The 142258-nt window shown below is 39.4% G+C and overlaps 10 protein-coding genes and 1 long non-coding RNA gene across 21 annotated transcripts; 6 read left to right on the top strand and 5 right to left on the bottom strand.

Annotated features, from left to right (window-relative positions):
• Positions 1–30524: 30524 nt before the first annotated feature.
• LOC121794364 lies at positions 30525–31344 on the top strand. The gene is made up of 2 exons (XR_006049284.1): positions 30525–30696; positions 31050–31344. It is a non-coding gene; the product is annotated as an uncharacterized LOC121794364 (long non-coding RNA).
• A 3004-nt stretch (positions 31345–34348) lies between these two features.
• Positions 34349–36059, bottom strand: LOC121793827. The gene is made up of 2 exons (XM_042191864.1): positions 35931–36059; positions 34349–35752 (listed from the first exon to the last, which is right to left on the bottom strand). The coding sequence occupies exon 2, from the start codon at positions 35724–35726 to the stop codon at positions 35121–35123; it is 606 nt and encodes a 201-aa protein (XP_042047798.1). The 5' UTR covers positions 35727–35752; positions 35931–36059; the 3' UTR covers positions 34349–35120.
• Positions 36060–38290: 2231 nt separating this feature from the next.
• LOC121795669 lies at positions 38291–40070 on the top strand. Of its 2 annotated transcripts, XM_042194226.1 has the most exons (3): positions 38291–39287; positions 39372–39469; positions 39543–40070. In XM_042194226.1, the coding sequence occupies exons 1-3, from the start codon at positions 39221–39223 to the stop codon at positions 40068–40070; spliced, it is 693 nt and encodes a 230-aa protein (XP_042050160.1). In that variant the 5' UTR covers positions 38291–39220. The 2 variants fall into 2 exon arrangements, with proteins under 2 accessions (XP_042050160.1, XP_042050159.1); XM_042194225.1 differs by having other exon boundaries at positions 38291–39469.
• On the top strand, positions 38319–38954 carry LOC121795670 (bromodomain-containing protein 9-like). The gene is made up of 4 exons (XM_042194228.1): positions 38319–38493; positions 38573–38630; positions 38709–38754; positions 38826–38954. Exons 1-4 carry the CDS (start codon positions 38319–38321, stop codon positions 38952–38954), a joined length of 408 nt encoding a protein of 135 aa, XP_042050162.1.
• A 136-nt stretch (positions 40071–40206) lies between the features above and the next one.
• LOC121795668 (E3 ubiquitin-protein ligase RNFT1-like) lies at positions 40207–43842 on the bottom strand. 2 transcript variants are annotated; one of them, XM_042194223.1, is made up of 9 exons: positions 43575–43842; positions 42794–43464; positions 42377–42453; positions 42087–42255; positions 41910–41998; positions 41648–41812; positions 41429–41506; positions 40698–40801; positions 40207–40524 (listed from the first exon to the last, which is right to left on the bottom strand). In XM_042194223.1, the coding sequence occupies exons 2-9, from the start codon at positions 43431–43433 to the stop codon at positions 40419–40421; spliced, it is 1428 nt and encodes a 475-aa protein (XP_042050157.1). In that variant the 5' UTR covers positions 43434–43464; positions 43575–43842; the 3' UTR covers positions 40207–40418. The 2 variants fall into 2 exon arrangements, with proteins under 2 accessions (XP_042050157.1, XP_042050158.1); XM_042194224.1 differs by having other exon boundaries at positions 40698–40791.
• A 31491-nt stretch (positions 43843–75333) lies between these two features.
• On the top strand, positions 75334–81897 carry LOC121795664 (helicase-like transcription factor CHR28). Of its 4 annotated transcripts, XM_042194217.1 has the most exons (14): positions 75334–75517; positions 75614–75720; positions 75827–75957; positions 76049–76280; positions 76359–76490; positions 76561–76988; positions 77770–77841; positions 77920–77994; positions 78109–79012; positions 79192–79322; positions 79882–80103; positions 80583–81116; positions 81266–81475; positions 81546–81897. In XM_042194217.1, exons 3-14 carry the CDS (start codon positions 75853–75855, stop codon positions 81657–81659), a joined length of 3159 nt encoding a protein of 1052 aa, XP_042050151.1. In that variant the 5' UTR covers positions 75334–75517; positions 75614–75720; positions 75827–75852; the 3' UTR covers positions 81660–81897. The 4 variants fall into 4 exon arrangements, with proteins under 4 accessions (XP_042050151.1, XP_042050152.1, XP_042050153.1 ...); XM_042194218.1 differs by lacking the exon at positions 75614–75720 and having other exon boundaries at positions 75853–75957; XM_042194219.1 differs by lacking the exon at positions 75614–75720 and having other exon boundaries at positions 76585–76988.
• LOC121795665 (probable LRR receptor-like serine/threonine-protein kinase At1g06840) lies at positions 81830–86460 on the bottom strand. 2 transcript variants are annotated; one of them, XM_042194221.1, is made up of 20 exons: positions 86433–86460; positions 86155–86254; positions 85914–86061; positions 85759–85830; positions 85597–85668; positions 85379–85522; positions 85229–85300; positions 85075–85146; positions 84935–85009; positions 84771–84839; positions 84619–84687; positions 84428–84499; positions 84273–84359; positions 84124–84192; positions 83528–84045; positions 83286–83456; positions 82871–83200; positions 82539–82789; positions 82319–82453; positions 81830–82231 (listed from the first exon to the last, which is right to left on the bottom strand). In XM_042194221.1, the coding sequence occupies exons 2-20, from the start codon at positions 86252–86254 to the stop codon at positions 81905–81907; spliced, it is 2853 nt and encodes a 950-aa protein (XP_042050155.1). In that variant the 5' UTR covers positions 86433–86460; the 3' UTR covers positions 81830–81904. The 2 variants fall into 2 exon arrangements, with proteins under 2 accessions (XP_042050155.1, XP_042050154.1); XM_042194220.1 differs by having other exon boundaries at positions 86155–86271; positions 86433–86450.
• A 386-nt stretch (positions 86461–86846) lies between these two features.
• Positions 86847–89236, bottom strand: LOC121795666 (histone acetyltransferase TAP1-like). Its single transcript, XM_042194222.1, has 8 exons — positions 89090–89236; positions 88928–89007; positions 88661–88721; positions 88359–88545; positions 87865–87964; positions 87592–87692; positions 87339–87432; positions 86847–87231 (listed from the first exon to the last, which is right to left on the bottom strand). Exons 1-8 carry the CDS (start codon positions 89140–89142, stop codon positions 87152–87154), a joined length of 756 nt encoding a protein of 251 aa, XP_042050156.1. The 5' UTR covers positions 89143–89236; the 3' UTR covers positions 86847–87151.
• A 37834-nt stretch (positions 89237–127070) lies between these two features.
• On the top strand, positions 127071–129687 carry LOC121795663. 4 transcript variants are annotated; one of them, XM_042194212.1, is made up of 3 exons: positions 127071–127629; positions 128044–128208; positions 129552–129687. In XM_042194212.1, exons 1-3 carry the CDS (start codon positions 127398–127400, stop codon positions 129608–129610), a joined length of 456 nt encoding a protein of 151 aa, XP_042050146.1. In that variant the 5' UTR covers positions 127071–127397; the 3' UTR covers positions 129611–129687. The 4 variants fall into 4 exon arrangements, with proteins under 4 accessions (XP_042050146.1, XP_042050149.1, XP_042050147.1 ...); XM_042194215.1 differs by lacking the exon at positions 129552–129687 and adding an exon at positions 128593–128927; XM_042194213.1 differs by lacking the exon at positions 129552–129687 and adding an exon at positions 128587–128927.
• Positions 129611–132090, top strand: LOC121795660 (BTB/POZ domain-containing protein At3g08570-like). Its single transcript, XM_042194208.1, has 5 exons — positions 129611–129751; positions 129873–129926; positions 130031–130097; positions 130387–131484; positions 131558–132090. The coding sequence occupies exons 1-5, from the start codon at positions 129714–129716 to the stop codon at positions 131999–132001; spliced, it is 1701 nt and encodes a 566-aa protein (XP_042050142.1). The 5' UTR covers positions 129611–129713; the 3' UTR covers positions 132002–132090.
• LOC121795661 (acid phosphatase 1-like) lies at positions 131999–133527 on the bottom strand. Of its 2 annotated transcripts, none has more exons than XM_042194209.1 (5): positions 133410–133527; positions 132947–133302; positions 132794–132883; positions 132556–132690; positions 131999–132214 (listed from the first exon to the last, which is right to left on the bottom strand). In XM_042194209.1, exons 1-5 carry the CDS (start codon positions 133410–133412, stop codon positions 132037–132039), a joined length of 762 nt encoding a protein of 253 aa, XP_042050143.1. In that variant the 5' UTR covers positions 133413–133527; the 3' UTR covers positions 131999–132036. The 2 variants fall into 2 exon arrangements, with proteins under 2 accessions (XP_042050143.1, XP_042050144.1); XM_042194210.1 differs by having other exon boundaries at positions 132794–132871; positions 132947–133309; positions 133410–133518.
• Positions 133528–142258: the final 8731 nt, after the last annotated feature.

Below are 142258 nucleotides of genomic sequence, written 5' to 3'. Positions count from 1 at the left end.
ACACCATTTCTTAATTTCAGTGTACAAAATTTTGGGGAGTAACATATTTTTATGTCTATTAATGTAGTACTTTAATGGTATTCATATTTTTCAAATAAGGAAAAATAAAAATAGAAATAACGAATCTGTACTACCTTAATTTTGGTAGGTGGAAGTGATCATGATTACTCCCTCATGCCCTAGTGACAATTTACAGGGAAACGATTCAATGTTCAAACGAACGTCATCTTCTTCTTCAAACAATCAAACTGCTGCCCTTTCGTATGTAGCCTCTCTCTCTCACACACACACTGCGTGTTTGGTGTTCAAGAAACTGCAGAATTTTTTATATTTAAATGGAATTATGTGTATGATTCTTGGGAGATGGGCACTTAAATTTGTGTGTTTGTTCTTCTAATTGTTTCTCAATAAATGCCTCTATTGTTTCAAGATTTGATTTTTAACTCCATTAGTTGTAAAGAATGGATGTTTGTAGTTTTTTACTTCGAGATTTAGCCCTTTTCTTCGTTCACTTGTGTGTAATGTGAAAGAATGCAGTTTCTTGTTGAAAAGATTTTGTTTTTCCTTCCTTAATTTGATGGGTTTGGGGTTAAATGAAACCATCATTAGTAGCACCAATATTGAGTCTGTTAAAAGAAAGTAGTTTGAATTTTTAACACGTACTATCATACAGACCAAACAAGAGAACTCATCCCAATCCCAAAAGACTAGCCTGTTAGCAGAGAGAGCTCATTTAGTACTCATCCCAAAAGAATAGCCTGTTAGCAGAGAGAGCTCATTTAGTGGGTCACCACTCCGAGCTGTCCTAAACGCACTCGTTGGTCACGGCGAGGTCGTTGCCCGGCCACCACTCCGAGCCGTTTGGGCTCTCAATGAGAGAGCCAATTGATACAGACCAAACATGAGAACTCATCCCAAAAGACTAGCCTGTTAGGAGAAAGAATTCATTTAGTCTATATACCCCACATCAGTTGTCTCACAATCAATGTGGGAATTGAGTCCGTAACATACTATGATTCTGGAATCTAGGAAGTAGATGACATTTATGGATTATGATTCAACTTTCCCAATTACAAGTTTTGTGACTATTTTGCTGATATGTTAGAATAGTGAGAGGTTTCTAAGGGGGAAAGAGAGGCCTGAAGTAAGAATTGGTCGAAATGGTTAAAAAAACATAAGCAAATTGTATCACAGAAATTTACTGATTTTGATGCGATATCCTGCAATGAATTGCGTAAATTGCAGCAAAAAGGCGGCGTGGACAAGACCTTCATGGGCCTTCTGGAATTATATTCCGAGCAAAGTAGGGCGAAGCCAAATGAAGAATTGAGATTAAACAATGATGTTGATGAGCATAAGGATGATCCCGATTATATGCTTATGTTAGATAAACTGGAGAAGCATGGCAACGCGTATAGAACTGAATACATGGAAGAAGATGGTTCGAGGGCTATCATCAAATATGAAGAAGCTTCAATTTCAGACACAGAGTCTGATCAAGAACAAATAGATGGACCTTTGAATCAGATGCCTCTTGCTGAGGTTCAAGGCATTCTTGATTCACACCTTGCTACGAGTAGGGAGGAGGTTGAGCAAGTCCAACAATGAGAGGAAAGACAATGCAAAGTTGTTGTCACACTCTACCTATGCCCGTGCCCCTCACACTCCCATCGTGCCCCTAATGAGATTGAAATTTTTCTATGATGGTCAAGGCTTCTTGACTATGCACATTAATCATCATCAAATTGATTTCATGATATTTCTGGCAACAACATATTGCACAAATGGAGTGCCTCACCACCACAATCCATCATCTCCAATCTCTAGATTATTTATTGGTTTCTGAATTATGATAAACAAAATTATCATGTAAAATCATTACTTTGGTAGTATGCTCAACACTAGTTATATATGCCCTCTATCTCCCATTAATTGTCCATTTTTTTCATTTTCGTCCGTCCTCTATTAATTGTCCACTTTCACTTTTACCATAAATGATAAGCATGTCTCACGTTCCACTAACTTATTCCACTCACATTTTATTATAAAACCAATAAATAAAGGTAGGGGTGAGCATTTGGGTTTCAGTTTGGTTTTTTACCCAAACCGAACCGAAACACCAAAAACCGAAATTCAAAAACAGAACAAAACCGAAAAATCGAAATTTTCAAAAAAACCGAAAAACCGAAAAAAATATGGAGTATACATTAATATATATATATGATATTTTTATTTTATGTATACTAATAGAATATAATATATATAATATTATATTTAAAATATAATTCGATTTTTCGGTTTTTCAGTTTTTTTTCGCCCAAACCGAATTGCACCGAAATTTTTGAATTTTTAAAACCGAACCGAACCGAAAAATCGAAAAACCCTAATCGAATTTCAAAATTTTGGTTTGGTTCAGTTCGGATATTCGATTTTCGGCTTTTTGCTCACCCCTAAATAAAAGTGGGACTCATATTCCATTAACTTCTTTAACCCACTCTCTTTTACATTTCTTAAAATCCGTGCCGGGATCAAAGTGGACAATTAATGAGGGACGGAGGGAGTATTGTATAAGTCTAATTCACATCTACATTATTTTATATAAATAGGATGGGCAAATTTAAGAAATTTCACAACTCTATTAGCATATCAATAGACATGATAATGACATGACAATTTAGGGCGTCATATAATCTCGTTATAAAGCGTGAAGGGCCTTGAAGACGCTTATAGAAATATAGTTTCGAATTAATAATTGCTACATAATGATACGCTCGGATTTTGCATTATTTTAAGACCATTTTGTGGTCCGTTTATTCAATGTCGTTTTGCTATTTAATATCCATTTTGTTCTTTCTTCGTTTCTTCCCTAAGTTGTTCTATAGTACTTCACGTTTGAGTGACACATTCGGTGATGATTTAATATAACTTGCTACATAATCGTGAGAGGAGGTTGGCGAGTTAGATCCACTTAGTAGACACTACAATTAGCTTCCCTTAAAATGACATTGTTAATTGAGAGTGAGGACTTTATAAGGGTCTTAGGAGCTTTTGGGAGTTACGGATCTAGGATTGACGCCCCTAGTGTTAGTAATTTACGCTTGTGCCGCATGGGTAAAACTTATGTGACTCGTTCTATCGAAGTATGAACTGTGGTAGAGTGTTGTAGTTGGAATTTGTATAACCATAATTGTGAAACAACTATTCTTTTGCCTAATTTATTTGCTTATATTTTATTTGTTTTTGCTTAGTTAAACCAAATCTCTTGTTTCTCTAGATAGTATATGATGCTTAGTACATGATAGCCAGTTGCAATTATATTCCCAGTGTTCGATATCCCGGTACCGACCTTTAGCTATACTAGATCTACCCTTTATACTTGTAGGTATTTTTAATGCTAATAAAAAGTGCATCAAGTTTTTAGCCGTTGCCAGGGAGTATTCTTGCTTTAATCTGATATTATAGAAAGGTTGATAATACTAATTTAGAGTGTAATATTATTTAATTTTAGTTTTTATTTTTTTAAATTTTTTTGAGGTACTTGAGAAGAGTAAGGAGTGCAACAACTGAGGTGTTCCAATATTACTTTAATTTTCTTTTTTAGGTTTTAATTTTTGTTTTTGTTTTCTAAAAAAAATAATTAAAATTAATTTTTTTTTCTATTTAGTTTAGTTTCGTTTTTCTTTTGAAAATTAAATATTTAAAACATTTTCTGTTTAGTTTATTTTCATTTAAAAAAAATAAAATTGGAGCAGCTAAAGAAGAACAGTGAGGACAAACCATCCTTAGCGGTCCGCTGGACTACAGTCAGTGACCGCTGTAGCAAGACAAACTACATTTTCATATAAGGTATGTTTCCTCCTTCCTTCTTTCATTCTTTTCCTTTCTAAATCTGGCATCCACTTCCCCCCTCTCTTTAAATTATATTTTCTCCACATTATTCACACACCCACACTTCAAATTCACATCACCTACTCAAATTGTTTGAATTCTATCACATTGTTCTTGTGCTTTTTTTAAAAAAAATTAACTTCATATATCCTATATGAATGAGGAAATTACAAATAAACTCCTATAGCAAGGAGGAAATTACAACTGATGTCAAGAGGACTCGAACTCGGCACCTCATACAATAATGTCTAAGCTCCTTGCCGCTAGGAGAAAAGGCTCTGGACGTCAAATTGTTCTTGTGCTCAACTGTCAACCAATGCAAGGTACGTTCTTCTTGTAATTTCTGAGCATTGATCTTGAATTCTTTCATTGAATGACTTTGTTGTTGCTATAAATTTTAGTAGTTTGAATTGGAGTTTGATGGGGGTTGATATACTTGTGATAAATTGTTGAGTTGGATTTGTTGGAATTAATCATTGTTGTGTATCATTGTTGGGTGTGCTTGAATTAGCCTCTTTTTGTGGATGAAATTTGAATACCCCGTTGACTTGATTGTTGATACGCATAGTTCATGTTCATAGCATTGTGAGGCTATTTTATCTTGCACGACTTGTGTATATTTTTGAGCTTATATTGTTTTGCATGATCTTGGTCTATTATTGGAAATTCTTGCAAATTATTGGGGGATAGATATTATGATGGGGGGATGATTTTTTGAATCAAGGTAGATTACTTGGTCTTGCATTTGATTATTTTTTCACCTTGATTTGGTTCAAGTTTGGGGATTGCCAAATATTATGTGTTGGGAAATCCTACTACAATTTTGTAGCACCCCGAAATTTTGTGACTTACTTTTGTTTTTATTAATGTGGATGTTAATTGGGAAATTATTTATGGAGTTTGATTTGTATGCGATTGAGTTAAGGATGTGAAATTAATTGATGTGAGTTATGTGGAATAATATGATATATTTTCCAATGTGGGAATTTAATTTAAATGGGATCATGCATTTTTGTTCTAGCCATTTTATTGGAATTTTCGGCCCTCTTATTTATTGGAAATAATATTTTCTCTCTTGGATTTAATTAATTATTTTAGGATATTTATCCAAATTAAGTTCACACCAAATTGTCCCTATGTTATTCTACATGATTTTCAACCTTTGCCCCATTCCTCGAAATTTTTGAAAATCTCCTATTAATTAGGAGAAGAAATTATTTTGTAGTTTTAATTGGTACTTTGTTTTATTTCCTTTCTTGAATTTAAATTCAATTAAATCTTACCATACCTTTCCTTAGCCTATTTAAATTAGGGTTTTAATTATTTCCTTGTGGAAATAATCCCCCAAATTTTCGACCCCTCTCTTGTTTTTAAGGGAATTAATATTTTGTTCCTATTTTGTGGGATCCCTTCTATTCAAATAAATATCAAATTAATTCAGATGCCTAATTCATTGGAGATTTGAATATTTTTCTTTTATTTCTTCCCATATTACACGCCCCCCTTCCTTTCCTACTTGGAGATTTTTGAATTGTCTTGTTACCTTATTTATGGGATACTCAATATCTTTTTACCTATCTTGTGAGTATATTTCTCTCCAAGTAAATGCCAAATCAATTTCTATGCTAATTAAATAACCAAATTTTCAAAAATCCCTCCCCCACACTACACGCCTATTTTGTTTAATTGTGTGATTTATTCATTGACCTCTATTTCATTCTCCCATAATTTTAATTGTATTATTAAGTGCGGGATTTAACCTAGACTATAAAAACCCATAACCCTAGCCCCCATTTTCAACGCCCCCTCCCTCTCCTCCCACACGCCTCTCCCCCTCTCAATCACTCTTTCACAATTTCTTCGTTCTTGCTTCGCTTTGGAGTTGGAAACTCAAGGATTCATCGAAGAAATCAATCAATTGTCATTCCTACCGATTGTTTTCAAGAGAAATGTATAATTTTTTATCCACCTTTCCCCTTCTTATCATTGAATCCATGATTCTTGAACCCCTCATGCATATAGTGAGTGGAGAATCGTAAATCTAAGAATTAATTGGTTGGGAATGATGGTTGCACAAGAATATATGTGTGTGTGCGCGTATGTACGAGTGTGTGTAAGTGTGTGGATGAATCGTTTGTGAATGTTATGTGTGAAAAGGAAAGCATGGTTGTAATCTCGTTTTTGAAGCATGAATATGTGTTGGAAGCATGATTATGTATGTGTGAATGTATGATAGACAAACTAGGGTTTGTGAATGTTGAGCATGAAAGTTGTTGTGTTCGGACAGTAGGTTCTGACGAGTTTTTTACCAATCAAACGATCTTATTTTAACGTGAATTTTTAACTGGATGAAGTTTTAGATGTCTTCTGTGTTGTGTCAAACTTTCAGCTTCATTTGATGACGGATGAATTTTTAACGAATTTTTCAAGTGAACTGCGCGGTCCTGCCAGAATTTGTGTCTCGTCCAGTGAGTTCCGTTTTTGTTTTAACCGATCAAAAGATATGATTTTGGTGTGAAATTTTAGCTGGATAAACCTTTATGTGTCTACTGTGTGGTGACCAAATTTTAGCTTCATATGAGATCAGATGGAATTTTAATGATTTTTTATAAAAAGACTGCGCTGTTCTGCCAGATTCTGGTTTTGTTGAAATAGTCTTTGTTGACAAGTTTTGGACGAATTACATGATACATGTGTGAGTAAGGAACTTATCCAATGATGTGATTATGTTATGTGTTGCACATTGATGTATGTTAAAGGGAACATTTCGGTTATGATGGTGAACGATTAGGATGAGCAATGTGAGAAAACAATGAAAGGAACGATAGGGCATGCATGATTAATATGTTGATAGAAAACTAATTGTATTATGTGTTATGATGTTGACAAGGGTTGTTGTGCGTACGTGGGTACAAAGAGTAAGGGTTGCATTACAGTTGTAAATTGTGTTGTATAAGCAAGCGAGGTGGGCTTTCTTTTACTAAACTCTTTTATGCTTTCAAAAGTATGATTATGGTGTTATAAGAGTGGTTTAAAGTGTTATGTCATGCCATGATTGTTTTGATGTTGAGATTGTTGCTTGATGCCTAGTTCGTTTAGCTTGCTCCGTTAGGCTATAGGGCTATGTTAAACGAATTCGGGTCTGAGTAGGGCTGCAAACCCTATCAGGCTGTGTACACAGGTGGGATCGTGAGCCGTCCTTGCTAGTCGGCCGGTCTCGTGGGCGAATAGTGTGGCCACACTTTCGTCGCACTATGGTATGAGGATGTGAATGTTTGATTGTTGAGAAAGTGGGGAGATTGTATGTCTGGCCAGGCTATGAAACTATTTTTTGTGATACTCGATGATATTTCCTTTATAAATGTAAAACTCGAGTTCACTATGGTATGGATGACATAATTTTTATAAAATGTTTTCGGCATGAGCCCACTGAGTATATTAAGTACTCAGTCATGCATGTGTTGGCATGAGCCCACTGAGTATATTAAGTACTCAGTCATGCATGTGTTTTCCCTATGTGCAGGTTGAGCAGTGATGTTACGGCGGATGTTGAGTCGGGCTTTAAGAATTTATGGATGCGTCGTGTCTGCATACATGGGCGTCATCCTATGACTCTCTTTAGATAACTTATTTCCGCTGCCTTGTTTGAATTTGTTTTTTTAAAAGTCTTTCGTTACTCCATACTGTTTTATGATATTAAGTACCTTGAGACATTAATCCGCTGCTTAACCATGCAATACATTAAAATATTTTCTCTTGAAGTTTAGTCGAGCTTTGTGTTAAATGTCGACTTTTATTGTTCCCTCTTTTCTTCCCCACTTCTTAATCCCTCCCCTAGTCGCGATTTACTCGTCTTTACTATCCTTAGTAAGGGCGGCCGTGACAAATTTTCTTCATTCTATGCTCACATTGCGAAATTGTAGGTACAAAGGCATCCCAACGTAATTCCCACGATGGGGGATAACTCATGAGCTTCAAAGAACGTCAAGCTAAAGACGAAAAATAAGTGCTTATTGGGAGGCAACCCAACCATTTATTTCCGGATTTTAAAGTACTTTTTGTGTTTAATTTGGTTTTGTGTTGATTGAAAATTTTCGCAGGTTCTGGACTCTCGCCAGCGTCCGCTGCAGAGTGCGCAGCGGCCCGCTGGGCACTCACTGGAAACGTTCTGACCTGTCGCCAGCGACCGCTGGAGAGCTCCTAGCGACCGCTGCCCAATTGCAGATTTCCAGCGCGATTTTTCGAATTCCAGCCACTGCACGAAAAATTTTCAAGGTATGTTTTCTTTTTAGTAGTTTACTCACGTCCGTACATACTCTACAAACTTATTTTACACTTTGTTTTAAATAAGTTTGTGGGGATGAAGTAGTGGACCGTGAGTTTAGTTTTTTGTTTTAGTTTTTGTTTTTAAAAAAACCCGAGGTGAATTGCGTCATGAGCATAACATCGAGAATTTTAGAAACACGCATGTATAGGGACATATTAGACTAAGTTGCCTTTGATATTTAATTCTTTCCATCTTTGATTAAATATGGCTTGACGTCTTTATTTGATGGTTTCGTAAAAAGGTACATAATTAGTGAATTGCTTGTTCGCCTTGAACCATGCTTATACCTTGTGAAATTTGAGTCTAATTTCTTTATTGTGTGATTTATCTGCATTCATGTATATGTTTCTAGAACTTGCTCCTAGTCTGCCTAAGTTTGCATAGTGTTTAAGTTGATTTAGGAGGATGTTAGGCCATCTTTTCTTAGCAACTTTTATACCTAAATTTTCGACCCTCTCTAAATTTCAAATTTTTCCCTTTGGAGCCAATTTTGAGTCTTTAAGCCTATTCTTTGGAAGCTAAAATAAATACGAAAAATTCCTTAGGTTAGTATAGTTGTTATTATCTTTTGTAAAAGAATTGGTGAGGTAAGGAGAAAAGTTGCAAAAAAAAGTATTGTGCTTAATGTAGAAAAAAGTACAAGTTGTGAAATAGAAAAAATTCAAAATGTATGCTTGATCTTAGAATGGATGCTTATGAAAAAGAAAGAAAAGAAAAAGAAAAGAAAAGTTGTGAAAGGTTGTGAAAAGAAAAGAAAAAAAATCAAAAGTTTGGAAAGTGAGATGAAGAAGAAAAATAAGTATTAGAAGTGTCTTGGGTTTTTAGAAAAGTGGAGTCATTTTAACTATACTTGGGAGCGGAAGCGTGCAGGAGATCCGATCACATAAATTTACATTGATTAAGAAACCTCGTTTCGAGCTCCTCTTGTGGATGTTATCAAACGAGACTCTCCTCGCGCACGATTCAACATAATAGCAATCCTAGCACCGCTAGACAATGATCACCACTACCCAATATACCTGGATCGTTGGGTGACAAAAACCCGCACCTTTGGTAAGTCAAAGTAGTAGATACTCAATATCGTATGCTCAATGCTAATTTACATTGATTAAGAAATTAATTTTCAATACCTCGTCTTTCAGTAGATAGCATAAAGATTCATCTTGCTGTTAGATCCATTCAGTGTTATACCACACTGATAAGTCGTATTATAGGCCTTGGTTACTGGTCAGTATGATGTGCATAATTGAATTATATCTATAAAACAGTTGCTTAAGTGTGCAGGTTGAGTGTTCTAGCCAGTAGGCAAAGCTTTGGATACTTCAGGTGAAAAGGGCGCCAGGAGGGTGCAATACTGGTCAGGATGCATGCAAATAAAGGTTCAAGATGGAGAAGAAGGATAGCTGGGACTGGTCAACTGCAATTAAGGGCAGAGAAGTCATTTAGCAATGAGGTTTTACCCTAAAATCAAGGGCAAGCCTCCCTATAAAAGGAAGTCACTTGGAGAGATAAAAGGGGGGATCTAGACACCATCATCAATCTTAGGTAGAAATCTCTCGGTAGTTCAGTTCTTCAGCCCAGTCCAGATTCTCATTCCTCACCACAGCCATGATTACCTGATTCCAGAAGTTCGCCGGAGTTCCAATTGTTTTCATTTCAGCCAGTGTGATCGTAGTTTAGCTGTTTCATCGCCTGGAGTGGCAAACAATCTTTAATCGCTTTCGTAGTTTATTTTCACTTGCTTTTCTTACGTTGGATCTGTGAAATTTTCTCTATTATCTGACTTGAAGTATTTTGGTTGTGATCCAAACATTTAATTGCTATGAATTTGCTTTTGATGTTTTCTTGCGTTTGATTTCCTTTCCTCCTGCCTAGATAACTTAGATTCAGCTGCATTAGTAATTTTCAAGTGTTACAAGCATGTTTTCATTCCCGATTGGTAGATCTGAGTTTATAAGTCTAGATAACTTTTAGATTTTGGTTCTGAAATGGTTAAGTGTGGAAATCTAGTTTACGTGAGTTTCGCCACCTTGCATGTCAACCAGTAAGCATGATTTACAGTTTCACTAGTGTAATCTTTGGATTTGATGTTTAAATCGATGGATCTGAGTTGTGATTTGTTGAATTTGAAGTTGTTCATAGAGTCTGGATTGTTGTTTGATTTTCGATCATGTTGTTTGGAGAAGATGATGTCCACATCCTAGTTTTGGGACCACTTTTACTTTTTGGGTTACTTTATGCTTTTTAGCTTGTACCTTACAGATCTGTCAGCCCAGTCACCACAACCACCACTTATTCTCTGATTTTCCGTTTAGTCTTTTATAGAAACTCAGTACTTTCCGCATATTTTTCTGTTACATCCCATAAACCAATTTCCACGTACACAACCACATGTCGACCACCCTTCACCCTTCCTAGTCAGTAGAGTACCTTCTTAATTTCCCGTCTAGGTAGGAACTCAACCCAAGCGTGGTAGCTAACCAACCCTTCCAGAATATCACCACAATCACTCCAAATCGTCACCATCTCTGTGGGATTCGACCCCTACCTTCTCTATACTACCCAATAGAAGAGGGTTGAGGATTTATTGATACCAGGTTTAGGCTTAGCCAGGGATTCCATACTGATCAGTAGGATATACCTTCGCTTTAACGACACCTGACCGAAACCTGCTCTTTCAAATGGCGCCGTTGCCGGGGGATGAATGGCGTTATTTATTGTTATTGTGTTTGATACTTTGGCGTATATATTGTGGATATTTTTTCTCTTTCTTTTTATTTCAGTTTATGAGAAGCAGTTCGACTCCTGACTAGTGGAGACCGAAGATACTTCAGTAAGGATCCATACTCGTAACCACTCGATCCGGCCTGTCGACGGCTTTGTCTGACTTAGGTTCGAGTAGTGACGAGGAGCAATACACCATAGAAGGGTCAATACCTGAAGAGATACCACTGTTGGAAGGCAACCCAAGGGAGATGGCTGCCAACGTAGATGATGATCCAGAGATCGGAACGCTGAATGCGCATACCGAGGGAGAACCAACGCAAGCTATAGTAGTCACCCCGGGGCAGACTGCCTGTGATGTGAAGCCCTATGTTATCGTAATTCTGCCTGCGTACTGCGGGAAGAGCTATGAAGGCTCTTACGAGTTCCTTCATGAGTTTTTGTAAGATTTGTAGGGCGCAGAGGAGACCAGTAGGGGCAACCGAGGATGACTACAGATTGAAGGCTTTGCCGTTCGTTTTGAAAGGGGAGGCAAACACCTGGTTCATGCGACTGCCTCCTAATTCCATCGAGAGTTGGGCCGACTTCAAGTCAGCTTTCCTATGAGAATTTTTCCCGTCATCGAAGACGAGCGCACTGAAGAGAGAGATCACTAGTGTGAAGCAAGGGTACGATGAGCCCTTGAGTGATTATTGGGCGAAGTACATGAGCCTCTTGGATGCGTGTCCCAACCATCGGATGGCGGATATAGAGGTACATCATACCTTTTATGAGGGAATGAACAAGGCAACAAAGGACCTAGCAAACTCCTCGTCAGGAGGAAGCTTCACGCAGTTGAGGGTCAGCGAAGCTAAGAGGGTCCTAGGGAAACTTTTGAGCGCGAAGAAGGAATACGACAATTCAAGAGATGGTTACAGCAGAGAAAGGATTGCCAGCGCCTTGTCTACTGACCAGGAGCAGAAGATAGAGCAGAAGATGGATTTGAAGATGGACGAATTGAAGAAGACACTCCTGAGCGCAATCGAGAAGAATGCACCACCGACTTCCCCAGCTGGGAACTACAAGGGTGCAGAACAGGGAAACCAATGACCGACCTATGATCAGCCTAATGACTTCGTGAATATGGAGCAAGTCAACGCTGCTGGGTATTACAATTCTATTGGGCATTGGATCCAGTGGAGACAACGGGATGCACCATGGAGGGACCATCCGAACTTTCGATGGGGGCCAAAATCAAAACCAAGGTCCAAGTCAGAACCGATACCACTCTCATCCGAACCAGAATTTCAACCAGAGCCCAGAAAATCCAAACAACCAGTTCAACTGGTCAGGAAGGAACCAACAATCTCATAGTCAACAACCTCAAAACCAACACCCACAAAACCAGAACCAAAACCCTGTTTATGTACCACCCCACCAGAGAAACTTTCAAAATTACCAGAATCAGCCTAACCAGGGTCCGCAACATCAGCAAAACCAAAACCAGTTCCAAAACCAGAACCAGAACCAATATCACCATGACCAGTACAACCCTCCTGGCTAGTATAACTAATACCCACCTAACCAGAACCAACAAAACTTCCAAAATTTCCAGCCCAATCAAAGTTCCCAGTATAACCAGCACCAAGGCCCAAATCAGTCACAATATCCCAACAGGACAAGACGATCCATGGAGGACATGATGGGAGAATTGCTCGCATCGCAGCAAGGTATCAAGGGCGAGTTGCAATCCCACAACGAAGTAGTGCAGGAGATGCGAAATGCCCAAAAGGAACATAAAGCGAACATGGATATGATGAACAGTCAGTTGGCCCAACTGGCCAGTTCGGTGGGTGATTTGAGAGTAAATTCAGGGAAACTCCCTTCTACAGTCCATATACCCGAAAAAGAGAATGTTAGTAAGGTGACACTGAGGTCCGGCACCACCTATGAAGGACCCCAACCAAAACAAGCCAATGGAGAACCGAGTGGGATGAAAAAAATGGGCGATACCATTTCGTTGGAAGAGCTAAAGAAACCCATGCCTCGGATGCAGGATCCATTTTTCTAGGATGAAGAACCGTCGAGGAACAATGAAACCGGAGGCATGCAGCCCAAGGTGAACTCATCTAAGGAGAAGGAACTGACGAAGAAAACTCCAGCCAGAATGCACCCGAGAAAGACTCCGGGAAGGCTGTTGAGGGACCGACGGAAGGAACTAAAGGGGAGAAGCCATTCCCTTTCCGTTTTGTTACCAAGAGAAAGAAAGAAAACCACCCAGTGGACTACATGTCAATTTTTGGGAAGCTGGATGTCACCATACCATTCCTTCAAGCCGTGAAGTTACCCCCGCTTGGGAAGTTCATCAAAGAGTTCATAGCTGGGAAGGCCCAGGAGAATGGAAAAATCATGGTGGAAGGGATGGCGTCAGCAATAGTGCAGGAGAAGCTACCACCCAAGAGGGCCGATCCAGGTATGTTCACTCTACCTATAATTATAGGAGATGTAAAGGTTGATCATGCAATGTGTGATCTGGGAGCGTCTATAAATGTCATGCCATTGTCAATCTATAACCGGTTAAAAGGAGTAAAGTTGACAAGTACTAGGGTGTTGATTCAACTGGCTGATAGGTCATGCATAAGTCCTGAGGGTGTTTTAGAGAATGTGTTGGTTAGAGTGCATGATTTTACCTATCCCGTTTACTTTTATGTGATCAAAATGAGTGAGTCTGAGGCTAGGGAATCTAGTGGTATCTTGTTGGGGAGGCCATTTTTGAGAACAGCTAAAACAATAGTAGGCATGGCTGAGGGGACAATTTGCATTGATTTCCATTGGGAGAAATTTACTTTTGATATCAATGAGGCCATGAAGAAGCCTATCGACTCTGAAAATTTATGCTATGTTGATGTGATTGACCCCCTAGTCCAAGATTTTCTTGAGACCAAATTATTGCAAGAGAAACTCCAAGCTTTAGATGTGTATGAGCAGGCTGACGTAGAAGTTGCTGCATGGTGTGATCTGATCAGTAGCCAAGGGTTGACTGATGAAGAAATAGAAGGAGCGATCAAGGAATTTTGCCAGAAATCGGAGTTTATAGGAGCCGCAGGGGCTCAGCTACCGGCCAGTATAGAGGAATCCTTAGGGGGAGAATTAGAAAAAGAAGGTGAAACTGAAAGAAACCCTCTACCCGAAGACACACTTCCACCCCAAGTTGAGCTGAAGAAACTACCATCGAATCTGAAGTATGCCTTCCTCGGAAAGGAGAACTCATATCCAGTGATCATCAGCAGCAGCCTTACAAAGGAACAAGAGGTTAGGCTACTGACTGTGCTGAGCAAGAACAAGAGAGCAATTGGATGGAGTCTTACAGATTTAGTGGGAATAAGCCCCGACGTCTGCATGCACCACATTAGGCTGGAGGAAGGAGCAAAGGCACAGCGAGACGCGCAGAGGAAAGTAAACCCTAACATGCGGGAGGAAATATTGAAGGAAATCCTGAAGTTGTTGTCGCTAGGGATTATCTATTCAGTGCCGGACAGCGAGTGGGTCAACCCCATTCACATGGTCCCAAAGAAGTCGGGGATCCAAGTCGTTCAAAATGAGAGGAATGAGCTGATACCAACGAGGCTAGTCACGGGTTGGCGAATGTGCATAGACTACCGCAAGTTAAACAACGCAACCAGAAAGGACCATTTCCCTTTGCCTTTCATCGACTAAATGTTGGAGCGACTAGCTGGAAAGAAGTACTTTTGTTTTCTAGATGGGTACAACGGATATTTCTAAATTTACGTGGATCATGAGGACCAGGACAAGGCCACCTTTACTTGCCCATTCGGAACCTATGCATACAGACGCATGCCTTTCGGCCTATGCAACGCTCCAGGTACGTTTCAACGATGTATGATGAGCATATTCTCCGATTTGATTGAGGACTGTATAGAGATATTCATGGATGACTTCACGGTCTACGGAGACTCTTTCGACTCATGACTTCATCATTTGGACATAGTTCTGGAGCGGTGTCAAGCAAAAAGTCTGGTTTTGAATTTTGAGAAGCGTCATTTTATGGTCACCGAGGGGATTGTTCTAGGACACGCCGGACACGCCTGATATTATCGAAGATTGGTCTCAGAGAGAGGAATCCAGGTGGATCGAGCCAAGGTAGATGTTATATCCAAATTGTTGTTCCCTACTGATCAGAAGGGGATAAGGGGTTTCTGGGGCACGCCGGATTTTATCAAAGATTTATCAAGGATTTCTCCAAGATCGCCCAACCCCTTACCCGACTTCTTCAGTATGAAGTGGAGTTCGTTTTTGATGAGCAATGCAAGGCTGCTTTCAACCTTCTCAAGGAAAAGTTGATATCCGCACCTATCATACGGGCTCCTGACTGGGACTACCCTTTCGAAGTAATGTGTGACGCCAGCGACTATGCAGTGGGAGCCGTACTGGGTCAGAAGATCGATGGGAAGAGGTACGTAATTTTTTATGCATCTAAGACTCTGAATCAAGCCCAGCGGAATTACGATACCACTGAAAAGGAGATGCTGGCAGTGGTGTATTCTTTCGAGAAGTTCCGGCCATACTTGTTGGGATCCAAGGTCATCGTATATACTGACCATGCAGCGATTAAGTATCTAATTGCCAAGAAAGAATCCAAACCCCGTTTGATCCGATGGGTACTCTTGTTACAAGAATTTGATTGGGAGGTGGAAGATAAGAAAGGAGTCGAGAACAAGGTGGCGGACCATTTGAGTAGAATAGTGCAAGATGGAAACAGCGAAGAGGTGCACGACAAGTTTCCAGAGGAGCATTTATGTAAGGTAATTTTTGAGGTCAGGAAAATTGAGTGGGAAGAAGTGATGAAGCTTACTGGCCAGTACGATACAGCAAAAGGAAAAGAAAAGGTAGGGCAAGAACCATGGTATGCAGACCTAGCCAACTACCTAGTGACTGGAGAGCTGCCAGAAGTACCGAGTATTACCAAGGCCCAAAGAATGAAGATCAAGAGTGAAGCAAAATACTACTTTTGGGACGACCCCTATCTGTGGAGAGTGGGATCCGATCAAGTGATAAGGAGATGCGTTCCTGACTAGGAGCAAAGGGACGTATTGACACATTGCCACTCCTTGGCATGTGGAGGACACTTCGGTCCTAAGAAGACGGCAAGAAAGATTCTGGATAGCGGCTTTTATTGGCCAACGTTCAACAAGGACGCGTACGAGTTCTGCAGAAGTTGTGAGCGCTGTCAACTGACCGGTGGGATATCTGCAAAGATGAGATGCCCCAAGTTCCGGTAATTGTCTGTGAGTTATTCGACATATGGGGAATGGACTTCATGGGTCCTTTTCCTTCGTCCTATGGCAATTTGTATATCCTAGTTGCAGTGGATTACGTCTCCAAGTGGGAAGAAGCCAAGGCCACAAGCACGTGTGAAGCAAGGGAGGTGGCCAAGTTTCTGAAGAGTCATATTTTCAGCCGGTTTGGAGTGCCAAGGGCGATCATATCGGACCAAGGTACACACTTCTGTAACCGCACAATTGAAGCCTTAATGAATAAATACGGTGTGCACCACAAACTATCAAGCCCCTACCATCCACAAGCAAACGGTCAAGCAGAGATTTCTAACCGCGAGATAAAGAAGATTTTGGAGAAGACTGTCAACCCTTCGAGAAAGGACTGGAGTGCAAGGTTAGAGGATGCTCTATGGGCCTATCGTACAGCCTACAAGACCCCCATAGGAATGTCCCCGTACCGAATTGTTTTCAGAAAGATGTGCCACTTACCCGTTAGGATTGAGCACCGAGCATACCGGGCAGTACATCAAGTAAATGTGGATGCTGCAGCCTGTGAAGAGGAAAGGAAGCTGCAGTTGCAGGAGTTAGAGGAACTCAGATTGGAATCGTTCGACTCAGCCATGTGGTACAAGGAGTGAACCAAATTGTGGCACTACAGGAATCTGAGGACCAAGGATCTCCATGTTGGGCAGAAAGTACTACTCTTCCAGTCGAGACTGAAGCTCATGCCTGGGAAACTCAAGCCGAAATGGACAGGGCCTTATATCATAATTGCACTCCGTTCTAATGGAGCGGTGGAAATTTCAGGGAGTCTTCCTAACTCTGAACCTTTTATCGTGAATAGACATAAGCTGAAAATATTTAGGGAGAATAGTGAGGTGGGTGTAGTGGATGAGATTCCACTACAACCACGTATTTTGGCCGCATACTGACCAGTAGGATAGGAATTTGGAATTCCACTGGGCCAATTCTTTTGAAAGTCTCCATATACTGGCCAAGTAGAGTTCCAAATTGCCTAAGAGATATGTAAATATTGTAAATACGTAGTTAATTTTTGCATGTAATATAATTTCTAAAAATCCAAAAAATATTTTCGGGCCTTAATTATTTTGGAGTATGCATTGACCACGAGATTACTTATCTGGTGCAACTCCAATTTTATTTAAGTGCATATTTTACCTATTTTCCGTATTAGGTAAGAATAGGGGGAAATTTGAATTATGGCTTTTGCAGCTTTGCAGATGAGGCAGCGAAAGGACGGGCATTGTCCAATCAGAAGGCAGCCCGCTCAACCGTCTCCGACACGTGATAAGGGCGACCTGGAACCGCCAAATGCCGGTTGAAGTGACCTACAACTGCACTCTCTCTCCCAAATAACCATACCGTCTCCCATTCTCCCTCACAAACCCTCATTACCATTTTCTCTCTTCCAAATTTCCTTTCCATCTCCACCAGAAATCGAACCCAACTTTCCACCACCCAATCACCATTTTCAACCATGGGAAGGAAAGCATTCGCAACAAAAATCAAACCCCCTTCAAACCGCCGGGAAGAGGTCCCAGAAACACAACAGCAGCGAGAAGAACCACCGTCCACCCAACCACCGCCGAACCCACAACCATCAGAGCCGGCTCCACAAGCACCAGCGATGATCTCTTTAGACGCAATGGCGGAGTTTCTTTGGCTGCAAGATCCGACCAGAAATTGGGCGGCAGAGTTGGCAAATTTCAGCCGAATCGGAGGACAGGGGAGCGTGACCGGAGCAAGCCCGGCAGTAACCGCATCAGAGACAAGCGCGCAGCCCACGACACAACCTCCATCTACCATGCCGACTTCCCCAACGACTCCAAAAGAAGAGGAATCTCCCACTGAAGCCACACCGTAAGAACCCTCGGAACCCTCTCCGAGCCACCAAGAGACAGAGCCCATGGATGTTAACCCTATTGCGGCCTATTACGATTCTGATCCAGAAGAAAGGAAGGAAAGGCTGAGGAACGAGAAGCAAGGCCAAGAGGGAAGAAGTGCAGCTGAGGAGACGCCGGTCGCAGAAACCGTCCATCACGAAGTGGCTAGAGGGGAGATAGATCTGAACGAATCAGCCCAGAAGCGGAACCTCATGACTGACGAGGAGTTCGATTCGATTGTGAACAGGGTGAACCAAAGAAAAGAAGGCACGGCCTCGATGGCTGAGGGTCTAGACCTCGCATTGGGGGCAGTAGGAGAGAGTGAAGAGACAGGGGTAGTACGTGTACCACAAGGCCTATCCTACCAGCCTGGAGACCGAGCAGACGAAAGCCAAGCTAGGGAATAAGAAATAATGTCGGAATCACCCCAGCCAGAAGCAGAGAGGGGTGATACATCTATTGAAGAACAGGAAACAGAAGCAAAGGAAGCAGAGTCGGGAATTGAAGTACCCATCCCAGTAGCGCCTCCATTAGTAAAACCAAAGGCCGTCAAGAGGCAGTTGATTTTGAAAGGCGATCCAAAGGCAGACCGGCCTAAACCAACAAGGATGTCACAGAGATGCCTGGGAAAATGGGCAGCTAGCAAAGCCGAGGCAAACACAGCGGAAACTCCAATAGAAATTGAAAGTGAAGGGGAACGGCCCACTCCCACAAAACCTGGGGAGGAGCTTCTACCTGCTACTGACCTGGAGGACGCTGATATGGAAATCGATGAAGCCCCTCAGGCACAAGGTGGCCAAGGCGAAGAAGCTGAGTCAAGTCCTACTGCCCAGGATGAGTCCTTAACTCAAGCGGAGGAGGAAGCCAGATATCAACAAGCAAGAAAGAGGAAGGGGAAGGCCCCAATTCAGAAGAAATCGGTCACCAAGAAGACTCGAGTAGTAAATACTGGAATAGTCACCAGGGAAGCTGCTTCTGGATGTTTCTTTGAGTGAGTTGAGCGACAGTGAGTATACAGCCAGTGCCGAATCAGCCTCCGAAAGCGATGTTTCTTTGGAGGATGAGGAGTACGCCGAACAACAGCTTCTGGATGATCATCGGGAGTTAGTCCACCCACCGGTAGAGAGATTAAGGTACCGGAGGTGGACAGTGGACTTCACTGACATGATAGCGGAGGAGATGAAGCTTTTTAAATCAAAGAAGCTGCAGGATGTTTTCGACAGCATGGATGATGGGAATAAGGACGTCAAATGCGGAAAGGTAATGCATTATCCCTCTTTAGATGAGTTGGGTGTCCGAGAGCAGTTTCTAGCCTATTTGCAGGCATTAGGATTTGAATGGTTGTTACCGAATGGAAACCCAGATATCTGTGTTAGGCTCACAAAGGAATTCTTTACCACATTTCGGTTTAAGGTGACTACGGATTTGGATGTGGTTTCTATAAGTTTTAGGTTGTTTGGAGGAGACATAAGTATGAGTCTGATTGAGTGGACGGTTCGGCTGGGGATGTGCAGTCTTGAGGAGGCCATAGGGCCAGATTGGAGAAGTCGGGAACGGGGAATCCCCCGTAGACATGTCGATTTTGACCCACAAGAGGCTTGGGCAGAGTTAACTCATCCAGGTGCTGGGGAGTTTGTTTCAACCATCTCTCGCTCAATCCATTTCAATGACCCCATTTTACGTCTAGTGCAACTCCATCTAGATTTCAACTTGTTGGGCCAGTCAAACTCAGCCGTCCGTGCCTCAATGACGGAGTTATATCTGCTTTGGTGTGCAAAGCATGGACGGAGATTGCATCTAGGTTTCTGGACTGCGTACCAATGCCATTTGATTGCCACCCATCCTGCCCGAAATCTCACCCTATGCAATATTCTGGGAGTATTTGTCGGGAACAACATCCTCGTCACAAAGGCTGAGAACTTATCCCATCTGACTATGGTAAGCCCCCCTGGGTTGTTTGACATACCATTCTTCGTCCGCACAAATGCCGTGTACATGAGGGAAGGTGTCCCGCATTTCTACGCAATGGGACAAGAGGCTATACTAGCTGGTAGAGCTTCTGCAGGACAGAGAATGCAAGCTCAGAGGCAGGCGACTTTGGAGAGGACAGTGGCATAGATGGGAGAGGAAAACCGACAGATACGATCGGAGTTGACCAGGATAGCGTCCGTGATGGAGGAAATACTGAGGGAAGTAACCAACGAAAAACAGGAAGGAGCAACCGGAGCCAGGGGCCATGAAGGCCAGTATACTGAACCAAATGTGCAAGAGGAAATAGAATCAGGGAACAAGAGTGCCGAGGTGCCGGCGGAAGCCGAGGAGCCGGCGAAGTCTGATGAGAACCAGTCCGAGAATGTAGAGGAACCACCGGAGAACCCACCTGCACCACCTGCACCGCGAAGGAGCAGGAGACACTGATGAACCCCCCTACTGACCAGTTATTTTTCGTTTTAATTTTCAGTTTTGTTTAGTTTTCCGTATTTTTGTTTGTGTTTTGGTGTTTGTTTAGGTAGTATAATTTGTGTATGTGCGCAAACCCCATTCATAACACTTAGCCTATTCTATAGTCTAAGTGTGAGAAGTAAAGGGTTTGCTACTTTGACGCATGTTCTGTTGTTTTTATGTTTTCATAAGCATGTTGACTCACACTTAGCCCACTACGTGGTCTAAGTGTGAGAAGTTTATGTATATATGTGTTTTGTAATTGTTGGATTCTGCTTAGGTTTTAAACTCTCCCACTTAGCCTATTTTATAGTCTAAGTGTGAGAAGTTTTAGTTTTTAGCATGTCGTTTTGTTTGTCATGTTTGTGTGTCCACCGTACTGGCCATTACCTTTTCCACTTCACAGCCTTATCTGAGGGCAGACACTTGTGAAGTGGGAAGGGGGACGCAATGGCCAGTATGACGTATGTGTACATGCGTGGGTTGTGTTTGTGTTAGTGTTTTGTTAGGTCTAGTTTTTTTTCTTTGATGTGTTGATTGGGCTTAAAACTCAACTGTCTTGAGCTGACGGTAAGGGGAATTGAGGGAGATACGACATGCTGGAAAACAGAAACCACCCCCGTTATTACCTCCTAGTCAGGATAGACGATGCAAGTATGAGAGAAAAGCCCATCCTTAGAGCCAAACACGAAAGCCCTCTTAAAATGTGAGTTATAAGCTTAAAGTGGAACCACTTTCCACAATATCCAGAAAAGAAATGAGTGGCTGCCACATAATGATTAGGGCGAAGTGACCGCGTGTGGCAAACACTGAAGGCAGTAGGAAACCCCCCCTTTAAAAAAAAGAAAAAAACTACCAGTAGAACCCCTTTTCCTTACCATATATACCCAGATATACACCCCTAGCCACTGGGACTGTGTGTATGCAAGGCATGGAAAGCAACTGGCCAGAAAGTTGTGCAAGAAAGAAGAATTCAACTGGAGGAAAGATTGGGAAGCTCGAGAAGAAAAAAAATGGTCAGAAATACTTGACCACAAAAAATAAGGAATAAGGGTGGCGAAGCCACAAAAGAGAAAAAAGAAAGAAAGAAAAAGAAAGAATATGAGGAAGAATGGTCAGAAATACTTGACCACAAAAAAAGAGGGAATAAGGGTGGCGAAGCCACAAGGAGCTATTGACCAGTTGGAGGTTAATTTCAGAAACACAGGCCGAAAGAAGCAACAACCAAGAGCCCGAGTACACACAGTTCCCACGCACCAAATAAAGTGGAAATTTTTTGAACCTTAGAGCCTTAGGAACATCCACCCCAAACACTACAACCAATAGCCCTGTTACAAACCTTAAAGCCCTTCAGTAGCTGCACGTGAGATCTAAGTCCGAAGCATCTGTGGTCAAGCATTTAGAGAGAACAGTCCTAACATTCCCGGAGAGGTATGAGTGACTAAGTGAACCTAGTGTTTGGCCGAAAGTTTGGGCGATCTTGATGAGCGGATATACTGACTGGGAGATAAAAGGGGGGCGGCGGAAGTTCAAGGCTGTCTAAGGCCGTATTGCACCTGATCCCGAGGGGAGGGATGGTTGAAAATATAGCCCGATCATTGTGTTTTAGTTCTCTTGTGTTTGTTTATGTGTTTCTGTGATCGTTTATGTTTCCTTTTCTTCCTTGCGTCGTAGCTTAGAGTCTAGTTTAGGATTGAGTCGGCCAGGGGAGTAACCAGGCTAGAATTCAACTTATTTCTTTTTGTTTGTTCTTCACGTTTGAGGACAAGCATGCGGTAAGTGTGAGCAGTTTGATAAGTCATATTCTAAGACTTGGTTACTGGTAAGTATGATGTGCATAATTGAATTATATCTGCAAAACAGTTGCTTAAGTGTGCAGGTTGAGTGTTCTAGCCAGTAGGCAAAGCTTCGGATACTTCAGGCGAAAAGGGCGTCAGGAGGGTGCAATACTGGCCAGGATGCATGCAAATAAAGGTTCGAGATGGAGAAGAAGGATAGCTGAGACTGGTCAACTGTAATTAAGGGCAGAGAAGTCATTTCGCAATGAGGTTTTACCCTAAAATCAAGGGCAAGCCTCCCTATAAAAGGAAGCCACTTGGAGAGATAAAAGGGGGGATCTAGACACCATCATCACTCTTAGGTAGAAATCTCTAGGTAGTTCAGTTCTTCAGCCTAGTCCAGATTCTCATTCCTCACCACAGCCATGATTACCTGAGTTCCAGAAGTTCGCCGGAGGTCCAATTGTTCTCATTTCAGCCAGTGTGATCGTAGTTTAGCTGTTTCATCGCCTGGAGTGGCAAACAATCTTTAATCGCTTTCGTAGTTTATTTTCACTTGTTTTTCTTACGTTGGATCTGCGAAATTTTCTCTATTCTCTGACTTGAAGTATTTTGGTTGTGATCCAAACGTTTAATTGCTATGAATTTGTTTTGATGTATTCTTGCGTTTGATTTCCTTTCCTCCTGCCTAGATAACTTAGATTCAACTGCATTAATAATTTTCAAGTGTTACAAGCATGTTTTCATTCCCGATTGGTAGATCTGAGTTTATAAGTCTAGATAACTTTTAGATTTTGGTTCTGAAATGGTTAAGTGTGGAAATCTAGTTTACGTGCGTTTCACCACCTTACATGTCAACCAGTAAGCATGATTTACAGTTTCACTAGTGTAATCTTTGGATTTGATGTTTAAATCGGTGGATCTGAGTTGTGATTTGTTGAATCTGAAGTTGTTCATAGAGTCTGGATTGTTGTTTGATTTTCGATCATGTTGTTTGGAGAAGATGATGTCCACATCCTAGTTTTGGGACCACTTTTACTTTTTGGGTTACTTTATGTTTTTTAGCTTGTACCTTACAGATCTGTCAGCCCAGTCACCACAACCACCACTTATTCTCTGATTTTCCGTTTAGTCTTTTATAGAAACCAGTACTTTCCGCATATTTTTCTGTTACACCCCATAAACCAATTTCCACGTACACAACCACATGTCGACCACCCTTCACCCTTCCTAGTCAGTAGAGTACCATCTTAATTTCCCGTCTAGGTAGGAACTCAACCCAAGCGTGGTAGCTAACCAACCCTTCCAGAATATCACCACAATCACTCCAAATCGTCACCATCTCTGTGGGATTCGACCCCTACCTTCACTATACTACCCAGTAGAAGAGTGTTGAGGATTTATTGATACCAGGTTCAGGCTTAGCCAGGGATTCCATACTGATCAGTAGGATATATGTAACATCCCAAACTTTTGTGACTCTTCTTATATGTTATTTGAATTTTTGAATTCTTGGAATTATGAAACTTTTGTTTCTATGTGATTAAGTGTTTTGCGTGAAATAAATTGCCGTGGTTAATGTGGAATGATGAGCTTGAGATTTTATATTTGTTTCCAATGCGGGGAAATAATTAATAGGATCATGCATTTATCCTTTCTCGAGTCAATTCATTGAAAGTTTCGGCCCTCCCTAATTATTGAGATAGTATATCATTTCGTGGATTTAATTAATTGTTTTGGGACATTTATCCAAATTAAATCCAAACCAAAAGATCCCTAAATTTGCACTACATGAAATTCGAACTCCATTCTTTTATCCTTGGGAGTTTCGAAAATTTCCTATTTAAAATAGGAGAATGAATTATTCTTTTTCCTTTGATCTAATTGGTGCATTATTGACCCCCTTCTTTTGAATTTAACCCAATTAAATCATGTTATAATTTATTTCTTCACCCAAAATAAATAGAGAGTGGGGATATTTCCTTGGCTATTTGAGCCTAGTAATTTTCGGCCCCTCCAATAAATTTTGGAGGATAAATTATTGTTTCCTATTTTGTGGAATCCTTTTTTTTCAAATACATACCTATGTCTAATGAATTGGGGATGTGAATATTTTCCCTCTATTTTGCCTCCATATCACACGCCCATTATGCTTTTATTTTCCTTGTGGAAATTAATTTATTTGTTACCTATTTTATTGAAGTCTTTTCCCATAAAGAAATTTCCAAATTTAAATCCTATTCTATTTAATTGAGGATTTAAATAATCCCCTTGTGCAATTCTCCTTCAAATTTTCGGCCCCCACCCATTTTTTCCTACTTGGAGATTGATTTTATTTGTTTCCTTGTATTCATTATTTTTTTTTATTTCCTAAGTTGTGGATTTATTTCTCTTCAAGAAATATCAAATAATCTCTTGTTAATTTGCAGCCATAATTTTTGAAAATTAGGCTCTTTGTAACTGTGGGATTTTTATTCATTAGCCTATATTTTAATTCCCCACAATTTATTTATTTAATTTACCATGGACTTAAACCTAGCAAATAAATAACACTTAAACAAACCCTTGCCCCCATTTCTCCTACAATTTTCGGCCCCCCCCTCCCTTCTCACTCTCCCACACGGTTTTTCTCTCCTCTCCCACTCTCCCATATCAAAAAAAAAAAATCTTCCATTCAAGCTTATTCTTGCAACCATTGAAAGTACCTTCAAGAGTTTCTGACGGATCGCTTCGTTCTTCGCTTCTACCGATTTATTTTTGTAAAAGAAGGTATATTTGCTCACTTTTCCTCATCCTTTTCCATTTGAACCATGTTCTTGAGTCCTACATGCATGTAGTGGTTGTAGGATTGATAGATTGCAAGATTTAACGGGGGAAAAGTGTGTTTTCGTAAGAATTTGGATGGTATTGTGTGTTTGATTGAAACCATGTGATGTTGGATTGGAGTATTGGTGAATGATGTGAGTTTATGTGCTAATATGTGTATGAGAAACGTGCAAGCATGATTATGTGATTTCGAGCATGAAAAATCGGTGGTTGTGTGATGGAGGATGAAAACCCTATTTACGAACCTTGAACCTGAAATCTGTGGTGCACGACTAGCAGCTTATGATCTGTAATTGACCCATCAAACGAACGATATTTGCTATGAAATTTTTACTGAGTAAACTTCAAGGTGTTTCTTGTGTCTCGTGTGAATTTCAGCCCTTTTTTATCGAAAAATAAATTTTTAATAAACTTTTGAAATTGACTGCGCAAATCTGCCAGAAACTCGTGTTCTCGCCAAGAATGTTTCGTTTTCTGTTTGACTGACCAAATGACCTCCGATTGATGTGATTCTTGAACTATATAAAAATTTGAACTGTCTTCTGAGTTGTATCAAATGTTTAGCCTTTTTGGGCATGGGATGAATTTATGGTGAATATTTCAAATAAACTACGCAGTGCTATCACAAATTTTATGTTCCGACCAGAGAGTTTATTATGTGATAGGACTGACTAAATTAAGTGATTTCGGTGTGAAAATTTTCATGGATGAATTTGTTATGAATTATCTGTATTGTGACCAAAATTAAGCTTCTTTTGAGGTCGGGTGAATTTATAGTGATTTTTACAAAACGGTCGCGCAGTTCTGCCAGTTTTCTGCCTTGTTAAAATGACACCTAGTTTCAAATTTAAAAGTATTATATGATGCATGTATGTCCAAGGAACGTGTTTAAATGTTGAAAGCACTTGTGATAAGTTGGAATGTGTTACGTGTGTCTTTACACCTTTGTGACGCATGTTGGGTTGGGGAATTTGAGAAAAACAATGAGAGAGAAAACGATAGGACATGCATAGTAAAATGTTGTTGTGGAATGTTGACTTGTGTTGTCGTTGACAAGGGTGTTGTGTACTCGTGAACTCGAGGATCGAGAGTTGCTATAAGTTGGGTTGTGAATTTGCTAAGGGATCGAGGTGGGCTTTCTTTTCAAACCTCTTTACTTTTCCGAAAATTATTATGTGGCGATATAAGGGTGGTTTAACTGTTATGTCATGCCATGTTGTTTTTATTATGAGATTGTGTGCCTAATGCCTAGTTCGTATGAGTTCACTCCGTTAGGCTATATGGCTGTTGTGAAACGAATTCGGGTCTGAGTAGAGCCGTAAACCCTATCAGGCTGTGTACACTGGTGGGATCGTGAGCCGTCCTTGCAAGTCGGCCGGTCTCGTGGGCGAATAGTGTGGCCACACTTTCGTCGCATTGTGATGTGATTGATGGATTGATGTGAAAAGTGGGGAGATAAATTGTCTGGACAGACTTGAATTTTTGTGTTTCTCGTGATATTTCTTACTATATAAAACTCGAGATCACTGGTATGGATGACATAACTTATTAAAATGTTTTCGGCATGAGCCCATTGAGTACAATAAGTACTCAGCCCTACATACTATTTTTCTTTATGTGCAGGTTGAGCGGGATGTTGCGGTGGATGTTGAGCTGGCTTAAGTACTTAGGATGCGTTGTGTCTCCATACATAGGCGTTGTCCTTGACTCTCCTTAAACCTTATTTTTCCGCTGCTATAATTTGAACTATGTCTCAAGACCTTAATCTTTTCTTTGTGTTTTGTGTTTTGTGTTTGAACATGCATGGTGGTGATAGGTTTTAAACAAATTTTTACGTTGCCTTTTGAAAATGGTATTCTCCGAGATTTAAGTTAAATGTTGTTTTGCTTTAGTTATTAATTGTTGTTTCTTAAGTCAAATTCTTTCCGTTGTCTTTTTTTTTCAAGTGTTTTACCTCATGTCTCTTCAAAAAAAAACATAACCGTAAACTCCTTAAACTAAGTTGTTTTTCTTTCTTTAAGTTAATTAAGTTGTTCCTTTAAATTGTTATCCATGCATGTAGGTCACGATCGCCACGTCTGTGGTACCCCTTGTATGGGCGGTCGTGACAATATACCTTCGCTTTAACGACACCTGACCGAAACCTACTCTTTCACACACCAACGTCATCATATTTCAATAAGGCTTAGAAATAATCGGACTGACATTGCAACCTTTCACGATAGGTAGTCTAGGTCTATCTGGGTTGTGAAATTCTTGTTTTTCTTTGTTCAGAACTGACCGCGTACCTTAAATTGAGCGCAGCCCACAACCGGTCTACTAGAACAAAGACTTAGACTTATGTTATGTTCGCTTATACATTTAAATATGCAATAAACATCCATTAAATGTAAAATCATAACAACATTATGACAAAAATAATCTGTTGCATGCATTGAAAAATAATTATTAGAGTTTTACAGTATTCAATCACTCGAAAGGTGATTTCTAGTATACAAACCCTAGCAGAGCCTACATTACAACAAAAAATAAAGACCTTTCGGACTTTTGATGCTTAATCACATCTAGTAGAGGAGGGATTAGACTTTGAGCAAGCCTATGGTAAACTTGCATGATGCATGATTTGAGTGCTTATACACATTACCCTTATACACTTTGAGAGTGAGAGACAAATATATTTCCCATCTTTGGAAGTTTGTCACATGTGAGTGCATGAATTCAATATGTTCCACGATTTAGTAATGAAAGTGCATTAATATACCTTGCTTGATTTGATTACGTTAATTCATGCTTAATCTACTTATACCATACTTTGAGGCAATAGTGAAGTCTATTCCTTGTGCAATATGTGCTTCTATTTTATGTTTCTTTCTTGTTTTGTTTGAGGACAAACAAATATTAAAGTTTGGAGGTATGATACGCTCGGATTTTGCACTATTTTAAGGCCACTTTGTGATCCATTTTGAGTGTCAAAGTTTCATTACATGTCCATTATTTGAATATTTTATCTATTTTGGTATTTTGACGTGTTTTGTGAGAAATGTGCAAAATAGAGCTGAAAAAGGGCATAAAAAGTCAAATCTGGAAGCTGGAACTGAAGTGCAACCCAGCGGCTCGCAGGACCCATGCCAGCGGTTGCTGGAAGCTGGAACTTTAGTTTATACAATTCTGTTTTGCTATTTAATATCCTTTTTTTCTTACTTCGTTTCTTCCCTAAGTTGTTCTATAATACTTCACGTTTGAGTGACACATTCGGTGATGATTTAATATAACTTGCTACATAATCGTGAGAGGAGGTTGGCGAGTTAGATCCACTTAGTAGACACTACACTTAGCTTCCCTTAAAACGACACTGTTAATTGAGAGTGAGGACTTTATAATGGTCTTAGCAGCTTTTGGGAGTTACGGATCTAGGATTGAAGCCCCTACTGTTAGTAATTTACGCTTGTGCCGCATGGGCAAAACTTATGTGACTCGTTCTATTGAAGTATGAACTGTGGTAGGGTGTTGTAGTTGGAATTTGTATAACCATAATTGTCACGACCGCACTTCCTAAGGATAGGAAGCACGGGGAATCGTGACTCGTGGGGGATTTAAGAGGCGGGGAAGAAGGGGGAACAATCAAAAGGAGTACGACATATCGATCAAAAGATGAAATTTCATTTATCAACAAGGTTTCAAAACTCGAAGGTACACAACGTGAATGACATAGTTTGACAATTCAAAGGAAATCAAGGAAATTCTTATAACTTGGCATAGCGGAAGCATTTGAGAGTTAGCTACTACTATGTATGAAGACACAATAGTAACCAGATCATTTATTGAATACTGTCTCTGTCCAATGCTCAACATCCTCCGTCCTCCGTCCACGCTCAACCTGCACATAGGGAAAACATATGCAGGGGCTGAGTACTTGATGCACTCAGTGAACTCATGCCCGAAATACATTTATCATTTAAGACATGTCAAGCCATCATCGAGTGAATCTCGGGTTTTACTTTAAAAAGGCCGAGAAACACTAAATCATTCCTTTAATAAAATAGTGCCTGCGCAGGCAAACATCATCCCCCATCATGTACCATATCTGAGCTATCATGTGAAACGAGAATGTGGCCACAATCTCGATCACTGGACCGGCCGACCTAGGGGACGGCTCACGATCCCTATCAGTGCACTAGTCCGAGTAGGGTCTCACTCCATAGTCAGACCCAAATTCGTTAACTATCAAAGTCTAGTAGGATATTATCCCAGTAGATAATCAGATAGGCAATTCAAAACATAAAATACGGCAGGACATACTATTTTAAACCACCCTTATTTCACCATAACATATCATTTCAAGTAAAAGAGTTTAAGTAATAAAGCTCACCTCAAAGCTTAGGATTCCCGTAAAAAGTTCCTCGTTCCGACTTTAGCGTGCGTGCGAACCACCTTTTCAGTAAATACATAAAATACACATCAATCTCGGTAACGAAGACATTTTAGAATGCATGCACTCTAATTAAAATCTTTTAATTCATTTTCTCGGTTTTTGTGCATTTTCGATTATTCGGCGGCCGCCCATGGCGTCGCGTGCGACGCCGGTCGGCCGCTTACGCTCGTTCTTTCCTCCGTTGGCTCCTCGTCTTTTCCGGGATGTCGAAAATAATTTCTAAAAATCTATTTAAGCGTATACTTTAATTTTCGTAATTATTTACCGTTGAAAAAAAAGTATAAATTCATACTTGGGATAAAATTATTCATTCTTCAAAAAGTCTTCCGGGAATTAATTAAATAATTCGTCACGATTAACTATCGGCCCAACGATTTATTCCCCCACCTTATATCTCCAACTAAAGTTTTAAAGCCCAACACAATTTAAAGAGGGCCCAACTTTAAAAAAAACAAAGGCCCAAGTTCCACAACAACAAAAGTGGCCCAAATTTCTTTCCTTTCCCCCACACATCACGCTGTGTCTCCTTCTCTCTAATCCTCTCCCTCTCTCTATCGACAGATTTGAGGATTCCTCAAATCCCGTCGCCTTCACCGACAATCAGTTCTGATTTCCCCCAACCCCGTCGCGTCGCTGCTGATCCGGGCTACTGTTCGCCGCACGCTGCTGTCTCCCGGGAATCGTTGACGTCGCTATTTCTGCGGCCGTCTCACTCTGCCACAGTACCGCCGGCGTTCACTGCTCTGCCGACGCTCGCCGGACCTGAACGCCGAGAGGTCGTCGCTGCTGTTCTTGATCAGCCACCGTCGCTGTTTCCGCTGCTCGAATCCGTCGCTGCCTCTCACCGCCGCGGTAGCAGGTCGACGTCGACATTGCAGCAGCTGTTCGTCGCCGTTGCTCGCTGCTGATGCCGTCAGAGTGGAGGAAGTCTGGCCACTGCGGAATCACCGTAGCCCACCGGCAGCGCCGAGTCAGCCATCTCGCTGCTCGGCCGCCTCATCCCACTGTCGCCGCTGCACAGCCGCCTCCCACCCGAAAACACTCCAAACCAGCCCGGAACCACCCCGAAACGTCCCGCAAGACACGTTCTCAACATAAAGTTAAGTTCTTTCGTATTTTTAATTATGTTCGGTGATTGTTTGATTGGTTGGTTGTTAATTCGCTTGAAATGGCTATGGAAGTGGATTATGAAAATGAAATATGGAACAACATATATGTATTACTACTTATCTCAATCATGCTTTAGGAATTAAGAAGGGAGTATACCTCAAAAAGGATTGAATTTGGTGGTGGGGAAAACAAAATGAAAGCAATTCCTTCTTCTTCCTCAAAATCGGCTCTCACTCTCTCTCTCACTGTTTTTTTTTCTTTTGCTTTGCTTGAGATGTTGAAGTGGAAGGGTGAGGGAAAGATAAATAACTTTTAATCTTGGGTGACTCTTGAATTTTGTAGAGTTAATTGGGGGAGATGGAAGGTGAAGGAGTTGGAAACATGGAGGGTCTCCAATTGAGAAGAAACGGCCGAGAGGGAGGAAAGAAGAAGAAGAAGAAGAAGAAGAAGAAGAAGAAAGACTTGGGCTTGTTCCCACATTTTGGAATTAAAATTGGGCTTCCAAACTTGAATTTGTTTTGGGCTTGTTTAATTGCAAGCCCAAGTTTGTAAAATTCTTTATTTGTAGACTTTTTATTTGTTAGGGCCAAAAGCCCTTTTTACTTATAAGAATATTGGACTTAATTTAGGATCCCAATTATTTACTTTTTTTTTCCGCAATTCGTTTTTTTATTAATTAAAGTTCACGGAAAACTTTAATTAATTTCGTCGTTCCAATTTCCAACAAAATAAAAAAAAACGAGAAACATGGCACATCCGATAAAATTTTTATTTTTACTGGTCCACGACATTTTTTTTAGTACTTAAAAGTACAGGTGTTACAATAATTGTGCAACCACTATTCTTGGAATTCCCCTATTTGCCTAATTTATTTGCTTTATTTTATTTGTTTTTGCTTAGTTAAACCAAATCTCTTGTTTTTCTAAATAGTATATGACGCTTAGTATATGATAGCTAGTTGCAATTATATTCCCCGTGTTCGATATCCCGGTACTGACGTTTAGTTATACTAGATTTACCATGTATACTTGCATGTATTTTTAGTGCTAATAAAAAGTGCATCACATAACCAACATTCTATAAAGGGTTAGTATGTAATATTAATGTAAATAACTTATATAATATGTTTTATGTTTAAAAATGTTACTAATTCATACTCCCTCCGTCCCTAAAAAGTATGAATTTTGGGTTCAGCACGGATTTTAATAAATAAAGGGAAAAGTAAGATATAGAGAGAGAAATAGTAGTGGAAATAATATTAGTGGAGAGTGGGTCCATATTATTATAATGGTATAAGTTGTTAATGATAATGGTATAAGTTGTAAATAAAATGATGTGCAGTGGTAGTATGTTGTTTGAAATTTTCAAAATTAGAAAGTTCATACTCTTTAGGGAATGACGAAAAAGGAAATAGTTCATACTCTTTGGAGACACACGGATTTTAATAAATAAAGGGAAAAGTAAGATAGAGAGAGAAAGAGTAGTGGAAATAATGTTAGTGGAGAGTGGGTCCATATTATTATAATGGTATAAGTTGTTAATGATAATGGTATAAGTTGTAAATAAAATGATGTGCAGGGGTAGTATGTTGTTTGAAATTTTCAAAATTAGAAAGTTCATACTCTTTAGGGAATGACGAAAAAGGAAATTGTTCATACTCTTTGGAGACGGAAGGAGTAATATTGAGAACCTACCCAAATAAAATAAGGACAATTAGTGTAACAAGTCAAAAAAAATCCACAAAAACCTACAACTAATGATTTGTTCTCTTTGTATTTTACTCCATCTTTTCACTTTAATTATTTATTACAAAAACGTCTTTACTACATAGGGATAGATGGAGTTTCTCATTAACACAACGCTAATGAACTAAGGTCATTCATCGTGAAATTACTCCCTCCGTCCTACTCAAGATGTCCACATTCTGGAGTAACACGAGATTTTAGGAATTGTTAGGTGGAGTAAGTAGAGAGAAAAAAAAAGTGGTTGAATATTTTAATAAGAAGAGAGGAGAGATAGATTTATTTCTAAATATAAAAGTGGACTTCTTGAACTAAAAAGAAAATATGGACATTTAGAATGAGAGAGGGAGCACTCGTGTAGTTCCATTTGTTCTTGATGTATTGCTAAAAGAATTGGGCTTAGGAGTTATTTTTCTCACTTGGGCCGATAAGTATAAATGAAGAAGATAGTATGGGTTATTTTTCGCTAAGTAGACCATCATATATTAATTAATCCATCTTCGGAATGGTTAATTCCCCTTAATAATTAATTCAAAATAATTAGTTTTCCAAATTAATTTACCCAAAAATACCCTGTAGGATTCACGCTTTATAATCAAATTAAAGAAATCTTGATTCTGATCAGCAAAATAGATTAACTTTAAATTAGGGATTACGTCACTTAATTTAAGTGTATCAGTTTCTTTTAATCCAGGTACTATGTTTTATCTTGATGTATTTTTTAACAAATACTCTCTCCGTTCGAATGTGAATGTGAATGTGAGTCTCATTTATTTCCGGCACAATTTCTAACAAAGGTTAAGAAAAATAGGTGGAAAAAAGTTAGTGGTATATGGATCTCACTTTAACATACTCCCTCCGTCTCAAGGTAGTTGGGGCATTATTTTGGGCACGAGATTTAAGAAATTGATTTGTTAAAAGTTAAAGTAAAGAGAGTAAAGTAAGATAGGAAAAAAGTAAGAGATATGAAAAAATAGTAGAGTAAGAGATGGAATAAAGTTTCACCAAAAAAGAAAATTACTCAACTAACTTGGGACAAACAAAAAATGAATACGACTCAACTACCTTGGGATAGAGGGAGTATTAGTTTTAAATGAAATATAACTCCTATGCACGGATGGACCGAAATGGAAAAACGAAACTCTTGTTCGCATACAAAGGGAGTACCAATCTCTATTGGGCTAGAAAAGAGAGCGACCATACTATACCAGTTTAGATTAATCAAATTCGATCCATGATTAAATGTCTCATATTTGATCGGCACGGGTTTTAAGAAATTGTTTGACTTTATAAAATAAAGTGAGTAGAAAAAGTTAGTTGAATGTGAATCCCACTTTTATATATTGATTTTATAATAGAACGTGAGTGGAATGAATTAGTGGAATGTAAGGTCCACTTACTAAAAATAGTAAAAGTTAAATGAGACAATTATTGGCGAAAAGACGAAAAAGAAAAAATGAGACATTTAATGACGGGCGGAGGGAGTAGAAGACCGGAACCCGTAGGTGTGGCTGTGGAAGGAGGTGGATGGAAAATTCTATCAAACATATTACCCATGTATATAAATTTATTTACAATTTATACCTCGTGACGACTGCTGAGACAAAATCAGTTTATTCAAATTCCACCAAAAAAGAGAAAGTAACATGTTACTGAAATCCTATTTTGCATATAATCTTTACTTTAGGCTGGTCTGTTTGACCAAAGAATCAAAGACCTTTAGTAGGTCCTGATCAAATCACTACCTCATAGTCTCTTCACCTTCTAGTTCTAGGTTGAATTATATGCATTCAGAAATCATCTGTGATTCCTGTTTGAATAAGTATTTGTTAGTCTATTAGCATGTACATGTATTGTTGATGAATGATTGTAAGTTGGTGATATGTCAAAAGTAATCTATTATCCATCCAAACTCAACATTTGCTAAGAATAGCAATAGATCAGCATACAACACTGAAAATACAGAGTAGAAGAAACATAGCTACAGAAGAAGCAATCTATCTACGATATGTAAAAAGCTTATACAACATACCTCTATACAAGCCGATGGCGATACTTGATCAAAAAAAGGCCGTTGATAACAATGCTTGTTAAAGCTATAGTTACAAAAACGACCACCATCTCCTGTGGTTATTATCTCGACGGCACAGAGGTCGGCCAGCGCCAGTTGCGCACAATCTAGTTGCGGATGAATCGCCAAACCACAGAATGAGAGATATGCCAAGAATACTGACAATCGGAGCAGCAAGGAAGAGCCATCTATTTCTTGGAGCATCATCATCCATGGAAGCATCATCAATCAAGTATTGCTCATCAACCATCTCACTTCTCTCATTGTCATCCGTTGGAAACTCATAGCGGCAAAGTGGGCACGTATTTCTTGTAGCTAACCACGGCAAGATGCAGGAAGGGTGATAAAGGTGCAAACAGGGAAGCTGGTTGACGACAGCGCCAAGCGTGAAGGAGTCCTTGCAGATTGCACACTCCTGCTGCTGTTGCTTGTCTCCATTAATCGTGAGACGTGGCAGATTGTTCATATATGATAGAGAAGCAGGAGGTGCCCCTCTCCTTGAACCTTCATTTTCAGCAAGATGGTCGAGAAGATCCTCAAAGCCTCTGGCATCAAGATAATCCCCCGAATTCCCAACATAAGACTCATCATCCAAATTGGTTAACACCCACCAGTGTGTGCTTGTATCCGGTGGCGTATACTGAGTGGAACTGTGCCCATGAGTTGAGAGGACAGTAGCTGCCTGCGCCAGTTAACCAAGAGGCTCGGCTGAGCTTCACCTTCACTACTGTCATCTTCCGAATTCCAATGGAACGTACCAGCATTCATGGGGTCGATATCTAGCTCACTTGGGGTATCATCAGAGTCACTATCGTGGACAGCCCTATATCTCCGAAAGCTAGCATTGGAGTCAGACTCGTCAACATAGAGAGAATCGAAACCATCACTTTCCGTATCGGAAAAGAATCTCCTCCACATTGTAGACGACCGCACAGAACGAGCATCGTCTTGCCTTGCGATTTGTGAAAATTGGAGAGAGAACATACTCTCCATGGACTCAGAACTGACGAATCTTCTCCTCGATCGACCCCTCCTCCTATGGTGGACTTGAGGCGAGGGCGATGCAGTCTCAAATTCTTCAAGAAACAAAAAATTACAATCAGCGCAGACGCTAAAATCGTCAAGCTCGTCAGCCTCATTGTCGGATGGAAGAATTCTATAGCATAAAGCACAAGAGGAGGAATCCCCCAAATTACTCCGATCCATTTGGAAACTGAAATGTGCAGATTCATCTAGGTTATAGATTAGATACGAACATGATTAGAATTCAACGAAAATAAACCTAAAAGCATCATCCGTAATTACTCAATCTATTTCACTATTAAGAATCGGAATCAGAATCGGAAGGATTAAAATCTAGGTTAGAGTAGGGAGGGTAGATCCAATTGAGAGAGAGAGCAGTATATATACCTGATACGTAGATACGGCGGCGGTGGTGGTGGTGGTGGTTGTGGCGGTAGAGTTGGGCGACGGAAAACCAAAGCACCGTGGACGAGCGATACGATAAATTAAAAATTACTCCTACTACAAAAAATTGCGCAAAAGATAAAAGCGATAAATTGAGGAATAAATGTTTTTTTTTCACTAGAAACTTATATTTGCGAATGCGCACATATAGAGTTTGATCCGTTGCTAACTTACTAACTCATTAATGTTGTATATTAAAAATCTCAACACGATGATAATGTAATGTCAACATAAACTTAAGTTAATATTTTAATACGTTGTGTTGATATTAATATTTAAAATGTCAACACATTTTATTAAAAATATTCTACACAAATATGGGTTGACATTTTAATTTAATCGTGCTGACATTTTTAATACAGTATAACGCACCCCGAAGTTAGGTCATAATTTAAGAAAGTAAAACAATGTGAAGTTATTAATGTCAATGTCAACGTCAACATCAACGTCAACTTAGGTCATAATTTCTATAATTCCATATTTCTATAATCCTCATCTAACTTTTTTTTGGTTATATACTGTATAAAATTAAAGCAAATAATGTCAACGTCAACTTAGTACATAATTTCTATAATTCCATATTTCTATAATCCTCATCTAACTTTTTTTGGTTATATACTGTATAAAATTAAAGCATATAACTTAAATTTACATTAATTAAATACCAAAAATTATGTTATTATAATTTCTAAAATAAGATTATTAATTACCAAAATTTACTTGATTAATTTTCTAAAGTTATTGTACTATTAATTAAATACTGAAACTTACACTAATTAAATTTCTAAAAAATTATATGCAAAAAACTTAATTAAGAAGGTTATTCAAATTATTAATAAAAATAAATAAAATTAACTTGCTTTTCGACCGACTGCAATGCATGTCGCGTTCAGATTCGAACCGCAACCCAGACCTCGAGATAAAATGCGGTCTGCCTCAAATTTGTGTCACATTTGTGAATGCTTTAAAAGCCCCACTACGCTTATGGTCCCTCTAATCATGTTATATCGACGATGCAGGTTGTACGTTGTAGCTAGGGGATTGGAACTGAAGCTACGAGACGTACCGCAGCTACGGTGTGGTTTGCTGCTCACCACATAGTTTTTGCTTTTTTCTATTATATTTTTGTTTTATTATTTTATTCAGTAGTTGTTTTATTTCATAAATTTTATACTAATTAATATATAAATAATTTTAATTATTAATCTTTTGAATTTAACTTTATACTAGTCATTAAATAAACAATAGGTTATTTCGTATTGTACTCCTATTTAAAATAGATAGTGTGTGTTGTAGTAATTGTAGTTTTATATTATTATTTGTTACTCCTTTAGTCCCTAGTTAAAAGAGATAATTTGTTTTTAACACGAGATTTAAGAAAGTGTAAATTTATTAGTTAAGTGAAAAGAGAATAAAGTATTAGAGAAAATCAAGTAGAGAGTTTAAGTATAAGAGAAAATACAAAAAAAATACTAATTTATCTTGGGACGTCCCAAGAATATGAATTACTACTACTTAACAAGGGACGAAAGGAGTATTGTTTAGCTATTTTTTTGCAATTAAATTAATTTCATTAATTATGTACTATTATTACTTTTAAAAATAATTAATTTCAAGTAGGTAATTTTTTAATTTTGATTATATGATACTCCTTAGTAATTTAATTTTAAAAATATTGCAATTCAAATAAATAAGGATAAATTGAAAAGAAAGTGATTAGAGGATAAATAGTTGATGGAGTGTAATGATATGTATGAGGTTTGATGAATGTTGAGTGGAGCAAAGTATATGAATACCAAATTCATTCAATCATTCTCCTCAGTTTTAGCACGCCTCAAATTGTAAATACAGCAAAACAAAATATTGGAATCAAAAGTCAATGGTAAAAGATAGGAATGTAAATGAGTGGGATTCCAAGTTTAGTGATTGTTAGTGTTAAGTTACTAAATTAGGCATATAACGGCATAGATGTTAACTCTGAATCTTTCTTGTCCAAATACAGAAATAAGTAACTATATCTGATCTTGATCTGCTGTTTAAAAGCAGCAGCAGAGTTTGATTCATCTTCATAAAATACTAATCCATTATTCAATGTCCTCAAGGTACTAATAAACTCATCTTCCTTATCATCATAATATTACTAACTCAACAACATTTGTAGGAAGGTAGTGGCCAAGTCCTCCGGCCAGAGGAGGAGGAGGAGCCCTCGAATCTCAGCCCTCGATAATCGTCTAAATTTAGATGATACAGCTGCAGCTTTACCTCCACTCTCTAAATTACCCAAACAAGTCTGGAAGGTAAGTAAGCATTCACTCTCATTCGTCATAATGTATGCTGATGGATGGCATGCTGCAGGGTGCTGAGAGTCCCCAAAACGATGGCTTCGGTGAGTTTAAACGTACGCTTGAATTTGTGCACTGCACTCTGGCTTGGCTTATACGTGTGTTTTCGATGGTGTCAGTGGATTGGAGATCTCTCAAGCAAAATCAAGACCATGATCATGATGGTTGGTCCAGTCCAATATATGAATTCAGTTCTTGTGGCTTTATCATATCAGCAACGGTTTTAATCTTTTCGATTACTAGGCAACGGAGTAATGCCAGCGAAGCACACACTCGAGCTTGTTCTTGATACACTGCAGAGGTGAAGTGAAACTTGATTGTATTAACTACCTACATGAATGATTAAGTTGAATACTGAATATGAATTCATGTTTTTTAGGAGAGATACATATGAGATATTTGCTCAACCAGTTGATCCTAATCAGGTTTGTGGTTTGTTTCTTCATCTCAAATTCTCTTAGCTCAGCTCGACTATCTCTCGTTGTTTCTTAAACAGGTTGAGAATTATTACGAGATCGTTAAAGAGCCTATGGACTTTGGCACAATGAGGGCTAAACTCCATGAAGGGATGTACCAAAATCTTCAACAATTCAAGGTTTGCTTCGCTTTGCTTCATGTTTCATGAGTAAACAACAGAAGCCAAGGCCTAAATTGGTTTATGTTGGCAGCATGATGTGTTTCTCATACCAGAAAATGCAATGCATTTCAACTCCTCCACCACCACTTACTTCAGACAGGTAACACTAACTCTCAACCTCAACGTTATTCTCCATTTCATCGACGACCTCTACTGTGCCACAGGCGCGTGCTATACATGACTTAGCTAATAAGGTCTTTCATCTCCTTAAAACAAATCCCGAAAACTTTGTCGAGGGGACAAGACGAAGATCTATGAGGAAAACTTTATGCGGTTCCATCCCTAAGCCCCCTGCTTCAACATTTCGACCAAAGACCACTGGTTTTTATCTTCCTCTTCCCTGTTTATTTTCCATGTTTTGCAAATTCATCCCTGAGATGAATACATGTGTGTATATATATACAGGTAGACTGTCGAATTCTCGAGTAGAAGATAGGAGGAGAGTGACATACTTGTGCAAGGAGGATGCAGCAGGCTCAACCACTTCCAAACCACTGATTCTGGTAGGATTTCATATAGATAGACATGTTACAAAGTGGGCACATAACGAAAATACATCTCGTCTTGTGTTGGCAGGGAGACATTAGCTACGAGGATAGCTTAATGTCGTATGTAAAGGATTTGGGACCAACGGCACAAATGGTTGCAATGCGGAAGCTACTAGGACAGCATGAAACAAAAACTTGTCACAAACCAAAACAATTCAAGACATTCCGCGACTTTGCTCCTGCAGGCTGCAACCCCTTTACCAAAGCTAGCAACACAGCTCGAGATGGGGAAGAAGCAAAGTTGGAACAAAAGAGAAAAGACAAGAAAGCCACAGCCGTTATTAAAGATTTGAATTGTTCATCAAGACCGGTTATACTAGCTTTAGAGAACTGCCATTCTGAATACAAGTCCAGAAACAAGAAAAGCTGCAATGTATCAGCAACTCCCAAACCTGTCTGCGATGAAGCTGCTCCGCAGAAGCCAGAGAAGAAGCATTTGCCAGTATTATCCCGCTTCACTTTCGATCTTCCCTTCTTTAAAGCACGGCTTGAGCAGATTAATGCAGTGGAGATGGGGTTGAAGAGGAAGAAACCGGGGCTCTCGATTTATCAATGAACCTGTATTTCCTGCTACATTTATAATAACTGTCTGTTTTGATCCTTTTTATTTCAATAATGAAAACTGGAAACAATAGACAGGGTACACATGCAAGCAAGTAAAAAATTGAAAGTACACAACTGGGACATGAGAGTTCATCAAAACTGTGCTTTTATATACCGCATGCTATATTGCTTATACTGTTGACAGTGAATGTAACTCCACATACACTTTCTGTTTACAATGTATGACCGTGTCAATGGCAACATAATATTTGCAATTAAGATTTCCTATGCAGATGGTGTGATCAGGACAGAGCTGCTTTGGGTCGAGGATTAAGCCTCCAAAGCAGAAAACTTCCTGAATTTAAAATAACTGAAAAAATAGACAAGTTGACCCATCACTAAACGATCTAAGATCTGCCGGTTTCACCAATGCACGGCATAGAGGGCAAGTACGTTCTCTCTCAAACCTGGGGACAAAAAATATCAATAGCTCAAATCAAGACAGTACAATAAAGTTTTGAGAATCTGACTTCATACAAATATGCCTTGCAGCTATTTTCAATATATTTGTAGCTCAAGCAGCAATGACGATTCTTGACATATTTTGGATTAATACTAAAGGTAGGAAGAGAAAACCAACCACTCAGAAACACAGTCCTCACAAAATATGTGCTTGCAACGTAGAAGGACCGGAGAGTGCATCTTTTCCTGGCAAATAGCACACAAATCTCCAGCTGCAGTGACCTGAATATAATCAAATCAATGAAGTGGCAAGAGGACTAGTCATCAAGTTGAAGCACAAAAGGGGCAGCACCAATGTCAGTATGAAATTCGATACAATACATAGAGAGAACATGCAGCAAAACAGATTTTCAGTGACAATAGCACATAATCATAAAAGAGTATGGCAACACAAAAAATTTGGGAACAATTTCTTTTCTATGTGGGATGATGTTAGGTCTTTCAGCTCATCAAGAATTTTCCAAATCTTTGTCTTCAAAGTTCCATCCCAGCCCCATTCCAATTAAGAATCAAGTGGCTGGTAATGCAGTGAAAGGACATCAGGCATTTTTTTTAAGTACATTTGAACTGCAGCTAGCATACCTAAAAGGAGCACATGTAAGGCAGTGGGTGTAACTATTCACAGGCAAGGTGTAAACAAGGGTTGACATTTACAAAATTTAAATGCTTGTGCTAAAGTGGAAGCAAGTTGACCAGTATAAGCCTATATATATATATAATGTATATATATGCATTTTCCTTAACTGGATAATTTTTTTAAAAAAAGCTTTAGCCAGTGAATTTCCTTAACAACAGCTCAAATAATCTGGAATACAGTGACACTAAGGCCATAGAAAGAAAAATGAATACCTGTTCAGTTGTAGCATAAGCACCATAGTGGATGTCTTTCCTTGACAGTGCTTTAAGAGCAGTGATGAATGATTGGACCTGAAAACATAACTCAATTCAGCAGAGCCTAAAGGCAGGGAATATAGAGATTCCTGAAAAGATCCACTGCATACTACTGCTACAAATCCTATAATTTTTAATCATTAAAAGAACAGACTTGGCTGAAATACATGTTTATACCTTCTCAACAACAGAAGTAAGCTTGAAGGTTAAATACAATCCAGTCATAAGCGACGAGAAAAGGCTCCCGTATTCTTTGTTCAAGAAGAAACGGTACCAAACAGGGGCAGGGAGCAGTGCACGATAAAGGAGCAGCAGGTACTCAACCAAAGTTAACAATTGACCCTGAGAATAAACAATATATCATTAGCAGGTATGCACTTTCCGAAACAAACTATAAATTACAAGTATCTAGTTGACAGAAGGCACAGAAATAATTTACCTGCCTACGGTAGTTCCGACCTCTGCTATTTTTGTAATACATCAAGAGCATACATTTGATGACCATTGCTGCTTGACGAACAAGTGTATCTACAGAAAAAGGTGCATCATAAAGAACAAGGTCAAATTACTGACATGTAACTCTTCAAAATCGCAGTGATTAATGAAAATGACTCACCATTCACCATGATAATAAATATCGCATTCCAGAAAGGAGGTATGGTTCTTGGAGGCAGCATCAGCAAAGGATAGAGCACATCATCTTTCCGGTACCACCAGTAAATCCCGAAAACATGAAGTGAGTAAAGAACGACAATGCCAATAAGAGTCATTATTTTCCTCTCACCCTGAAGAGGGAAGGCAGACCCTTGTTAACAGTGACTTTAAAGTGAAACTTACGGGATTTTCATTCTTCACAGGAAATGGATGAAAAGTTTCTTAAAATATATGAAAATCTACGTCAAGTACCTTTAGTGCCGTCTGCTTCCGTACAATATCATTTGACTTAAACATAAAAGCAGCAATCCAAATTGTAACACAGAATCCTGCAAACATAGAACGAGTCAATAAATTCTTTTGATTCTTTCACACGACAGACGGTGAAGAGGCATAATGTATAGCTATTCGAACAATGCAGCAATGCACCTTCTACTAAGCGCTTTCTCAGAGAAATTAAACCAGATAAAGAACTATTATCACATTAAAATTAAATGATAACAATATATGGGTTCATGAAGGCAGGGGATGACTAAAGTCAATATGCAGCAAGAATGGAAAAAATATGCATTAATTAGCAAACTAGAAGGCCAATAGAAATATTAACAACTTCAATATGATTTGACACAAATCAGAAGGCCATATCAATATGATGAAGCATTGTAATACCTTGGAGGTGCTGACGTATGAATACAATCAACAGAAGCAACGAGAAAGGAAGGATCTGCTCGATCCAACGAGCAGCCTGCTGTATATCATATCTCTGGTAAGAGGAAGAAGAATCCCTATTATTGGCGCCAACTCCCTCAGCACCTTCTGCACCACCATCTGCATTTGTCGAGTTCGTAGCCACATCCACAGATTCTCTATCACCCCGCAGATCAACCTGACTCTCCATTGAGGAGAGTGCAGAAGCTCCAGACGGCGACCTAGAAACTGGCCTCGAAAAGGACTCAGCAGATGGCCCCGAATGCAGAGAAGTAGCAACCCTATCGTGATCATGTTCTGCAGAGCCAATTATCCTAATGGAAACCTCTCCAGCGGAAGGGGCAGGTGCAGAGTCATTCGCTAGGTCATTGTGGAAGCCCGCGTTGTTCAATAAAGAATCGGAATCGGAACTGTTGGCCCTGGCTCTGATGAAGCCGGTGTACTCTAATAAGGTGGACAAGGGAGAGCGGAGAAGGGTAGAAGCCGAAATTTGCAGCCCATTTCTTCGGGGATGATTAGAGGTGTTCGAGAAAGAAGAAGACGATGAAGAGGAAGAAGAGGAGCTTCGGTAAGCGTCCGAATTTCCACCGGACGCTTCCATTTGCGAGGACGTCCCAGGCCTAAACCTAACCCTAATTAAGAACAATTGCAATTACAATTACAATTACATACATAAAAAGCAAGAAGAAATAGCAATTGAATATAAAAGAAACAAAGTTGCGTGATGAAAGTGTTAATTTACCTTGACGATCGAAAATCCGTGGATGATCGCTAGGGTTGAAAAAGAAGAATGGTGATTGAATGCTGGAAAAAGAAGCCTAAATGAGGAAAAAAGAGGATGTATTCAAAATGAGGCGGCCGCAGCGGAGAATCGGAAGCGGGTAACGTTGAGAATCACGGCTGCGAGTCGTTGAATACGCGTTTGCCCTTTCTTTCTCTGCTCTTCTCTTTGATTGAGATATGGAGGAGCGAGAAGAGAGAGAAACAAGGCTACGGACGATGACCCTGCTGTTTATAGTTTATACACACTTGCAAAAACTATTAATTACCATTATTTATCGCTAACACTCGTTTTTATTTCTTTTTTTTTTGAATAATTGTGTGTACTATTTTCAGCAGCTGACCTTTGAAAATTCGTGGTTGGACATATTAATATTGCTGACCCACCACCTGCTCTATCCATTATTAATACATTAATTTATTTTTTGCCTAAGTTTTTCTTTTTTTCTGAGGTCGTTTCGTTCTCGAAGAAACATCACTTACTCATAGTATTTTAAGAACCGGATCGAACCGGCCAGTTCAACGGATTGAACCGCGAACCGGCAAGTGGTGCTATGAACCGTGAGCATGTCAGGCCGCTATGAATTGATGGACCGATCAGGCTGGGAACCGAAAACCAGTTTTATATCGACCTCTAGCCTAGATAGATGCATCTCTACCACTCCACCACATGTATATGAATGAAATATTGTGAACATTAATTAATGTTATACATTAAAACGTAATTTTTGTCTAATTTTAATTATCATCCACTAAATTTTAACTATTCTCTCCGTCTCATTTATAATGACACGTTTTTCTTTTTAATTTGTCTCAAATAAGATGACACATTTTCTTTTTTGAAAATTTCTTCTCTCCAATTAAGCACATTAATCAATAACTCCTAAAATCTCACGCCGGCCAAGAAATGTGTCATCTTAGTCGAAACGGAGGGAGTATATTTTGTCGGTCACTAAATAATTAATTATACCTAAGATTTAATATTTCATGGAGTATATTAAGTATATATAACTAATTAAGTATACCTAAGATTTAATATTTCATGGAGTATAATTTATTATTTACTAAATATTATTAAACTTACTAATAATCCGTGTTTATTTATATGTAATAACTAATAATACTAATATACTAGTACATTTTTATCCAAATTAACTAAAATTTCATGTGTAATTCTATATATTTGCTATAGTATTGTTTCATCACATAAACTTTTTTGAATTAATATAAAATTTATCTATATATATATATATATATAATATGTACTTTTTTAGCTACACTAATTAATAATTTATGTATTTAATTATATGTATAGATAAAAAGATTAAATATTGTTCTTATTTAATTTATTATATATAAAGTTTAATAGTAAGTTTTTATTATATGAGTATAATTTATTACTTACTAAATTTTTATGTTTTGTATTTATATATTTAATTATATGTATTTGCAACAGTGAAAATGTTTGACCAGTGGTTAACCGGTCGGACCAATTGAACCATGAACCAATAGCCTTGCCGGTTCACTCCTCGATCCGGTTTTTAAAACATTGCTACTCACGTGTGTTGCACGCATGTGGTACCATTCGGCTGCCGATGAAAGTATAAAAAGAAGAGATTGTGTACCAAGACAAGATATAGACAGAACTTTAGACTCTCTATCTTAGCTTAAAACTTCGAACTAAATTTACATTCTCTCGCGTTAATCCTTAGCTTACTTTTGCTCTAGAATTCCCTAGCCTAATTTTAAAACTCTCGTATTTTGGTCTTAGTTAAATCCCTGCTATTGCTTATAAATGTGAATGTTTTCATACTTCGTTTAACATGCATTTATGATGTTTTCACTTTCGTATGTTAAGTGCATTTATGTTTATGCAATGGAATGTTGTTGGTAGAATGAGAAACCGTAGCATTTATTTCTCCTAGCTAGGTTAAGTGTTCTACATTTATTTATCGTTAGTTGTCATTGTACTTCGTTACGTTGTGGTTGTTGGTTGATAGTAGTATTTCGGTTGTTGCATGTTCTTAGTTCATTCCATCGTTTTCTTCATGCTAGTTTTGCTGAAGGTTGAAAGAAGAACAAACGATAGTGCTAAAATGGTAGAGGTCAAGGTTAAAGTAGGATAACATGTTAGCATTGTTTCATTCAATCACTTGTTAATTTGTGTTCTATTTAGTTGTTAGATTCTTCGTCTTTAGCTTCATTGTCAGCGTATCTTCAAGCTTGTTAGCTTAAGGACCACAGTTGTTCTTCATTACTTGTTCACAAGTTAATCTTCATCGTGTTGATCTTAGTGTAGTTTCCATTGCTAACTAAATGATGGCGCACCCCTTCTGAGACCCTTCTTTCGGCGCTATTGCTTATGCCTTCTACCTGCGTTCTTTAAATTATGAAGTGTTCAAAGCTTACTTCGGCTGGGGGAGAAGGAGAGTGGGTAAGCAGGCTACTTCCACCAGATTACATTCAATTTCAAGCTAAAAAACGTAGTCAATCCGGCGTGTTGTATTGCTTTGATGGTCCATACCTATGATTGTGACTCAATCTAGCGTGTTGTTACTCTCCACCTCCAACTTTTGAAAACTCAATTTCTTTCACAATTGGAGACCATATAAATAGCACCAAAGTTTTACGGTTGGAATGGAACATTTCCCAACATTACCAACAAATCCATACCTCCAATTTCTTAGATCATCATGACATAATCTCTCATCAAAGGTTCGTCCTTCCAGAGAGGCATGTGTGTGCTTTAAAGTATCTGTTGAAGGTGACCGCCAACCATTTAAAATAGGCGATCAAGAAATATTTAGAGCTCTATAATCCAATATCTGAGCCTTCACTACCCATTTTGGCCATATTAATTATCTGCATCATAATAAATTTTGGATAAATCCCTTCTTTCAAATGTGCCAACATCATATTCTAAAAGTTAAACTTCATCTAAGATCCTCATCAATCTCTTTGAACAAAATTCCGAATCAACTATTTGTCAAACTCAACGACTGCTCAAAGAAGCTTTCCTCCCCACCATATCTCAAAATGTCATTCCAAGATCTACAACCACGCATGTTGCAAGAATTTTTCTTTGATAGATGCCTTATATTTTTCTCCTCGTTGGTCAAAACCACATTATTCAGAAGCATCCAACATTCTCTTTTTGTTATAAATAAAAAAGGTCAACTTTAAAAACAAAAAGGAAATTGATCTACTCTAGAATTTGTCAAGTACCAAGATTTAATTTTAAGTATATGTAGCATGTTAGGGTTTTGTATACTAGAAATCACCTTTCGAGTGATTGAATACTGTAAAACTCTATATATTATTTTCCAATAAATGCAACAGATTATTTTTGTCATAATGTTGTCATGTTTTACATTTAATGGATGTTTATTGCATATTTAAATGTATAAGCGAACGTAACAAAGTCTAAGTCTCTGTTTTAGTAGACCGTTTGTGGGCGTCGTCCATTTTAAGGTAACACGGTCAGTTCTGAACAAAGAAATATAAGAATTTCACAACCGAGATAGGCCTAGACTACCTATCGTGAAAGGTTGCAATGTCAATCCGATTATTTCTAAGCCTTATTGAAACAAGATGACATTGGTGTGGTACAACACTGAATTGGATCTAAAACGACAAGACGAGTCTTTATGCTATCTACTGAAAAACGAGGTCTTGATAATTAATTTCTTAATCAATGTACGTTAGCATTGAGCATACGATATTGATTATCTACTACTTTGACTTACCAATAGGTGCGGGTTTTTCGTAACCCAACGATCCTGGTATCTTGGGTAGTGGCGATTAATATCTAGCGGTTCTAGGATTGCTAATATATTGAATCGTGCGCGAGGTGAGTCTCGTTTGATAACATACACAAGAGGAGCTCGAAACAAGGTTTTATTATTCGGAACCTAGCTAGTTGGAGTTTGATTACTCTATGAATAATAAATAAACGTTTCTTGCTAAGTCCACTCTTGGAGTTTATAATATGTTAATTAATTAAGTCCATAGCAGACATTGATTAATTAATGGATGTTTCTATCTTAAACGCGAGAAATAAATGACAAACAAATGGAAACCCGAAATACTTGTAATTTCGGATTTGGATAGGCAGTGCAATATTACTTCTTTAGTGGCTGACTGTAATATTCCAATATAAGCTCATATTAAATTATGGGTTCAATTTAATTAGTAAAAAGCTAATTGGGGGAGGCCATATCCAAATTCTTGCTTAGATCCCTGACTGGGCCTAATATGTGACTTAATATAAATAGGAGAATAAAGGAGACAGAAAAGACACTTGTTTTATTTGAAAATTTTCGTCCCCCCCTATTCCAAGGAGTAGAACGATTTTTCCTCTCCTTCCGTGAGCATGGTTCTGTCTTCTTTATTCAAGTCCTAGTATTCTGGTGAGATTTGCCCACACAAATATCAGATTACAGTCCGGGATACCAGTCAGAAGATCTGAGGTCGAGTACTCAAAATCTTCACGTGGAGAAGACGCAAGCCATCTTCGATTCTTAAGTGAATCAACGAGGTAAATTGGCTAACTCTGTAGCAAGCATGCTTTAGGGATTATTTGTGCTAAAGCATGTTTAAATTCAAGTTATGAGCATGATACATGTGAGAATTACGCGAATAGAGTTTATCTAAATAATCTGCTAAATAGATCAAGTTGTATATGATTCGTTAGAACGCACGCTTCGCAGCAAACCCCTTCAATTGGTATCAGAGCCAGTCTTTGGCTCTGATTATTTGGAATTAAATTTCGCGAAATTCATGTATGCATGTGTTATTTGATTGCGAAGCATGTTCTTGGTGTTTTATTTATTTATTATGCATGATGAACTCAAGAACTATCGAATCAAGGAACTTGAATTTTTCGATCGTACGAGAAGTGCGATCCGTCGGCGCTAGCGCCGAGACGGATCGCACCGCGCTCGATTGAAAAAGGGTTGTCGATTAAGTGGGAGCCGAGGGTGTATGATCACAGGGCGACGCGCAGACGAGCGAGGGCTCGTGCGCGCCGCCGACCGAGACCACAAACCCTAGGCGGCCCTTGCCCGAAGCCTCGACAAGGCGGTGGCTGGTGCGGCATGGCGAATCGTCCAAGAACCGCCGAGACACCGCGACTCACCAGGCTGAACCCTAGGCGGAAGGTCCAGCGCCACCCGACGAGATGTCTGGCCGAGAGTGTCACACCTGTGTGCGTGCCGTTGGCTTGGGCAGTGGGAGCCGCTGGAGCGGTACAGGCCGAGACGGGTAGCGAGGCGCTGGCCGAGAGCCTGCGCCATCCGTCGAGACGCCTGGCCGAGACGCGTCGGCACCTGACGGGGCGAGGCGCTTGCCGAGTGCCAACACCACCCGACGCATCGCTTGGCCGAGAGCTGGCGCGCGTCACGTGCGCTGCTTGCCGAGATGTCGTGCGCGTCGTGATCCGACGACGAACTCGTCGGATCTTCGTCGTTCATCGTTCGTGCGAACCTTGTGCGATGAGATAACGATGAAAGATTATTTTAATGATTATTTAATTTTTAATTAGAAGATATCATTAAAATATTATTATTTAATGGAAATAAAATATTTTTGGAAGATTTCCCTAGATTTTAGGAATATTTATATTATTATTCATATCTATAGAAATAAATAACATTATTTTGATTCCTAGATGATATGGACAAGAATAATTTAATAGTTTCCTAATATTCATATATATAGAATCCTAATAAGTATAGATATGTAAGAATACATTAAATAATAAAAATTACTCTTCCAAATCTTGAACATGAAAATGATTTGAATTTAATTTTTCATGTCTTATTAAGAATTAAATAACTTGTTTACTTTAGATATATTTTATAGTGGACATGGATAAGAATTATATTCTAGAACAATGGTTTCCTAAAGGAAGATACCAAAGTAAATAAAAATTTAATTATCTAGGAAATTAAATACCAACAGAATTTAATTAAGCCTTAATCTGTCTCAAGGATAAGGATAATTAAAGGAAAAACCATAACTCAAATATCTAGCTATAATTACGAACTTGATGTTTGTATATGGTCTCCATCAATTGGTCTGCAATTTATGAAGCTTATTTCCAATAGTATCGCCACCCATTATGTGGGGACAATAATCCTACGAAATAGCAAGTTCATGAGGGCGGACTTCTCAAAGATAAATAGTATGAACTAGAATGTGGTTTCCAATATTATCGCCACCCATTATGTGAGGACAATAATACTAAGAAACTGCGAGATTCAGAAGTCCACACAGGATTTATGAGATGGCTTGATCTTGTTAGCAGCACATAAACATTGTTATGGGAGTGTGTTGTAGAAATGAGACTCTGTAATGCTAAATTTGGTGGTCTTGCTTAGGCAACATTAGGCGGCCATGCCATTATGTGGTCTCTGGACTATTCGTCGGTGTTGTGACCAGTAAAATTGTAGAGTTTTAATGCGTATTGACCTCTTATGGAGGGTACAAAATTTTAATTTTACAGTTGTAAGATTTTGAAAAGTTTTATGGTTATTCTAATCAAACTTCTTACATAAGTTTATGACAAATAGTAAATACTCTATTTTACAATGCAAACTAAATCGTCAAGATGTCATTCAATCCTCTTTCTGCAATTCTTAAAGAAAACAAACTCGATGGCCAAAATTACATAGAATGGAAACAAAACTTGGACATCGTTCTTACAGCAGAAGAGTACAGCTTTGTACTCACAACCCCGTGACCTCCAGTGCCGCCTACTAATGCTGCGGCAGGAGTCAGAGATGCACACAAACGGTGGCATAAGGCGAATGAGATGGCAAAGTGCTACATGTTGGCTTCTATGTCTTCAGTACTCAAGCATCAGCATTCTGCCATAGAAACGGCCACCGAGATCATGCAGAATCTCAAGAATCTTTTTGGTACTCAGAATCGAATGGCTAAGTCTCAAGCCTTTCGGAGTATCATGTCGAAGACAATGAAGGAAGGCTCGTTAGTGAGGGACCATGTCCTCGAGATGATGGGCCACCTCAACCAAATTGAGGTTTTGGATGGGACGATCGATCCCGAGTCCCAAGTAACAATCATCCTTCAAAGTCTTCCCCCTAGCTTCCAGCAGTTCAAGTTCAATTTCGAGATGAACAAAAGGAATTACACCTTGGCGGAGCTGTTGACTGAACTTCAGTCGGCAGAGGACCTTATGGTTCAAGCTAAGGCGACCATGATGACTTTGGTGCCTCGTTCCTCTGGCTTTAAGCCTGGCGTAGGAAAGAAGTCGGCACCGAACTCAGGAGCGGCCAAGATGGCTAAGGGAAAGAAGAAGAAGAGGGCAAACAAGAAGCCCACGGGGAAGTGTTTCAAGTGTGGTGAGAAGGGGCATTGAAAGCCAGACTGTCCTAAAAGGGGCAAGGCTACAGGTATGCACCAAGCTCTAGTAGTCGAGTCTTGTTTGACTTCGACATCTACTTGCACTTGGGTTATTGACACAGGAGCCACTGATCATATTTGTTTTGATCCTGACTTGATGCAGGTGACAAGACGGCTACATGATCGTGAGATCGAAGTCCAGCTGGGCGACGCTACAAAAGTGATGGCTGTTGCAGTGGGAGACATTTATTTGCGTTTTAGTAGTGATAGAATTTTGATTTTGAAGAATGTTTTGTTGATACCTTCTTTTAGAAGAAATTTAATTTCAGTTTCTAAATTGGTTTTTGATGGATATTCGATTTTCTTTTAATGACAATTGCGTTATTAAGAAAGATGGTTCTTATATCTGTCGTGGTATCATGGAAAACAATCTGTACACAATCACGTCTACACAATTTAATAATCGCAAATCAGAACTCAATACAACATCGAAAATTTCAAAGAAACGAAAAGAACCTTCAAGTTCAATGAACGAAACGTACTTATGGCACCTTAGACTTGGTCATGCCAATAAAAGGAGGATCCATTCTCTTGTGGAACAATATCTTATTAAAGGTCTAGAGGATGAACCTTTTTACAAGTGTGAGTCATGCTTAGAAGGCAAGATGACCATGAGGTCTTTTCATGCTAAGGGCAATAGGGCCAAGGAAGTACTTGAGCTCGTTCATACCGATGTGTGTGGACCAATGTCTACCGAGGCAAGAGGTGGTTTTCGATATTTCATCTCATTTATTGATGACTTCTCGAGGATTGGATATGTCTATTTGATGCGCCACAAGTCAGAATCCTTTGACAAGTTCAAAGACTTTAAGGCTTATGTGGAGACGTATCATGGAAAGAGTATCAAACGCCTGCGATCTGATTGCGGAGGCGAGTACCTCAGTGCTGAGTTTTTAGACTACTTATCGGAGTCGGGAATTGAGTCCCAACTGACTGCGCCGGGCACGCCCCAGCAGAACGACGTGGCTGAAAGAAGGAACATGACCTTGTTAAACATGGTCCGATCGATGATGAGTTATGCACGGCTACCTGTTTCGTTTTTGGGGACATGCCTTGGTTTCCGCATGCCATATATTAGACAACTTACCGTCAAAATTTGTGCCTACTACTCCTTATGAGTTGTGGACTGGGCGCAAGCCCAATCTAGCACATCTCAAGATTTGGGGTTGTCCGGCTCATGTATTGGAAAAGGATCCAACTAAGCTATGATCAAGGACGGAGGTATGTTTGTTTATAGGGTACCCTAGAGGAGCGAAAGCTTATGAATTCTTTAGTCTCCGAGACAAGAAAGTCATTGTGAGTACTCACGCGACATTCTTAGAGGAAGACTATGTAATGAATCATAAACCCAACAGTGAAGTGGCTCTAGATGAGCTAACTTCTGTCACAAGTTCCATTAACCGAGAACCCGTACCTAGTGTACAAACAATTCCAGAAACTTCAACTTCTACTCCAAGCATTGTAGTGTCGAGCCGTAGTGGGAGGGTCTCTCATGAGCCCGATAGATACATTGGTTTGCGGGAATCAATGGATCACTCCTCGGACAGCAATGTATTAGATCCCTGGAACTTTGCAGAGGCGCTGGCAGATGTCGATCATTGCGAATGGGTGAAAGCAATGGATTCGGAACTACAATCTATGATAGGCAAAGACGTCTACGATTTGTCCGTCCAACCCGAATGTTGTACTGTCATTGGGAGCAAGTGGATATACAAACGTAAACGTGAACCCGATGGACAAGTTAAAGTCTTTAAGGCAAGTGTAGCACCCCGAAATTTTGCGACTTTTGTTTCTATTAATGTGGATGTTGAATGGAAGTTTCCTTTATGGAATTTGATTTCCTATGGGTTTGAGTTAACGATGTGAAACTAATTGTTGAGTGTTATGTGGAATAATATGATATGTTTCCAATGTGTGAATTAAATTAAATGGGATCATGCATATATTTCTGGCCATTTTATTTGGAATTTTCGGCCCTCCTATCCATTGGAAACAATATTTTCTTTCTTGCATTTAACTAATTGTTTTGGGATATTTATCCAAATTAAATCCACACCAACTTATTCCCATGTTATTCTACATAAATTTCGACCCCTTGCACACTTCTTGCATTTTCGAAATCTTCTACTCCCTCTGTCCCATTAGAAATGAAACGTTTTCCTTTTTGGTCTGTCCCATTACAAATGAAACGTTTCTAAAAATGGAAATAATACTCTCTCTACTTTTTCTTCTCTCTTACTTTATTCTCTCTTCATTAACTCACAAAAGAACACTACATAAAATCCCGTGCCGAAAAGCAAATGGTGCAAATTTAATGGGACGGAGGGAGTATTAATTAGGAGAATAAATTATTTTGTAGATTTAATTGATACTTTATTTATTTCCTTCCTTGAATCCAAAATCCAATTGAATCTCTACATATCCTATTTCAATTAGGATTTGACTCTTTCCTTCCTTAAAACCTCATAATTTTCACTCATATGCCTTTCAATTACTTGTGGGATTAATTTATTTGTTACCTATTATATGGGAGTCTTTTCCTACAAGAAATTACCAAATTTAAATCATATTCCTATTTGATTTGAGGATTTAAGTATTTTTCCTTGATTTCTCCCCTTATACACGCCCTTTTTATTTCCCCACTTGGAGATGCTTGAATTATTTTGTTACCTTATTTATGGGATACTCAATATCTTTTCACCTATTTTGTGAGTATCTTTCTCTCCAAATAAATACCAAATCAATATCTATGCCAATTTAAGGGCATAATTTTAGAAAATCCCTCCCCCTTCAATACACGCCTATTTTTCTAAAATTGTGGGATTTATTCATTGACCTCTATATTATTCTCCCACAATTTAATTATTTTATTTAAGTGTGGAATTAATCCTTGAGTATAAAAAAAAGCCCTAACCCTAATCTTCATAATACACGCCTCTTTTCCTCCCTCTCCTCCCACACGTTTTTTTCCCTCTCCCCTCTCTCCCAAGTGCTCCAAATCAATCCTTCATTGTTGCTTTGATTTGGAGTTGGAAACTCAAGATCCGTTCGCACCAATTGTCTTTTCTACCTATTGTTTTCAAGAGAAATATATAATTTTGATCCACATTTCCCCTTTTTATCATTGAATCCATGATTTTGAACCCCTCATGCATATATTGAGTGAAGAATCATACATCTAAGAATTTAATTAGTTGGGAAGGATGGTTGCGCAAGAATGTTTGTGTGTGTGCGTGTATGTACGTGGGTGTGTGAGTGTGTGAATGAATCATTGGTGAATGTTATGTGTGACTAGGAAAGCATGGTGGTAATCTCGTTTTTGAAGCATGAATATGTGTTTGAAGCGTGAATATGTATGTGTGAATGTATGATAGACGAACTAGGGTTTGTGAATGTTGAACATGAAAACTGTTGGGTTCGAACTAGGTTCCGACGAGTTTTTGACCGATCAAACGATCTTATTTTGACGTGAATTTTTAACTGGATGAATTTTTAGATGTCTTCTGTGTTGTGTCAAAATTTCAGCTTCTTTTGATGATAGATGAATTTATAATGAATTTTTCAATCGAACTGCGCAATACTGCCAGAATTGTGTGTTCCATCCAGTGAGTTTCGTTTTTGTTTTGACCGATCAAAAGAAATGATTTTGGTGTGAAATTTTAACTGAATAAACCTTTATGTGTCTACTGTGTGTTACCAAATTTTAGGGTCATATGAGGTCGGACGGAATTTTAATGATTTTTACAAAAAGACTGTGTTGTTCTTCTAGATTCTGGTTTTGTTGAAATAAGCTTTGTTGACAAGTTTTGAGTGAACTACATTATACATGTGTGAATAAGGAACGTATCCTATGATGTGGCTATGTGTTGCACGTTGTTGTATGCTAGAGTGTTCGTTTCGTTTATGTTGGTGAACGTTTGAGATGGGCAATAAATGAAAAACGATGAAATGAACGATAGGACATGCATGATAAATGTATTGATGGAAAAACTGATTGTGTTATGGTGTTGACAAGGGTTGTTGTGCGTACGTGGGTACGAAGAGCAAGGGTTGCATTAAAGTTGTGAATTGTGTGTATAAGCAAGCGAGGTGGGCTTTCTTTTACTAAACTCTTTTACTTTTTCGAAAGTATGATTACGGAGTTATAAGGGTAGTTTAAAGTGTTATGTCATACCATGATTGTTTTGATGTTGAGATTATTGTCTGATGTCTAGTTCGTTTGAGCTTGCTAAGTTAGGCTATAGGGCTATGTGTGAAATGAATTCGGGTCTGAGTAGGGCCGCAAACCCTATCAGGCTGCGTACACTGGTGGGATCGAGAGCCGTCCTTCCTAGTCGGCCGGTCTCGTGGGCGAATAGTGTGGCCACACTTTCGTCGCACTGTGGAAAGATGATGTGATTGTTGGATTGTTGAGAAAGTGGGGAGATTGATTGTCTGGCCAGACTATGAAACTATTTTTGTGATACTCGATGATATTTCTCTTCTAAATGTAAAACTCGAGTTCACTATGGTATGAATGACATAACTTTTATCAAATGTTTTCGGCATGAGCCCACTGAGTATATCAAGTACTCAGCCCTGCATGTGTTTTCCCTATGTGCAGGTTGAGCGGGATGTTGCGGCGGATGTTGAGTCGAGCCTTTAGATTTCCCGGATGCGTCGTGTCTTCATACATGGGCGTCATCCTATGACTCTCTCTAGATACTTGATTTCCTCTGCCTTGTTGAAATTGCTTTCCTTCTAAAAGTTTTTCGTTTTTCCCCACACTATGTTATGACATTATTTACCTTGAGACATTAATTCGTTGTTTAACTATTCGATAGATCAAAATATTTCTTTTGGAAATTTATTTGAGGTTTCATAATAAATGTCGACCTTTATTGTTTTTCCCATAGTCACGATTTCTCCGTCTTTACTAACCTTAGTGAGGGCGGGCGTGACAGCAAGACTAGTGGCCAAGGGGTATACCCAAAAGTAAGGTGTCGATTACGACGGGACTTTCTCCCCGGTGGCCATGCTCAAATCGATCCGGATATTGTTGTCTATAGCAGCTTATATGGATTGGGATGTATGGCAGATGGACGTTAAGACTGCGTTCCTTAACGGCAGTCTTGAGGAGACCATCTACATGCAACAACCCGAGGGATATGCCATAAAGGGCAAGGAACACATGGTTTGGAAGCTTAAGAAGGCAATTTATGGCCTTAAGCAAGCATCTAGATCATGGAACCAGTATTTCGATCAAACTGTTCGCAAGTTTGGATTCGAAAAATGCCCAAATGAAAGCTGCGTATAAAAGAATGACAACATCTTTTTATCGTTTCCAAATGAACGCTTATGTAGATGACATTCTTCTAATTGGAAACGATAAAAAGATGTTGTCATCAGTAAGAACTTGGTTGTCAAACCAGTTCGAGATGAAGGATATGGGAGACACGGGACACATCCTCGGTATCAAAGTTCTTCAGAATCGGGAAAGGAAGATGTTGTGCTTATCTCAAGAACCTTACATCAACACAGTACTTAGTCACTTTAGCATGCAGGACGCCAAGAAAGGTTTCTTACCTTTCAGGCATGGCATCCATCTATCTCAAGAGATGTGCCCGAAAACGCAGTCTGAGATAAAAGAAATGAGAAGGATTCCATATGCTTCGGCAGTTGAAAGCCTCATGTATGCTATGCTTTGTACGAGACCTGATATTTCCTTTGTTGTTGGCATGGTGACAAGATATCATTCGAATCCGGTCCAAGGACATTGTCGTAAAGAACATACTCAAGTACCTTAAACGGACTAAGGACTATGCTCTAGTTTACAATGCAGTCAAGCTCTGTCCTTTGGGATATACTGACTCAGACTTTCAAGCTGACCAGGACTCGAGAAAATCTACTTCAGGATATGTGTTCACCTTAGGAGGTGGAGCCGCAATTTGGAAGAGTGTGAAGCAGAATTGCATCGCGGACTCGACCATGGAAGCCGAGTATGTGGCCGCTTCGGAGGCTGCAAAAGAGGCAGTATGGTTCAAGAACTTCCTTATGGATTTAGGTGTGGTTTCGAATCTGCCCAAGAGCATCACTATTTATTGTGACAATTCTGGTGTTGTGGCAAACTCGAAAGAACAAAGAGCTCACAAAGCGAGCAAACATATAGAGCGAAAGTATCATACCATTAGAGATATAGTGCAGAGAGGAGGCATACAAGTGTTCAAGATTGCGTCAGAGAACAACCTGGCAGATCCTTTTACAAAGGCATTGGTGGTGAAACCGTTCGAACGCCACGTAGAAAGGATGGGAGTTCGACTCATTCAAGACCTCAACTCGCTTTCAGTATAAGTGGAAGAAATTTTAAGACGTGTGCACTACCATTTTGTATACTCGAAAGCTGTTTTGAGTATAAGTGGGAGACTGTTAGAGTTTTGTATAGTAGAAATCACCTTTCGAGTGATTGAATACTGTAAAACTCTATATATTCTTTTCCAATAAATGCAACAGATTATTTTTGTCATAATGTTGTTATGTTTTACATTTAATGGATGTTTATTGCATATTTAAATGTATAAGCGAACGTAACAAAGTCTATGTCTTTGTTTTAGTAGACCGGTTGTGGGCGTCGTCCATTTTAAGGTAATACGGTCAGTTCTGAACAAAGAAATATAAGAATTTGACAACCTAGATAGGCCAAGACTACCTATCGTGAAAGGTTGCAATGTCAGTCCGATTATTTCTAAGCCTTATTGAAACAAGATGACGTTGGTGTGGTATAGCACTGAATTGGATCTAAAACGGCAAGACGAGTCTTTATGCTATCTACTGAAAGACGAGGTCTTGATAATTAATTTCTTAATCAATGTACATTAGCATTGAGCATACGATATTGATTATCTACTACTTTGACTTACCAATAGGTGCGGGTTTTTCGTAACCCAACGATCATGGTATCTTGGGTAGTGGCGATTAATATCTAGCGGTGCTAGGATTGCTATTATATTGAATCGTGCGCGAGGTGAGTCTCGTTTGATAACATCCACAAGAGGAGCTCGAAACAAAGTTTTATTATTCGGAACCTAGCTAGTAGGAGTTTGATTACTCTATGAATAATAAATAAGCGTTTCTTGCTAAGTCCACTCTTGGAGTTTATAATATGTTAATTAATTAAGTCCATAGCAGACATTGATTAATTAATGGATGTTTCTATCTTAAGCGCGGGAAATAAATGACAAACAAATGGAAACCCAAAATACTTGTAATTTCGGATTTGGATGGGCAGTGCAATATTACTTCTTTAGTGGCTGACTGTAATATTCCAATAAGCTCATATTAAATTGTGGGTTCAATTTAATTAGTAAAAAGCTATTTGGGGAGGCCATATCCAAATTCTTCCTTAGATCCCTGATTGGGCCCAATATGTGACTTAATATAAATAGGAGAATAAATGAGACAGAAAATACACTTGTTTTATTTGACAATTTTCGTCCCCCCTATTCCAAGGAGTGGAACGATTTTTGCTCTCCTTCCGTGAGCAGGGTTCTGTCTTCTTTATTCAAGTCCTAGTATTCTGGTGAGATTTGCCCACACAAATATCATATTACAGTCCGGGATACCAGTCAGAAGATCCGAGGTCGAGTACTCAAACTCTTCACGTGGAGAAGACGCAAGCCATCTTCGATTCTTAAGTGAGTCAACGAGGTAAATTGGCTAACTCCGTAGCAAGCATGTTTTAGGGATTATTTGTGCTAAAGCATGTTTAAATTCAAGTTGTGAGCATGATACATGTGAGAATTACGCGAATAGAGTTTATCTAAATAATCTGCTAAATAGTTCAAGTTTTATGTGATCCGTTAGAACGCACGCTTCCGCAGCAAACCCCTTCAGCCTCCACTACCCATTTTGGCCATATTAATTATCTGCATCATAATAAATTTTGGATAAATCCCTTCTTTCAAATGTGCCAACATCATATTCTAAAAGTTAAACTTCATCTAAGATCTTCATCAATCTCTTTGAACAAAATTCCGGATCAACTCTTTGTCAAACTCAACGACTGCTCAAAGAAGCTTTCCTCCCCACCATATCTCAAAATGTCATTCCAAGATCTACAACCACGCATGTTGCAAGAATTTTTCTTTGATAGATGCCTTATATTTTTCTCCTCGTTGGTCAAAACCACATTATTCAGAAGCATCCAACATTCTCCTTTTGTTATAAATAAAAAAGGTTAACTTTAAAAACAAAAAGGAAATTGATCTACTCTAGAATTTGTCAAGTACCAAGATTTAATTTTAAGTATATGTAGCAGAATAAAAGATGAATACTATATTAGTATTTTTTTTGTTTATTTTTTTTAAAAATACTAGTCAATTCCCTTATTCTTGGCTTGAATGCTATGTGAACTTTAAGTTTAAGAAAGAAGAAGAAAATAATCTATAAAGGCGAAAGGGTGGAAGCGTTCAATATTGAGGGAAGGCAAAATCTATATTTTGTGTTCTCTATTATTAGATTCTCTTCTCCCTACTTATTTATTGATGAGCTTGGGCTAGAGATTCAAGAAATTTGGATGTTAATTAAATTTAGTTTAATTTAATAGAGTTATTTAAGATGTTAATTAGTGTCACTATAGTAATTATTTGTTACTTTCTGAAGAGAGAGCTTTTGGAGTGCGGGTATAAAATAAATCACAAACGGACCAAGCAGACTGACTGGCAAACTGACCACGCAGACTCCCTAGATCTATCGGCGTGTCGTCGGACGCGCAATCCTAAGCTATCTTCAAAACCTTAACCCACAAATACTATTAGCTAGTATAGGAAAGTAAGGATCGAATCCCACAAGGATGGAGATGAAAAGTGTGTGTTCGGGACATTTTGGAAGGGTTGGCTGCTGCCACGCAACTAAGTGGGTTAAGTTTAAATCTACTTGACCAAGCGGAAATGACATGACTCTATCGTACTGACCTATCAGACGGGAAAAGTATGAAAGTATGCATGACACTGAACAAGGAACAACCCTTGAAATCAAACTAAAATAACCGTGAACACCTGCGACTACAGGATCACGCTGGAAACTTTCCTAAAATAGGCAAACCAAGTGTAAAAGTAAAGTGTGGACCATTTTTCCTAAATCAACCAAAGTGGCAGCAAAACTGTGGAAAGCAAAAAGCATAAGCAAAGTTGCAGATCTGAATCCTAACAACCAACTACTTCATCTTCTTCATGTAATCAACTAAAAACAGAGCAATGAACAATCATTAACGGAAAGAAACAGAGCATGCTTGCAACTAAACCGTAAATGCAAAATTTAAGCTAGAACTACCAGATCTACTCCTGACCAAGGGGAACGGCATATAAATAGAAGCGATCCATAATCACGCAGATTCCAAACAAAGGACTCCATATCTACTCAATAAAACACTTAGCTAACATGGATCTACCAAAATCGGACATAACCAAACTTGGATCTATGAAATGGAACGTCAACAAACTAGATCTAAACTTCCTAAAATTACCAATTGCAAAAAGCATCCAACGAAGAGTAAACAAAGCTCAACAAGACAAAATCTAACAAGGCACCAACTGAAACGTCCATGATTCAGATTTCAAAACAGATTCAAAACAACCCCAAGTCAAGATTCAGATTCAATAATGCAAATAACCACTGAAATTAACTACTAAGATGTTTCAAATATCCACAACGTCCCAAAGCATGAAAGTAAAAACTAAAGCGGAAAGTAAAGAAGGGTGGGACACAGATAAACTAGAATAAACACCAGCCGGATCTGAACTCCCCCTCCAAGTGCGCAGAACTGCAACTGATATCTGAAGTGAAATGAGCTCGGGAGACTATGAGCTAGGAAGGAGCTGTCTCATTCTTCAATTCCATCCATTTATATAGAAGGCTTGAGGCTCTAATCACTAGGGCACCTTCCTTCGAATTGACGGTTGTGTCCTTGCAAATTGATTCTTGAAATCTACTCTTTCATCCCAATTTTCGCTCCTGCCACCTTCTTCTTAATTCTCCTAGGGTAGTTTAGCGGCTTGTGGTAATTCACTTCAATTCTGCTTGATCTTGCGCCTGCCTGGTCAATCTGCACGATTTCCTGGACCTAGCAAATTTCTGCTCACCTGAACTCAGATTTACACATTAGCTACCCAAAAGTAGGGATGTCAATCGGGCCAGCCCACCGGGTTTCGGGCCAACCCTATTCGGGTTGCGGGTCAATCGGGTGCGGGCTAATCGGGTCGTGATTTTTGCGGGTTATAAAAGTTCAACCCTAACCCTAAAAGCTCGGGTTTCGGGCTAGCCCATCGGGTTAATCGGGTTGCTGCCGATAAAATTAACATGGGGTCAATCCAATAAATGATAGTGAAAATTAGTTATATTTATAAAATGTAAAATATTTAATTATGATAAATTTGAGATATATGCTTAAACTCAAACATAAACATGATCAAATACTAATATTTGAGATTTATGCAAAATAAAACATACACATCAAGAAATTTTAAAGCATGTTTCGAAATTTAAATATATTTTTTAGTGAATTTGAAGTTTGTAATTCATTTATCTATTATTATATTAATAAAAACTTAATATATAATTTATGTATTTAATATATAAAATGGAAAGTTATTTTTTTAGTAATCTATATTATAAAATAACCAATGAAGTGTCGAATTAGAGTCAAACAAATAGAACAATAGAAATTTTATCGGGTTTCCGGGCCAGCCCATCGGGTTTTCGGGTCTGGCCCTAACGGGTTGCGGGTTAATCGGGTGCGGGCTAATCGGGCTGTAATTTTATCGGGCTGGAAATTTTCAGCCCTAACCCTATAAATTTGGCGGGCTATTCGGGCCAACCCACGGGTTGCGGGCTAAATTGACATCCCTACCCAAAAGTAAAGAAATTCACCCCAATACCAATACATGAAACGAACCTTATCCCTTTCCAATTAGGGTTTATCATCATCTTCTTCTTCTTCTTCTTCTCATTACAAACATTCATGCTCTACAACGATAGATCAAGAGTCTATCAATGTATTAGGAAAATTAGAATTTTAAATTATTATTTATTTTTATAAAAAAAATATCCATCTGTCCTTTTTATTTGTGTAGTAGAGTAGATTCTATTTGTATAGTAGGGTATATAGTAGGAGATGTTTTAATTCCACCTTAATAATAAGTACTACCTCCGCCATAATAAGAGTCACATTTTGCCATTTCAGTCCGTCCCAAAATAAGAGTCGCATTTCACTTTTACCATAAATGGTAAGTAGGTCTTACATTGCACTAACTCACTTTACTCACATTCTATTATAGAACCAATATAAAAAAATGGACCCCATATTCCACTAACTTTTTCAATTCACTATTCTTTACATTTCTTAAAATCCGTGCCCACACCAAATGTGACTCCTATTGTGACGCCCCACTTTTCGAACCCTAATTTTCGAACCCTAAGACGATTACATTTACTTTCTTTTATGGTCGAATTAATTGATGAATTGTTACGTGTTTGAATTGGTGACCTAATTTGATTTGACCGAGTCAATTTCGTTGATTTTTATGACGTGGCTTAAATTAATTGATGGGGAATAATATATATTGCGGTGAATTATATTCCAATGAGAGTGAGATTTTACTTAGGATCATAAATAATTACCTTGCTCTTTTTATTGTGGAAATTTTGACCACTACCAATTATTGGAGAGGAATTTTATTTCTTAGATTTAATTATTTACTTTGGGATAATTATCCAAATTAAATCCTAAAGCCTAATTACCTTATTTCCTTCTTGATAAAAATCGGCCCCTACTATTTTTCCTTAGGGAGATTTCGAAATCTCCTAACTTGTGGGAGAAGGAAATTATTCATTATTAATTTTGATCCCTTAATTATTTCTTTCCATGATTTAATTGGAATATCCTAGCAAATCTTGCCTTATCTTATTTTATTAAAGATTTGAAATTATTCCTTATTGGGGGGGGGGGAATAATACACACCTATTTCCTATATTTGTGGGAGGATTTTTATTTATTTTTCTGCTCCGTATTATTTTATTCTGCTCCGTGAAGATACCCAAATTAAATTAGAGGCTAATTAAATAGCCCTAAATTTCGAAAATCCTCCTTATTTCTTCCCCCAAATTCACGCCAACTCTTCCCCCAAATCTCTCCAATCTTTATTTTAATTATTCTCCAATTATTCTCTAATTGATTGGGAGATATTCTTATTCTCAACTCTATAAATAGAGACAAACACCATTCCCTAACCCTAGCCACCCACACCACATGCCCACTCTCACTTTTTCATCTCCTCCCCCACTTGTTCTTCCACTCTACTCAAGATCCTTTCGAATTTCCAAGAGATTGTTGAAGAATCGAGACTTTTATTCGTTCCTACCGATTGTCTCGTCCAAGAAAGGTAAAATTCAGACCATATTCTTCATTCCTCTCCATCTAAACATTCTTTGACTCCCTCATGCATGTAGAGAGCGTAGGGAATTCAAATCCAAGGGTTAATCGGTGGGAATTTGTTTTGTATGTGTGATTGCGTCTTGAATGAAATTATTTGATGATTTAATGAATCTATGGTGAATGATATGTGATGTTACGAAAGCATGAGTATAAGGACTCTTTTGAGCATGTTTGTGTGTTAAAACCATGAAAAGGTTGATTTTGAATAAATAGGGATAAACCCTAATTTGAATCTTTTTAAAGGCCTGAAAAACTGTGAGTTCGGACAGTATGTTCCCACATGTATTTAACCGACCAAATGAACTCCGATTTGATCGATTCTTTTTCCTGAGTGAACTTAATGATGTCTTCTGTATTGTCTGTGAATTTCAACTCATTTGGTTAAAAGATGAATGTTTGGTGAATTTTTAAAGTTGACTATGCAATTCTGCCATAAAATACCTTCTCTACCAGTAGGTTACGTTGTTGATTTGGCCGACTAAAAAGGGGTATTTTGACATGAAATTTAAACTGGAAGTTATTTGATGAGTCTACTGTATTGTGGTAAAATTTTAGCCCCAACAGAATTTAGGTGAATTTATAAAGATTTTTATAAAATGGTTGCGCAGTGCTGCCAAATTTCTACCTTTACCAAAACAACTATATTATTAAGTTATGAATGACATACATGAATTATATATGTGATGGAGTGATGTGATATGCAAAGAGGTATGCTATGATGTGAATTCCATATGTTGATGGGGAAAAAGGGAAAGTTAGGGACATGCATAAATTTTAAGTCCATGTTGGTGGCTGATTGGGAATACCTTATCTAAAGGTGAAAATTCGTGCGCTAAGCGTGATATCAAAGGGAAAGCGATACTTGAAATCTAAACGGTCGAGGTGGGCTCTCTTTTAAATCAGGACTTTGTCCTAATGTTTTATCGATGGAAATAACTATGATTATCATGCCTTGATTTGTTTTTACGTGTCTATCTGATGTGGCTTTTGCCACTATTATATAAATCGAATTCGGGTCCTCGTAGGGCTGCAAACCCTACTTGGATTAGTGTACACCTATGGTAGACTGTGTGCTAGTGTACGGGCTGGCCGGTCTAGTGACCTGGTTTGCGGCCGCATTCCTTGTCATGTATTGGCAGATATGGTTGACGTCTATGGGAAAATGACTGCGCAGTCGCTATTTTTGAACAATGGAAAATCTTTTGGGTGCCTCGGGCCTTTCTAAAGTAAAACCCCGATGGTTACTTACGGATGACATGATAACATATACTTTTATTTAAAATGTTTTCGGCATGAGCCACTGAGTATTATTTCTATAGTACTCAGCCCTGCATATGTTTTCCCTATGTGCAGGTTGAGCGGCGACGAGCGGTTGGTGGTGTTAGGAATTAATAATAAACTATGGTCGTTTTGAAACTCCGAGTGTCGTTGTGTCTTCACACATGACGTCACTCTTCTCTTGGATGCTTCCGCTGTGATGTTTTCTTTACATATACTTTTTATTAAATTCTAAAACTGTTTTATTTGGGATATTTGCAAACTCGTTACTCTTTTTTAATAAATGTTAAACCCTTAGTCATTTACTTGTTGAACATAAATACTTTTGGTCGTTTTATTTATTAAACTTAAATTCTTGGTCAAACTCTTGTTGAAAACCCTAGTCTTCTATGTCTGTCATTTAAGTCCTTTTAATCACGATCGCCCGCATTTATTAACCCTAAAGGGCGGTCGTGACAGTTTGGTATCAGAGCCTCAATTTCTTTCCGCTCTGGACCCAAGAGTCTTGTTTGAGTCAAAATCTATGCATGTGTAATTTGGTTAAATGATAAACATCGGAAGCTCAACACCACAACTCGTCCCCGCCCAACCACGAAGAATGAGGTAACGAGTATGTTGATGGATTTTTATATGAACTTGTGAAATATTGGAAATATCGATGGGAATATTACTCTGGCATGAAAGTACTTCTATGGGGATTTGAGATTTTATGTAGCATGTTGAAAAATTTTTGCTTAAAATATGAATTGATGAAAAGGCATGGACATGAAATTGATATTTGCGCTTATGCCGAGGTGAATGTTGTTATGAAGATGAACTCGTATGATTTACTCGAGTATGTGTTAACCCGATGGGTTGGATGAAATTATATGATGATGATTTATGCGATTACATTATACAACCATATCTATGATAGTAATCTTGAGCATGCTACTGTACCTAGTTGTAAATTGTGCGATGAATGCAAGACTTTGCGATAATAATGAACGTAGAGATGCGAAATGCGTAGTGCAAGGCAAGTAGCCTATGGGGAAGTCGGCATACTACGACTCGACGAAATGCGAAAACGCGTGAACCAATAACCTTGGAATATTCAAAACTTTGACATGATGCGATCACATGCTTAAACCTTTCGATATATATATAGCCATCTTCATAGGCATCATGTTCTCAGCATCTCTTTTTGAATCTTAAACCCCATTGCTTCCTTCTATCCTTGGACTGATGCTGAGTTTTCTTTATTTTTCCCTTTAGATGGTCCATCAGTATTATGCCCCGATGAGAAATCGTTACTCCAGTAATAGGGACCATCCAGTTGAGCGCTACTGAGACTACGAGTGGAATGGGAAGCTTTTCCTTGTGTCCCATGTCACCAGGTTTTATGATAAGTGGATGAACGCTTACGCGTATGGGGAGCCACCCATCACGAGGGAATCCAAAAGCTCATCCACACTTTACCACCGCCTTGGGACGAGTGGACCGCTCAGGCATCTCGGTCTTTCATATGGTATAGAGGTGCTACTTCCGGCTATGACAGCTGCTTTTGACGGACCGCCACGTGCTCCACCTCCACATATCTATCCACCGATACAAGCCCGCATGCGGAGGAATCGCTGCGACAGGGAGTCACATGTCTCCCGTATTCCTAAGAGAATGAGACTCGGGATGCGTGTTTCAGCCCCTCTAAGAATCGACAGAGAGGTCGATGGGATGCTCGGGATGACCCCTCCACCCGTGGGTGCCGAGGAGGAAAGTGAGGAGGAGGATCCCGAGGAGGAGGAGGACCCAAATGAGGAAGGTGTTGGAGAAACCAAAGAGAAACAGGATAAGGGTGGACAGGATTAGACACAATGGTTCTAGAACTTTTTATTTCGATTTCCCACGTTTTTGATACTTTACCTTTTTGCTTGACTCTAGCTTTTCCCTTTCCACGTTGTTTTACCCTTTTGTTTTCGTGATGATGGAACTAAGACCTCTTGGAGGCAACGTTTGATAATTCTATGGAAATTTTTGTCTTTTGCTATTCTATTGTGCAATAACTTGATACCATTTCTTATTATTCAACTGTGCAATTACCTTTTGCTATACTACATTGTAATCGTCCTTTTCCTAATTGCACAATTATCTTTGACACACTATCTTTGCTACTCGATTGTACAATTGTTTCTTGTCATAATTTGAAACCATCCTAACCATCTCGTTATACAACTGTCTTTTGTTGTCCTATTGCACAATCATATCCTACTATCGTTGTCTTTTACCATTCTCTTGAATACCTATGATTTCCACTCTATTGTACAAATTGTCTCCTATCATTTACTGTCTTGTTGAGCAATCACTCTTTTGCGACCTTGTGATGCAATTGCCTCTTGCTATACCGTTCCATGATTGCTCCCTTACTATCATTTGTGCAGTTGTATTTCGATACCTTGTCTTGCAAAAGCTCCTTGTTATTCTATGATGTAATTGTCCCTTGATTCCATTCCACCAAAACCACACAACTATTCTTGGGATTTCGAATAAATGCATAATAATAATTCTTGTGATAAATCAGAATGCCGCCAAGACGCAACGTAAGACGTGGGAACCCGGAACCTACCCCTCAGACGGTAGAAGGAAGTGTGACACAACCCATCCCTCCACCACCACCTTTTCCACCTCCGGTTGACCGTGAGATCGTAAAGTTGTTCTTAAGTCAGAAACCTCCCGTCTTTGATGGAATGGGGGAGCCAGCCACGGCCGAATCTTGGATACGCTCATTAGAGCGCATTTTCGCAGTCTTGGGGTGCAACGATAGAGAACGAATGACTTGTGTGACCTACCAGCTAACCGAGGCTGCCGACTTTTGGTGGGACACACGGATGAAGACAATGCCCCTAGAGCAAGCAGCGAGAATGACTTGGGAGGGTTTCAAGACAGAGATATACGATAAGTATGTACCCAAAAGCTATCGGAAGGCGAAGGCATCTAAATTCTACAACCTGACCCAAGGGCGCATGACTGTGACCGAGTATGATCGTGCGCTCAGTAGCATGTCTCGATATGCACCTGATCAAGCCGATACCGACGAAAAGCTGGCCGAAAAGTTCCGTGGAGGACTAAGGCCTGAGATAAGAATGTCGCTGGCTAGTCGTGGGAAACTACCCTACGCGGAAGCTTTGGCCCTTGCACTAGACATTGAGGCAGCTATGCCCCAGGAGAGGGTGAAGGATAACACCGATTTGGCACCACCTCCACCACACCACTCCCGAGAGAAGAGGAAGTGGGAGGGAAACAGAATCCCATATGACAACAAGAGGTATCAGCACACCTCGAACCAACCGCAGTATGGGAGAGGTCAAAACTCATCTAACCAGAGAGGCGACTTCCAACCCAAGCCACCCCAATGCAACGTGTGCTCCAGGTATCACTTTGGAGAGTGTAGAATCCAGAGCACCGTTAAGTGCTTTAACTGTGGGGGAAGCGGCCACTTCTGTAGAGAGTGTCCTAGTACGAGGGTAGCAATGGAGTCGAGGCAGAACACTCAAGGACCCCGCATGCAGCCAAGGGCGCCGCAAATAGAACCAAGGGGAAATCGCGACCAACCTCCGCGACAGCAGCAACCCTACCGCCAAAGACTTCCCTCTCAGGCTAGAGCATATGCCTTGAGTCGGAAACAACCCAAGATCGAACAAGGGAATCAAGAAAACGGAAACCTGGCAGGTATGGGCAAAATCCTCGACACTCCTATCGTTGTGTTGTTTGATACGGGCACATCGCATTCATTCATATCTGATTTGTGTGTGGATACTTTGAGCTTGCCTGTTATCAAATCTGAACATAAGATGGTAGTGTCTTCACCAGTGGGTGGGACAATAGAAATCTCACGAACATGCCCGAACGTAGAAATTGTTATGGGAGGCCTTAAGATAGTCACTCATGATCTGCAAGTTATGGCGATCGGGGACATCGACGTAATTTTAGGAATGGATTGGTTAACCTTGAACTTTGCGACGATTCGTTGTAAGGAGAGACAGATATCTCTACAAACCCCGGGAAAGGAACCCATCGTGTACCATGGAATCTCGATGAACCGGTGAATCTCTATCATCTCTGCGCTTCAAGCTAGTACGATGGTGAGGAAAGGACATCCTGCTTATCTCGTCTATCTACAAGGAGAGGAGAAATGAGAAAAAAATGGAAGACGTAGCCGTCGTACGGGAATTTCCGGATGTTTTTCCCGAAGCATTGCCTGGACCACCGCCAGATCGACAATTGGAGTTCACAATCGACCTAGCACCAGGGTCGGCACCTGTGTCCAAGGCACCATACAGAATGGCGCCTAAAGAGTTAGAAGAACTCAAGATACAGCTCCAAGAGCTTATGGACCTGGGTTTCATTAGACCCAGTGTTTCACCGTGGGGCGCGCCTGTGCTTTTTGTAAAGAAGAAGGACGGATCGATGAGAATGTGTATCGATTATCGGGAGCTGAACAAGATGACTCTCAAGAACAAATATCCACTGCCAAGGATAGATGACCTATTCGATCAACTTCAAGGAGCCGGTGTATTCTCGAAGATGGACTTAAGGTCCGGATATCATCAGTTGAGAGTCCGACGAGAAGATATACCAAAGACGTCCTTTCGAACGAGATATGATCACTATGAATTTGTCGTGATGCCGTTTAGATTGACGAATGCACCTGCGGTATTCATGGACTTGATGAATCGAGTGTTTCATCAGTACTTGGATAAGATCGTTTTGGTGTTCATAGATGACGTACTAGTTTACTCGAAGAATGAGAAGGAGTACGAGGAACATCTGCGAATCACCTTGGAGACTTTGAGGAGCGAGAAGTTGTACGCCAATTTCAGTAAGTGTGAGTTTTGGCTTAAGGAAGTAAATTTCCTTGGTCACATCGTGTCGGCAGAAGGAATTCGAGTAGATCCCGCTAAGGTTGAGGCAGTGCAACAGTGGAAAGCACCTTCAACACCAAACGAGATTCGGAGTTTCCTAGGTTTGGCGGGATACTATCGAAGGTTTATAGAAGGGTTCTCCAAGATAGCGAGACCCATGACACAACAACTCAAGAAGGGGGTGAAAGTCAATTGGACTCCCGAGTGCGAGGCAAGTTTTCAACTCTTGAAGGAAAAGCTAACTAGTGCACCGATTTTAGCTGTACCAAAACCTGGAGTGAACTACGTGGTATACACGGACGCTTCAAAGATGGGACTTGGATGTGTTTTGATGCAAAACAACAAGGTGATTGCGTACGCATCCCGGCAATTGAGGCCACACGAGTTGAACTATCCAACCCACGACTTGGAGTTAGCAGCAGTGGTACACGCCTTAAAGATTTGGAGACATCATCTCTACGGAGTTCGATGTGAGATCTTTACGGACCACAAAAGCCTGAAATATTTCTTTGAGCAAAAGGATTTAAACATGCGACAGCGAAGGTGGCTCAAATTGGTGAAGGACTATGATTGTGGCATCAATTACCACCCTGGCAAGGCAAATGTAGTAGCAGATGCCTTGAGCCGGAAGAGCCATCCCCAACTGGCCACTTTTCTCACCAACAAAGAAAGCCTGGTCCGCGAGTTTAGTAAGATGTGTTTGGAGGTAGTGAGAGCACCTGAAACGGTGGAAGCGTGAATTGCCACTTTAGTTGTTGAACCTGATCTAAGGTCGAGAATTGTTGAAGCACAACGGATGGATGCGAAACTAGAGGAAATACGTGTAGAGGTGCGAACCGGCGAATCTGGAAACTTTAGTGAAGAAGGTGACAACGCTCTTACCTTCAAAGGAAGACTATGCATGCCGGACAACGAGGAGCTCAAAAACGAAGTGATGAGCGAAGCACATGAGACTCCTTACACCGTCCACCCAGGAAGTACGAAAATGTACCAAGACTTGAAGAAGTTCTTTTGGTGGAACGGTATGAAGAGGGATATAGCGGCCTTCGTGGAGCGCTGCTTAGCCTGCCAACAGGTGAATGCTCTACATCAACGACCGTACGGAAAGTTGCAACCACTAGAAATTCCCGAGTGGAAATGGGAGCACATCGCCATGGATTTTGTGACGGCACTGCCAAAAACCCAAAGAGGGAATACTGCCATATGCGTAATTATAGACCGACTCACCAAGTGTGCGCACTTCATACCGATACCCATAACCTATGGATCAAACAAGCTAGCTCAAGTGTATATAAAGAAAATAGTGCGACTGCATGGAGTCCCAGTGACGATCACGTCTGACCGTGACCCGAAATTCACATCAAGATTTTAGATCAGCCTACAACGTGAGCTAGGAACTCGTTTGAATTTTAGCACCGCTTTTCACCCGCAGACAGACGGGCAATCCGAAAGAACGATCCAAACTCTCGAGGATATGTTGAGAGCCGTGGTGTTGGACCGAGGAGGAAGTTGGGAGTCCGCACTACCACTGATCGAATTCGCCTACAACAACAGCTTCCAGGCAACGATAAACATGGCGCCGTACGAAGCCTTGTACGAGAGGAAGTGTAGATCCTCGCTCTACTGGGACGAAGTTGGCGAGAGAAGAGTACTGGCCCCGATGCAGTTGAAGAGATGGTTAGAATCGTCCGACAAATTTGCGAGAAGATAAAGGAAGCTCAAGACAGACAGAAGTCATACGCGGATGTACGACGAACCGACTTACAATTTCAAGCTAGCGACAAGGTTTTTCTCAAAGTATCCCCGTCAAAAGGGATAACGCGTTTTGGTGTCAAGGGAAAGTTGAAGCCGCGATTTATCGGGCCTTATGAAATCCTCGAAGGAGTGAGCCCTGTTGCATACCGTTTGGCGCTACCCCCAAGCCTTGGGAACGTGCACAACGTCTTTCATGTGTCGCAATTGCGAAAATATGTGTTTGACCCGAAGCACGTGATTCACTACAAGGAAGTCGCGTTGAACCCGGACTTGAGCTACGAAGAGAGACCCCAAACGATATTAGACCGAAAGGTCCAAAATGTGAGAAATAAACCAGTTGCTTACATGAAAGTACATTGGAGAAACCACGGGCATGAAGAAGCCACGTGGGAGCTCGAGGACAAGATGATGGAGTTATACCCAGAACTCTTCCCATGAGAGTACCAAAATTCGGGACGAAATTTCTTTTAAGGGTGGTAGGATGTGACGCCCCACTTTTCGAACCCTAATTTTCGAACCCTAAGACGATTACATTTACTTTCTTTTATGGTCGAATTAATTGATGAATTGCTACGTGTTTGAATTGGTGACCTAATTTGATTTGACCGAGTCAATTTCGTTGATTTTTATGACGTGGCTTAAATTAATTGATGGGGAATAATATATATATTGCGATGAATTATATTCCAAGGAGAGTGAGATTTTACTTAGGATCATAAATAATTACCTTGCTCTTTTTATTGTGGAAATTTCGACCACTACCAATTATTGGAGAGGAATTTTATTTCTTGGATTTAATTATTTACTTTGGGATAATTATCCAAATTAAATCCTAAAGCCTAATTACCTTATTTCCTTCTTGATAAAAATCGGCCCCTACTATTTTTCCTTAGGGAGATTTCGAAATCTCCTAACTTGTGGGAGAAGGAAATTATTCATTATTTATTTTGATCCCTTAATTATTTCTTTCCATGATTTAATTGGAATATCCTAGCAAATCTTGCCTTATCTTATTTTATTAAAGATTTGAAATTATTCCTTATTGAGGGGGAATAATACACGCCTATTTCCTATATTTGTGGGAGGATTTTTATTTATTTTTCTGCTCCGTATTATTTTATTCTGCTCCGTGAAGATACCCAAATTAAATTAGAGGCTAATTAAATAGCCCTAAATTTCGAAAATCCTCCTTATTTCTTCCCCCAAATTCACGCCAACTCTTCCCCCAAATCTCTCCAATCTTTATTTTAATTATTCTCCAATTATTCTCTAATTGATTGGGAGATATTCTTATTCTCAACTCTATAAATAGAGACAAACACCATTCCCTAACCCTAGCCACCCACACCACATGCCCACTCTCACTTTTTCATCTCCTCCCCCACTTGTTCTTCCACTCTACTCAAGATCCTTTCTAATTTCCAAGAGATTGTTGAAGAATCGAGACTTTTATTCGTTCCTACCGATTGTCTCGTCCAAGAAAGGTAAAAATCAGACCCTATTCTTCATTCCTCTCCATCTAAACATTCTTTGACTCCCTCATGCATGTAGAGAGCGTAGGGAATTCAAATCCAAGGGTTAATCGGTGGGAATTTGCTTTTGTATGTGTGATTGCGTTTTGAATGAAATTGTTTGATGATTTAATGAATCTATGGTGAATGATATGTGATGTTACGAAAGCATGAGTATAAGGACTCTTTTGAGCATGTTTGTGTGTTAAAACCATGAAAAGGTTGATTTTGAATAAATAGGGATAAACCCTAATTTGAATCTTTTTAAAGGCCTGAAAAACTGTGAGTTCGGACAGTATGTTCCGACATGTATTTGACCGACCAAATGAACTCCGATTTGATCGATTATTTTTCCTGAGTGAACTTAATGATGTCTTCTATGTTGTGTGTGAATTTCAACTCATTTGGTTAAAAGATGAATTTTGTGGTGAATTTTTAAATTTGACTGTGCAATTCTGCCATAAAATGCCTTCTCGACCAGTAGGTTACGTTGTTGATTTGGCCAACCAAAAAGGGGTATTTTGACATGAAATTTAAACTGGAAGTTATTTGATGAGTCTACTGTATCGTGGTAAAGTTTTAGCCCCAACGAAAGTCGGGTGAATTTATAAAGATTTTTATAAAATGGTTGCGCAGTGCTGCCAAATTTCTACCTTTACAAAAACAACTATATTATTAAGTTATGAATGACATACATGAATTATATATGTGATGGAGTGATGTGATATGCAAAGAGGTATGCTATGATGTGAATTCCATATGTTGATGGGGAAAAAGGGAAAGTTAGGGACGTGCATAAATTTTAAGTCCATGTTGGTGACTGATTGGGAATACCTTATCTAAAGGTGAATATTTGTGCGCTAAGCGTGATATCAAAGGGAAAGCGATACTTGAAATCTAAACGGTCGAGGTGGGCTCTCTTTTAAATAAGGACTATGTCCTAATGTTTTATCGATGGAAATAACTATGATTATCATGCCTTGATTTGTTTTTACGTGTCTATTTGATGTGGCTTTTGCCACTATTATATAAATCGAATTCGGGTCCTCGTAGGGCTGCAAACCCTACTTGGATTAGTGTACACCTATGGTAGACTGTGTGCTAGTGTACGGGCTGGCCGGTCTAGTGACCTGGTTTGCGGCCGCATTCCTTGTCATGTATTGGCAGATATGATTGACGTCTATGGGAAAATGACTGCGCAGTCGCTATTTTTGAACAATGGAAAATCTTTTGGGTGCCTCGGGCCTTTCTTAAGTAAAACCCCGATGGTTACTTACGGATGACATGATAACATATACTTTTATTTAAAATGTTTTCGGCATGAGCCACTGAGTATTATTTCTATAGTACTCAGCCCTGCATATGTTTTCCCTATGTGCAGGTTGAGGGGCGACGAGCGGTTGATGGTGTTGAGCAGGAATTAATAATAAACTATGGTCATTTTGAAACTCCGAGTTTCGTTGTGTTTTCACACATGACGTCACTCTTCTCTTGGATGCTTCCGCTGTGATGTTTTATTTACATATACTTTTTATTAAATTCTAAAACTGTTTTATTTGGGATATTTGCAAACTCGTTACTCTTTTTGAATAAATGTTAAACCCTTAGTCATTTACTTGTTGAACATAAATATTTTTGGTCATTTTATTTATTAAACTTAAATTCTTGGTCAAACTCTTGTTGAAAACCCTAGTCTTCTATGTTTGTCATTTAAGTCCTTTTAATTACGATCGCCCGCATTTATTAACCCTAAAGGGCGGTCGTGGCACCTATTGTGGGACGGAGAGAGTATATAACCATTTTAAGGCCACATTTGACCGGTCACAAATTTTAAGAAATGTACTATAGAAAGTGGGAGATAAAATGTTAGTGGAAGGTGAATCCTAATTTTATATATTAGTTTTATAATGAAAGATGAGTAGGATAAAATTGGTGGAATGTGAGGTCCATTACAAAAAAATAGTAAAATGTTAATTGAACTTGTATTGGTGGACGGACGAAAATGACAAAATAGTACACTTAGGGGGTGTTCTGTTTGCAAAATTGTATCCCAGATTAAATATGTAGTGTGTTTGGTTCATAAGATTCAAGCCCACAACTCAATCCTAGATGGTAATTATGAGATAATTAATCATAGCTAACCCCCTCTGACTAAAATAATCTCACAACTTAATTCTAGATTATATCTTAGATTATTGATATTATTTTATCTAGGAAATCGAACATCACTTTCTTGATCGACGGAGGTAGTAAAATCTTAATCTTGATAAAAAAATTTAAAAAGTGAAAGTTTGTGAATAATCGTTCAAATTTTGAAAATTAAGACAGTAGGTTTCATCTAAAATTTCCATAAATAAAATTAGGGACGGAATAGTCTGAAATCAGTTAGTCTTGTTTCGTGAGCGGAATAAATTAGAGAAGTGGGATTTAAAGACTAGTTTCGATTTACTCTCGTTTTGAGAGAGAGAGCAGTTTAAACGAGGAAGACGATGCCATAGGTCTCTTCTGCTGTGGAATGTTGGGACTGCCCACTCTCACAACTCGCCCTTCACTTTGCATAATAATCACGAAATAGGTATGTTTCCCCCCCAAAATTTCTACTTTCGAGTTTCTTTACAACGAAATTCATCACGAAATTTGATTTCTTTCCTTTTCCCCTTTTCTTTTTTAGATCTTTTTATGCCCAATTACCTACACTTAAAAATACCAAGCTTTGTAGGGAATTCTTGAACAAGTTTGCTGAGAACTGAATTTTATCGTCATGATGCTCTTATTTTAGTACTTTCCTTAATCCTTGAACCTTTCTCAATTCTCATCCATGCATGTAGTTTAATTACATGTGTATAATTTTCTGCTGCTCGATTATGTTTGTTTCTTGAACTAGGCATCCGATGTGCATTACTTCTGTAGATGACTGAGCATGTTGATCCTCTGGATGGTGTATTAGTATTCAACTGGAGGAGACCGACAGTAATTGGTGGACTACTTAATTATTTGAGGCGTTTTTCATGCGTTGTAAGTCGAGATGTTTCTTCCAGAAGATTGCCTCTTGCATGTCAGTACCTCTGTTTATTGCGACCTGAGGTGTTGATCGTGTGAATTGCAGATTAGCGAAGCTTTTAGGGGCTCGTCTAAGTTGGTGATTACACCCAATAGTCATTCTTTTGCTGCCATGGCTTCAGCTGAGCCTATAGATATCAGTTCCTCAGACAGTGATGATTCAGATTTATGGGAAATAGATAATTATAGAGATGACTCTCTGGGTAGGGATACTGCGACTACTATCAATGGTGGGGTCCCTCCATCTAAAGCATCCTCATCTCGTCCTATGTCCGCAGGTACCACCTAATTATTGGCCATCAGTCACTTTGTTGTGATCCAACTGGTGTTGCTCATTAGAAAGTCTCCTATTGCAGGTCACAATGTTTTTTCTCATGAAGTTCCTTCATCTTCTAAGAGGCAATTTTTTCAGTATGAGTCTCCAGTGGGAAACATCAACCCTTCTAGCAGTTTCAGAAAACTTCCATCTTGGGCACCTAAATCGACAGGTAGCACATAAATTATTCGTCATCATTTGCTTATTGCAATCAAACTGGTGTTATAGGTCTACAATTGCAGGTAACAATGGTCCTTCTCTTAAAGATCCTTCTTCTTCTAAGAGGCGACCTGTTTATGATGAAAACCCATCAAGACCACAAAAGCGGCTGAATATTGCAGAGGCCTCTGGATCTTCAACTTCAAGGATAGACAATAATATTCATCCTACGAAGAGAGTCTTTCCTGGTTTTCAGCCTTTTACCTCTAACCCGCAATTTCACAATCTAATAGAAAATATGGGTGCTACTGAAATTCGTGAGACATTGGGAAAATCAGTCTGGTCAAATCCTTCTAATGGAAGTAGAGTATTGCCCCAGACTATGATGCCTGGAAAACATTCTTCAACCACTCCATTGGTTGGTTTAAAAGATTCTTTCTATCAAACTGGGGCAGGTGAAGAGAGGCCTGCAGGACCTGATGAGAGATTTGTTTTCCAAGCAGCTGTGCAGGTATTGTCTGTTTATTTTATTGGTTTTTGACTTCATTAGTGACCGTTTTCATTTATGAAATCAATTTTTGAAATGAGAGCTTGTTCATAGTTTGTGGTTCGTGTGGGCCTTTGAGTTTGTGATTTGCATTTGTTCAGATCAGTGAACCAGTAGTATTTACCCTGTGATCTTCGGTAGTCTGTGGTTTTCAGTTGTCTTTTTCTCTAATCTTTTCTTTAATTTTCTGGAGGGGATTTCCTTACACTTTTAATTTACTTGTACTCTAGAAGTCAAAGAAACTTGGCATATTGCCTGTTGTACCCTCTACAAATATTTTTTTTATGTTCCTCTAGATAATGGAGTCATGATACTGTGATTGGGCATGTGGGTATAGACATCAAAAAAATACTTACATGAATAACTTGCATGTACATCTTTTTGTTTACTGCATTAATTATCTGTTTCTGATCATTAGTGTTGTGAACTTTCCATGAACAAAATTCCCTTATCTTACCTTTAGCAGCAGAGTCAAGTTAACCGTGAATACTTTGTTCCAGGCATCGATAGTATTGTACTCCTGAACACTTTGGTGGGTGTGTTGCTTTCTATATCAGTGCTCTGGGAATTCCCAATTCAAGTTTCACTATGTTGAATTTTTATCAAGCTAAAGCTTTATGAGTGTATTGAACTGATCATTGTCTAATTTGAAACTTTTTACTCTCATTTCTTTTGTTGCTTTGCTTTGAAGTTGTTCTATTTAATGTTTTAGATGTGTATTGGATTTCATATGTTATAATTGCAGGATATTCATCAACATAAAAGAGAAGCTACTTTCCCTGATGGACTCCTGTCAGTTTCTCTTCTTAAGCACCAGGTCCCTGTCTGCTTATCATACACTTCTCTAATTGAATTGGGTATCCGTGGTTTAAAGCTTTGACTTTTTCAATTTCAGAAAATTGCTTTGGCTTGGATGCTTCGTCAGGAATCATCTGGTTTATGCATCGGGGGAATCTTGGCTGATGACCAGGTTAGCATGTTAGTCATTTAAGTTAATCAAATTTCACGTGTCTTATAATTTTAAAATTCCTCGTTTTTGGATCTTTGTTTCCTTTAATCTACATTATAATTTTTCACACCCTAGGGCCTGGGCAAGACTATTTCAACAATGGCCCTCATACTAATGCAAAAGAATTTGGAGGCCAAATCTGAAGCTAAGCAGTCATCTTCAACCAAAACCGAAGCCTTTAATTTGGATGATGATGATGGAGTTAGTGGTTGTGTTGTTCTTGATGATGCAAACCAGATTGAAGTATCTGATGGTTTAGCAATACTTCCACAAGCGAGTAATTCAACAAATGGATTCCGCAGCAGTAGGCCACGAGCAGGGACATTGATCATTTGTCCAGCCAGCGTTATCCGACAATGGGATCGGGAGCTGGATGAGAAAGTCACAAAAGACGCTAAACTTCAGGTTCTAGTATATCATGGTGGCAATAGGACCAAGAGTCCTGATGCATTGGCAAAATATGATGTTGTTTTAACAACATATGCTATTGTTTGTAATGAACTTCCAAAACAACCTTTGGCTGAAGATGATGAGGATAAACTAAACAGAGACCGATACGGTATATCTTCTGAATTTGCCATGGAGAAGAAGCACAAAAAGTCATCTGTTAGTAAGAAGTTCAAGAAGGGTAAAAAGGATGTTGATGTGAATGCTTTGGATAAAAATTGTGGTACATTAGCAAGGGTCACATGGTCTAGGGTTGTTTTGGATGAATCTCAAACAATAAAAAATCACAGAACACAAGTAGCTAGAGCCTGTTGTAGCCTTAGAGCAAAACGAAGATGGTGCCTTTCTGGAACTCCAATACAAAATTCTATAGATGAGTTATTCAGCTACTTCAGATTTTTGAGATATGATCCATATAATGACTACAAAACCTTTGTTTCTACTATCAAAGGTCCTATAGCGAGAGACTCGATTGTAGGTTACCAGAAGCTTCAACTTGTCTTAAGAAATATCTTGTTACGCCGAACGAAAGGTGATTCCATTTCATGCACTATTCAGCCATTCGTTCTTTTCCCTTTCTTGTATTGCGGAACTCATGAGATGCTATAGGTTCCTAACTTCATTTTTATATTTCCTGATTGACTTGCTTATTTCAACAATATTTGATTCATGTATCAAGGGTCATTATAACTTTTTTTATCATTGTGGTAGGTGACTTAATTGATGGTAAGCCTATAATCAACCTACCTCCCAAAAAGGTACACTTAAAAAGGGTGGAATTTTCTGTGGAAGAACGAGCTTTTTATGAGAAACTTGAGTTAGACTCACGCAAACAATTTAAGGTTGGTCAACTCATTGTATCTCCCCAATCTATATGTCGCCTTATCTTCTATAGTTGCCAATGTGCATACGATTGCTGCAACTGGTGATGCTGCTTAAGTCCTGAAGATGTGGTCAAAATGTGCTGCTTTATATACTATGTCATTTTTAGGAGTGGTACTTCATGTCTTAATTTTTGGTCAAGTTTTCATTTGCCACTATATTTTTTAATAGATTCCAAGACTTGTTAGTCTACCATATCTTTTGTGTGAAAGAAATCAGTTCCTAGCACCTTGCAATAGCTATATCCTATATATAATGAAAACCTGCTTGCAATTGCTGAGGATAATAATATCTTTCAAGCTACTCTGCTTGAAAGGCGTACTTAGTTTAATGTTTGGTTATTGTTTGCATATATGACATGATGTCGTAACCCATTGCTTTCTATTAATTTATGACAAAAGCTCCATGTAGTGAAAAAGGAATTGTGTCCTCGTTAACTTGAAATGTGAAGAAACATGTCTAACGCAAGCAAAATTGAGAATGCAATATGATACAAAAGCTGTGTTCTGATTTTTGCAGGCTTATGCTGCTGCTGGTACTGTCAATCAAAATTATGCAAATATCCTATTGATGCTTTTGCGTCTGCGCCAAGCTTGTGATCACCCATTACTTGTCAAAGGGCTCAGCTCTGATCCTATTGGAAAGGATTCCTCTAAGATGGCCAAGAATCTTCCCAGGGAACTGCTTGTTAATTTGTTGAAACAATTGGAAGCTTCACTGGCCATATGTCTTGTATGCCAAGTATGCTCTTTTCCATACTACTTTTCATTGCTGCTTGATTTGATACTTGGTACTTCTTGAACTGTTAGTTTTTGGTTTTGTTTGTCTTTCCAGGAAGTACTCTTTTATACTGGTTTTTTAGGGAATCCTTAGCTAAATGAACATGACATGAGGATATGTAATTTCAAATAACAATCCAAGTCAAGAATTTTCAGAGAAGTCAGGGTTTGGTTAAGCATGAGAGTTTTCAAGTATTGCTGCTTGCTAAGATGACCTACCAAAATTAAATATAGCAATTAATTGATGAGGAGTTTCCCAGTTATGTCTGTAATAGCTTAAGGATTGGCTTAATGAATACCAAAACCAGACAAATTTTGTCCTTGTAAGCGAAGGCACTGGGAAATTATATCGTCTAGGATTAAGTCCTCGTTTAGTAGTTAATATTTTTGCTTACTGCTGTCAGTTACAAGGATCTGATGTATAGATATTATGTGCTACAGGATCCTCCGGAAAATGCTGTGGTCACAATGTGTGGACATGTTTTCTGTTATCAATGTGTTTCGGATCATTTAACTGGCGAAGACAATACATGTCCTGCCCATCAATGTAAAGAACAGCTCGGTGCCGATGTTGTATTTTCAAGATCTACTTTACGGAGATGCCTTTCTATTGATGTGGATGGTGATAGCCCTGTTCCGGACGAACTGTGTGATGAGTCTACAGTTCTACAGAGAAAGTACGTTTCATCAAAGATCAAGTCCGTTCTTGAAATTCTGAATTCATGTGTATCAAAATGTCAGAGTTCAGAGTCACATGATTTGGTCATAAATGATGCCTCATCATCAGCTGTTTGTGAGCATGAGCCAGCGAATATAGCACCTGAAAAGGCTATTATTTTTTCACAATGGACTAGCATGCTAGACTTAGTTGAGATGTCACTGAAGAATAACCATATCAGTTATCGGAGGCTTGATGGTACAATGTCAATAGTTGCTCGAGACAGGGCTGTTAAAGAATTCAACACTGATCCTGAGGTGGGGAGCCCCTTATCATTTCTGGTTAAGACTATTTGGCTTGTTTTTTTCTGAGACTCTCAAGTCTCATATCTTGTAGGAGTTGTTTTGGCAAGTTACTCCTTGCGGTTTTATTATTATTTGCTGGTGTTAAACTCTTTTATATGCAGGTGGATGTCATGTTAATGTCGCTGAAAGCTGGGAATCTAGGGCTTAACATGGTCTCTGCATGCCGTGTAATCCTTTTGGATCTTTGGTGGAATCCGACGACAGAGGATCAGGCTATTGATAGAGCTCACAGAATAGGACAGACACGTACAGTTACTGTGTCGCGGTTAACTGTCAAGGACACAGTTGAGGATCGCATCTTGAGTCTTCAGGTGCTTGCTGTTGTTTGATTTTGGTTACGAATTTAGGGTCGGGTTGTAACCATTGATGATGTGTTTTCAGGACGATAAGAGAAAAATGGTGGCATCAGCATTCGGGGAAGATAAAAGTGGCAGCCACGGCACTCGCCTCACAGCGGAAGACCTGAGGTTTTTGTTCGAGGGCTCAGGACGTTGAACAACTTATTTTTCCTTTAGCTGCCTGCAATGCAATGGGCAATTTTTGTGGCTCTATTAGACCCAAATGCTTGGTTGTACATATTCAAGTGGGAAGAGTGTATGCTGCAAACATTGTGATTCTTGACTAGAGCTAGGATATATAATTTGAACATGGCCTTCTTGTCTATGTACAAGACCAAATTAAGTGGTTTCATTTTGTAATCATCAAGCATATGAAATTTATTCTGGTTTATATACAAGTGGTCAGCGAGGATTGATGGTGTGAATGACACCGCTGACGAGGTCGGTTCCAGTTCCGGGCAGGAGATCCATGGTGGCGTAACTAGTTGTTCTGTCGCCGTAGAGAGATGAAGTCGGAGGGGAGGGTGAGGTGGAGATACTTGGGTTGAGCATGGATGATATATTCTCTAGCTCTCTCACTACTTCTAGCATAGGAGGTCTGTCCTTGGTCTCATCCATGGAACATCTCAGAGCTAAAGTCATGAATTTCTTCACAATGTCTTCAGGGAATGGCCCCATTGTCCTGTCTATGATGGAAAACATCATCCCAGATTGACATGCTGTGTTCACCTAATTAATTCATCACCACCATGAACAACAGATTAACATAACATTACACACACACACATATATATGTATGTATATATATACACCTACCTCTCTCACAATGTTTCTTCCATGAGCTATAGGCTGCATTCCTGTCACCAGCTCCAAGAATACAATGCCAAGGCTATACACATCGCTCTTCTCTGTTAACTTGTGTGTCAGAAAGTATTCCGGGTCCACGTACCCCTGTCACCTCAATCAAATGAGAAAGAACCCTTCATTATTTTGAGCCAAATGAGAGTGAGTGAGAGAGAGTGAAAAATAGAGGTACCGGTGTGCCTTTAACATTGGTGGATATGTGAGCAGCTGTATCTCCTATGGCGTCTGAGACAGGCGCAAGCCTTGAGATGCCGAAATCAGAGACTTTAGCTGTCCATTTGGAGTCCAGTAATATGTTATTGGCCTTGATGTCGCGGTGGATAATGGGCGGATCAGCTTCCGTGTGCAGGTAAAGAATGCCTCTCGAAGCGCCAAGTGCAATGTGCAGTCTTGTTTCCAGATTGAGAGGTGCTGTGTATTTGGCTGTTGCAATCATAATAATCAACAACTAATTAGTTATATAGGTGAGCAAGAAACTCAGATTAATGTAATTAGTTTACCAACCAGTTAGGAGGTCATGGAGGGATCCATTGGGCATGAACTCATAAACCAGCATTTGCTCATCCTTCTCATCACAATACCCAACCAGTGACACCAGATTACGATGATGCAGGCGAGAAAGCATTTCAATCTCTGTGTAGAACTCTTTGTCGCCCTGCAACGAACCTTGCTGTGCACGCTTTATAGCAACAACTGCACCGTCTGCTGTAGTGCCTTTGTACACTTTTCCATATCCTCCTTGCCCTATCTGAGTTCTGAAATTGTTCGTTGCCATCTCCAAATCCTCGAAATCAAACGCCTTCACACCCTCCACCTTCATCGAGACTTTGGGGACTTGACACGAGATGAGAAATGCATGGTTAGCTAAAACTTAACCATCATCTATCAGAAATTAAAATCTATATATCAATCAACTCACATGATTTATCCTTGACAGAATATTTAGAGTTGGACTGCTGTCGCCGTTTCTGAATGAAAAGCAGGAGGCAGGCAATTATCACACCGGCACATGAGATGGATCCAAGCACGATTCCAACCAATGCACCTTTGCTCAGACCACCGCCACCGTTGTTTATGGAGGGCAGCAGAACTGTATTATTTTCCAAACAAGCACATTAAAGCTCAATACAATCTAGCTAATGGCATTCAAGGTATACATACAGTTGGAGTAGGGTCCCTTGGCAGTGAAGTTGAGGAGGTCGTAAGGCCCAAATACATCACTCCCAGGTATCGTGAAGTGAGCAAACACAGTTGCAATGTCTTGAACCTCACTAGCATCAAACACAGTAGATTTGTTGTGGTCCGGAAAGAAGAGCAGAAACATTCTCAGCCTCGGGCCCCTTTCCCATGAGATCGACTCAACATGAACCTGGTAACGATACAGCTTAATGCCTGATATTATGAAATCTTTAAATAGATCCAGATACGGAGGGAATTGATATATGCTGGGACTCCTAAGCCGCAATCCCACGCCAAAAGGTGCTGCACATACGCATTGATCTGGCAGAGTTGGGACGTATTCGAAGTTGCCTTGGATGGGACAAATCTGAGGCGGACAGCTCAACAATGCAGGCTTCTCCAAGCTATCGTCAGGTATGTCTTCACCACCATTACTACCTCCACAGAACGAGGCGATGTTTTGCTGGTTTGCACTACTGCACACAGGGTTTCCACTAAGCCTACATGCGGATAGATGCAACTGTCACACGATTCTTCAATAGAAGTCTCATTTATATACTGACGAAATCAAGACTTACTTTAGTGTAACATTTGGAGGAATATTAAGGGTGCCGGAAATATCAGAAAGCAAGTTATGTTCAAAATTTCTGCAAGGGTATGACGACGAATAAGCTTGAAGGTGATGAAAAATAGTGAAACCTATTCAGATGGCAAGTTCTTGTCTTACATATCAAGTTTTGATTCTGAAGTGAACAATGCATTGTCCCAAATGTCCGATGGCACAGATCCGCTCAATAAGTTGTTGTTGAGAGCCCTATATCATGGTTGAGAATATAAGAATACGAGATCGTTTCAAAATACAATAAAAATGTTAACACTTACAATTTCTGAAGTCGAGGGAGGGAAGAGAAGTTGGATGGAATGGAACCGTTGAGCTCGTTGTGTGATAGAATACTACAGAGTCGTATGATTGAGTTATACACTGTGAGTGATGGAACATTCTCTACAGAGAAAACAAGGTAGGAAATGGCGCGAATCTACTAAACGGGAAACAAAAGGAAGAAGATACTTGCATGGTTGTAATGTTTTGAGCGAGTCTATTTCCCATTATCTTTCCAGTAAGCTGATTCACGCTTAGATCCCTGTGAGACAAGCATTCATTGGAATCGAGAAACATTATATGACCAGAGAGAATTTCAAGTAAAAGTGGAAGATACGAACGTACAAGTAAAGAAGGCGTCTGAGACTACTAAGATCAGGTATTGTTCCTTCGAGGCTGCAGTTTCGGAGACTCCTGGCTCAAATATAATGAATTATTTGTCAGTGGTCTGCAATCTGAAAACTAGATTCAGGGATACAGATACATAATTTCAAGACAGAGCGACGTACAGCTTGACAAGCTTGGTAAAATTGGCATAAGAATCCGGAATCCCAGTCCCAGCAAAGTTGTTGTTGTCTAGTTGACTGCAAGGAGATATTTATGAGTAAGAAAATGATCAGTTGCATCAGTAAGGCAGAAGAAGACGTACAGAATCGTCAAGTTAGGCATGAGGGCGAGCTCAGGTGGAAGATACCCAGACAGCTGGTTGTTATCAAGAAGGCTGTCAAAATGAAAATTTGAGTTGCGAGTGAGACATTACAAGTATACATGATTGATGGTTGTGCAAGGGAGCGGGTGCTTACACGTGTTTAAGTAAAGGAAGGGTACCAATCTCAGGCGGGATCTGGCCAGTGAATCGGTTGTTGTTCATGTGGCTGCATGAATAAGAGGTGTAGGTAAGTAGAGGGAGAGATACAGCAAAGCAAGTTCGAAAATCGAAAGTGGGAAGTTACAAATGCTGAACGCTGGCTAAGTTCGCGAAGGATTTGGGGATCGGTCCGGATATCATGTTGAGATCCAGCTGAAATTTGTTCAAGTTGGGAAGAAAACCAAGCTCATCTGGTAGAGGGCCTGATATTTGATTTCCACTCAAAAGCCTGCAAGTATTTAATTCAACATGAGGGAAAAAGAAAGTAGTAAGCCATGAATCTTAATCATATATATGGCCTACAAGTGAACAAGTGCAGTGATTTTGCCAATCTCCTTTGGTATGCTTCCAGTGATGTTGTTCCACAAGAAGTCCCTTGCAAATAAGACAACCCAATCCCATCATCAAATAAAGCAAAACTAGTGATATATATATATATATCCTATGCTCTTATAGTCAACTTACAATATCTTCATGTGAGTTAGCAGCCCAAGCTCCGGTGCCAACTCTCCAGACAGATTCAGTTGTAGTAAGCGCCTTGCCATGATTTTTATTTCCGGACATGATTAATGAATGCAAAGGGAATTATATCTATTAAAAGGGAAAGGAAAAGCGCATACAGTTCTTCAACGTGCAGATAGCCATCAGAGGTGTTCGAGTAGCATATGACCCCTGTCCAGTTTGCGGCACAGGGATCAAACTTCCTCGTCCAATTCAGATTTTTGTAAGGATCCTTTAGTCGGTCGCGGACAGCTAGTAAAGCAGAAACTGCATAGCATACAAACATGTGATTTTGAATATCTAAAGAAGAGAAACACATGAGATGATGATAAGGGAGAAAAGGTTGTTTCAGTATATGACCTTCTTGTGCATCAGTAACCTGTCCCTGCACATTTGGAGCACACCAACATAAACAAAGAGCAACACATAATCCAACCAACACAAATCTCAGCCCTCCCATCTGCAGCAACAGTTTCTCTGAGGAAGAAAACAAAGAGGTTTGCCACTTACCTACCTAGCTAGAGTAGTACTACTTTTATAGTAATAAAAACACACATTATTCATATACAAGTGGGAATCAAGAAGCAGTCAGAAAATTCATTCAGTGAGTATTTGGAAGAAGATTGTCAACACCATACCTGCCACTCTAAATGTTAGTACTACTATATATTTTTTGCATTATCAATTTACAAGCTCCTCTTCCTAATTTCCAGTTATTAATGTTGCGTGTTCCAATATTTAGTATTTAGAATTGTTTAGCTTTTTCATATTCCAGTTGCTAGAGACTGAGTAGCCAAAAGCGACAGATTATAATTAACAAACAAAATTTCTACCTTGAATGGGTTGATTTGGGAATAGTGAGTGAAAGGAGTTTTTTGAAGATAAAAATGGGCACTTGCAATTGACAATTTTGATTGATGAATACAATATTAACCATGTGTGTCTGAATCTGAGTGTGACTAATTTGAAACATTCAAATTACAAATGGATTGACATCGTCTCTATCTAGTAGTATAACCATTTAAAGAAATGCAGAAAGTCAGGAAGAGCAGTTAAAGACAATGGTTTTTTTTGCATTTAAATTTACATTCACCTGTTACACATCGTCACAACATTAAAATATACCCAATTGCTATTTTATAGTAACATATATCCAAGAATTATCATATTCTTGCATAGTAACATTCTGACACAATCATCCATTATACAGAATTAACCTGTTCTAGAAAGACTACTTCATTCAGTAAAATCTTGGGAGTATCATTATTATGTACTGCATAAAGATACAGGCTCTCCGGGTGCTGCTGCATACGCACTCACGTCATACCAACGCCGCCCTTTTGACTGTGGAGATATACTAGTTTTTCGGGTACCAAAACATACCCTTGATGCCCTCTGGATCAGCTTCAAATCCTAGGTTTCGATAGAACTCCACAACTGCAACCAATTGCCACAAACAAGTTTAACTCAACTTTTTTCCGGAGTATCAACTTGTTACACTAATAATAAACCAAATGAGTCAGTTATATGACTGTTGACCATACCTTTACTATCTGCAAAGAGTGAAATATTTCCGATGTCACGCTGCAAAAGAGCCCTTATAAGCTTCTCTATCAGGGCTTTTCCAAGTCCTTGGCCCTACACCACCACCGGTCCACCACAGATATTATAGGAAAATTCTTCACTTGGAAAAGAATAATAACGAAAAACTAAGGAGTCATTCATGCATTTCAATGGCTAAATTTCATTTAGATAGTAAGCAGCAAAAGTTTGCTTCACTTTGTGTTCAATTTATACCTGATAAGAAGGATCAACAAGGACATCCCAAATTGTCGCATTGAAAGCATGATCGGATGTAGCCCGGGCCATTCCTATCAACCTCTTTTGGTCATTTCCCTCTGCCAAGTAACTTGCCAAAGTACACTAAGATATCTGTCACTTAGTTATTTATTAACAAATATTACCAAATCATACAATACTTTTTTGGAAAATAAAGCATCAGAAACTTAGATGAGGCAAATGTTGGTATTCCTTAATTAGGAAAACATGAAAGGTCCAATTACTAAGTACCTTCTCCAGTTGACTTGCTAACGGAATGGAGAGTAACAACCATGTAGCTATTTCTAAGGGCTGCCGCTAGCTTTGACAGAGGCCTCCGAGGCCAACCAACCTGTTGTATGCATAATGAAAATTATTTAATGAGACCTGAAAATATATGACAATAGTATTTTTAATGCTTAAAGTTCTTAACATGTCCAGAATAAAAATGTTACACCAATACATAGCTAGCTTAATTGATGCAAGACATTCCAACCGAGCATTCATGAAAGTGAAATCTTCTAAAGAAGGCATATGCAAATGCACTATCACTAGCAACTTAATTCAAGTAAACTTAACCACGAGGCATGGCTCACAGAGAGTGAATTCTCTCGCGTTGGCTTAGACTGGATCTCGAGATTAGAGACAGGATTAATGCAAGGGATATTAATGATACGCAGGACGGGAACAAAAATGTTCTCTTTCAGGTTATACAAATAAGCAATCATAGATGACAAAGTAGTTACCTTATCGCATAAAGTCTGGAGATCATACACATCAACATTCCCACCGGAAGAAAAAATTATCTGCTCAATTGTTCCATCAGGTCTGGTGCTCTCAACGAGAACAAATTCCTCGGGCAAGGGCTCTTCCTCTTCTTCAGTAGTGACGGGAGGCTCTACAACTTGGATAGTAGTATTGTTTTTTAAAATCCTGAAACATCGCAGCATTACTCGTTTGATTATATATACTGTCAAACATTTGTTCGATATTTCAACTATTTAGCAAGGAGAGGAAAGATGGGAATTTTATAAAGGTTTCCATTTACCCTGATCTAATAGACTCCCAGAAGCTCGCCTTAAGTCTATAAATCTTTTCTTTTCGGTTTACTGCAGAGCAACACGACGGTTATAATAGCTGGATATGAACTGAGCAAGAAACTAACATTACAAATCGTAATAAGCATAATTGTTCCGTCAAAATCGCAATTCAAGTAAGAAGGAAAACAAGCAAACAAAAAATTGAAGAAAATTGAAAAATTCATAATAGGAGAAGAATAAGTGAAGTTGTGATTAAGAGAGAGAAGCAAAGTAACCTGTGGAAAGAGGGAAATTAAGGGGAGGAAATGGAGGATGGCATTGGCAGCGGCAACCGAAAGAAACAATTCGCGGGTAGCTGCAAAAAAAAAAATCAATCTTGCAATCAAAAAAAGAAGAAAAACAAAAGAATAAAATGAAATTAGAAATGAGGAACTCACAGATTGAGGTCGGAAGCAGAATTGGGCAACACTACCAGTCCTTGGGCTGGCATTCTTTTGAATTTGGGATAGATGTATGTGGTAGCCACACCCTCACCTCCAATTCTTCGATTTTTCTTCTCTCTATTTTCTGTTCTATTTTTTTTTTGTTAGGCTTAGGGCATCCGCAGTGGTGCGGATGTCCCGGCAGATATCCCCGCGTACTTCCCAAAAACACATTCTGCCACGTCATAAGGACTTCCCATTGCACTGCCACGTCATAAGGACATCCCACTGCACAGTGGCGGACATCCCCAAGGACATCCCGACGGACTTCCCACAATAATAAAAATTCACAAATTCACCAAATTAAACAATTTACGGAATTAACATTTACGGAATTAAAATTTCGACACAAATACGGAGAAATCACTATCGTGGTGCTCCATTTATCTTCGAAAGAAAAGTATTTAGAGAGAGATACTCGTTAATACAAGTGGGACGAATGAAATGAAATTCAACGAGCCGTATTTATACATTTTTTTTAAAAAAATAATAAAATAATCGGGACGTCTTAATACAAGTGGGGCGAATGAAATGAAATTCAACGAGCCGTATTTATAGAATTTTTGAAAAAAAAAAAATAATCGGGACGTCCGCGCGGACGTCCGTGGGGTCAACGCAACGGCGGAAGTCCGCAAGGACGTTGCCACGGACGTTCCGTGAACGTCGCAGAATTCCGGTGTCCACAGCGGACGTCCGTATCCGCGTCACCTTTGCACAATGGCGAACGTCACCCTCCTTTCTGAATAAAAGAACTACATAAATGCATAAATGGCCCTAAACATTTTTTTAACTACTTAAATGCTCTAAACTTTTATATATATATATATATATATAGGGTTTTGATCCATGCAAAACCATTCTTAATATAAAAATACAGAACCAAGCATACAAAAGTCATTTTTAGGTCATTGTAAGCTTATTTTTACATCATTATAGTAAGGATGACGTGAAATGATCTTAACATGACCTCAAATCCAAAGTTTATAATATGACCTAAAACTGCTTTACAATGACCCTCCGTGTTTTTGTTTAATTATTGACCATTGGATTGTCAAATCTCATGGTCAGGATTTGGTCTGGATTTTGTATTGAGATCAAGTTTTGTATTGATCATTTTCCTACATATATATATATATATATTTATACATAGTTATGAGAAGTGATCAATATTTAATTTAATTTTAAGTGTATAATTAGAGATTAAATCTAAACCAAACAAATAAAAACAATAAATATTGTTTATTTTAATATTTAAAATAGGCGAATGACAAACTCATATTTTATCGGTTTAATTGGTCTGTTGATGTGATTATCGTTGAATTCTATTGATCAATTTAGGTGTTCCAGCCAATTATTTGTTATTGTGGAGTTTGATGTGTTTGTTGAGTTGTGTAGAGAAAATAAGCAAAAAAAAGGCAAAATACGATTCTCAGGACATATCACCCAACCAGGCGCAATAACAGGCCACTCGACCGGGCTCGGATTTTTGTGAAGCGAAGTTCCAGAGGCTTTTCACCCGGACGGGTGAAATACACGTGTACTGACGCTAATTTCGCAAAAATGAAAAAATAAGAAGTAAAAGGGGATCTAGGTTTCTACATTCTAAACAAGCTCACTCCTACACCTCCCACACACCCCAAGAACACTGGTCGGACTTGAAGGAGATGAGATGGATTGATCAAGTTATATAGAAGATAACCGATCGGGTGGACCAGTTAGCAAATGTCGTTGCCACTTGATCAAGGCGTTTCTCGCTCTCGCTCGCCACCAATGTAATTTATAACTCCCAAACTCTCACAACTTTAACAGTAAAGCGGCAAGAACGAGGTCGATCCCACAGAGAAACCGGTGTATCGAGTGTGTGAGTAGTGAACAGGGTTCGGCTGCTGTCACGCTTTAGTTTGGGAGTTTCTAAGCTACTGGATTTAAGCTAGGCAAAAATGTTAACTATCTACTTGATCAAGCTACTCATCATGCTGACACAATTTAATGTATCAAGTGAGCGACATGCGGAAATAAAAACTTAACTACTTAGACATGCTACGAAAAGCACAAACACTTTGCCAGTCAACATGATAAAGTTTCGGACAATTAATTGAAGACTTAAAAGCGAATCTGAACTGGAATAGTAAACAAGATGTCGAAAACAAAACAACTTCGACTTTTATAGCTCAGAACAGTGCGGTGAACATGCGGACTACAAAAAGATCGATTTTTTAACTACGGAATTAAACTAAGCTGTCAACTTCGGAAAATAAGAAAGCGAGTAAAGCCGAGGAGTTCTCGGTTGGAAACTTGGGACGGCGCCGAACAGATATTGAGTACTCTGTCGCGCTCCCTTCGGTCGCTCTCTCTCTAACTATTTCTTTTACTATGCTACCTTCGAAACTGGAAACTAAACTCAGAACTAAACTGAAAGGAAAATAAAAGAAGAAACTGAAAAGGAGAAACTAAAAGGAAGATAGATCCTCTCTTAACTATGGTGGCACATCCTTTATTTATAAGCTCGCCGCAATGACCTCCAGCTGGATAACGATCTCGGAAGAGGATATTCGCTCACATTGTGATCGAGCGTCTCATCGATTGATACGTGCCTTTCTTCTAGACTGATGTCGCTCCTCAATAACAGAATGATGACTCAGCTCCGTCCTTGCGTCTTGCGTTTCAGCACGTGTCCCCTTCTAGAACGTCGTCCTTGATAACAGAATGATGATTCCCCTCCAGCTCATTAGCTCACGCGTCCTTCTTCTAGAAACCAGTAGTCCCCGCCTAACTGCCTGATCACCCCTTGATCATTTCACCCGATTTTTGGCCTTTTTCGCCTTTTGTACCAACTTGATCAGCTTGGCCTTGTTGCCTTGGTCAAGCGGCATTCTAACACAATTAACACTTGCTTTGTGCGATAAACTGATCAAGTAGCATACATTTTACTCCTAAACCGATGCATGATCAAACACTTTTGAGAGAGAGAATTGAAGATTGAAGCTTCACTCCATATATTCGTTCCACATGATTTCTTAGCATCTATCATTCATGTTTTTGATGGAATTCTTTGTGTTAAACTTGGTTTTTTCCATGAACATGAGTAGCTAAACCTTTTTGTAAAATTCTTGGTGATGATGCACTAATTTCATAGTTTTTATTCAATCAATCTTGTTCTTACCTTGCTCTTGTAGTTGTTTGATTATTCTTGGGTTTATTTCTTTTAATTGCTTGATCACAACTTGATTGTGTAGGATTAATTAGATTAATCGGGAAATGAAATAGTTAATCTGGAAATAAAAATAATTCACACCGTAATACAATAAAACTCGGGAGAGTTGAGGTTTTGAGTGAGGTCTTTGATCTCATCGTGCTTTTGAAAGTTAGGGGTTTAGGATTAGAAGGAGACTTCAATCCTAGCACCTAATCTACAGGTTTCTCACCTCAGGAGGGGGTCTAATCTATAATTGTGATCGACTTAATAACTCTAGGGACACTAAAAGGTAAGGAAAATAGATTGGATAAGAGCTTGAAATTGTGCATTGGATTCTTAAGTTCTACATTTTCTCCATATTATCTTTCCATATCTTGTTTACTTGCTTATTTTATGTTTTTATTAGTTGTTAGAACAAACCAAATCCTTTCCGATTGTCTAGATAGTAGTTAATATTTGTTCGTGGTACTTAAATTGGTACAAATTTATCTCTGTGAGATATGATACTCTTGCTTACTAATTGTTGCACTAGCCCCGTACACTTGCAGGTATTACTTGTGTTAAAATAAGTTGAGTCAGCGGATGGAATTTTTGGAAATCACTTTATCAAATTCATTCAAGGCTACGTGCGTTGTTCCATTCCAAATCAGATTTGATTTTGCTAATTTCGTTTCCAAATCTCACAATTTCCTCCCGAATTTGATTATTTCAAATTCAGTGTTTCCTTTTAAATCAGTCGTGATTCTTCTTCAATTCATTGCGATACTTTCTCTCGCAATTCTTCTCCAAGTCATCACAGTTCATCACGATTCCATTATTCTCCAATTCATCGCCATTCCATTCTTGTTTCATTCATTAATCACGCAAAAGAGACATCAATGGAATGATGCTAGACGAAGATTACTTTGATTCCAATTCATCAACGTCAGGAGAGGAAGTGATAAGGCCTATTTCATGCATCGGTCTATGGGTAAAATGTGTACTATTTGATTGGTTTATCGCACAAAACAAGTGTTAATTGTGCAGAAATGCCGCTTGACCAAGGCAACGAAGCTAAACTGATCAAGCAAGTACAATCGGCGGAAAAGACCAATAAATCAGGGGAGTTGATCAAATGGAGTGATCAAGCAGTTAGGCAGGGTCCACTGGCTTCCAGAAGAAGGGCACGTGAGGAAATGAGCTGGATGTGGCGCACCATTCTGTTATCAAGGACAACGTTCTAGAAGGGGACACTTGCTGGCATATGAGACGCAAGGACGGAGATGAGTCATGATTCTGTTACTCAAAAGCATCGACATTCTAGAAGGAAAAGCACGTAGCAATCAATGAGTCGCTCATCCTCAGCGTGAGTGAATATTCCCTGTCAAGATCGTTATCCATCTGGAGGGCGAGTAGAGCTTATAAATAGAGGATGTGCCATCACAAGAAAAAGAATCTGATCATTTACTTTCCGTCTAGTTTAGCTTAGTTCAGTTCTCTAGTTTAGTTCAGTTCTCTAGCTTAGTTCAGTTCTCTAGATAGCTTAGCCTAGCTTAGATAAAGTGTTGCTTACTTAGAAAGGGCGGTTGAAGAAGCGTTACAGAATACTTGTTATCTGTCAGCGTATTCTGAAGTTTTCCGCCGAGATTCTTCTCGGTTTTACTTGCTTTCGTAGTTTCCCAAAGTGTTAGCTTAGTTTAAACTTCTCGCTGTACTGTTCTCAGTTTTAGTTTAATCAAAGTTATTTCGTTTTCATCGTCGCATTTACTGTTACGTTTTCGCTTGCAATTCACTTGACCCAGTAGTTAAATTTACCTTGATCAAGTGAGCAAGTTTAATTCGGCCTAGAGTAAAATCAGTAGTTAAAAACTCTCATGTTAAAGCGTGGCAGCAGCCAACCCCCTGTTCACTACTCACACACTCGACACACCAAGTTCTCTGTAGGATCGACCCTGAACTTGCCACTTTACTGTTAATGTAGTGCAAAATTGGGAGTTTACAAATTACTTTGGTAGGAAATGAGCAAGAGCGAGTTTGCATCGATCAAGTGGCAACGACATTTGCTAACTGATCCAATCGGTTCGGTCATCTTCAATATAACTTGGTCCGAATTCGCGCCCCTCTCGTGGTCCTACCAAAATGGCGCCGTTGCCGGGGAAGCATGGTGTTACTTCATGTTTGTGCGTAGTGCGTAGGAGTAAATAGTTTTCTTTTTTTTTTTTCGTTTCTCATTTGTTTTTCCTGCTGTTGATGAGAAGGTACCACCGCGGCGGCCACTGGAATCACCCTCTTATATCCAGAGGCGCTAACGCTCATTGGAGAGTCCAGGAAGCCGGCATTGTCACCATCCGTTTCAGAGCAGCATTAGAAGCAGCAGCAGCCGCTGAACAGAACACACTGCCACCACCACCAGAACGAACAGAAGCAGAGATGGCCCTTGTCGCTGATGACTCTAGAATCGGCTCTCTGCACGCTCATGATGAGAAGGAGCCCACACATGCCATTGCCGCTACTCCTGAGATGTGGACCATCACGATCAAATCAGAAGTTCTGCCGATACTGTGACATTCAGCCCGTGCCGGCTGGATCCACATCAGAAGATTACAGGCTCAAAGCTATTCCCTTCGTTTTGAAAGGCGATGCGGGTGTCTGTCTGTCAAGACTGCCAGAAGGATCCATCAGAACATGGGCCGCATGATATTCCTAGACCGCTTCTTTCCAGCATCAAAGACAAGTGCCCTCAAACGGGAGATTACCAAAGCCAGACAGGAGTACGATGAGCCCCTCGGTCAATACTGGGACATATTCCAAGGGCTGCTTCAAGCATGCCCCAACCACAAGCTGGGGGAGCGGGAGATCTACTTGATCTTCTATGGCTGACTTACGGTGGACAGCAAGAACGACCTCAACCTCGCAGCTTAAGGGGATTTCTCGAAAAACCTGTTTAGCCAAGCCAAAAATATACTGGAGAGGTTGATCGAGGCTAAGCGGTCGTATGAGACATCTCGAGGCCAGTATAGAAGAGGGGTAGTGCACGCAGTAGAGACACGCAATGATGAAAAGTTGGAGGTTCGATTTTAGCAAATGGAGAAGAAGCTGCTGGAGGCAGTAGAGAAAGCAAGACCGCCACCACCACCTGCACCAAAGGAGACACAGTATGTGCCGCAACCGTCCCCACCAGAAGAACATCATTATTATTACTATGAATTCCCCCCTGAGGTAGAGCCACAAGCCCAAGTGAATGCCGTAGGTCATTGGAACGCAAATGGCAACTGGATCCAGGGGAAGTAGAGAGATGCTCCATGGAGGGACCACCCAAACTTTAGGTGGACTGATCAGAATCAAAGCCAACCACCCCCGATGCAGTCCTTACAACTCACCGAAGGGCAGCCCAACTGGCCTGCTCGGATCCAGGAGAGGGCAAACACTGGAGGGAACAAAATGCAGGGAGGTCAGGCAGGATGGTCAAGTGGACCTCAAGGGAACTGGTCAAGTGGAGGACAACCTAACTAGTCAAGCCAACAACAGGAAGGAGAGTGGGGGTACCAGCACCAAGTCCCTCAGTTTAGCAACCAGGGAAGACTGATAAGTCGTATTCTAGGCCTTGGTTACTGGTCAGTATGATGTGCATATTTGAACTTTATCTGCAAAACAAGTTGCTTAAGCGTGCAGGTTGAGTGTTCTAGCCAGTAGGCAAAGCTTTAGATACTTCAGGTGAAAAGGGCGTTAGGACGATTACGTACTGACTAGTATACATGCAAAAATGGCTCGAGATGGAGAAGAAGGATAGCTGGGACTGATCAATCACAATTAAGGGCAAAGAAGTCATCTCACCGCAAGGTTTTACCCTAAAATCAAGGGTAAGCCTCCCTATAAAAGGAAGCCACTTGGAGAGAGAAAAGAGACATCTATTATTCACCATCATCACTCTTAGGTAGAATTCTCTCGGTAGTTCAGTCCTTCAGCCCAGTCCAGAGTCTCGTTCCTCGCCACTGCCATGGTCACTTGAAGATTAAGAAGTTCCCAGAGTTCCAGACGTTCTCATCCAGTCAGCAAGATCGTAGTTAGAAGTTCCATCGCCCGGCGTGGCAAAACACTTTTATTTCGCTTTCGTAGTTAAATTGCTTGTTTTTCCTTACGCTGGATCTTTGTTTGCTTTTGAATTTCACCGCCTAGAAGTACTTTGTTTGAAGATCCAAACATGTTTTATGCTATGAAGTTGTTTTCTGTTCAGTTTACTTCGCCGATCTCTTTTCCTTCTGCCTAGTTAGCTTAGATCTAGAGTTTCTGGTCGTTTTGAGTATCGAATCGTGTGTTTCCAGTTAGTAGTTTATTTCTTCGAGTTAGCATAATTTGTTTACTTTTATTTCATAGAGGTTTGTTTCATGCAAGGTGCAGTTATGTGTTTCCTGTTTTCTTCCATGCTGGTCAGTAGGCGGGATTTCAGTTTCGATGTTTGATTTTCGATTTGGAATGTTTGATTGTAGATCTGTGTTCGTGAGTTATTAATCTGCCACCCAACTCCATTGATTTTCGATTTGGAATGTTCTAAAAGAGGAAGCCAACACTTGGTTCATGCGTCTGCCACCCAACTCCATTGAGAGTTGGGCCGATTTCAAGTCAGCATTCTTAGGCGAGTTTTTCCCATCGTCGAAGACAAGTGCGCTGAAGAGAGAGATAACTAATGTGAAGCAAGGGTACGATGAGCCTTTGAGTGATTACTGGGCGAAATATATGAGCCTCTTGGATGCGTGCCCCAACCATCGCATGGCGGATATTGAAGTGCACATGTCTTTTATGAAGGGATGAACAAAACAACCAAGGATCTAGCGAATTCCTCGTCAGGAGGAAGCTTCACGCAGCTAAGGGTCAGCGAAGCTAGAAGGGTCATAGGGAAACTGTTGAGCGCAAAAAAGGAGTATGACAATTCCAGAGATGGTTACAGCAGAGAAATGATTGCCAGCGCCTTGTCTACTGACCAGGAGCAGAAGATAGAACAGAAGATGGATTTGAAGATGGACTAATTGAAGAAGACGCTCTTGAGCGCAATCGAGAAAAATGCGCCACCAACTTCCCCAGCTGGAAACTACAAGGGTGCAGAACAAGGGAACCAAGGGCCGAGCTATGATCAGCCCAATGACTTCGTGAATATGGAGCAAGTCAACGCTGCTGGGTATTACAATTCTAGTGGGCATTGGATCCAAGGGAGACAACGGGATGCACCATGGAGGGATCATCCGAATTTTCGATGGGGAGATGGGAGCCAAAATCAAAACCAAGGTCAAGGTCAGAACTAATACAACCCCCACCCGAACCAGAATTTCAACCGTGGCTCGGAAAATCCAAACAACCAGTTCAACTGGTCAAGAAGGAACCAACAACCCCATAGTCAACAACCTCAAAACCAACACCCACAAAACCCAAACCCTGTTTATGTACCACCCCACCAGAGGAACTTTCAAAATTATCAGAGTCAACCTAACTAAGGACCACCACCTCAGCAAAACCCAACCCAGTTCCAAAACCAGAACTAGAACCAATATCATACTGATCAGTACAACCCTCCTTGCCAGTATAATCAATACCCACCTAACCCGAACCAGCAAAATTTCCAAAATTCCCAGTATAACCAGCACCAAGAGCCGAATCAATCCCAAATCCTAGCAGGTCAAGGAGATCTATGGAGGACATGATGGGAGAATTGCTCGCATCGCAGCAAGGTATCAAGGGTGAGTTACAATCCCATAATGACGTAGTGCAAGGGATGCAGAGTGCCCAGAAGGAGCATAAGGCGAACATGGATATGATGAATAGGCAGTTGGCCCAACTGGCCAGTTCGATGGGTGAAATGAAAGGAAACTCAGGGAAACTCCTGTCCACAGTCCATGTGCCTGAAAAGGCGAATGTGAGCAAAGTCACACTACGATCCGGCACTACCTATGAAGGACCCCAGCCAAAGAAGTCTAGTGGAGAACCAAGTGGAGCAACATTATTGGGGGACGTTGTCTCGGAAGAAGAGCTACGCAGACCTCTACCCCAGATACAGGACCCATTTTTCTTGGGAGAAACACCATGTGGAAAAGGCGAGCCCGAGAACGTACTGGTCAGGAAGGAACCCCATCAAGAGGTAGAATCCAGAACGAAGGAAACTCAGACCCAGAATCTGCCCAAGGAAGGTCCCAAGAAGGTTGCTGAGGGACCGGTAGAGGAGAGAAAGGAGGAGAAACCATTCCCTTACCGTTTCGTAACTAAGAGGAAGAAGGAAAACCCAGTGGATTACTTCGGGAAACTGGATGTTACCATACCATTCCTCCAAGCCGTGAAGATACCCCCACTTGGGAAATTTATTAAGGAGTTCATAGCCGGGAAAGCCCAGGAGGATGGAAAAATTATGGTAGAAGGGATCGCATCAGCAATAGTGCAGGAGAAACTACCGCCCAAGAAGGCCGATCCAGGTATGTTCACCCTGCCTATAACAATAGGAGATGTGAAAGTCGAGCATGCAATGTGTGATCTTGGAGCTTCTATTAATGTCATGCCTTTGTCGATCTATAACCAATTGAAGGGGGTTAGATTGTCGAGTACTAGGGTGTTGATCCAACTGGCTGATAGGTCATGCATAAGTCCTGAGGGTGTTTTAGAGAATGTGTTGGTCAGAGTGCATGAGTTTACCTACCCTGCTGACTTTTATGTGATCAAAATGAGTGAGTCCGAGGCTAGGGAATCTAGTGGAATATTGTTAGGTAGGCCATTTTTTAGAACGGCCAAGACGATAGTAGACATGGCTGAGGGAACAATTTGCATTGATTTTCATGGGGAGAAGTTTACTTTTGATATTAATGAGGCCATGAAAAAGCCTATCAATTCTGAAAATTTATTCCATGTTGATGTGATTGACCCCTTAGTCCAAGATTTTCTTGAGACCGAACTATTGCAGGAAAAGCTCCAAGCTTTAGATGACTATGAGCAAGCTGACGTGGAAGCCGCTGCTTGGTGTGATCTGATCAATAGTCAAGGGTTGATTGAAGAAGAAATAGAAGGGGCAATCAAGAGTTTTTGCCAGAGATCGCAGTTCGTGGGAGCCACAGGGGCTAGGCTACCAGTCAGTATAGAGGAATCTCCAGAGGGAGAATTAGGAAAGGAGGAGAGAGCTGAGAAAAACCCTCTGCCTGAAGACGCACTCCCACCCCAGGTGGAATTGAAGAAGCAACCATCAAATCTGAAATATGCCTTCCTCGGGGAGGAGAACTCATATACAGTGATCATCAGCAGCAGCCTTACGGAGGAACAAGAGGCGAGACTACTAACGGTATTGAGCAAGAACAAGAAGGCGATTGGATGGAGTCTCACAGATTTGGTGGGAATAAGCCCCGACGACTGCATGCACCACATTAGGTTGGAAGAAGGAGCAAAGACACATCGAGATGCTCAAAGAAAGGTAAACCCTAACATGCGAGAAGAAATATTGAAGGAAATCTTGAAGCTGTTATCGCTAGGGATTATCTATTCAGTGCCAGATAGCGAATGGGTCAGCCCCATTCACATGGTTCCTAAGAAATCAAGGATCCAAGCCGTGAAGAATGAGAGGAACGAGCTGATACCAACGAGGCTAGTCACGGGTTGGCACATATGCATCGATTACCGTAAGCTGAACAATGCGACCAGGAAGGACCATTTTCCCTTGCCTTTCATCGACCAAATATTGGAGAGATTAGCTGGGAAGAATTACTTTTGTTTCCTGGATGGGTACAGCGGATATTTCCAGATTTACGTGGATCCTGAAGACCAGGACAAGACCACCTTCACCTGCCCATTCGGAACCTATGCATACAGACGCATGCCTTTCGGCCTATGCAACGCTCCAGGTACGTTTCAACGTTGCATGATGAGCATATTTTCTGATTTGATTGAAGACTGCATAGAGATATTCATGGATGACTTCACGGTCTACGGAGACTCTTTCGATTCTTGCCTTCATCATTTGGATATAGTTCTAGAAAGGTGTCAAGCAAAAAGTCTGGTGTTGAATTTTGAGAAGTGTCATTTTATGGTCACCGAAGGGATTGTCCTGGGACACGTGGTTTCACAGAGGGGAATCCAGGTGGATCGAGCTAAGGTGGATGTTATATCCAAATTACCGTTCCCTACTGATCAGAAGGGGATAAGGGGTTTTCTGGGGCACGCCGGATTTTATCGAAGATTTATCAAGGATTTCTCCAAGATTGCCCAACCCCTTACCCGACTCCTTCAGCATAAAGTAGAGTTTGTTTTTGATGAGCAATGCAAGGCTGCGTTTAACCTTCTCAAGGAAAAGCTGATATCCGCACCTATCATACGGGCTCCTGACTGGGACTATCCTTTCGAAGTGATGTGCGACGCCAGCGATTATGCAGTGGGAGCCGTATTGGGACAGAAGATCAATGGGAAGAGGTATGTAATATTTTATGCATCTAAGACTCTGAATCAAGCCCAGCGGAATTATGATACCACTGAGAAATAGATGCTGGCAGTGGTGTATTCTTTCGAGAAGTTACGGCCATACTTGTTGGGATCCAAGGTCATCGTTTATACTGACCATGCAGCGATTAAGTATCTGATTGCCAAGAAGGAATCCAAACCCCCTTGATCCGATGGGTCCTTTTGTTACAAGAATTCGATTGGGACGTGGAAGATAAGAAGGGGGTCGAGAACAAGGTGGCGGACCATTTAAGTAGAATAGTGCAAGAGGGAAACAGCGACGAAGTGTACGACAAGTTTCCAGAAGAGCATTTATGTGAGGTAAATTTTGAGGCCAGGAAGATTGACTGGGAAGAAGTGATGAAGCTTACTGGCCAGTGCGATACTGAAAAAGGAAAAGAAAAGGTAGGGCAAGAGCCGTGGTATGCAGACCTGGCCAACTACCTAGTGACTGGAGAACTTCCAGAGGTGCCGAGTATTACCAAGGCCCAGAGAATGAAAATCAAGAGTGAGGCAAAATACTACTTTTGGGACGACCCCTATCTATGGAGAGTAGGATCCGATCAAGTGATAAGGAGGTGCGTTCCTGACTGGGAGCAAAGGGACGTTGTGACAAATTGCCACTCTTTGGCATGTGGAGGACACTTCGGTCCTAAGAAGACGGCAAGGAAGATTCTGGACAGCGGCTTTTATTGGCCAACGCTCAACAAGGATGCGTACGAGTTCTGCAGAACTTGTGAGCGCTGTAAACTGACCGAAGGAATATCTGCCCGGGATGAAATGCCGCAGGTACCCGTCATTGTTTGTGAGCTGTTCGACATATGGGGAATGGATTTCATGGGTCCGTTTCCTTCGTCCTATGGCAATTTGTACATTTTAGTTGCAGTGGATTACGTCTCCAAATGGGTGGAGGCCAAGGCCACAAGCACGTGTGAAGCAAGGGAGGTGGCCAAGTTCCTAAAGAGTCATATCTTCCGCCGGTTCAGAGTACCAAGAGCGATCATATCGGACCAAGGTACACATTTTTGTAATCGCACAATTGAAGCATTAATGAAAAAATACGGCGTACACCACAGACTATCAAGCCCCTACCATCCGCAAGCTAACGGTCAAGCGGAGATTTCTAACCGCGAGATAAAGAAGATCTTGGAGAAGACTGTAAATCCTTCTAGGAAGGATTGGAGTGCAAGGGTAGAGGATGCTCTATGGGCATATCATACAGCCTATAAGACCCCCATAGGAATGTCCCCATACCGGATCATTTTTGGGAAGATGTGCCATTTACCGGTTGGAATTGAACACCGGGCATACTGGGCAGTACAGAAAGTGAATATGGATGCTACAGCCTGTGAAGAGGAAAGGAAGCTGCAGCTGCAGGAGCTTGAGGAACTTAGATTGGAGTCGTTTGATTCAGCTATGTGGTACAAGGAGCGAACCAAATTGTGGCACGACCGAAATCTGAGGACCAAGGATCTCCATGTTGGGCAGAAGGTACTACTCTTCCAGTCGAGGCTGAAGCTCATGCCTGGGAAGCTCAAGTCGAAATGGACAGGGCCTTATGTCATCACCTCACTCCGTTCCAATGGAGCAGTGGAAATTTCAGGGAGTTTTCCTAACTCTGAACCTTTCATAGTAAACGGACATAGGCTAAAAATATTTAGGGAGAATAGTGAGGTGGGTGTAGTGGATGAAATTCCACTGCAACCACTTACTACGGTTGTCTACTGATCAGTATGATAGGAATTTGGAGTTCCACGTGGCTAGTTTCTTCTTGAAAATAGTTTGCATATACTGGCCAAGTAGAATTTCAAATTGCCTAAGGAAGATGTAAATATTGTAAATACGTAGTTAATCTCTGCTTGCAAGATAATTTCTAAAAATCCAAAAATATTTTCGGGCCTTAATTTTAATTTGGAATACATATTGAAAAATTGCCTATCTGGTGCTATTTCAGATTTTATTTAAGGGCCCATTTGATTTATTTTCCTTATTAGGTAAGTATAGGGGGGATTACGGAGAGGACGAAAATTTGAATTAAAGTTGGTGCAGCTTTTGCAGGGTGGCAGCTGCTGGGAGTGGCGTGTGAGCAGAGAGAAGGGACACGCTGACCAATCAGAGGCCAGCAATTTCAACCGCCTCCCATCTGAAGCGTCGCGACCGGCAACCCCTGATAACCGGTTACAACCACCTGCAACTGCTCTCTCTCTCCCAAATTAAACTCACTGTCCCAACCCTTTTCCCTCACAAACCCTCTTTTACACTTTCTCTCCCAAAAGTCTCTTTCCCATTTCCACCAGTTCAAACCCTACTTTCCACCACCAAATCGTAAATTTCCGATCATGGGAAAGAAAGCGTTCGCCAAGAAAATCAAACCTCGCCGCCAAGAAACCCCGGAGGCACAACCACAGCCAAATCCACCACCACCGGCACTGACCGCTCAGCCGCCACCCATGATTTCCATGGATGCCATGATGGCATTTCTTCGCCAACAAGACCCGACAAGGGACTGGACGACGGCGCTGACCAGTTTCGGCCAAATGGGGGGCGTAGGAACCGCACCCAGTGAAATTCCGCCTGCGCCGGTCAGCCATACAGCAGTACATTCAGAGGAGGGAACTCCCTCGGCGACCGCGCCATCGGAAACCTCAGTACCAAATTCGGCGGAACTTGACGCTGTCGCTGCCCATTACGACTCTAACCCTGAGGAGCGTGAGGCCAGGACGAGTCAGAAACAGGGAGACAAAGAAGGGAGCGGTGAGACAGAGAAGACACCGATAGCAGAGCCGGTTCCTCAAGGAGTAGCAAGAGAGACCATAGATCTAAATGAGACGGCCAGAAAGCAGGGCCTTATGACGGATGAAGAATTTCAAGCGATTCTGGAAGGGGTATATCGGCAGGAAGAAGACGCTGCCAGGATGGTTGAGGGACCGGACCTCAAATCCGGGGTAGCAGGAGGAATGGTGGAAGACAAGTCAGAAACTCCCCAGCAAGAAAAAGGGGCAGTTGAGGAGCATACTGCTCAGAAGGAGACGGCAGAGAGTTTAGAGGGATCTGAACAAGTAGCACCACCCGTGATAAAACCAAAGGTAGTTAAGAGGAAGTTAGTGTTGAAGGGAGACCAGAAGGAGGTACAACCGAAGCCGCAAAGGGTATCGCAGCGATGCCTGGGAAAATGGGCAGCTAGTAAGGCGAAGCCAAACACAGAGGCAGATCCCGTGGAGATCTTGAGTGAAGAAGAAAGGACCACTCCCACAAAACCTGGGGAGGAGCCTTTACCTGTTACCGACCTAGATGATACTGCAATGGAAACCAAAGCGGCATCTCCAACACTGAGTGGCCAAGGTGAAGAGGCTGACAGGATGACTGAGGGTCTGGACCTCGCATCCAGGTCAGTAGGCCACAAGGAGACCAGTCCTACTATCCAGGATCCACTTTCAACACAAGCTGAGAAGGAACCCGAAGAAGAGAAAGACAAAGATGACGGAGAGGAAGTTAGATACCGTGAAGAGAGAAAACGAAAGGGGAAGGCCCCTATGAAGAAGAAGCCCAGCAACAAGAAGCCACGTACAGTAAACACTGGCATAGTCATTACTGAGTCAGTTCAGCAAGTCCAGGAACACCGGAGGGAGCGAAGTGATCAGCCTCCGACATCGATATCTCTTTGGAGGATGAGGAGTACGCAGAACAACATCTTCCGAATGATCATCGAGAGTTAGTCCACCCACCAGTAGAGAGACTGAGGTACCGGCGCTGGACAGTGGACCTTACTGATGATCTGGTGGAGGAGATGAAGCTTTTCGACTCGAAGGAGCTACAGAAAGCTTTCGATAGCAAGGATGAAGGGAGTAAGCAGGTGAAGAGCGGAAAGGTACTTCACATTCCTTCTTTAGATGAGTTAGGTGCCCGCGAGCAGTTTCTATCTTATTTGCACGCGTTAGGATTCGAATGGTTGTTGGAGAATGGGGATCCGAGTGTCCCGGTTAGATTAGCGAAGGAGTTTTTCACGACCTTTAGGTTTAAGGTCACCACTGATCTAGATGAGGAATGTATCAGTTTTAGGCTGTTTGGCGGAGAGATACGAATGAGCTTGATTGAGTGGACCGTGCGCCTGGGAATGTGCAGTTTAGAGGAGGCCATAGGGCCTGAGTGGAGAAGTAGGGAACGGGGAATTCCCCGCAGACATGTGGAATTTGAGCCCCAGGAAGCCTGGGAGGAACTTACTCACCCTGATGTAGGGCAATTCCAGTCCACTATTTCCCGCTCCGTTCATTTCAACAACCCAATTCTGCGTCTTGTACAACTTTACCTGGATTTCAATTTATTGGGGCAGTCGAACTCCGCTGTTAGGACATCGATGACGGAGTTATATCTTCTCTGGTGCGCCAAACAGGGAAGGAAGTTGCATCTGGGTTTTTGGACCGCCTACCAATGCCATCTAATTGCCACCCACCCAGCGAGGAACCTCACTCTCTGCCATGTCTTGGGAGTGTTCGTCAGAAACAACATCATCATCACGGAGACCGAAGATTTATCCGACCAGATCATGGTGGATCCTCCTGGTCTTTTTGATACACCTTTGTTCGTCCGAACGAACACCGTTTACATGAGGCAGGGCGCACCCCAATTCTACGCAATGGGAGAAGAAGCTATACCGACTGGGAGATCAGCAGCAGCCAGGGAGGAATCAACACAAGAGCAGCGTCAAGAAAGGATAGAGAAGGCTGTGGATGAGATAGCAGAGGAAATCAGACAGATGAGATCAGAAATGACACGGTTAGCATCAGGAAGGGATCCTGAAGGAGTCTGCAGGACAGACGAGGCAGAGTCAGAAGCAAGAAGCTTTGGAGACGATTGTTACCAGGCTTGGAGAGGAGAACCAGCGGTTGATAACTGAGATGGACAGGATGGCATCTGTGATAGATGAGATATTGGAAGAAGTAACCAGCCAGAGGAAGGAAGAAGCTACAGGAGACATGGGCCATGAAGCCCAGCATCCCGGACCAAGTGTACCAGTAGAACCCGAGACAGAGAGAGGAGAGGACGAGGAGCCGGCAGACGTAGATAAGGAGCAAGCTGGGACCGAGAAGGAACAATCTCCTGCAGCACCTGCCCCGCGAAGGAGCAGGCGACACAAATAGACCACACCCCCGACCACAAGTTAGTTTTTCTTTTCTTTCTCTTTAGTTTTTCGTATTTTTATAGTTTTCTGTGCTTTTAGGTAGTATAATTTCTGTTTGTGCGCAAACCCCATTCATAACGCTTAGCCTATTTTATAGTCTAAGTGTGAGAAGTTAAGGGTTTGTCTTTTTGGCGCATGTGTTTGTGTTTTCTATTTTCTTTTTCGTAAGCATGTTGGCTCACGCTTAGCCCATTGCATGGCCTAAGTGTGAGGAGTTTTGTATATACGTGTGTTTTGTTTGTTGGTTTCTGTTTAGGTTTTCAAACTCTCCCACTTAGCCCATTCCATAGTCTAAGTGTGAGAAGTTTTAGTATGTTGTTTTTGTCTGTTTGTCTATGTGTCCATCATACTGGCCATTACATTTTCCACTTCACAGCCCTATCTGAGGGTAGACACTTGTGAAGTGGGAGGGGGGACGCAATGACCAGTATGATGAATGTGTATATGTGTGGTCTGTGTTTGTGCTTGTGTTAGTGTCCTGTTAGGTATAGTTTTTTTTATTTTGTGTGTTGATTGGGCTTAAAACTCAACTGTCTTGAGCTGACGGTAAGGGGAATTGAGGGAAATAAGACATGCTGGAAAACAGAAACCACCCCCTTAGTAGCTCCTAGCCAGGATAAATGATGTGAGTATGAGAGAAAAGCCCATACTTAGAGCCAAACACGAAAGCCCTCTTAAAATATGAGTTATAAGCTTTAAGTGGAACCACTTTCCACATGATTAGAAAAGAAAAGAGCGGCTGCCACAAATTGCCTAGGGTGAAGTGACTGCGTGTAGCAACACTGAAGGCAGTAGGAACCCCCCTCCCCAAAAAAAACACCTTTAGAACCTCTTTTCTAACTCTTTATACCCAGATAAATACCCATAGCCACTGGGACTGTGTGTATGCAAGGCATGAAGCGAATGAAGTTTACTGGCTAGAAGGGTGTACAAGAAAGCAGAATCCAGCTGGACAAGAAAGTTTGGAAGAAAATCGGCCAGGGAGTCATCCCAGGCCCAAAAAGAAGGTATAAGGGTGGCGAAGCCACGGGGGAAAAAGAAAAAAAAAGAGAATAAGAAAGAATATGAAGAAAATGGTCAGAAGAAAAAAACTCGACCACAAAAAATTGAAGAATGAATAAGGGTGGCGAAGCCACAAGAAGCTACTGACCAGTTGGAGATCATAGCCAGAAGCGCCAGCCAAGAGAAACAACAATCAAGAGCCCAAATGCACACAGTTCCCCCACCTCAATAAAGCAGAAATTTGAACCTAGATCCTTAGGAACATCCACCACAAAACATTACAAGCCAATAGCCCATTTACAAGCTTTTAAGTCCTTCAGTCGTTGCACGTGAGATCTAAGTCCGAAGCATTTTGTGGTCCAGCAATTAGAGAGAACAGTCCTAATACTCCTGGTGAGGTATGAGTGACTGAGTGAACCTAGTGTTCGGCCGAGAGTGTGGGCGATCTTGACAAGCGGATGTACTGACTGGAAAGAAAAGGGGGGCGACAGAAGTTCAAGGCTGTCTAAGGCCGGATTGCACCAGATCCCGAGGGGAGGGATGGTTGAAAATATAGCCCGATCTTTGTGTTTTAGTCTTTTTTATGTTTGTTTGTGTGTTTTTATTTGCGTCGTAGTATAGAGTCTAGTTTAGGTAGAGTCGGTCAGGGGAGTAACCAGGCTAGAATTCGACTTATTTCTTTTTTTGTTTGTTCTTCACGCTTGAGGACAAGCATGTGGTAAGTGTGAGCAGTTTGATAAGTCGTATTCTAGGCCTTGGTTACTGGTCAGTATGATGTGCATATTTGAACTTTATCTGCAAAACAAGTTACTTAAGCTTGCAGGTTGAGTGTTCTAGCCAGTAGGCAAAGCTTCAGATACTTCAGGTGAAAAGGGCGTCAGGACGATTACGTACTGACCAGTATACATGCAAAAATGGCTCGAGATGGAGAAGAAGGATAGCTGGGACTGATCAATCATAATTAAGGGCAAAGAAGTCATCTCACCGCAAGGTTTTACCCTAAAATCAAGGGTAAGCCTCCCTATAAAAGGAAGCCACTTGGAGAGAGAAAAGAGGCATCTATTATTCACCATCATCACTCTTAGGTAGAATTCTCTCGGTAGTTCAGTCCTTCATCCCAGTCCAGAGTCTCGTTCCTCGCCACTGCCATGGTCACTTGAAGATTAAGAAGTTCCCAGAGTTCCAGACGTTCTCATCCAGTCAGCAAGGTCGTAGTTAGAAGTTCCATCGCCCGGCGTGGCAAAACACTTTTATTTCACTTTCGTAGTTAAATTGCTTATTTTTCCTTAGGCTGGATCTTTGTTTGCTTTTGAATTTCACCGCCTAGAAGTACTTTGCTTGAAGATCCAAACATGTTTTATGCTATGAAGTTGTTTTCTGTTCAGTTTACTTCGCCGATCTTTTTTCCTTCTCCCTAGTTAGTTTAGATCTAGAGTTTCTGGTCGTTTTGAGTATCGAATCGTGTGTTTCCAGTTAGTAGTTTATTTCTTTGAGTTAGCGTAATCTGTTTACTTTTATTTCATAGAGGTTTGTTTCATGCAAGGTGCAGTTATGTGTTTCCTGTTTTCTTCCATGCTGATCAGTAGGCGGGATTTTAGTTTCGATGTTTGATTTTCGATTTGGAATGTTTGATTGTAGATCTGTGTTCGTGAGTTATTAATCTGTGTTTATGGTGTTGAATCTGGTTTGTTTTCTGATTTTAGTTTGTGTTTGTTGAAGAAGATGATGTCCATATCCAAGTTTGGGACCAATTTGCTTTTTTAGACGCTTTTTGCTTTTTGTCCTTCACCTTTAGTACACCCTGCAAATCTGTCAGCCTAGTCACCACAACTACCACTTATTCTCTGCTTTTCTGTTTAGCCTTTTATAGAAACCTAGTACTTTCCGCATATTTTCTGTTACACCGCATCCACCATAATTCCACGTACACCACTACATGTCGACTACCATTCACCCTTCCTAGTCAGTAGGACACCATCTTAATTTCCCGTCTAGGTAGAGACTCAACCCAAGCGTGGTAGCTAACCAAACCATCCAAAATATCACCGCAATCTGTCCAACCGTCACCATCTCTGTGGGATTCGACCCCTACCTTCACTATACTACCCAGTAGAAGAGGGTTGAGGATTCTTTGAAAGCAGGTTCTAGGCTAGCGGGGATTCTTATACTGATCAGTAGGATAGATCCTTGCTTGAGCGACACCTACGCAAACCGTGCTCTTTCAAAGACAGCCAAATAAATCAAACGGTGAACTATGTCCCGCAGTACCAAAGAGGAAACCAGCAGAATCATTTCCAACCAGAGCAGTATGGCCCTTCCGGTTACTACCAGCAAGGCCATGGAGGAGATCGTTTTAATCAAAGATATAACAAGCAACAAAATGAAAGTCCAGGAGATGTGATGATCCCGCATCAGCCCCAAGATGCAATGCGAGAAATACAAGAAGCTCAGAAGGAACAAAGAGCTGCACTAGATATGCTTACGAAGCAATTATCTCAGGTCGCCATGTCACTGAGCGAGCTGAGAGGGAATGAAGGAAAAATTCCAGCCACAGCCGCTTGCCGAGGGAGGAGAGGAGGATACACACCAGGCGCCCACTCCGAGGATGGGACAAGAGGAGGCTGCAAGCACAAACAACGCATGGAAGCTCCGAGTGGAGCAGGCATTGATGCAGCTGGTGGAGAATTCAAATGCTCAAATGGTCCTGCTGGCTAGGTTGTTGGGTACCACCCTGGACCAGACCCCTGCCAGATGACTACCACCTCCCTCTACGGGCTCTCCTCCGTCTCAGCGCCCGTCATCCTCTCGGCCACCCTCAGCATCTCCCAGTTAACCCCCCAGGAAACCCTAGTAAACCCCCCTCCAATTCTCAACTCATTTTGTTTCAACAATTTAATTTTCATGTTGGTCTGTATATACTGATGTTTCTTTTGTTCTCTTACACTTAGACCTGTGTTGGGTCTAAGTGTGAGAAGTATGCATACTGTTTTGCTACTTTTGTTTGTCTGCCTATATCTGTTTGGTTATTTTTTTTCTCTGGTTTTAATCAGCATGTTTTGATTGTTGGCACTGTCTCACACTTAGCCCAGTGTCTGGTCTAAGTGTGAGAAGTTTCCCTTGTTTATTATTGTGCCGTTGCCTGTGCCTAACCCTTTTTTCCACTGCATCCAGTCCCTCGAGGACAAGTTCATATGCAGTGGGGAGGGGGGACGGGTTAGTTACAGTAGGATCATTCATGCACAAAAATTTTAAAAAAATTTCAAAAGAATACAGTTAGTAGTAATAAATAGGCAATATGCATGAAATTGGATAAGTGGAAGACTTGACTACTTTTTGGAAGAGTTAGAAAAAGGATTCAGTATGCTTACATGTAAAAACTTGATTGCAAAAACTTGATCAGTTTGAACGACGCAAGTATGATGGAAACGTTCAATTTTAAACCAACTGTGAAGCCTCTCTATATGTGAGTTATAAGCAAAAGTTGAGACAAGTTAGACAATCGGGTTGATCAAGTTAAAAAAAAGTTAAGAAAAAGAAAGGGCAGGAAAAAGTTGTAACCTGACCCAGAAAATCAAAAGTTAGGAAATAAGCCGAAAGTTAAAGGCTGAAGGTCGAAATTTGACCAAGTATCCAGTAGAAAAGAATTAGTATCCCACTCTGATCCAGCAAGTTTAGTAAAATCTTTGGTCTTATAACTCATGTGGTTTTCTTTTTTAAAGTTTAAATTTTTATCTTAAACTTAGAACCCCTAGAACCCTACCCTAATATGTTACTACCCTTGAACCCCGTTACGACCCAAAACAAAGACCTTAAGGAACTATCTTGTGCAGTCCGATTCAAGGTATTAAATTTGTGGCAATACCGAGTGAACAGTCCTAACATCTCTGGTGGAAAATGAGCGACTGAGTGAATCCAACAGTGGTTTAAATTGAGCAATCTTGACAAGCTGACACCTTGATCAAGCAAACGTGAAAGAGAAGAAACATAAGCTACTGGAAAATGGATTGACCTCGACCTCGGGTGTGATTGTTGGAAATTTATTCGGTCTAATGCATACATGTAAATATGTATTTTTGGTTTTGAGTCTTGTTTTTCTTTTTCGTCTTCTTTCTTTTTTTGAAATGAATAAACCATGGCTGAAATTTGCCTTTTCTTTTCTTTTCTTTTTCTTTATACTTGAGGACAAGTATGTTTTAAGTGTGAGCAGTTTGATAAGACCTATTTCATGCATCGGTTTATGGGTAAAATGTGTACTACTTGATCGGTTTATCGCGCAAAACAAGTGTTAGTTGTGCAGAAATGCCGCTTGACCAAGGCAATGAAGCCAAGCTGATCAAGCAAGTACAATCAGGGGAAAATGCCAATAAATCAGAGGAATTGAAGTGTACGTGTTTTGTGAATTTCTCAGCATGATTAGCTCTAAAATTACTAATATTACGTTGGAGTGGAGTATTTATCGCTTACAGTGATGTGAATATTTCATATAGTGAACTATATGTATTGAAAAATGAAGTATAACATTGTTTTTTTATACAACTCTAATTTATCGCTTACAGTGATGTGAATATTTCATATAGTGAAGTATAAGTAACGAATAGTGAAGTATAACATTGTGCGCTGCCCCTATGGACAGTGAAGTATAACATTGTTTTTTTGTACAACAAGGATTTATTGTTTACAGAATATGAATATTTCATATACAACAAACCGTGAAGTATAACGTTGTTTTTTTATACAACAATGATGTATGTACCAAAATGTCCCGAAGATTTGAAGCAAAAAAATAGACAGAGTTTTATCACTCTTGATCATGCATTGGACTTCAATAACAATTATGCTTGACCCGTTGGGTTTGACACCCGTAAAAAGGGATCGAAAAAGAAAAAAATGCTATCACTTGGATTTACATGGTGTGTAGTCGAGAAGGTTCAAAGTGAACAAAGAATAAACAACCTAAGGTGAAACACAAGCGTTCTTCAATTAAATATTTTTTGTAATGCAATAGTGTCTCGGAAGTTTACTATAGGTGTTGGTTATGTTACATAAACTTTTGTTGAAGAACATAATCATGAGATGGTTGAGGAACGTCATAAGCGTTTTATAGAGTTGAACCGCAATCTGGATTTAATCCATCAAAAATTCATCCTTGAAGACCTTGATTGCGCTAATGCAACCATTGGTCAAACTTTAGGTTTTAGCTTACTCAAGGAAATGCTTAGCGAATTAGATTATGTAGGTTGTACTGTTTTAGAGGTACGCGCAACTACAGACGCGTCCTAAGAGGACTTAAGAGTATGCATTTGGAAAATATTTGCCGAAACCAAGTTTTCATGATGTCCGAGTTCCACTTTTGAATAAAGAGTTGGAACATACTAACACTTTGTTGCAACCTAAGAAGGAAGAATGGAGAATGCATGATTGTAGCATTATGTCGAATAATTGGACAGATCGCAAGCAAAGGACTATAATTACCTTTTTAGCTATACTACCTTGTGGCACTGTGTTAGTTAAATCTATTGATGCCACCGGCTTTGTGAAAACATGGGAGAAATTATTTGAGCTACTTGATTCGCTTGTGGATGAGACCGGTGAAGAACATGTTGTCCAAGTGGTAATGGACAATGGGAGCAATTATGTAGCGGCTGAGAAAAATGCTGATGGAGAAGAGAAGACATATTTACTGGACTCCATGTGCAGCACACTACATTGACCTCATGCTAGAAGATATAGGTACGATTTCTTTATCTAAGAACACCATTCGAAGGGGTGTAAGTCTTGTGGGCTATATTTATACCCACACTTTTACCTTGAATTTATCGAGAAGTTTTACAAAGAAGAGGGAACTCGTGAGGCCAGCTATTACCCGTTTTGCTTCATCCTTTCTTTTATTAGAAAGGATTCACAAGAACAGAGACAACCTTAGCAAAATGTTTACTTGCGACAAATTGGTGCAAAACAAGCTGTCTAAGGATGCAAAAGGGAGAGAAACAACAAAAACAAACATGATGCCTTCTTTTTGGAGGCACGTGGTATTCATTCTCAAAGTCATGGCTCCCCGTGTATGAGTTCTTCGATTGATGGATAGTGAAAAGAAACCAGCAATGAGCTATATTTATGAGATAGTGGAGAAGGCGAAATAAACAATTATGAAATCTTTCAATCACAATGAACAAAGATATGCAAATATTTTTAAGATCATTGATGATAGATGTAATTATCAGCTCCATAAGTCGTTGCATGCAACTATTCACATTTTAAATCCGGATATCGAGATTGGAATTTGATCGCGAGGTTACTAATGGATTATATGAATGCGTTGAAAGATTGTTGCCAAATAAAGAAGATCAAGACAAGGCACTTGATGACATGGTACTTTACACAAGTAGTCAAGGCATGTTTGGTCACTAATTTGCGGCGCGACATAGGAAGAGATAAGCTCCTGGTTAGAAACTATTTATTCTAATTTTTAATTTTGTATATATGTTTTAAATTTTAATATGATACAGAAGCATAAATATTAAATATTGCTACATAAATTAACACAAGATTATCAAATATTCACTATTATATTATTCTGTTTTGCATCTCAATGGTGGAAGAAGTATATGGCCATGGTAGTCCGAATTTGCAATGACTTGCTATCAAGATCTTGAGCTTAACATGTAGCGCTTCCAGGTGTGAGCGTAATTGGAGTCTTTTCGAGCAAGTAAGTGATTTAGTTGCTTTTAAAATATATTTCGAATTTTCAGTTCTAATGTAATTCTATAAGTAAATAGGGTATAATTATTTTTATGTGATAGATTCATTCAAAAAAAGAGAAATAGGCTTGAACATAAGAAAATACACGATTTGGTGTAAGTTTAATACAAGCAAAAATTGTGTGAAAGACACGATATTAGAGATGAAATTGATCTCATTTCACTCAACGATATTGATGAGTGTAATGAGTGGTTGGGACTGACAATGATTTGATTTTTTATGGTGATACACTTGACTAGGAACTGCTTATGACGCTTTGTGGATTGGAGAGCCTACAACATATACTAGGTCCAAAAAAGAAAAGAGTCTTCCACATCATCGAGTTTTGTTTGAGGTTCTAAGAAAGATACAAGGATTGCAGCCACATCAAAGAAACTATTGAAGAAGAAGAATTAGAGCAATAGTTTGAGCAGGAAGAAGGATCTCAAGGCCACGAGGATGACTATGTCGCACTTGATGATGAGGATGAGGAGTGATATTATTGAGTGAAGACCTTAATTTTAAACATAACATTGTTTGAATTTATGTTTTAATTATTGTTTTTGATTTGGGATATTATATTTCTAAATTTTTGCATCTTATGTTATGTATTACTCCATCCGTCCCATCATAAGTGAGATGTATTCCTTTTTATGTTGTCTCACTCTCTCTTACTTTATCATTTCTCCTATTTTTTCTCGGTACTTTTTTTCACTCCTAAAAATCTATGCCAAAAAGAAATGTCTCACATGTAATGGGACGGGGGGAGTATTTATTTATTTATTGACCACCATAATACCGCTGTTCCGACTGCTATATCCCTATGGCAATTTTTTGACCAACCGCCATACGCCATTAATAACACTGGCTTAGAGCATACATGGAAGGGGCTGATGTACAAATTCTATTGAATGAGATGCGCATGACGAAGGAAATTTGTGGTGCATTTACATATGAATTTGAGGTTAGACTGACACGTCTGTTTTGGTGTGATCTAATTGCCAAGAGAATTAACATTAGTATGGTGATATTATTTCTTTTGATACGACGTACTCGTGCACATCAATTACATTCACATGCCTTACAATGTACTAATTTTTCATTTCAGTGAAGTGTCTTGAGCCTATAGTGAAGTATATTGTGAATATAGTGAACTAGTATAGGTTAGGCCTTGTTTGGTAGGCAGCATAGCCCTTGAAAAAACACTGTTCAAGGCCACTATATTGTGTTTGGTGGGCTTGAATCACAAACAAAATAATCGGTAAAATGAATCAGGTTTCAACGTTTTTTGTGTTAGTTAACACAAAACTCAATGTAACTCTCCCCCATCCAAGAGTAGGTATTGTGAGAGTTGACTCTACGACATTCTTGAAAACCAATTTTTATGTCGGAATTGCCCTCCTGTTCTCTAGTTTACGAACACCCTGTTAGAGTTTGTATACTCTAATCACCTTTCGAGTGATTGAATACTGTAAAAACTCTTAATTTATTTTTCCAATGGATGCAACAGATTATTTTTTCCACAATGTTCTTATATTTTACATTTAATGGATGTTTATTGCATGTTTAAATGTATAAGTAACTTAACAAAGTCAAAGTCTTTGTTTTAGTAGACCGGTTGTGGGCGTCGTCCAATTTAAGGTAACACGGTCAGTTCTGAACAAAGAAAATAAGAATTCCACAACCCAAATAGGCCTAGACTACATATCGTAAAAGGTTGCAATGTCAGTCCTAATATTTCTAAGCCTTACTAAAATAAGATGACATTAGTGTGGTAGAGGACTGAATTGCATTTAACAGCGAGACAAGTTTTTATGCTATCTACTGAAAGACGAGGTCTTGATTAACTATTTATTTCTTAATCAATGTATGCTAGCAATGAGTATACGGTATTGATTATGCACTACTTTGACTTACCAAATGGCACGGGTTTTTCGCAACCCAATAATCCTGGTATATTGGGTAGTGGTGATTAATATCTAGCGGTGCTAGGATTGCTATTATATTGAATTGTGCGCGAGGTGAGTCTCGTTCGATAATGTCCTCAAGAGGAGCTCGAAATAAGGCTTTATTATTCGGAACCTAGCTAGTTGGAGTTTGATTACTCTATGAATAATAAATAAGCGTTTCTTGATGAGTCCACTCTTGGAATTAATAAGATGTTAATTAATTAAGTCTATAGCAGACACTAATTAATTAATGGATGTTTCTATCTTAAGCGCGAAAAATAAATGACAAACAATGGAAACCCGAATTACTTATAATTTCAGATTTGGATGGGGAGTTTAATATTACTTCTGTAGTGACTGCTCGTAATATTCTAATTAAAAGCTTATATTAAATTGGAGTTCAATTTAATTAGGAAAAAGCAAATTGGGGGAGCCCATATCCATAACCTTCCATAGATCCATGTCTGGGCCCAATATGTGACTTAATATAAATAGGAGAATAAATGAGACATAAAATACACTTAATTTCTTCATAAAATTTCGTCCCCCTCTCCTTCTCTGAAGAGGACGAAAATTTTCTCTCAGCTCTCCTCCGTGAGATTAGTTTCTGTCTTCTTTATTTAAGTCCCAGTATTTTGGTGAGAACAGCCTACCCTGATATCAGTTTACAGTCCGGGAACCAGTCAGAAGATCCATGGTTTAGTACTCAAGATCTTCACGTGGAGAAGGAGCTAGCTATCTTCGATTCCTTGGAGAATCATCAAGGTAAAATGGCTAATCCGTAAAAAACATGTTTAAGGTTTCAATTATTCTTAAAGCATGATTTATTTGAGTTATAAGCATGATACATGTGATAATTGCGCGAATAGAATTTGTCTAAATAATCTGCTAAATAGATCGCTTTCATTATCTGATTTATTCGTAAGCACGCTTCCGCTGCCAACCCCTTCAATTGGTATCAGAGCCAGTCTTTGGCTCTGATTATTTGGACTTAACTTTCACAAAATTCATGTATGCATGTGTTATTTGATTGCGAAACATGTTCTTGTTTTTGTTGTTATTATTTTATGCATATTGAACTCAAGAACAATCGAATCAAAGAACTCAAATCTTTCGAGCACACAAGACGTGTGATCCATCGGCGCTTGCGCCGGGACGGATCGCGCTACATGTGCTTGAAGTAGGGTCGTCGATCGAGTGGGAGCTGAGGGTTCATGATCACGGGGCGACGCGCAGACGAGCAAGAGCTCGTACGCGCCGCCGGACGAGACCGCAAACCCTAGGAGGCGCTGACTCGAGATCGACGGTGGGAGCAGGCGCAACGGATGGTTCGACCGAGAACCACCCAGATACCGCGAGCCGTACCCCATACCCTTGGCGGAAGATCCGGTCGCTGCACAAGGCTCTGGCCGAGAGCGACACACCACCCGGCGCGACGCTGGCCGAAGCAATGGGAGGGGAAGATGGGAGCCTGGCCGAGACGAGATATCGCGCCTGGTCGAGAGCAGCGCCACCAACGTGTGCGTTGCTGGCCGAGAATCGCAATAGCCGACGAGCTGAGGCACCGGACCAGGATACAAGTCGCTGGCCGAGAGCCAGCGCCACCCGACGTGCGACGGCTGTCCAGTACGTTGGCGCGCGATGCGCGCGCTGCCGGCCGAGAGCTGTGCAAATGTCATATTCCGACGAGTTCTTCGTCGGATTTTCATCGTTGTCGATCGTGCGAACCTCGATCGATGAGATAACGATGAATTATTATTTTTATGATTATTTCATTTTGGAAATTAAAAGAAATCATTAAAATATTTTTATTTAATGGAAATAAAATATTTTGAGAAGATTTCTCTAGATTTTAGGAATATTTAGATTATTGACTATATCTATGGAAATAAATATATTTATTTATTCCTAGATGATATGGACAAGAATAATTTAATAGTTTCCTAATTATTATATATATCTAGGATCCTTATAAGGATAGATATGTAGGAATACATTAAATAATAAGATTATTCTCTTCTTAATCTTGAATGAGGAATTAATTTAAGTTTAATTATTCATGTCAGTTTTAGATATAAATAATTTAATTTATTTTAGATACATCTTATAGAAGACATGAATATGGATTGAACTTTAGTAATTAATATATCTTCCTTAAATAAGATCTTAAAAGATGATAAAAGCTTTAATTATCTAGTCAATTAAATGCCAACAGAATTTAATTAAGTCTTTTTCTGCCTTAAGGCTAAGGATAATTAATGAAAAATCATAACTCAAATATATAAGAGATAATTACGAACTATGTTTTGTATATGGTCTCCATCGATTGGTCCACAACTTATGAAGCCATTTTCTAAATATTATCGCCACCCATGCTGTGGGGACAATAATCCTAAGAAATAGCGAGTTCGTATAGGTGGACTTCTCAAATGTGAATTGTCCAATATTATCGCCAATCATACTGTGGGGACAATAATCCTAAGAAATTACGAGTTTCAGAAGTCCAAACAGAATTTGCGAGATAGCTTGGTCTTGTTATCAACTCATAAGCATTGTTATGGGAGTGTGTTGTTGAAACAAGGTTTTGTAATGCTAAATCTGATGGTCGTGCTTAGGCAACATTTGACGGCCATGTCGTGCTGCGGTCTCTGGACTATTCATCAGTGTTGTGACCAGTAAAAATGTTAAATTTTTAATGCATATTGACCTCTGCTTGAGGGTACAAAATTTTAAATTTACAGTTGTAAGATTTTGAAAAGTTCTATGGTTTATCTCTTCAATTTCATTACATAAGTTTATGACAAATAGTAAATCTTCTAGTTTGTAGTGCAACCTAAACCGTCACAATGTCACTCAATCCTCCATCTACAATTCTTAAAGAAAACAAACTCGAGAGCCAAAATTACATAGAATGGAAATTTGGACATCGTTCTCACGGCTGATGAGTACAAGTTTGTGCTTACTACTCCACGGCCTCCAGTGCCGGTGGCTAATGCCGCGCAGGTAGTACGAGATACTCGTAAACAGTGGCATAAGGCAAATGAGATGGCTAAGTGTTATATGTTGGCCTCCATCTCAACAGTGCTTAGACATCAGCATGCTGCCATGGCGACTGCCGCCAAGATTATGCAAAATCTCACGAATCTTTTTGGTACTCAGAATCGAACGACAAAGTCTCAAGCCTTTTCAGAGTATCATGGCGAAGACTATGAAGGAAGGCTCTTCTGTGCGGGACCACGTCCTCGAGATGATGAGCCACCTTAATCAAATTGAGGTTTTGGGAGGGACGATCGATCCTGAGTCCCAAGTCACTATCATCCTTCAAAGTCTACCCCCTAGCTTCCAGCAGTTCAAGCTCAACTTTGAGATGAACAAAAGGAACTACACCTTGGCTGAATTGTTGACTGAACTTCAGTCGGCGGAGGATCTCATGATCCAAGCTAAGACATCGATGGTTAGTTCGACACATCACTCCTCTGGCGTGGCGCAAGAAGGAAGAAAGTGACGAACCAGGTTGCTGCTAAGGATGCTAAGGGAAAGAAGAAGAGGAAGCCTAATAAGAAGCAAACATGAAAGTGTTTCAAGTGTGGACAGAAGGGGCATTGGAAGTCGGATTTCCCTAAAAGGGCACAGGTATGCACCAAGCTCTAGTTATCGAGTCATGTTTGGCTTCGACATCATCTCATACTTGGGTTATTGACACGGGAGCTACTGATCATATTTGTTTTGATCCTGATTTAATACAGGTGACAAGACGACTATATGATCGTAAGATCGAGGTCCAGCTGGGCGACGCTACTAAAGTGGCGGCCTTTGCAATGGGAGACGTCTATTTGCATTTTAGTAGTGATAGATTTTTTATTTTGAAGTATGTTTTGTTGATACTTTCTTTTAGAAGAAATTTAATTTCGGTTTCTAAATTAGTTTTTGATGGATATTCGATTTCTTTTAATGACAATCGCGTTATTAAGAAAGATGACTCTTGTATCTGTCGTGGTATTATGGAAAACAATCTATATACAATCATATCTACACAATTTAATGATCGCATATCAGAACTCAATAATGCATCGAAAATTTTAAAGAAAAGGAAAGAACCTTCAAGTTCAATGAACGAAACGTACTTATGACACCTTAGACTTGGCCACGCCAACCAAAGAAAGATTCAAACTCTCGTGGACCAAGACCTTCTTAAAGGTCTAGAAACAAAGTCATTCTCCACGTGTGAATCCTGCTTAGAAGGCAAGATGACTAAGAGACCTTTTAAGGTGAAAGGTAATAGGGCCAAGGAAGTACTAGAGCTCGTTCATACTGATGTGTGTGGACACATCATGGAAAACGTATCATGGAAAACGTATCATTGGTTTGGGAGAATATATGGATCACTCTTCGGACAGCAATGTATTAGATCCTTGGAATTTTGTAAAAGCACAGGCGGATGTCGATCATTGCGAATGGGTAAAAGCAATGGATTGGGAACTACAATCAATGATAGACAAAGGCGTCTACGATTTGTCTATCCTACCCGAAGGCTGTACTGCCATTGGGAGCAAGTGGATATACAAACGTAAACGTGGACCCGATGAATGAGTTAAAGTCTTTAAAGCAAGACTAGTGGCTAAGGGGTACACCCAAAAGGAAGGTGTTGATTACGACGAGACCTTCTCCCCTGTGGCCATGCTCAAATCGATCCAGATACTTCTGTGTATTGCAACTTACATGGATTGGGATGTATGACAGATGGATGTTAAGATTGCGTTCTTGAACGGTAGTCGTGAAGAGACCATCTACATGGAACAACCCGAAGGATATGCTGTGAAGGGCAAGGAACACATGGTATGGAAGCTTAAGAAGGCCATTTATGGCCTCAAACAAGCATCTAGATCATGGAACCAGTGTTTTGATCAAACTGTTCACAAGTTTGGATTCAAAAAGTGTCCAAATGAAAGCTGCGTGTATAAGAAGGTTGAAAAGGGAAATGTTGTGTTCTTAATTTTATATGTAGATGACATTCTTCTAATTGGAAACAATAAAAAGATGTTTTCATTAGTACGAATGTGGTTGTCAAACCAATTCGAGATGAAAGATATGGGAGACGTGGGACATATTCTCGGTATCAAGGTTCTTCAGAATCGTGAGAAGAGAACGTTATGCTTATCTCAAGAACCTTACATCGACATTGTACTTAGTCGTTTTAGCATGCAAGATGCCAAGAAAGGTTTCTTACCTTTTAGACTGACATCCATCTATCTCAAGAGATGTGTCCTAAGACGCCATCTGAGATAGAAGAGATGAGAAGAATACTATATGCTTCGGCAGTTGGTAGTCTCATGTATGCTATGCTTTGTACAAGACCTGATATTTGCTTTGCTGTTGGCATGGTGGCAAGATATCGGTCGAATTCGGGCCAAGGACATTGGACTGGCGTGAAAAACATACTTAAGTACCTTAAACGGACTAATGACTATGTTCTAGTTTACAATGCAGCCGAGCTCTATCCTTTGGGATATACTAATTCAGATTTTCAAGCTGATCAGGACTCGAGAAAATCTACTTCTGGATATGTGTTTACCTTAGGAGGTGGTACCGTAATTTGGAAGAGTGTAAAGCAGAAATGCATTGCGGACTCTACCATGGAAGCCGAATATGTGGCCGCTTCGGAGGCTGCAAAGGAGGCTGTATGGCTTAAAAACTTCCTTTTGGACTTAGGTGTGGTTACGAATCTGCCCAAGAGCATCACTATTTATTGTGACAATTCTGGTGTTGTGGCAAACTCGAAAGAACCACGGGCTCACAAAGCTAGCAAACACATAGAGGGGAAGTATCATATCATTAGAGATATAGTGCAGAGAAGAGACATACAAGTGGTCAAGATTGCGTCAGAGAACCTGGCAGATCCCTTTACAAAGGCATTGGCGGTGAAACCATTCGAGCGCCATGTTGAAGGGATGGGAGATCGACTCGCTCAAGACCTCAACTCCCTTTCAGTTTAAGTGGGAGAATTAGACGTAGTGCACATTTTTTTAGTATACTCGGAAGCTGTTTACTACACAAGATCTTCAAGTGGAGAAGGCGCTAGCTATCTTCGATTCTTTGGAGAATCATCAAGGTAAAATGGCTAATCCATAGAAAAGCATGTTTTAGGTTTCAATTATTCTTAAAGCATGATTTATTTGAGTTATGAGCATGATACATGTGATAACTGCGCTAATAGAATTTGTCTAAATAATCTGCTAAATAGATCGCTTTTATTATCTGATTTATTTGTATGCACGCTTCCGCTGCCAACCCATTCACGCCCAAATGAGGAATTCACTCTAAAGTAGGTTGGAATTGAGCAGCCCTAGTTAAATTATAGCAAAATCAAGTGACTTCTTATCCTAAAATTCATCTTTACTTGATGTGGCTATGTAAGTCGCCCCAGCTCCACCATTTTGCGAGGAGCCCACCGCTGCCCCCGCGGCAGGAGAAGAAGCTCCCCCGGCGCCAGAGGAGATCTCGATCTGGGGCGTCCCTCTCGCACCCACAAGAGGATCAATATCACCCTCCTCAAATTCTTGAGAGCTCGTGATTTCAAAGTGAGTGAGGTTTTACCATGTTGAAACGTGGTGGCATGGAGGAAAGAATTCAAGATCGATTTCTTTGCCGATTATTTGCCAAACGTGTAGGTTTTCTCTCTCTCACCCACACACCCACATTGAAGTTTAAATTTTTTTTGACTTCGGGTGTTGTTTGAATTGTCCGTATGCTTGTTCTTGAATTGGGTTGCTTTAGTTTTGATTGGAGTGGTGGTTTTGCATGTGTTTTAGGTATTACAGTGTTTTAGAAACATCACATTTGCATAAAATCATGTGTCAAATTAGAAATGCTCCACTTAGAGTGGGACGGAGGGAGTATGAAGTTTATTAATAATTGAAGTGTCTCTACATGTTCATGACTAAGCCCTCTGAATAAATGAAATTATGAATGAGGGACAAAAGTGTAATATGACTTAATTTTTCATATGTTTTTCATACTCTACCAAACATGATATAACTTTCTTTCATGGGGCCAACTATTTCTACCAAACACACAAGTTGTGGAAAATCTCCAAACACAAAAAGTTTGAAAAGGCCATTATCAAAGAAATCTTGTTAGCGAATTACAAGGCAACCAAACATGGCCTTTAAGTGAAGTATATTCTATATGCTTTATAGTGTATTATTTTTTCATTTCAGTGAAGTATATTGAGCCTATAATGAACTAGTCAGTAAAGTATATTTTGCATGTCTTATGGTGTATTGTTTTTTTCATTTCAGTGAAGTATATTGTGCATATAGTGAACTAGAATATGCTTACATTGTAGTATATTGAGCATGTCTTATGGTGTATTGTTTTTTTTCATTTCAGTTAAGTATATTGAGTATATAGTGAACTACTATATATTTACAATGTAGCTAGTATGTTGGGCATGCCTTATAGAGCACCTGTTGTTTCATTTAACTGAAGCATATTGAGCATATAGTGAACTAGTATATGTTTACAGTAAAGTATATTTTGCATGCCTTATAGTGAAGTTTATATTACTTACAGTGAATTAAAGTTGTTTTATAGTGTAAATATATGGAGGAATGATATGCTACATTCCTTATGTGAGCACCACTCTCGTTTAACGTATATTTAATGTTGTTCGTTTTGATTTATATATTTAGTTTGATTCTAATACATTAAAAAATGTTATTGGAATTTTTAATTTCACAAAATTCATAATCAAAGCTCGCTTTGCTCATTTTCTCTATAAATTCAAATAAATTAATAAATTAACAAATCAAGCATTGATTTTTATGAATTTTGTGAAACTAAAAGTTCCAATAACATTTTTTAATGTATTAGAATCAAACTAAATATATAAATTGAAACGAACAACGCTAAATGTGCGTTAAAGGAGAGTGATGCTCACATAAGGAGCTCACATAAGTTATGAGCATATCATTCCTCTACTTATATGATGATTTTAATATGTAGGTACTGTATGATATCTGCTCCTTTTACGGGCAAGGATAATCATGGTCGCCCTGTGACATTTGCTGCTGGCCTTCTGTCCAAGGAAATTGCCGACTCCTTTTCATGGTTATTTAACCAATTTGTAAAATGTATGGGTGCGGCTCCAAACTGATCGTAACAGACCAAGATTTGGGAATGAAACATGCATCAATGATATATAGTGATAATGCTTATAAAGCAATTCAAGAGGAGATAGTATGCATGTTTCTCTTTGTCTTGTGCAACGGTAGGAGTGTCAACTAATAATGAGAATGATGTATATAACATAAATGACAGGGGATTAAAACTCATGGATAGTGACTTACTCCATTGGTGATGACACCAAGTTGTGTGGACGTGAAAAGTTTGAGAGACTTTCTATTGTGCAACTATATATTTTGTTTGCTGAAATACTATAAGTTTGTTATGTTGATACATGAAAATTTGCGTGGAAGGAAATGTTGAAGTCACAATTTGTGAAGCCAATAAATGTATATAAGTATATTTTTGTGACGATTAAGGATTCTGGATGAGAAGAAGATTGCATTTAAAAATTTGTATGCATTATTATGTGAAATAGCACAAAGTACTGACGGAAACTATAGGCTCCATTTAGCAGTGGAGTTGGAATTTATAATGTTAGTTAACTAATGAAATAAATTATCTAGTTTTGTATAAATAAATAAATAAGAATTGATTTTGGTATACTAGATAAATAAAAAAAATATTTAAATTCTATGTTTGGTACGTTACGTATATTAGTTTATATTTAAGTTTGAATTGTAGTTTGTACCAAAATTCTTTATTAAATCTATAATAAAATGAAAAGGTGAACTATTAAAGCAAATAAGATAATTTAAGTTAATTATTATGGTTGGATTTTTAATGTAGATCACCTACTTTGTGGAATTTAACACATCTATGACTGAGAAAATATACCGAAATACTGCACTTATCATACCAAAAAAATACTAAAAATATCGAATTTCCGGTACGGCATCATACCGTTCCGACAGTTTTAGGTACGGTAAAGGTACGCATTTTGTATATACCGCGGTATATCGCATCATACTGCAAATAACACGGTATACCGCCGTGCGGTATACCGAAATCACGGTACGGTATACCGACAAAAGCGGTATGGTAATGATATCTAAATTTTGGTATACCGACTTTTCTGTATACCGCAATTGCGGTATACCGACAAAAGCGGTACGATAAATGTATGATTTTTGGTCATACCGCACAGTATGCGGTATGACCATTTCGGCGCGGTATACCGTACCGTTCCAACCCTAAACACATCAAAACATTAGAAAATGAGGCGGGCCAGAAAACTAACACGGGCTAAAAAATAATATTACCTCCTTCCGTAAAAAATGGAATAAAGTGGTGGATGACACATATTTTAATGCGCAATTGGTAGAGTAAGAGAGTGAGAAAAAATAGTGAAAGTAGTGTTAGTGGATTGTGGGGTCCATATTATTAGTAGTGTTAGTAGTGTTTAAAACTTTCTATTTTTCGAATTGGTCTAATTTTAGTGGACGACCCTAATAAAAATTAGTTAATTTTTTTTTATTAAAGTATAATGTATATACCAACCATCAAGTACAATCAAGATAAATATTACTCCCTCCCTCTCACTAGAGTATAAACTGTTTTTTTTTTCCGTCTTATAAGAGTTATGCATTTTCAATTTTGAAAACTATTTTCTCTCTAATAAGTGAGACCACATTCTCCATTAACAATACTGCAATTACTTTTTATTTTTATATTTTTTTTACTTTACCAATTACTCCCTCCGTCCCACAAGAATATACACTATTTCCTTTATAGTCCGTCCCACAAGAATATGCATTTTCTAATATTGGAAAGTGTTTTCTCTCTAATGAGGTGATACTCATTCTCCACTTACAATACTTTAATTACTTTTTTCTCTCTACCTCTCTCTTACTTTATCAATTTTACATTAAAATGCTGAACCCAAAATGCATATTCTTTGGGGATGGAAGAAGTATGTATAACTCCCTCCGTCCCACAATAATTGTCACTCTTTTCCAATTTTGTCTGTTTCACAATAATTGTCACCCTTCATTTTTTTTACCATAAATGGTAAGTAGGTCTCACATTCCACTAACTCACATCACTCACATTTTATTATAAAATCAATATAAAAAATTGGTCTCACATTCCACTAACTTTCCCAAACAACTTTTATTTACATTTCTTAAAACTCGTGTCCATAATAAGAGTGACAATTATTGTGAGACGGAGGGAGTATAATCCATGACAAACTAAAAGAGACTAAAAGAGGCATATTCTTATTAGAGGAGAGGAGTATTATTAAGAGGGAACATCTTTCTAGTTCACGAACTTTGTCAAAGTATCATTTTAGGTCCGTGAACTATTAAAATATCACTTGAGATCCGTCAACTATGAGTTAATATCAATCGAAGTACTTTTTTAATATTTTCAAGTTTTTCTGGATGAAAATACCCTCAATACCTTGAATGATACATATTTTTAATAAACTTATCACATACTCATATTTTTTTATAAATATATTTTTGACGAATTTTCTTAATATAATTTGACCTTTAATATTTTAACTTAATTTTGTGACATGCAAGAAAAGTTCATTCTTCAACTTTTTATAATTAAAGAATTTTAAATATTTTTGAGATATGGATACTCGTAAAAATTAATGTCACATTCAATGGACGATACTTGAATATTGATAAGAACTAAAAGTTTTAAACAAACTTTTTGATAATTTCTTGATCCCGCCAGATTTATATAGAGAATGCTGATTCTAATGAACGATTCATAAATATGAATGACGAATACAAAAATTCTATACAATTATGAAAAACGGAAAACCATTATGACTAGGGAACATGTTCCCTGTCTTTGTTTCTATCTCATCGTATCCCATTATGTTCTCCGAGATTTGAAAATGGTCGTCAATACCTCAGTGTATATCAATATTCAAGTATCGTCTATTTACTGTGACATTAATTTTTACAAGTATCCATACGTCAAAAATATTTTAAAATTCTTTACTATAAAAAGTTGAAGAAAGAACTTTTCTTGCATGTCATAAAATTAAGTGATAATATTGAAGGTCAAATTATATTTAGAAAATTCATCAAAAACATATAGTAAAGTTATTATAAAAAATATGAGTATATGATAAGTTTATTAAAAATATATACTCTTCAAGGTATTGAGGGTATTTTTGTCCAGAAAAATTTGGAAATAGTAAAAAAATACTTCGATTGATATTAACTCATAATTAACGGACCTTAAATAATATTTTCAAAGTTCACGGATCTAAAATGATATTATGAAAAAATTATAGTGAATTTATGAGGTTCCCTTAATAACAAAATATAGCTAGCAAACAGACTCCAAGGCAAAATCATCTTCATTTCAGCCTGGACTTGTACTGCGTATCTCCCCTAAATTTCAAAACCCTAGGAGTACTATTTCTCTCCAATTTGTTTGCTTCTATATTAGAAAATCTGATTGCTGTTAATACTGACTCATTGTTAAATGAAGATGCTTTAAATTTATTGTCAACATTGGAGTGATGCAGCTGAGGTTTACGGTTCAATCGCATTGATCAGATAAATTTTCTCCTATTCTATAAAGGAAAGGAAAAAGTATTAATTGAGCTATCCACTTACGAGGCCAGAGTTGAATCTGCAAATCACACTTGGCGATTTGGCAATTCCAATCATGGCGGACGAGAATCCAGATAATCGGCAGCAAGAAGATTCCGCCGTCGGAGATGGCGGTGATAAATGCGGTATTGCTGACGATACAAACACTGCAAGTAGCTCAAATTCAGCAATGGCAGATGGTTTGTCTCGGTTGATTTCATCTGTCATGACTGCCTTCGATTCCCGAGCAGAAGCCACTGGCCGGAGCCAAGATCAACTCGCCTTCGCACTCGATCGTCTCACCGGAGGTGTGCTTCTTAAAATTAGTGCTTTTAATTGTTCAATTGATGAGGATATTCATCTTTATGCGTTAATCAGTGATTTAAATTGTGCAATTGAATATATTGTCTACTTCGAATCAACTTCCAATCACAAAGCTTTATCATCAAATGGCGTTTCACTTTGGCATTGATGGTAAAGCAAATGTGCTAGGATTGTTTTTCATAGTGTGTATGAAATGGTGTTACTAATTGTAAAATGAAAGTGATGGACATGCTTGTTGGGGAAACTGTCCCTGCATCTTAGTTATTGGTATACCGAATACAGAACACATATTTTGGTTGCTCGACCGTTGAGCTACGATGAAGTACTAATTTTGTTTAGTTGAAATTGCACACCCTCAATGTTCAGTTATGCCCCCTTATTATTCTCAATGCTTTCAGAGCTTGACAAGTTGCTAGAGGATGCTCCATCGCCGTTTATTATGCAGCACGCAGCTAAGATTTCTGGTGTTAGGAAAAGGGTTAAATCGTTGAATAGTGTTTTGAAGTCCATTCAAAGGCGGATTGATAATATGGATCGGATGCTGTCTGCTGGATTAGCTCATGGTATGATATTATTCCTTCACCCTTTTTTTATTTCTATATGCGTCATTTTCCTCGTCTCAACAACACTGCCATCACTTTGATGTACATCTATCATTATGTTAATTTGTTACCAAACCAAACCGAAAGTTCTTACTGATTTTATGCGAAGGTTTATGTATTTTGGTGGGGAGGTGGGTTGATAGATGGATGATTAATAGGGAAAATGGATGTATTAAGGCTGAGAAATTTGACTCATCTTTTTTTCACCGTTGTCAAAAGTCAGTATGTCAAGTTAAAATCTTGTTCTTCAGTTGCTTGTACGTTTCTCCGGCTACTTTCCTCGTGGAGAAACAATCTGTTACCAAAATATCTTCCAATTTTCTTATGAATTGTGAGTAGGTGCAGAAGCAATGGCGGGTGAAAGCAGTGAGCAGCAGCATGCTCAATAAGGCATCACTTGAAAGCAGTGGCAGGAATTTACATCTCACTTGTTGTAGTTAAGATATTGATGGAAACAACCAATTGAGAAACTAGAATACATGCTGATGACTGCTGCCATGAGCAATCGTTTTAATCTCTTTTGGGGATAGTTTTTTGTTGGTTTGCCTAAGTATTTTTTATTTCTTCTCGTGAGAAGTGATGCATTTGTCATCTTGTACGGTGCCAGTTACTAATTCGATATGGTTGTTCAACAATACTGCCCTCACAACCCCATTAGTGTATGCTTCTCTCTCTGAAAAGTTTTCTTATCATCTTCCTTTAAATTGCAGCATTGCTAATAATTGCATAATAGCAACTCTTCCAAGTTGAAATTCATTCTCCTATATTTGTTGCCATTTTAATAAGTAGTATAGTAGTATTACATTTAAGAGAAAAACGAAAAGTATAATAAAATAGAGTAGATGAGATCTGGTTGGAAATGAAGTGATGATGATATAGTATGTATGATATGAGTGGTAACTTAGTTGGAGGGAGACAAAAGCTGGGCAGATTCTTCATCTAATAATTTGGCCCTCTTTTTCAGCATTCCCAGTCAGTGAGGTCTCTGTTTCTCTTCTTTACATGTTCAAATGCCACTCCCACCACTACCACCCTTTTTTCTCTTTTCTCAATCACACCAATAAACAATCTTTTTTGTTACTCATATACTATCTACTTTACTCACTAACCACATTACTACCTCCAGTTTTTTCACAAACCCAAAATGTCATAGAGGGATGTGCATTTCTTGAAAGAAACTACTAGTATAGTTGCATATCCCAGCAAGGATACTGACATAAACAATTAATTAATGGAGTATCTATTTTAAACATTTGAAATTTCAAATACCATTGATTTTAATTATAATGATGATGATGATATAGGGTCATTCCTTTCTTCCTACTCCACCACAACCACACCATCATATTTCATTACCTGTTAATTCAAATTTATGTATTTGAAAAAATGAGAAAGATCGGAGAAATAAGCAATGACCAAAGTGAAAAACTAAAGACAATACCATCCCACAAGAAAGAGACAAAGGAATGAAAAGCAAAAGGTGCATCTGCGTAAAGAGCAAAAGGTAAACTTGATATGTAGTATAAATATATGCATAATCTTTTACAGTCATAAATATAGTCATTTTCTGTCTTTTTTGGCAACGTGGGCTCCTGCTTGAATAATTGAGTGTTGAATTCTTGCAGAATGCAGCCTCTCTCCGCCGCCACTCCCAACTTCTCCACCACCTTTGCCAACCGGTACTCACTCTTTCTTCCCCTCTTTGCCAAAAATAATACTTCTTTTATGTTGTTGGTATGACTTGTTAGTGATGCTTGGCTGTATTTATACTGTATCCTTGCAGCATTTTCTCTGATGTTGCTGGAGACATCACAATTATTGTTGATGGAGAATCCTTTCTACTGCATAAGGTAACAATCTACTCCTCCGTCCCCTAAAAATAGGAACTTTTGAAAAAGCACTGGTTTTAATGCAAATTTGGGAAAGTAAGAGAGAGATAGAAAGAAAAGTGTGATAGTGGAAAATGGGTCCCACCTCATTAGAGAAAAAGAAATTTCCTTAAACAGGAAGTTTATGTTTTTAGGGATGGATCAAAAAGGAAAGAGTTTCTATTTTTAAGGGACGAAGGAAATATTTATTTTCCACTGCTCAATCATCTGTACAAGGAGAGTGATTTGGCTTGTGTTTGCTGTGTTTAAGTTCCCCCTAGTTGCTCGAAGTGGAAAGATCCGCAAGCTGGTTGCCGATGCCAAGAAGTCCAAACTAGAACTCACCAACTTCCCCGGAGGCCCTGAAATGTTTGAACTTGCAGCTAAGTTTTGTTACTGCATGAATTTTGTAATCACCATTGCAAATGTAGCCACCCTGCGCTGCGCTGCTGAGTACTTGGAGATGACAGAAGATTATCAAGACGAAAACCTCGTTGAGCGCACACAGACGTATCTCACCCAAGTTGTATGTCCCAGTCTTGAAAATTCAGTGCAAGTTCTATCTGCTTGTGAGAAGCTTCTACCTCTTGCTGAAGAGATAGGGATCCCGGACATATGCGTTGCTGCTATTGCCATGAATGCTTGCAAGGAGCAGCTGGTTTCGCGTTTAGATTGTGATAGTGGATCCTTGGAGTGGTGGGCGGATGATCTCTCGGGGTTAAGTATAAGTTTTTATCGTAGGGTTGTGATTTCCATGCGACAGAGTGGTGTTAGGACGGATAGTATAGTTGCCTCTCTGATGCATTATGCTGAGACATGGTTGAAGGGTATAGGGAAGCATCAGTTATGGAATCCGGCGAGAACTAGTTTGATTGAGAGCGGGCAGAGGAGTATTCTTGAAACGCTTGTAACTCTATTACCGGTGGAGAAAAACTCGTGCATTCCCTTGAACTTTTTGTTTGGGATGACGAGGGTGGCCATCATGGTGGAGGCAACATTAAGTTGCCGGGTGGAGCTGGAGAGGAGGATCGCGTACAAATTAGAGATGGCTTTGCTGGATGATCTGCTTATACCGTCGCTTCAAACAGGGGACTCCTTGTTTGATGTTGATACTATTCATCGCATTCTTGTTCAGTTCTTGCATCGGATTGAGGAGGAGGAGGAGGAGGAAGAATGTGGGTACGAATTGGAGGAGATGGGGCATGGGTGCCTGTTGAAAGTTGCAAGGCTTGTTGATGCATACTTAGCTGAGATTGCTCCTGACCCTTATTTGAGGCTTGAAAAATTCATTGCTATGATCGAGGTGCTGCCTGATTATGCTCGTGTCATCGACGATGGAATTTATAGGTCCATCGACATCTACTTAAAGGTAATCAATTCCTCCTATTACATTTCATTACACTAGTAACATATGATATGATAAAGTTGTGTTTGTTAATTAGTCACATCCGATGCTGAGTGAGCACGAGTGCAACAAGTTATGCAAGCTGATCGACTGCCAGAAACTGTCCCAAGAAGGTTGCAACCACGCTGCCCAGAACGAGAGGCTCCCGGTGCATTTGGTGGTGAGGGTTTTATACTTTGAGCAGGTGCGGATGAAGAGTGGTCTGTGTGGAGAGGGGCAGAAGATGAGCTGCAGCGGGGTGGGCAGCGCTGCCATGTCCCCACGAGACACATATGCTTCGCTGAGGAGGGAGAATCGGGAGTTGAAACTGGAGATATCGAGAATGAGAGTGAGGCTAAGTGATCTGGAGAAAGAGCAGGTGGTGATGAAGGAGGGGATGATAGACAAGTGTAGGCAGGGTAATAGTGTGTTAACCTCCATTTCTAGAGGGATTGCTATGCTTAAACAGCACAAGCTCAAACCAAGGAGAAGTAAGAGATGAATGCAAACAATATTATTTATTCATGTAATGTAAAATTAAGGGATATAATACATGGGATTAGGAAGCTTGAAGGTGCGGTTGCCTGTATACTCCCCTTGAAGATCACTCCACTGATCTCCCACATTCCCCCATATTCTGAACCCCTCTTCTGCTAGCTGCTTCCTTACCGTAGACTTGTATGCGATCGCGCTTTGCCCCTTATATGCACCACTCCTACATAAATCATTGTCATCAACGTCATCGTCGTCATCTTCTCTTGCGTTAGTTAGTTAGTTAGTTAATTAATACAAATGGAATGTAACTGAATTAAATTGAAAAGTAGTAGTAGTCTCCGTCCGTTTTATAAGAATATATGTACTATTTCCTTTTTAGTCTGTCTCACAAGGATATGCACTTTTCTTCTCTCTAATGAGGTGAGACTTATTTTCCACTAACAATACTTTAACTACTTTTTCTCTCTATCTCTTTCTTACTTTACCAATTGTGCATTAAAATTCTTACCCAATCCAAAATGCATATTCTTATGGGACGGAGAGAGTATTATTTATGTATACCTTAGAATGAGACGATGGTAGGCGAAGAAGCCCTGGGCGTGGAGATTGCGAATGGTGGCTTGGCCGAGTGTGTCTTCATCCCTCCCAGTAACGAGGAACACCTTGAATCCTTTGGCGATCAATTTGACGAACAACCTGTTGGCAAATGAAAGAAAAATAAATATAACATAAAGAAATAACTAAAGGGACACTTATCTTATCACCAATTAATTTTAGGATGTGACGTTTCTATCATGACCTGAGCACATCAGGAATTGCAGAGCACCTGGCGCTCAACGCCCACGCCTTGAACCCAACAGGATCGAACGGCTCACACCTACATAACATTCTGCGATTACTCAATGAATAGTGGAAGTGAAGTGATGCGACGCGGGTGAGACTCAACACTCACCCGTAGCGCTTCCCACTGTAGTAGAAGAGGTTGGAAATGCAGGTGTCGTCGACGTCAAGGATCCAAGCATCGAGGCCGTCGCTGGAGAGGTCGATGGTGTCAATGTAGGCGCAGATGGTGTCGACGATGAGGTTGACATCGCGCTGGTATTGGCCGCGCACCATGTAGACCTCCACGTGCGTGGAACACTCAGGGGGGACCGTGCGCCAGGCCCGTATGTTGTTCGCCTCCACACCCAGCCTCCAGCTCAGGCAGTTGTCCCACGCCTCGTCCGTGTCGCTCCGCCACCACGTGCTCGCCGCCTTCGAGCTCGACCATATCGCTACGAACACCAACATTATCGCTTCTCTCATTCTCTGCATGCTCCATCCAAATCCAACCATTTTACTACTAATATTTTACCAATTTTAATTAATTAAATACACATCAACACACATATTAATTATTCTATATATACAAGTACCATGGAGAATATTGGGTTGGCACGGCAGGACAAGTCAATGGAGGAACTCTTTCTCTTCTCTTCCTCTTTTCTTCCAAGAAATTAACACCAAATCTAGTGATGGATATATAGGAAGGAGTTTGATACCTTTTGGTGCACGTCCACGTGGCTCACCAAGCCAATTAATAGAATTGTTGGTCAACTCTAAATTGGACTTATAAAAGTCCTAGTGTGAAAAGCATATGCAATTTTAAATCAATTTTGGGTCCAATCAAAATAGAGAATTCTAAAAATGATAAACTCCACTTTCCTATATTTATGTAGTACGAAGGAGAGAATCAAATTAGTCCAATTCAAATTCAATCAAAAACACAAAATTAAATCTCCACTCACAATGAATTTTCCATAAACAAAGTCACCGAAATTAGAGAGCACCTAATATATTCTCCATTTGTTTAATGTAACTAGATGATGTGGAATGAAAACGAAAGATACCAAACAAGCCCTATATATCCAAACAAAAATTCACATGAGATGTTGAATTTTCCACAGATTTTTATTTTTTTATTTTTTTTCTAAGAAGAAGCAAGCTGGAAAGTTCAATATAGATAATGAATAGTCGAAAAGTAATAGTGATTTGACAAAAAAATGGATGTGATGAGGTGTAACATGAGGGAGTGGCATTGGCGTCATAAGGCATGATATCAAAGCACGCAGAGTGAGTAGTGGAAAGTTGAGGCAAATACAACCCACTCTTTCTTCATAGTTCATACCCCCAAATCCATATCCTGATTTTTTGTACCCTATTTCAATAACATCTGCAATTCAGTGACACCAACCACTCTCTAAACATTTTTTGATTTTAGGATATGAATTTTATGCATCCTATTTAAGATGATTAATTTTTTTTTATATATTTTGTTTTCACTAACTATTCAATCAAATATGAAATAAACAGGGGAATGAATTTATGATTAATTAAACTAATGAAATCTGATCAACCTATATAAATGCCTAATAAACTCCGTTACCTCTATCGGAGATATGACACTACAAAAAAATCGTTAAATAGCGGCGAAAATATCCGCCAATACATTTCTAATTTCTGCCAGTAAAAGAATTTAACGGCGGATTAGTGGCAGAAATGAATCACCACAATTTTTTTGTCAGTAAATATGAGTGGCAGATAATATTCCGCTACTAAATTTTTACTGGGAGATTAGCCACGGAAAATAATTTTCCACAAAAATTCCGCCGCTAAGAAATGAAAATAGTGACAGATTAGTAGCATTTATTTCCACCACTAATACCGGCGGATATGTTTCCATCACTACATTTGGATAGCCTCTAGTGGCTAATAGTGTGCGCCACTATGCAATCCGCCATTAATCTGTCACTAATGTTGAGTCCTATTTTAGTGGCATAATAAATCTGCCGCTAAATATTTCTACATATTATGGTTTTATTTATTTATTATTTACCCACACTGTTACCATAAATTTTTCATCAAATCAATACTTTTTATAGAAAAAATAACAATAGATAATCATACATAACATCAAAGTTTTATAATATCAAATTGTTAAAAGTTAGTGCAAATTGTAAAAGGTTTGAGCATTAGAGAAATTCTTAAAAACTTAGTGCAAATTCTAAAAGTTAATGCATTAATTCTAAGAAACTTACTTAGTTACAAACAAAATAAACCTTGATATTCATGCAGAATCGAGCAGCAGAGTAAGTTGACTAGTGGGACTGTTGTTGTTGGCTCATCAACTGCCCCACAATCTCTTGCATCCTTATCATATCCTCGCTCACGCTCTTTTTGAGACTTTGTTGCATCTCTAGTCGATGCATCATTCTTGGCAAGGTAGCCTCCATGACACCTGCTTCGTATGAGATTGGTTCGAGGACTCCAGTTCCAAGCATCTGCTTCTTCTTGGCAAGGTGGCCTCCATGACATCATTGGCAAAAATATCATTCAGATGGGCTCCCTCACCTTGTCTAGCCGCAACCTCTTTAACCTTGGCCTGTTAAATGAAAATAATGATAAATATTGTATGAATAATAATTTGAACAGAAATGTTACCTTGTTCTGATTGTTTTATTGATCATGTTCTTCTACCTCTCTCGCTTTCTTCATATGTAATCTGAGATTTTTTTAGGACAAAGTTGAGTTCAGGGAAATTGTGGGGACATCGAATTCAAACTCAGATTTATGTGTATAAACTTAACAAATCAGATTTGATTAGCTTAGCATATCAAATCTCTTAATTTGAATGTGTATAAACTTAAAAATAAACTTACATCAATGTCTACAGCCTTCTTGGATATAAGATCATATCTCTTCCAAATATCAATTCATTCCACATTTCTTCCGGCACATAATTCGGTCTCTCTTTCAATTTCTTAAGGGTTGAGATGAAGTCCGAGAATCTCTCTGCTGCCCTCGTCTTCCAAAGTGCGTGCACATCAGGCTCCCATGAATCAGGCCAGTAAAATGCTTTCTATATGAAAATAAAACGTTATAAATCCTTGATCTTTTGTGGTGTCATCTTCTAGTTAAATCCAGTTACATTTCAAATGCGTTTATACATTGTGGTTATCTCTCACAAAATATGAGGACGGAATAAGTAATAAATACCCTATAATATTCAAATATTATTGATTAATTGATAAATCAATGTTATTTAATACTCAATAACTAATAACTGGCCCAATATCTAGATCCCTTCGTAAATGCATCCTCCTATCACGCAAAAGGTTCCATCATCATCAAGGGATCCATCCTGGATCTACATGATCAGAAGATTGTGACTGCACATCTGCTTCCGTGAGAGAGTTCTCACTAGTATGACTGTGACCACCACGCCGATGATGCATGTCTGAAATACGTATAAACAAGAAGTTCAATTAGTATCAATCCACATTTAGTATAATGCATAACATAAGTGTTAATAAAAAAACATTACATTTTCATATTAATTATCATCTTCTACATCTATATTTTCATTATCAGGAAATATAATATCTTCATCTGAAGGGGAACCATCGTCGTCAATATCGATCATCCCACCATTTGGATGAAGCATTGGAGTAACATCACCAATTGCTAAGTTTATATCGGTTAGATTTAGACACATTACATCCACTTGCAATGGTGGTTCTATATTGATGTAGACGTTGTCAAGGTTGGATGTTCAACCTTAGATCTTGCTTCAACCTTACACACTTCCCATCAATCCTTATTTCCTTTATTCATGCTAGGATATGACTTGAATGGCTTGATTTTCTAAGACAAATTGCTCATACATGTTACACTTATGCATATGATTTATAGAGACCAATTTGAAGTTGTCATGAACCAATGTCCCAGAAGTTGATGGATCAAACCACTCGCATTTGAATAATGTGATCCTCTTAATTGGCAAAGCAAGATACTCAAGCACACATACTTCTACCAATCGTCAATAAAAATCCATCTCATCAGTCGAAAATATTTCACCTTTAATATAAACTCCACTGTTCATAATGGCGCATGACTAATGTGATAATGTGTGAAATCTATATCAATTTACAACATATCCTCGATATGTTTTAACCTCTAATAAAGGACCTTCGGCAAGGTCTCAGATATATTTGTTCACGTCATTGGGTGATGATTGACTTTTTACATGTCTTTTGAACCAATCAGCAAATTGAGTGTCGACAAAATTTCTTAAGTCAGAATCTGATACCCTAGGATTTGAACGTCTCATTTGAATTTCAAACAATCTTTCAAAATTAAAAGAATACATTGTAGATGTATATGAATATGTATTCGAAGGTAAACATTTTAAGACATATTATTACTTACTTGAGATAAGTGGTTGTAATCTTAGGACAATTGAATAAGATGTATATGTGCGCAGCATAATACTCTTTAGTAAACAAGTATCTCAGTGACATTTTTGCCAGTGGGCGTCCTGTTTGTTTGAAAATTGAAAGAACATCCGGATCCTCAGGAATGCTACTACTACTTTCTCCACCACGGTTACAAGGTTCATTCCTGATCTCAGAGAGCGGTCCGCTTGAATTCTCGATATGTTACAACATTGGCTGCGTTCCGCTGGGATTCAGACAACAGTTGGCTGGAAAGTGTGTGCACATCAGGCTCCCATGAATCAGGCCAGTAAAATGCTTTCTATATGAAAATAAAACGTTATAAATCCTTGATCTTTTGTGGTGTCATCTTCTAGTTAAATCCAGTTACATTTCAAATGCGTTTATACATTGTGGTTATCTCTCACAAAATATGAGGACGGAATAAGTAATAAATACCCTATAATATTCAAATATTATTGATTAATTGATAAATCAATGTTATTTAATACTCAATAACTAATAACTGGCCCAATATCTAGATCCCTTCGTAAATGCATCCTCCTATCACGCAAAAGGTTCCATCATCATCAAGGGATCCATCCTGGATCTACATGATCAGAAGATTGTGACTGCACATCTGCTTCCGTGAGAGAGTTCTCACTAGTATGACTGTGACCACCACGCCGATGATGCATGTCTGAAACACGTACAAACAAGAAGTTCAATTAGTATCAATCCACATTTAGTATAATGCATAAGTGTTAATAAAAAAACATTACATTTTCATATTAATTATCATCTTCTACATCTATATTTTCATTATCAGGAAATATAATATCTTCATCTGAAGGGGAACCATCGTCGTCAATATCGATCATCCCACCATTTGGATGAAGCATTGGAGTAACATCACCAATTGCTAAGTTTATATCGGTTAGATTTAGACACATTACATCCACTTGCAATGGTGGTTCTATATTGATGTAGACGTTGTCAAGGTTGGATGTTCAACCTTAGATCTTGCTTCAACCTTACACACTTCCCATCAATCCTTATTTCCTTTATTCATGCTAGGATATGACTTGAATGGCTTGATTTTCTAAGACAAATTGCTCATACATGTTACACTTATGCATATGATTTATAGAGACCAATTTGAAGTTGTCATGAACCAATGTCCCAGAAGTTGATGGATCAAACCACTCGCATTTGAATAATGTGATCCTCTTAATTGGCAAAGCAAGATACTCAAGCACACATACTTCTACCAATCGTCAATAAAAATCCATCTCATCAGTCGAAAATATTTCACCTTTAATATAAACTCCACTGTTCATAATGGCGCATGACTAATGTGATAATGTGTGAAATCTATATCAATTTACAACATATCCTCGATATGTTTTAACCTCTAATAAAGGACCTTCGGCAAGGTCTCAGATATATTTGTTCACGTCATTGGGTGATGATTGACTTTTTACATGTCTTTTGAACCAATCAGCAAATTGAGTGTCGACAAAATTTCTTAAGTCAGAATCTGATACCCTAGGATTTGAACGTCTCATTTGAATTTCAAACAATCTTTCAAAATTAAAAGAATACATTGTAGATGTATATGAATATGTATTCGAAGGTAACATTTTAAGACATATTATTACTTACTTGAGATAAGTGGTTGTAATCTTAGGACAATTGAATAAGATGTATATGTGCGCAGCATAATACTCTTTAGTAAACAAGTATCTCAGTGACATTTTTGCCAGTGGGCGTCCTGTTTGTTTGAAAATTGAAAGAACATCCGGATCCTCAGGAATGCTACTACTACTTTCTCCACCACGGTTACAAGGTTCATTCCTGATCTCAGAGAGCGGTCCGCTTGAATTCTCGATATGTTACAACATTGGCAGCATTCCGCTGGGATTCAGACAACAGTTGGCTGGAAATGGGCGGCGCATGATTTTACCTAATTTCTCTCCAAGACATACCTTACTGTGATAGAAGATCTACCATATAGATGAGCACGACTTGAAGGTTTTAAATGCCCCCTAAAGTTTCATCAAACCAACTGTGCTACATTATATACTTAGGATACAAGATTGAGAGTTCTTGTCCCATTTCTCATCATCTTTACACCATACTTGGAGTTTGAAGCTTGAATTCAAGAGAAGAACAAGACTACAAGATTCTTCCCTTGAGTTTTACTCCATCTGTCCACCATTAGGAGTCTCATTTCTCAGTGGCACGGGTTTTAAGAAATGTTAAGAAAAGTGGATGGAAAAAGTTAGTGGAATAGAGGTCCACTTGTATTTATTAGTTTTAAATAAAATGTGAGTAGAATGAGTTAGTGAAAGGTGGAACCCTATTACTATCATTTATGGTAAAAGTGAACCAGGACTCCTATTTGCGGACGGACTAAAATAGAAAAGCAAGACTCCTATTCGCGGACGGAGGGAGTATCTTATTAATGTTTACGTTTTCTATATTTTTGCTACAAACTATGAGTTTAGATTATTTGTCTATGAGTAGCTAAATATGTAAAATTCTAGGAATGTGTTAGAAACGACTTTGGTTTATACAATTCCTATTTTATGATATCTGTTTGTTCTTGTTTGCTTTATTATAACTTTTTCGATAATGCTTCATGTTCGAGTGACACGTTATATGATGAATTCTTGTCTTGCAAAGTAATCGAGAGAGGATTTCCATGTTAGCTAGGCTTAGTTAACACTACAATTAATTCCCTCTAAAAATGTACTGTTAATTGAGAGTGAGAACATCTTGAGGGTCTAATTGAACTATTTGGAGTTACTAATATGAGATTGACAACCTTAGTGTATAATCTACTTTGTGCCGAATGAGAAATACTTATGTGACTCGTTCTAGTTAAGCATAAATTGTGCTAGGATATCATAATTGTGTCTTGCATAAACCGTAACTGTGAAAGCACATCTAGGGATGTCAATTGGGTCGGCCCATCGTGTTTCGGGCCAAACCTACTTGGGTTGCGGGTCAATCACGTGCGGACTAATCGGGTTGTGCTTTTTTTTCGAGTTATAAAAGTTCAACCATAACCATAAAAGCTCGGGTTTCGGGCTAGCCCATCGGGTTAATCGGGTTGCTACCGATAAAATTAACATGCGATCAATTCAATAAATAACGATGAAAATTAGTTATATTTATAAGATGTAAAATATTTAATTATAATAAGTTTGACATATATATTTAAACTCAAACATAAACGTGATTAAATACTAATATTTGAGATTTGTGCAAAATAAAACATAAATTTAAATATTTTAAAGCAGGGACAGATCTATATGGTTGCCAAAGGGGCAAATGCCCCACCTAAAACAAAATTATTTATGCAACTTTTTTTAGTTAATTTTAATTTTTGTTTGAAATACCCTTATTTTTTTCCCTTCTAAATTCAATAAAATATCTTTATATATATTTCTGCCCCACCTATATAGAATTTCTGGCCCTCGTCCTTGTTTTAAAGCATGTTTTAGAAATTTAAATATTTTTTTAATGAATTTGAAGTTTCTAATTTATTTATCTATTACTCCTTCCGTATTAAAAAAATAGAAATATTTGAAACAGCACGAGTTTTAATGCACAATTGGTAAAGTAAATGAGAAGAATTGGTAAAGTAAAAGAGAGGAAAGGAAAAATGAGTAAAGTAAGAGAGAGGAAGAGAAAATGTATTGAAAGTAGAGTTAGTGGATTGTGGGGTTGATAAGTTGCTTTCTATGCCTTGGTTACTGGTCAGTATGAGTTTAACGTGCATTATCTGCAAGAAAGTTGCTTAAGTGTGCAGGAAAAGGGGTATAATTCAGTAAGAGAGAAACCGGAAGATTCAAGTGAAAAGGATGCCATAAGGGTACAATATTGGTCAGAATGCATGCCACAAGCCTCGAGATGGAGAAGGGATGATTGCTAGAAAAGATCAACTATTCAAAAGGGGCAAAAATGACATTTTCACATCAGAGGGCAAGCCACCCTATAAATAGAAGGTCACATGAAGGGAGAGAGACACATTCATACACAAAAAAAACGCTCACTTCACTATCGGAAGTCCCAAGTTCCTACCATGGAGACTAGCTCCGCCACTTCTCGTTCCTCGCCATCAGTCATGATCACTTGAAGACTCTGGTATTCCGCCGGAGGGAGTTCACCACCATTCCACCTCGCTGTTGTAGTCGCAGAAACACTGTTTTATTGCCCGAGGGGCCGAACAATCTTTACTCGCTTTCGTAGTTTAACTCTAGTTTTACTTGTTTTATTTGGGATCTTTTGTTATCGCCGTTGCTCTTTGGATATTTACGTACTTCGTTTTAGATCTGATCTTTATGAAGTCGGAATTTAATTTTTCATTTATCTTTTGGTTGCAAATGTTTACTTCTTGCCTAGATTAGTTAGATCTAGTAGTTTAGCATAGATTTCCAACTGTTTGAGCATGGATTCTGTTGGATAGGATAGATCTGGTTTTATTGAGTAATTTTCCAAGTGTTTGATCATTTATTGCGAAATGGAATGCATGAAAATTGTAATCGCATAGTTTTCGTCACCTTGCATGTTAGTCAGTTTGCATAATCTTGGATTTCCTATTTTATTCTTCTCGATTTAGCTCTTAATTTTCGTCACCTTGCATGTTAGCCAAAATTGATTAAAGATGTTGTTCATGGAGTTTTTGTTCATCTGTAATTGTTGCATACTTGTTGGAGAAGATAACACCCATATCTGATTTGTGGACCACTTTATGCTTTTCAACTACTTTACCTTTTGTCCTTTGCTTTTTGTCAGTCTTTTCTGCGGATTTGGCAGTTTGTTGGAATATTCGTAACAGTCGTTGTTCGTTCATTTTTAGTTAACTTTCACTTTTCACATGCACTCTAGTCTTACAAAACATTATGACAAAAATAATATGTTGCATTCATTGGAAAATAATTATTAGAGTTTTACAGTATTCAATCACTCGAAAGGTGATTTCTAGTATACAAACCCTAACA

Source organism: Salvia splendens, chromosome 3 (genome assembly GCF_004379255.2).
Source record: "Salvia splendens isolate huo1 chromosome 3, SspV2, whole genome shotgun sequence".
NCBI classification, from domain to species: domain Eukaryota; kingdom Viridiplantae; phylum Streptophyta; class Magnoliopsida; order Lamiales; family Lamiaceae; genus Salvia; species Salvia splendens.
The sequence above is the reverse complement of the archived record's forward strand: the minus strand, read 5'-3'. Positions and strand labels throughout refer to the sequence as shown.

Coding starts and splice junctions, on each gene's coding strand:
- LOC121795665 (XM_042194221.1), bottom strand. CDS start 86,254: ATGGGAGGGCTGAGATTTGTGTTGGTTGGATTATGTGTTGCTCTTTGT. Junction 84,688..84,770: donor CTCAGACGCCTTCTTTACTT/GTACGTTCGTAT, acceptor CTTGTCTCACAG/GGATCTAAGCGTGAATCAGC. Junction 84,360..84,427: donor CTCCCTCGACTTCAGAAATT/GTAAGTGTTAAC, acceptor ACCATGATATAG/GGCTCTCAACAACAACTTAT.
- LOC121795669 (XM_042194225.1), top strand. CDS start 39,221: ATGAGGAAAACTTTATGCGGTTCCATCCCTAAGCCCCCTGCTTCAACA. Junction 39,470..39,542: donor CTTCCAAACCACTGATTCTG/GTAGGATTTCAT, acceptor TTGTGTTGGCAG/GGAGACATTAGCTACGAGGA.
- LOC121793827 (XM_042191864.1), bottom strand. CDS start 35,726: ATGGATCGGAGTAATTTGGGGGATTCCTCCTCTTGTGCTTTATGCTAT.
- LOC121795666 (XM_042194222.1), bottom strand. CDS start 89,142: ATGCCAGCCCAAGGACTGGTAGTGTTGCCCAATTCTGCTTCCGACCTC. Junction 89,008..89,089: donor TCTGCTTCCGACCTCAATCT/GTGAGTTCCTCA, acceptor TTTTTTTTGCAG/CTACCCGCGAATTGTTTCTT. Junction 87,965..88,358: donor TCCAGACTTTATGCGATAAG/GTAACTACTTTG, acceptor TGCATACAACAG/GTTGGTTGGCCTCGGAGGCC.
- LOC121795664 (XM_042194218.1), top strand. CDS start 75,853: ATGACTGAGCATGTTGATCCTCTGGATGGTGTATTAGTATTCAACTGG. Junction 77,842..77,919: donor TTTCTCTTCTTAAGCACCAG/GTCCCTGTCTGC, acceptor TTTCAATTTCAG/AAAATTGCTTTGGCTTGGAT. Junction 77,995..78,108: donor GAATCTTGGCTGATGACCAG/GTTAGCATGTTA, acceptor TTCACACCCTAG/GGCCTGGGCAAGACTATTTC.
- LOC121795670 (XM_042194228.1), top strand. CDS start 38,319: ATGCTGATGGATGGCATGCTGCAGGGTGCTGAGAGTCCCCAAAACGAT. Junction 38,631..38,708: donor GTTCTTGATACACTGCAGAG/GTGAAGTGAAAC, acceptor CATGTTTTTTAG/GAGAGATACATATGAGATAT. Junction 38,755..38,825: donor AACCAGTTGATCCTAATCAG/GTTTGTGGTTTG, acceptor TTTCTTAAACAG/GTTGAGAATTATTACGAGAT.
- LOC121795661 (XM_042194209.1), bottom strand. Junction 132,691..132,793: donor GCAATTCCTGATGTGCTCAG/GTCATGATAGAA, acceptor ATTTGCCAACAG/GTTGTTCGTCAAATTGATCG. Junction 132,215..132,555: donor TACCATCGTCTCATTCTAAG/GTATACATAAAT, acceptor TGATTTATGTAG/GAGTGGTGCATATAAGGGGC.
- LOC121795663 (XM_042194211.1), top strand. CDS start 127,398: ATGGCGGACGAGAATCCAGATAATCGGCAGCAAGAAGATTCCGCCGTC. Junction 127,630..128,043: donor ACTCGATCGTCTCACCGGAG/GTGTGCTTCTTA, acceptor CAATGCTTTCAG/AGCTTGACAAGTTGCTAGAG.
- LOC121795668 (XM_042194223.1), bottom strand. CDS start 43,433: ATGGAAGCGTCCGGTGGAAATTCGGACGCTTACCGAAGCTCCTCTTCT. Junction 41,507..41,647: donor TTACTTCTGTTGTTGAGAAG/GTATAAACATGT, acceptor TTATGTTTTCAG/GTCCAATCATTCATCACTGC. Junction 40,802..41,428: donor CTTATGCTACAACTGAACAG/GTATTCATTTTT, acceptor GATTATATTCAG/GTCACTGCAGCTGGAGATTT.
- LOC121795660 (XM_042194208.1), top strand. CDS start 129,714: ATGAAAAGCAAAAGGTGCATCTGCGTAAAGAGCAAAAG. Junction 129,752..129,872: donor ATCTGCGTAAAGAGCAAAAG/GTAAACTTGATA, acceptor GAATTCTTGCAG/AATGCAGCCTCTCTCCGCCG. Junction 131,485..131,557: donor CCATCGACATCTACTTAAAG/GTAATCAATTCC, acceptor TTTGTTAATTAG/TCACATCCGATGCTGAGTGA.